The sequence below is a fragment of the Thamnophis elegans genome, chromosome 1, assembly GCF_009769535.1.
Source record: "Thamnophis elegans isolate rThaEle1 chromosome 1, rThaEle1.pri, whole genome shotgun sequence".
Classification (NCBI taxonomy): domain Eukaryota; kingdom Metazoa; phylum Chordata; class Lepidosauria; order Squamata; family Colubridae; genus Thamnophis; species Thamnophis elegans.
Window position 1 is genome coordinate 148341535 of NC_045541.1, and position 144179 is coordinate 148485713.

General features: G+C 39.6%; 1 protein-coding gene across 1 annotated transcript; it reads left to right on the top strand.

The window, feature by feature from the left end:
• The first annotated feature begins 18105 nt into the window (after nt 1–18105).
• Nucleotides 18106–65869, top strand: LBHD2 (LBH domain containing 2). Its single transcript, XM_032208435.1, has 5 exons — nt 18106–18508; nt 54875–54980; nt 58102–58189; nt 64742–64937; nt 65529–65869. Exons 3-5 carry the CDS (start codon nt 58103–58105, stop codon nt 65594–65596), a joined length of 351 nt encoding a protein of 116 aa, XP_032064326.1. The 5' UTR covers nt 18106–18508; nt 54875–54980; nt 58102; the 3' UTR covers nt 65597–65869.
• Nucleotides 65870–144179: the final 78310 nt, after the last annotated feature.

A 144179-nucleotide genomic window follows, 5' to 3' on the forward strand; every position in this document is an offset into this window, starting at 1 on the left:
ATGATTAATTTAAAAAGCAAAAGGAATTATTTCCCCCCTATAATTAAATTGGAATAGCCATAAAGGAATTTCTCTCTTTTTTGGTATGTTTTCAGCTAAGCTAAGCTGTTTCTCTCCAAAGGAAAGCAGAAGCAACATTTCTTCCTGTTGTTTATGAAAGGTATGTTGGGTGTATCCAGGCAACATTCCTGCTTTTCCATTCAGAGAAGAGAAAGAATTATCAAGAAATATATATCTGTTAACCATGGTGGCACAGTGGTTAGAATGCAGCATTGCAGGCTGACTTTGCTCACTGCCAGGAGTTCGACCATGACCGGCTCAAGGTTAACTCAGCCTTCCATCCTTTCAAGGTTGGTAAAATGATGTCCCAGATTGTTGGGGACACTATGCTGACTTTGTAAACCACTTAGAGAGGGCTGTAAAGCCCCATGAAGCAGTATATAAATCCAAGTACTATTGAGATTGCTATTGCTACCTACTAACTACTACAGATTTCAAAACTTTTCTTACATATTGGGCTGGTCTTGTTACAACTTCATTTACAATAGAGGACTTCATCTCTATATGTAAGTATTTTATTGTATTATTATAGTTTTGTTACATTTTGCATTGTCTTCACTGTGGTAAGCTGTTTTATGAAATGAATAGAAAAATCAAATAATAAATAGTTTAAAACTGCTAATCAAAAGTAAATGCATGTTATGCTTTTAAACAAGTGTGTCAGTCTCTTGCAGAAAAACAAGAAAAAACATGTAACAGGAAAACCAGAATGTAAGCAAAATATATAGTAAAAATTGGGTGGCCTTGAATAGGTGCGCCTTCTTTCAGCTTCAGGTTTCACCACTGTATCTGATCGTGCATAGCTTTCAATATGCCTAGAAGTTCCCCGTAGCTGACATGTCCATTCGGTGATTTCCAATTTTTTCAACATGATACAATCTGTCATAAGCACAGGCTTGGAACATATATTCAGTTAAGAGATGGTTGGCTAGTTTGCATATTAGTCAAATACAGATATGTATCACTAATTCTCATCTGTTCTCATGGAGATTGCAGAGAAAACCAATGGACAGCGAAGACTTCAGCCAACAGATATAGTCTTGTCTCCTTTAATAGATTTCATTAGTGCAGTATAGAGAGGGAATGAAAATGAGAACTTGTGTCTCAAGGTCTAAAGTCTGCAGCTTTGCAGTGGCCCTGCTAAATAACAAAATCAACATAATTTGTTTAAACATGAAACACAGGAAATAGTGTATTATCTATCCAAAGGCTAGACATACCTATTCCCTTTTTTAAAAAAGCGTGGAGACCCAAAAACTTTAGATCAAACTGGATACTGACATTACTATCAAAGTATTTTTTCATGAGCATGTGTGTTTTGGGGAAGGGGAGACATTGGCATTGTGATTGTGCAATTAAAACCCTACTTTGGTTTTAGGGTCTGTATGTTGTCTTTATACCCAAATTTTAAAAAAGGGCCAGGCTTCAATCATGCAGTCACAGCTGCCATCTTGCTGGCCAACTTTCTTGACTTCCCTGCCAATGCCTCTGCCTCTTTGCCTTTGGAAGCTGAAAATAAAAATAATTTTAAAGTGTGTCCTTCTGGTTCAAAAATTTTTGTTCATCCTGCAGAAGGCAAGATAGGAAAATACATCTCTCTTTTATTTCTTTGAGATGAAAATTATGGGGCCTTCTCCTATTAATAAAAGCATCTAAAGTTAACATAATTATTTTCAAGCTGATATTATGAACTTTGTCCTGAAATAAATCAGACCCTGCTTCACCCCTGTTTAGGAGAACAAGCTGAATTACGGTCTAGCAATGTGTTTCCATTCCTTTCTAATGGCATTGGAAGCATTACCAATCTTCTTTTGTGTACAGAATATAACAAGGGAATGGAGAATTTTAAAGCTCCATTTAAGAAGCAAAGGCAGGATGGAAATTGTATCCAAGGCAATCAGTTATGGAGGTATTAAACAGCAGACAAAGAGGGAAAGCTTGCATCTGTTCTTGGCTTAGCGGCAAATCATTTTAAACCCCTCCTGGTGACTGGTGGGATGTATTGTCTGCTGCACTATTATTTTCCTGTGCTAAAACCTAACCAGCAAATTAGTTTTGTTAGAGGAATCAGGTCTTTCTTTCAAAACTTCGAAAAAGCACGAGATCAGGGGTCCCCAACCAGGGGTGAAATCTACTTACCTTCACTACCAGTTCGCAAATGTGAGCCTGTGCCACCTCCGTGCATGCGCAGGACCTTCCACGCATGCACAAAGCATCAAAAATGGATGTGATGACATCCAGGTGGGCGGGCAGAGCCTGCTACCTAGCACACCTGAAAGGTAAGTAGAACATTGGCCTGGGGGGGGGGGAATCCGCTGGGAATCCACTGTGCCACACAATTTAGATTAGCTAGAAAGCAGGAAATCCTACTTTCTAGCCAATATAAATCATGTGTCACAGCTGATCATTGGAAATACTGGTTCACCCAAACTGGTATTACACCACACAAACAAATGAAGTACCATCCATGGGATGCAGGCAACATGCCAAATCATGCCCCCTCGTGGTCCACAGTCCGTAAAGAGAGCACGGAATCGGTCCCTAGTACCCAAAAGGTTGGGGGCTAGTGCACTAGAGCTGAAGAAGCCTCTTGGATGAGAAAAAAATATCTTCAAAGAAAAAAAAGAAAAAAGTCCAGTTGCCTCTTGAAAAAGCACCTTTGGGACAACCATGACCTGGATGACTGAGAATCTCCAGAGATGTAAAAGCAAGGAAGTTTGTAGATTATGGTCAAAATAGTTAATAGAGCAGATGCATGGTGTAAGTTCCACTTGTTTTTTTTTATGTGCATCATAGGTTTTAAAAAGCCCTCCACTTTAGAAAGACAAAACAGAGAGAGGTTAATCATACCATCCAACTTGACTTTTTAACCATTCCCTACCGATACCCCTGATTGTAAACTTGAGGACAGGTACTGTTGTATACTGATTTTTGTAAGCAACTCTGGGGGTCCATTTTGACTAAAAAAAAAAGAGGACAAGAAATCCTTCAGACATCATGAAAACTGTAGGAGAGGCAGATCCTATCTTGGGGTGGCTACATCAGAGTCACAGAGTTTCACAGAACTACCACTGAACTACCAAATGGAATTAGTTCTCTCTGCTTTTATGTTTAGATGACCACTAACCTCACAAAAATAACTCTGGGCAGCGGACACAGTTAAAAAGTGCCAATATAATAATACAAAATGAAAATGAAAAATAACAATAACCAGGAATAAAATAAACAAATGATAGCCTAGGACAACCTTTAACAATCCTAAACAATATCTCACAGGCTCCCTAATCTCCTGAGCCCAAGATCTGAGAAACAGCCAGTTTAAGAGATTAACAGATTAACAGAGTTGAAAGGGACCTTGTGGGTCATTTAGTCCACACACCCCACCCAAGCAGGAGACCCTACACCATTTTGATAAACAGCAATCCATTCTCTTCTTGAAAGCTTCTAGTGATGAAGCTCCACAACTTCCGAAGGCAAGCTGTTCCATTGGTTGATTGTTCTCACTATCAGAAAATTTGTCCTTATTTCTAGGTTGAATCTCTCCTTGTTCAGTTTCCATCCATTATTCCTTGTCTGGCCTTCGGGTGCTTTGGAAAATAGCTTGAACCCTTTCACTCTATGGCAGCCCTTCATATATTGGAACACTGCTATCAGGTCTCTCCTGGTCCTTCTCTTCACTAGACTAGCCATGCCCAGTTCCTTCCTGTAACTGTTCATCATATGTTTTACTGTTCATTGTATGTTTTAGTCTCCAGTCCCCTAATCATCATGGTTGCTCTTCTCTGAACTTTTTCTAGAGTCTCAACATCTTTTTTATAGTGTGGTGACCAAAACTGGATGTAGTTCTCTAGATATGGTTTTACTAAGGCTTTATAGAGTGGTATTAGTACCTCAGTTGATCTTGATTGTATCCCTCTGATAATGCTATTTAGGATTGTGTTGACTTTTTTGACTGCCACTGGACACTGCTGTACTTTTCCTTCATTTCCACATGCAGGTACTGTATATCAGATGGCACATCTTTTTCCCATTCTGAAATGAGCCATGTCGAATACTTCCTACTATTCATCATATGTTTTAGCCTCCAATCCCCTAATCATCTCTGCAACCAGTTCTTCTAGAGACTAGCAGGTCTTTGGTTTTAGAAATGTAGTCAAGATATATCTCTTCAATTGAGTTTTTAAATGGCTTAAATTGTGGTTTTTAACACTGCCTTTTGCATTTTAAGTCTTCCCATATTAATAATTTCTTCCTTAGGAAAATCCTGGTACCAATTCCCATCCAACTTGCTTTTTTAGATGTGCAGTGAAACATGTAAATTGCTGTGATTTTTCTCCTGCTACCTGATTGCATTTTATCTGTGATAAAAATGTTCTGCTCTATTGTTTAGTTGATTTTCTGTGATTGGCAGCCATCTCCGACCAGATCTCCTATGTCATTTTGCATAGCATCTGTAGCCATAACAGTCTGAGCAAAGCAGAATGATTAGGAGAAAAAATATGTTGCTGTTGTCATTTTTTATAGAAATGAATTCTTAATCCAATGTTTTACAAATATTGAATATAGAAGAGTTTAGAATAGCTGCATTAGTACAAGCTGGATAGTACTCTGCAGATAAAATAAAACGCTACTCGGATTTTTAGAAATTCTTCATTTTTTATAGATATACAAAAAGGGGAAGTGAGAAAGAAGATTGAAAAGAAATCAATTCTCAGTTTTTCAAGATTACCTCCCTAATAGAGTATGTGATGCAGAAATAGATAAAAATGATAAGCTATTAAAATCATTCAAACAAAACAAAAATGATAAGCCATTCCTTATTTATAACCTTCAGATATATTTGGACAAGAGATTTGTTTTAACTCCATCCAGTTTAGCCATTACTATACCAGCTAAGAGTAGTGCAAATTGTCAAAATATATCTGAAGGCTTCCAGATTGTGAATGGATAATTTATACATTCAAAATAATTTAGTGTATACTGTTTCTTCTTGTTTGTCGTTTTGGGCTTTGGGTGGTATTTCATTCTAGAAGACATTACATTGGAAATGGACATTTAAGGAATAACGATTCAGATTATTCTGTTCTTGTCAGGCAGATTTTCTGCAAGTGCAATGGAATTGTTTTCCTGTGAAGTGCAGTCATATTCTCAGCCCTTCTACCTACTCCAACCATTTCATTCCACTCCATTACACATATTAGAGTCCAAGAAACATTTAAATTCTTGATTTTTCCGTAACCTTGGACAGCTAAGATCCTCTATTCATACTGTGCATGTATATGCATGTGGGTGAACTGTATATGTGTGGGTGAGTGTATATTTCTCCCAGTGTTTGCATGCTGACGAAAAGGTCAGTAGGCCCCAAGTATTTGCCAGCATTGAATCACAAGCTGTTAGGGTAAGTGCAGTTTTGCACTCATTTTGCTGAGCTTCTAGCACCTTCCCCTGCAAAGAAATAGGCTGGCAGTCAGAGCAGTACAGATTGCTTGAAGAACTCTATACAACTAAAAAGCTCACATTGGTTTGTTGTTAGAGATAAGGTCTCTTCTCTCTTGCTCTCCTCTTCTGACTCAGAAGTAAGAACCCAGAAGCAGTGCCAAATCTTAAAGAATCCTCAGAGAAAATTCTAAGCAAATAAGTCTGTTCTAAAAAGAGAAACTTTAAGTCGGGAAAACTTGCAAATTTGTTCATTTATTTTAATAGCTGCCATCTTATATCAAACGCTGAGCAGCTCTCAGAATGGAGCCCAAGACTGTTACTGGATGTAGTTTCTATTGTTGTTGTTGTTATTGTTGTTGTTGTTATTATACAATTGTATCACAGCGGCCAGTTGTTTCGCCGGATTTGGCATTGGTTACTAGTCGGGCCCCACCCAGGGGCCTAGGACGTCATAATGTATTTTCGTAATATGCGTGCAAATCCAAGCAGTGCGGCTTTTTGCATTTGACTGATGGTGATTTTGTCAATTTTTAACTGTTTTAAATGTAATTCCAGTGCTTTTGGAATAGCACTCAGTGTGCCAATTACCACTGGAATTACCACTGCTGGTTTGTGCCATAATCGTTGAATTTCGATTTTTAAGTCCTGGTATTTCGCGATGTTTTTATATTCCTTCTCGGCGACCCTGCTATCACCTGGTATTGCGATGTCTATGATTGTAACCTTATTTTTCTCAACCAGTGTGATGTCTGGTGTACTATGCGCCAGTATTTTGTCCGTTTCTTTGCGAAAATCCCACAAGATCTTGACCATCTGATTTTCGGTGACTTTTTCAGGCTTATGTTCCCACCAGTTTGTTGCTGTTTTAATATTATAATTTTTGCACAAATTCCAAAGGATCATTTGTGCTACTGAATTGTGCCGCAATTTATAATCAGTCTGTGAGATTTTTTTTACAGCAGCTGAGTATGTGATCAACAGTTTCATCAGCTTCTTTGCAAAGTCTGCATTTGGCATCATCAGAGGATTTTTCGATTTTGGCCTTAATGGCATTTGTGCAGATAGTTTGTTCTTGCGCAGCCAGGATTAGTGATTCTGTTTCTTTCTTTAATGTGTTGTTGTTGTTGTTGTTGTTGTTATTGTTATTTATGTTAATATTTGGTGAGATTCACAGCCTTTGGGGCTGGTTGGTAGCTCAACAGCTCGACTCCTAACCAAGGACATAGGAACTGTTAAGGTAACGTCGGAGGATATAAACTGTTCCAAGTAGGGTGGTTTTTTGTAGAATCAGAATGTTCAAGTCTGATAAATTTAAAATTTCCAAATAGCGAGGTAGCCCTTTAGGTATTGCTCCAAGGATTCCAATTACAATCGGGACAACACACCATTTCTTTCTTTCAGTCACTCAATTTCAATTTGCAATTCCCGATACTTTGTGATTTTTTTCTTGCTGTTTATCTTCAATTCGTGCATCTCCAGGTATTGCAATGTCGATAAACCATACATTTTTCTTTTCAACTATTGTTATGTCAGGTGTGTTGTGGGCCACGTGCCTGTCAGTCTGAATTCTGAAGTCCCACAAGATCTTGACTTTCTCATTCTCTAAAACCTTCTCAACCTGATGGTCCCAGTGGTTTTTGCTATACTCAAATCTAAACTTTTGGCATAATTTCCAGTGAATGATCTTAGCAACACGGTCATGGCGTTGTAGGTAGTCAGTTTGTGACTACCTACAATTTTGCTGCACCCACTGATCAAGTGGTCGACTGTCTCATCTTTCATATGTCTCATCTGTCTCATCTTTCTCATTACATTTGCTGTTGGTGGTAACATGTTGAATTTTTGCCTTCATGCAGTTTGTGGCTAAGGCTTGTTCTTGAGCTGCAAAAATAAAGCCTCCTGTTTTTTTTCCAGTGCTCCTGATCTTAACCAGTTCTAAGTTAGCTTTTGGTCAGCTTTGCCTTCAATACTTTTCAAGTATTGGCTATTGTTGTTGTTGTTGTTGTTGTTGTTGTTGTTATATACTTTATTCATTAAACATGAAACTCAGCCAACTGAACATTCAAAAATGCATTATAAATATCAGTGACTGGTGCTAATGGTTGATACAGTTTATTGCCAGCATCCTAGGTATCAACCAAGTATCTTCTTAAAATATAAGATGTTCCAAGTAGCGCAGGTTTTTTTTTCAGTTCCGCTGGTGTTATTGCAGGAAGCTGCAATCTGTGGATGTATCTTGTAAAATCTACTCCAAGGCACCTGAGGGTAGAACAAGAAGCAATGGGTGGAAACTAATCGAGGAGAGAAGCAACTTAGAACTGAGGAGAAATTTCCTGACAGTTAGAACAATTAATCAGTGGAACAGCTTGCCTCCAGCAGTTGTGAATGCCCCAACACTGGAAGTCTTTAAGAAGATGTTGGATAGCCATTTGTCTGAAACGGTATAGGGTTTCCTGCCTAGGCAGGGGGTTGGACTACAAGACCTCCAAGGTCACTTCCAACTCTGCAATTGTATTGTATTAAATTCTTGGACATGGTGCCAAGTGCCCCGATGACAATCGGTATCACTGTTACATGCTTCATCCATAGCCGCGTAGCTTTGATAGCCAGGTCATGATATTTCCTTATTTTTTCTAGTTCTTTTTCTTCGACTCTGGCATCTCCAGGAACCGTGATATCAATAAACTGTATACTTCAACCCTATACAACCATGATATCTGGCGTGTTGTGCTCCAAATGACGATCCGTTTGTATTCAAAAGTCCTACAAGATCTTCACCTTCTCATTTTCGATAACTTTTTCCCACTTTATGTTCCCATGACTTTCTGGATACAGGTAAATCATATTTTTACATAATGACCAGTGGATTAATTTAGCAACCCAGTCATGTCTAGCTTTGTAATCAGTTTGTGCGATTTTGCTGCATTCACATATTAAATGTGAAACAGTTTTGACTTTGTTATTGCAAAATCGGCAGTTTGAGTTGTCAGTGGATTTTTGTATCTTCGCTTTCATGGCATTAGTTTGTTGTTCTTGAGCAGCCAGTATTAAACCTTCCGTTTCTTTCTTGATAGTTCCCATCTTAAGCCATGTCCATGTCAAGTTGTCATCACATTTTCCTTCAATGCTTTTCAAGTGCTGTCCATGCAAAGCTTTGGTTTTCCATCTATTTAATGTCATCTGCCTTTGTTTCTATTGTTTTTATGCTGTTCTCCGTTTTCACAGCCTGCAGCAATTTTCTGTACTTTGGTTCACATAATCATTCAAATTTTGTTTTTCTTCTTCTACAATTTGATGGAATTGCAATAGCCCCCTGCCCCCTATTTTTCTTGGCAGGTACAACCTGTCGATGTCACTTCGTGGATGTAAAGCGTGTTGTTGTTGTTGTTGTTGTTGTTATGCAAACCATGAAGTCTACAGTCTGTGGTAGAAAATAGATTTAAGGAGAAAGGTCATAAAAAGTAATCATATGATTGTGTGGACACTGAAATTGTCATGAATGTAAACCAGTCGCTGAGCGTCTGAATTTTGATCATGTGACTATGGGGATGCTGCAACGGTAGTAAGGAGGAAAAATGATCATGTCACATATGCTGTCATAACTTTGAATGGTCACTTCAAAGTTACAACAGTGCTTAAGCACACTAACCCATATGTTTAAGTTGAGGACTACCTGTATACCTAAGGTAGAGTCTTCAACCCAGAATGTAAAGCAAACTTTGATGGAAAGCAGATTAAACACATTCCTGCTGAAGAGTATATAAAAGTAAGAATCCTTGATAGATTAAGCCAAGGGTAGATCGTCAGAATGCCTCACATTGGTCACGCAGGTGCATCTGGGAAGATCACAAGGACTGAAGGGAAGGCAATGGTGGGTTTCAAAACTTTTTAGAACTTCTTCTGTAGGTGTGGCCTGCTTTGTGGGAGTGGCTTGCCAGCCATGTGACTGATTGGGAGTGGCTTGACAGTCATATGACTGGGAGGGCGTGGCCAACTTGTAAAATGTGGTGAAACTCATTTAACAACGCTCTTGCTCAGCAACCAAAATGTTGGCTCAGAAACTCTGGCATTTGAACCACGCAAGTCTTAAAGCTGTCAAGTTACAAGACCCTTGCACCCCTAACCCTTTAGAAAAAAACCCAGGGGTGTTCAAATTTGACAGCTTTAAGACTTGTGGACTTCAACTCCCAGAATTCCTCCTCCAATCATGTTGGCTCAGGAACTCTGGCATTGAAACGTGCAAGTCTTAAAGCTGTCAAGTTACAAGACCCTTGCACCTCTAACCCTTTAGAAAAAAAACCAGTGTGTTCAAATTTGACAGCTTTAAGACTTGTGGACTTCAACTCCCAGAATTCCTCCTCCAGTCATGTTGGCTCAGGAACTTTGGCATTTGAAGCACGCAGGTCTTAAAGCTGTCAAGTTACAAGACCCTTCCACCCCTAACCCTTTAGAAAAAAAACCCAGAATGTTCAAACTTGACAGCTTTAAGACTTTAAGGTTTATATAGGACTTTTAGAGACGTGGGGGGCGATTGGTGAGCCAGCCAATCAGTGAGCGGCGGGTGGGGCAAGCATGGTGCGGACGGGGAGGGAGGGAGCTGGAACCGGTTCTAAATGGCACGATAGATTTATGGAACCTCTTCTATAGAAAAGGTTAGAACTGGCAGGAACCCACCCCTAAAGAAAGGTGACAGGTTTCTTCCACCGGTGCTTTGTCGCAGCTGGTATTTAAGGATTCAGAAAATATCACCAAAGCTAGCAAGCACTAGTAGCACAATCTCCCACAAATTAACACACTAACACATAAAAAAGCCTTCCTTTTCTCTGCTTTGAATTTTCCTATGTTGATCTTCAATTTTTTGTCAGAGTACTTTTGTGCAACTGAAAAAAAATTACACCTTTCATACTAACAGTAGGAACTGAATGTAACTTAGGGTTTTTATTTCTGTTAACACTAACAGAACACAATCTCCTAATGCTTTTTGTCACAAGGTACACTACAATGTGATTGAGTTCAACCAATATGTGTGATATAAAACCAATTGCTTCCAGCTACCCTTTAGTGGGATCAAAAATGTTAATGAAGTTGATTTGTTGGTGTCACTCAAATCTGTTAGTTATATTTACACAGGACTAACAAACAGATGCATTGTAAGGCAGCCTGATTCAGAGGTGGGTTCCTGCCAATTTGGACCAGTTTGGCTGAATAGGTAGTAAGTCGGTCGGACACGTGACCATACCAGTTCTATCCTGGGTGCCGCCATCTTTATTTTTTGTTCTGCACATGCGCAGAACAATCTTCATTGAAAAAATGTAATTTCCCCCCTTTTAAAATGGTGTGCGCATGCACAGACCTTTTTAAGCGCAAATGCACAGGCATATGCAAAATTTTCCAGGCATCGAACCAGTAGTAATGCCAGCAGGAACCCACCCCTGGCCTGATTTATGATTAGGATTAGCACCGATAAGGTTACCTCGCTTGGGTAATGAAATGTCTTCAAGAAAACAACCAAACTCAGAGAGTACCAAGGACCCCTCCTTTTAACCCTGAGCTACAAATGTTCTCTTTTATTGGTGACTTACAATTAAACTTAGTGTGTTGCATGAAAATAAAAGAAATCAGGAAGTCCTGTGAAACTTAGGGGCTAATGGGCATATTGTGAAGTGGGCTTTCAACAACCTTCTTCATCATATGCGAGGCCAGATTCATGACAGATGAAATTAAGCCTCCAGCTGTTGGAATGAGATGGACGAACCTTTGCCCCTGGATCTGTTAAATACTTGAGGCATTTTCATTCTTTCTGTATAAATGTTCCAGGCAGACCTATTTGGATTGCCTCCTTCTGAGCTAACTACGGATAAGCAAATTATGGGAACCCAGTCAATTTGCTTTGAGTTCCGTTAAAGAAAATAAAGCAAGCTAGAGATTCAGTGAATCATACCTCTCCTAAGCCTTTATTTTGATTAAGACTGCAGGAAAAAATTACATCTCAGCCTTGATAAAACACAAAGACAGCACTTGTTGCTGATGTAAAGAACATTATTGACTTAAAGGATGTATCTTTCACCTTGTTGTTGTTATTAGTTGCGAAGTCGTGTCCGACCCATCTCAACCCTATGGATAATGTTCCTCCAGGACTTCCTGTCCTCTACCATTTTCTGAAGTCCATTTACGCTCACACCTACCTGCTTCAGTGACTCCATCCATTTCACTCTGTAGGTCTACATAATGTATATATTCATGACTTTTGTATTCTGACATGGGTTTTTTTCCCCCCGCTCTTGGTATTCAGGTGTGGATTTGAGACCAGAAAATGGTTCAAGCAAACACTTGTCTGAAGAAGCCCATCAGCTGCCTTCTGACAGGTTAATACCCCCCACTTATTTCAGAATGCTCATTAATAAGTAATTTAGTATCTTTGGTTTCCTTCAACCGTAAGATTTGAGCTTCCTAGAAATGGATGATTTTAATGGTAGGGCGGTTTTGCTAGAATGTTTTCCTGCCACAGGAAGCCAAGCGACAGCAGGAAGTTGCCCCATTAAAGTCACTCCAGTCAGCCAGTTAAAAATACCAGCGCATTCGGTCCTCATTCAACATCAAAATAAATATGAATAACTATGAGACTGAGACAGAATTCTTTTTTTCCCCCACCACAGTTTGCTACCCTATATTGACTGAATATTGTGGCAGCTTAAATACAGTAGATCTATTTGCAAGTTTACTGGGAATAAAATTATCCTGGACCTGCCTAGCATGCCTAAAGACTCCAATAATAGCCCCTCTTGATGTGGTTAAAGGCTTGCAGCACAGTTAGTACTGTAGGATGTTAGCACCCACCCTTCTCCTAGAAAAATGAAATATTCTAGGAAATATTAAAAAGGCAGAATATTATATTTCCCTGGATGAGAAATGGAGAAACATGTTTTTTTTTTATGCAGGAAGCAGACTCACTCTTCATAGCCCTCACCCTCCTCAATAGCCCACAGGAGATGTCCACACTTAAGAGATAAGGAGATAGAAAGGTCTATTCATAAGCAAATGCCCTCACCCAGGATCCAACAAAGGTAGGATTAGCTCTCTACCCTGGGGTGGGTTCCAGCAGTCACTACTGCCAGTTCACTCGTGGGTGTTTCATGTGCGCACATGCCTAGAACAATAAAAATTGTTCTGTGCATGCGCAGAAGCAAAAAACAAGATGGTGGCACCATAGGCTGGTTCGAGGGTGTAGCAGATCTGGTTGCTGCTGGGGTGCCAAACTACTACCAGTTCGGCCAAACCAGTAGGAACCCATCACTGCCTCTACCCATCTAGCAACAGAACTCACCCCATGGCACTTGGGAAGATTACATCACCCAGCAATGCTCAACCAAGCTTGGGACTCAAAAGATAACCTACAAAGTTACCCCTGCATGGCCCCATGGAAGTCTGACAACCAATCAGAATACAAGCTCAAATTCAAAAAGCCCAGAGTGGGCATAAAACCCAGGCACACTCAGTATCTCTTCCTTTTTTTTTTTTGTCCAGGATCTCAAGCCATGCTATCCTGTTCATCAATAAACCTTCTTTCCAAGAAACTTCCATGAATCCAGTGTCTTTTTCCCCACTTGGAACTGAACCCAGATGGACATTTCTTCCAACAGTACATAAAAGACATGGGATTCCGAGAGATCAACAGAAGGCACACTGCAAGATTATGCATTAGCCTTTACTACTTGATCCCACTGATATTGGTACAGATCTGTAATATGGTACTACCAGATGCTACTTTGCTATCTAGAAATAGAAAGGGCTCTGAAAATATAAAATGTATAATTTACATTCACATAACTCAACTGATTGTACTCTAAAACCCTGTGATGATCAGAAATCGAAAACTAAACCACAGTGGCTAGAATCACACATGTTAATCCATAATTCAGATAAATCATGTTATAGTTTAGTGCGTGCTCAGTGGATCCAGCCAGTATCTTCTATGTCACCTAGGCTGTGTTCTTCTGAACCATAGTCATATTTTAAGCTAGTATATTGTGCAAATCCACTTTGTATAGTTAGTTTATGATTCAATCTCTTACATGAACTGAGTAAACCAAGGTTGCGCTAACCATAATATTTGTTCATTATTTATTAGTCAAGTTTATTTTAATGTGGTTCAGTGGTGGGTTGCTGATCCCATCCACATGGATGCGCGCAGTGCATGCATTTGTCTTGCCATCCAGTGACGCCTCCGCGAGCCTTCGTCACGCTCCAGCTGCTCGACGGAGCATCGTGCAGGCACTGTATGTGCCGTGAACGTGTGCGGAAGCACCGAAGACTTTATAGACCAGTAAAGAGCACTAGCGGGTGGGTGGGCCCTCCAGAGCACCGGAGCAGAGCAGTACCTGGTGCTCTGGGCAGGCTCTGCTGCCTGCAACCCACCACTGATGTGGTTAAATAATATGGTTAAGTTAACATGGTTACCATGTCAGGCAAACATAGTCCAGACTCTTAACTCTGGCTGTAAAACAGAAACAGTATAGTGTGTGTGTGAGAGAGAGAGGTGGGGGGAATCTTAACAGAAACTTCATGACAGCAGTGGCAGCGGCCATCTCTTTTTACGTTACTCCTCTTCTTCTTCTTTGTTTCATAATTTTAATTTTTCCTCTTTTTGCTTTCCTGCAATGGGGTACTAGGAGAGGATCAAAGAATTCTTGCCAGAAATCTGAAACGATAGTCTGTAAATAATTTGGGAATTAGGTTTTGAGTGGGTTTACTCATTATGCTAAGCCTTAGTTTGGGTTTTTACATAAGCTAGTCCACCCATGGGACTGGGCCAATCCAAGATTGGTATTTCTCCTCCCTTCCTCTTTCATGATAACTTGTGGCTTCCATGAGATTGAGAAACCAACCCAATTCACTATCACGCCAGCTCTGCTCCAAAGGAAATACTGCAAAAGATGGCTTTATCGTGTGTTTCTGTAGCAGGAGGCAATTTCTGATTAGCTGGAACACCCATCTTGTTTAACCTTTTAACCTTGGGATTCCTTCCTGCACTTTTGCTACTATCCCACCAAATTTTGAGGCTTTACTAGAATACCAACTGATTGCTGTTTTTTATTCACCATGAAAAGAAACTGGAAGCAACCCTGGCTGGATCAAGGAGGGAAAAGTAATAATAGCTGCCAGGTGCAGCATAGCAGCATGAAAATATTGCTTTTAGTTGAAAGGGAGTGGGAAATAAAGGCAGCAGCTATGTGGATGGGGCTTTTTTTGTTATTTGAGAATGGACATATGATTCATTTAACAAACCATACTTAAACATACCATAGCTAACCAAAATGTATGGTCCCAACTGAATTCTTAAGAGAGTTTTCTTTTTTGTCAGGATGTAATTGGACAGCCATCTCCGAAATGGCTTTTTTACTATAGAGAAATGGTTCTGAAGATTTTCTGTTTTCCAACCTAATTCAGGTAAAGGTCCAACTCATGGAGCCCATGGTGCTCATCTCTGTTTCTTAGCTGAGGAGCCAGTGTTGCCCGAAGACATTTCCATGGTCATGTGGCCAAAGCTCATGGAATGCTCTTAATTTCCCACCTAAGTGGTACATATTTATCTACTCACGTTTTCATGCTTTGAATTGCTAGGTGGGCAGGACCCGGAGCAAGTAACAGGAGCTCATATGGTCATGCAGCACTCAAACCCTGGCTGTCAGTTTTCCAGCTGACATACTCTGCATCTTTAACCACTGAGCCATCTCACCACTTTTTTCCAACCTATTTTGTTACTAATGATTTATTGAACTCAGTAAACCTTTCAGCTGGTAATTCTTGCAAATCTTAAGGTAGCCTTGTGCTTTGCCAGACTGACTTCTTGCATGCTTGCATCTAGATAAGTGATGGCTAATCTTTTCCAGACCAAGTGGCCAAAGCACAAGCGTGTGCGTGTGAATGCGCATGCGCATCCCCGAACCCCCAAAATGCAATGCATGCATGACCCCCGCACAAGCACTCATGGCCTCACCACACGTGCATTAACCCCTACATGCATGCACCCCCAACCTGATGACCAGCTGGCTGGCAGGAGGCACATGCACATGGATGGTGGAACTGAACTAGGGCTCACAGAGAGGGGGCTGCCTGCAACCTGTGGCATTCATGCCATAGGTTCACCATTACGGATATAGGTAGAAAGTGTGGAATATTGTTTCACAATAATAGGATTGTTTTGCTGCCTTTTAAATATGCAGATACTTTAATTCTCTGCAAGGAAGTGGGTAGACAGAAAAAAATATTTTGCAGGCAAATCTGCTATAGTTGTTAATTGAAGTGGCAATGAAGTGTCAGCCAATAACATTTGGATAAAATGTCATGGTTGTCTACGAAATCAATTAGATCCTTCAGAGTCACTTTAAAAACTCTCCAAGTGTCTTAAATATCTAAGCTCTCTTGAACATTTCTTTTTCAAAGATATTTTCCATATTTCTAACACTGGAAATGTAATTCTAAAGTTCTGTATCAACATGTAACAATCTGAACTGCAGATTGTACAGTCACTTTGGCCACTTGTTTTCAAATGCTTCACTTTGCTAAGAGCTATTTTAATTCAGCATCCATAGCAGTGGTGGGTAACGACCAGTACACTGTGGTACAGGCATACCAGTGCCTGCCAGGAGCACCACGTACAGTTCCGGTACAGTGCTCTGGGGGGGCCCGTCTACCCGCCCGTGCTTCTTACTGGTATTTGAACTGTTCGGGGTTTCCGTGCATGTGCACAGAGCATACAGCACATGCGCAATGCTCCGCCAAGCAGCTGGAGTATTGCGGAGGCGTTACAGGCGGTAAGTACGCATGTGCGTCCTGCGCGCATGCATGTGGTGGACACCCAGTCCCATTGCACCATACTGATCCATACATATCTATATGTATTATTAAGCATGAACATTTTATGAGCCTCAGTGGCACAGTGGTCAGAGTGCAATACTACAGGCTACTTCTGCTGCCTGCCGGCTGCCTGCAATTTAGCAATTCAAATCTCACCAGGCTCAAGGTTGACTCATCCTTCCATCCTTCCGAGGTTGGTAAAATGAGAACCCAGATTGTTGGGGACAATATGCTGACTCTATAAACCACTTAGAGAGGGCTGTAAAGCACCATAAAGCAGTATAAAAGTCTAAGTGTTATTGCTATTGCTATGAAAGTGAGAATTGTATAAATCAGGAGGAACATAAAAATGGGATGCTGTGGGGGTGGATTATATAAGGAGTGTGTGATAAATTGAGAAGGATCATGAGTCTGGCAAAAGATCACTTGTTACTGTATTGGTTTGTACAGTTACTTGTACAAACAGAAGATAACCATACAACAATATAGTTTTTCTTATATTGGTCCCCTTAGCCAGCTGTCATGCTGATGTGTGATAAAATGTTTATATGGCTTAATTTATCCCGAGTTTTCTTTTTCCAAATGTAAATAGTGAGGAAAGTATATGCAACAATATCCACACAATAGAATTTGTGTATATATAATGCCACACAATATCCACACAATAGAATTTATAGGCAATTACATTTATTTATTTTTAAAAGGATTATTATACTAGATTTTTTTAATTTAAGGCAAAATGCTGAAGGTTTTGTTTTGTCTGATTCTTTTTTTTTAATTCCCAAGAGTCTTCCTCTGGAAACTTTGTGAATCTCAAGATGGGGGATAGGACAAATTATGTGGAAAAGAAATCAGAATATTCTCAGAGACATTATATTGTTTATTTTCAGTACCAGAACACTAAGGTTAGAATACAACTTTGTTTCTCATGCAATCATCAGCATGTTTCCCCAGAAGGAAACCCCGATGTGTTCACTGTGAGTTAGCCAGCAGTTGGCCAGCAGGAGACGCACACACATGCACAGCAATGCTGAGCTGGAGTGGCAGACTTGCATGCCCACAGAGAGAGAGGGCTCTGTCTGCCATCACTGGCCTAAGACCTCTACAATACAGGTAGCCCTCAACTTACAACCACAATGGAGGCCAAAAATTATGTTGCTAAGTGAGAAATCTGTTAAGTGAGTTTTGCCCCATTTTAAGACTTTTCTTGCCACATTTGTTAAGTGAAACACTGCAGCTGTTAAATTAGTCGCACGGTTGTTAAGTGAAACTTTTCAGAAAGTTTTAAAAGGCGAATCCCGTGATCCCGGGATAATGCAACCGTCATAAATATGAACCAGTTGCTGAGCATCTGAATTTTGATCATGTGACCTTGGGGGAATGCTTCAACTATAAGTGTGAAAAATGGGCATAAGTCACTTTTTTCAGTGCCACTGTAACTTCAAGCGGTCATTAAAGTTGTAAGACGAGAACTACCTGGGGGAGGGGGGCGGGGGAGCAATGGCAAACCACATCCATATATAGTTGTTTAGATTAGAAAACCTATTCAGGAATGGTTTACTTACTCCAAGCCAGAGAGGTTCATTTCACATTCTGGGAGACGTCTAGCAGAAGTAAGTTCTTTTGGAGGCGTGGCTATGGACTTTACAAACTTGGCAAGCCCCACCCACCTTCCAAAGTGCGGATCAAAACTTAAATCACCCCCACCGGGGGAGGGGGACGATGACACCCAGGGGCAAGCTAACAGAATCGAGGAGAGCCTGGAACCTGAACTCCTTAAAGGAGGCTCAACCCAAGAATCCAAGGCAGGGCAGCGCTCCCTAGTGAAGACGGGGTGGGATTTGCCACTCCGCCGCCTCTTCCCCCTCCCCGCCGCCGCATTTCTTCCTCCTCCTCTCCTTTTCCCTGAAAGTCGCCGAGCTGCTTTGCATGTCAACGAAGGACCGGGGAGGCAGAAGCAGGAACGGAGATGCCAGTAGCAGCCCCTGCCTGACACACGCGGTGCCGCTGCTGCTCAGGCTCCCTTTGGCGAGCGGCTCGGCTCGGTGCATGGGCACCCGAGCGCTCGGTGCTTGCTCGAATCCCTCTCCCAGCCCTTAAGGCGACTCGGCGGGCAGACAAGAAGCGCCGCCGCGGCTCCTGGCGGCAGCAGGTGAGTGTCGAGGCGCCACCCGCGTTTTCCAGGGGATTTGCACCGGTCCGCGGCATGCGAACAGCCGGATAAAGGACCCATGGTCGGGACGTCCGAAGGAAAGGGATCCGGGGATGCCCAGCCAGAGGTGAAGTAGGAGGGAGGTTCCTCGCATTTAGGTGCTGAGAAGCGAAGCAGGGAAGGAAGTCCGGACAGTGGCCGAGCAAGCATCGGGCGGGATGGGGGAGTCAAAGGATGAGTCTGAGCTCGGAGGCAGAAAGAAGGGCGCGCGAAAGGTACACGGGGCAGCCGGACGCTTTCCGCGGAGGCGCCCGGGAGAAAGACTCGCGAAGGGAAAGAGTTGAGAGACTGGAGGAAAACGCTGCAGGGACCAAAGAAGGCGGGAAGGGTCGGACTGATGGTTTCTCTTGGGGGGGGGGTCAAGAGGAGGGGAGACCAAGTCTGGCTCTGGGGCGCTCAGAGGTCACAGGGTGTGGTGGCAAAAGCAGGGTCACAGTGTCCTGCCTCTGTGTGTGAGAGAGAGACAGAGGGAGAGGGAGGGAGGGAGAGGAAGGAGAGGGAGAGGGAGGGAGGGAGGGAGGGAGGGAGAGGGAGAGGAAGCGAGAGTGGGAGAGGGAGAGAGGGGGAGGAAGGGATAGGGGAGAGGGGGAGAGAGACAGAGAGGAGAGAGTGGGGGGGGGAGAGAGAAAGGTTTTCTTCTTATGCAGCTGTTCCGGCTCAGTGGCTAGTGGGAGACCAAATCCTCTCCGCCCAGGTGCTTTTGCCATATAGTTCTCTCGCTCTCTCTTTCCCCGATGAGCGAAGGTAGGTAAGCACGGGACTCCGCTTGATGCAGAATTTGGGGAAGGGAAGGAAAAAAACAGCGGCGGGAGGACAATCTTGAAGGCAGGGAGTTCCTGCGCTAAAACGTTTTAAACCTGGGCGTGCACAGACTGGTGGCAGAAAGGAGGGTGGGACAGAGGAGAAGCCTCGAAAGAGCGTGGAGGGTTGTTAGTCTTGGTCTGTCTGTTTGTGAGCTGAGCTCCCTTTATAGCCAGCTCTTCCCATTCAAGAAGGCAGAGACTTCCTTTCTAGAGTAGAATCAGAACTTCTAGGATCCGGTTATTTCACTTTTCCCAGTAGCTTATTTTTTCCCCCTCTGAAATTAAAGCAGCAGGTGTTTCCCTCTGCTTAAGCAAAGTGTTTTCTAGCTGGTAATAATTTATCTTATGAAATGGTGTGGAAGCGAAGGTTTAACAGAGTTAAAGTGGATGGTGATGAATAGGATGAGAATAGCAATAGCATTTAGACTTATATACCACTTCATAGTGCTTTACAGCCCTCCCTAAGGGGTTTACATGTTGTCCCCAACAATTTGGGTCCTCATTTTAGGACTTCAGAAGGATGGAAAGCTGAGTCAACCAAACAAGATGATGATGATATAAATCTACTAGCATATTACCTTTTCAGTCAGAAACTAGAACTGCCATTCTGCATTGCATGCAGGGCAACAAATTAAAATGAATTTAGTGTGCCAATCCTCTAATATGCATTAGATTACCCTGGGATACAAGGCAGCTTAAACAAATGGGGTAGAAGCCATTGTGGGAAAAAGAGGAAGAAAGCAGGATACAGGTTCTCTTACACAAAAGCATATAAGTAATACATTGATCTAGCTTAATTTTTCTTTTTAAAAAAAGGAGCTCTTCATATGAATATCTTTAAAATAATTGCATGTCTGTACATTGCCATTGTTCATATTTCATCCATTGTATAGATGAATTACTATCATTAGCTTTTATTTCATATGCCTTAGTTCTACAGCCTAGTCAGAAAATAACTGTCCCCATTTTACAGAAGAAGATCAAAGGTCAAAGAAAATGATTTTGTCTACAAAATCCTTTCACACATGGCATAGTTGCAAACCTAAATCTAGTAATGATTGTGCACCCAAAAACAATTGTCAGGCAGTTCTGATAAAAAATGAATAGGTATTGTTTGGGGGGGGGATTGAATACAGTATGTTTTAATGGTCACATTCAGATGAACAAAACCCAGTTTAGGAATTCAAAAAATGTCCCAGTTCCTCATTTTCTTTCACTTTGTGGCACAGAAAACCGCAGAAGCCACAGCTAATATAGCTTTACTTTACATTTGTACTGAGTAACTATGTTTATGGATTTCCAGAACAAATAAAAAAGGTTATGAGCCGATGGGGACCTGCTGACATAAAAAGCCAGAAGTTAAGTATTATATTTGGTTTCAGATCCTAAATTGTTGCTTCTTTTACATAACACAAACCATAAATTATTATTTCTGGAGAAGAGCGACAAGCTAGAATTTTCAGCTTCCATTTTTATCAGCAAATTTGCTTGTCAACAGTAACTTAGAACTTTGCTGTGGCGTTCTATGCAAATGGAATATGTATGCATATTTAAAAATATTAAATCTGATTTGCCTGATCTTCATTTCATATCTTCAGGGTTTAGAACTGCTTTCTACTTACTGGAAGAGTTAGAATGGAAGTCAGAAAACTGTAGGAGTTATGTACATTCTAGCTTCATCTGCTTGAAGGCATTGCTTAGCACTGATATTGTAAATAGTGTATCCACCTGTCCTTTAGCCTTGTGAAGACAAAAAGAGTGGGTGGGCTTATCTCTGTGTAATGATCGCTTGTAAAGTGTACTTTTCTTTTAGATTTTATATTCGTAATATATGAAAGGACAAAGATGCAAATTATACTTGCCATATTCTTTAGGCTGCAGAGTCAATAATAAGTTGAGGGAGTGCTACAAAGGCAAATATATATTGAGCAAAGAGATTGGCATTAACAATCCTTGGTAAGAAATAAATAATTCAGAATTCGTATGATCTCAGGTGCCACAACAGGATTTAAAAGAGGACTTCTGAATATTTTCAAAAGCTAGAGATTTGCAAAACTCATTTCTTTATTTTTCTTGCATATTCTGCTTTGTCTTTGTTTGCTCTAACGCAGCTTCCTCAGAAAGTCCATCTCTTTCATACCCTTGCCTTTCTGAACAGGACTCACTCTCTCAGAGAGTTGAGGGAACTGATGTCTGTTATTGATTACCAATGGATTTATGATGACTAGTTTATGCAGTGTTGTTTCATCCTCTTGAAAGTATGTGACATGGAAAAACAACTGTACACACAGTAATTATACACATATATTTTACTCAGATTAACAGAGTTGGAAGGGACCTTATAGGTCATCTAATCTAACCCCCTGCCCAAGCAGGAGACACTACACCAGTGATGGTGAACCTTTTTGGCTTGCATGTCATAAGTGGGGGGAGCACAGAGAAGTCGTGCATGGGCGTGCCGCACCCATAATGCAATACGTGACCATCCAGCATGCATGCGCACATGACAGGTGCGACCCATTTCTTGCATGCTTTTTTCGCCCTCCCCAAGCTCCAAAGACTTTATAGGAGCCTGGGGAGGACAAAAACAGCCCCCCCCCAGAGGCCCTCCGGAGACTTCAGAAACTTCCGGTTTGCTCATAGGGTTGTTTCTCGTTCTCCGTAGCCTCCAGAAGACCCCTGAAGGCTCCGGAGGGCTTAAACCAGTGACTTCCGGTTTGCTCATAGGGTCATTTTTCATCCTCTGGAGTCTTCAGGGAAGCCTCCAGAAGGCCCCTGAAGACTCCGTAGGACTTAAAGCGGCCCCTACAAGCAAACCAGAAGTCCATTCCCGAACTTCCGGTTTGCCCTTAGGGCTGTTTTTTTGCACTCCGGAGGCTTCAGGGAAGCTCCTGAAGCCTCCGGAGGGCCTCGGGAGAGGGGGCGGGGAGGCTGTTTTCGCCCTCCCCAGGCTCCTATAAAGCCTCTAGACCCTGCGGAGGGTGAAAAATGGCCTCAAAAAAGGCTAAAGTCAGCTGGCCAGTGCCTGCATGTGTGCTGGCCAACTGATAGGGCAACACCTCGCGTGCCCTGACAAATGGCTCTGCGTGCCACCTGTGGCACATGTGCCATATGTTTGCCATCCCAGCCCTACATCATCCCCAACAAATGGCAATTTAATCTCTTCTTGAAAGCCTCCAGTGAATAAGCTCACACAACTTCCAAAGATAAGCTGTTCCTTTGGTTGATTGTTTTCACTGAAAATTTCTCCTTATTTCTAGGTTGAATCTCCCCTTGCTCAGTTTCCATCCATTATTCCTTGTCTGGCCTTCGGGTGCCTTGGAAAATAGCTTGACCTCTTCCTCTCTGTGGCAGCCCCTCATATATTGGAACACTGCTACCATGTCTCCCCTGGTCCTTCTCTTCATTTGACTAGCCATGCCCAGTTCCTTCCTGTAACTGTTCATTGTGTGTTTTAGTCTCCAGTCCCCTAATCATCATAGTTGCTCTTCTCTGCACTTTTTCTAGATCTCAACATCTTTTTTATAGTGTGGTGACCAAAACTGGATGCAGTACTCTTGGTGTGATCTTACTAAGGCTTTATAGAATGGTATTAGTATCTCACTTGATCTTGATCGTATCCCTCTGATAATGCAATTTAGGATTGCATTGGGTTTTTTGGCTGCTGTACTCTTCCTTCGCTTCCACATGGATGTACTGTATATCAGATGGCAAATCTTTTTCGCACTCTCAAATGAGAGTGACATTGGGGATAACCAATGGTTTGAGGTAAGGGAATCTATTACACATAGCATTCAATTCAATTTATTTCAATTTATTAAATTTATATGCCGCCCTTTTCCCCCGAAGGGGACTCATACATATGGGGGATTATCCTTCCCCATTTCTGCAGAGATGCCACTTCAAGACAGCAATATTTTATTTGCAGTTAACGTGCTGGTGTGAAAAAGCCAGCTTTTTTTTTTTTACATTTTCCAATCAGGTTGACAATGTCACACCTACATTTACATTTATAGAAATAATTAATCCGCTGTGCCCTGGAAAACTGACAATGTACATATTGAATTTAAGGTGTAAATACTTTCCTGTGAAACCTTGGAGACTGATAGTCAGCAAAGGCATCATAAGAATGTTCACAAAGAGTATATTTTGTATCTTCCTGTTTTTTGTGGGGGGGAAGTCAGCATTTCCCTTTGTGGTCAGAAACTTAGGGTTGTGGGTTTAAAAAATAAGAGTTTTCCCCCACCCTCTGTTGGCAGCTGAGATCTCTTTTTCTTGTTTCTTAGACTGGAAGCAGATGATTCGTTTTTCATATAGCTGTAGGTGGTATCAGTGAGCCATGCTGGCTAAGTTATTTCTTTTCGTCCCACTGTTTTTGGATATTTGAAACAGCACATGAACATAAACTTCTTTGTAGGTTTTTTAAAAAAGATAACTGAGCTTGAAATGATAAAGGTGTGATTTAAATCATAATGCCATGATTTATGGGAAAATATCAAACTCAGACCATAAGTCTAGCTTTAGTAGTTTTCTTGAACTTCAAAGAAACCTTCCAAATGCAAACTCCTATCGCTGAAACAGATTTGTTTATAACATACACACTCTTTTCACTGTCATCTATCTTATCATTTAGTTTAGAAGTCCTTACTGTAGGTCTTCATTCCTCATGGCACAGTTGTATTCTTTTTAATTTGCCAGCATTAAAGGCAACATATTATTATCTCTATACTTGGGGGTGGGGGGGGAGGATGTATGCAGATGCTTAAAATTAATATTATAATTTAGAAAACTTCAGTGGATAATAGGGTGGGATGGAATTTTCAGTCTTCCAGTCTAATCACCTGCTTAGGGCAAGAATAGTAATAGCACTTAGACTTATATACTGCTTCACAGCCCTCAGTTTACAAAGTCAGCATATTTTCCCCAACAATCTGGGTCCTCATTTTACCCATCTCAGAAAGATGGAAGGCTGAGTGAACCTGGACCCTGGTGAGATTCGATCTGCCAAATTGCAGTCAGCCAGCAGTCAGCAGAAGTAGCCTGCAGTACTGCATTCTAACCATTGTGCCACCACAGCTCTTAACATCCTCATAGCATCCCAGAATTGGCTTTAAATAGGTTAAGCTGCCCAACTGGAAATTTCGGATTTGGTTCTTCCATCTTCCTCCTTCCTTATATATACAATGGGCAATTTAAAGGTACATTCAACATTTTATTTTTTACATAAACCTAGGAAGCTTTATCTATATACATTAGCTATATATTTTTTATATCATTATAGACGTCTGTCTTGTTTAATACTGCAGTACCTATTTTGACACACAGTATCACCCCAAAGTCTTTTGCTTGAGATACACTGGGAATTATGCTATGAATATGATAGTACTTATATTTATGAAATGAATTAAAATATGCCCTTATTTAGCTGAGAGTGATATATGTTTGATGATATGACTTATGAAATTTATATCCTGCCTTCTTCCAGCAGTTCGAGGCAACATATATAACACTTCTAATCAATCCCTCCCCCCGCTACACAATCCCTCCCCCCCCCTTCTAGGACAGATTGGATTGAGAGAGAGTAATTGTGCGATGACCACAATATGAGTGTCAATGACTGTGGAAGGACTTGCATTTGAGACTCCCAGATCCTAAATCTAACATCCTAACCACTATACCCATGATGGCGAACCTATGGCATGCATGCCACAGGTGGCACATGGAGCCATATCGGTGTGCACGGGAGCTCAGCTCCGATATGCATGCGCACACCGGCCAGGTGATTTCCGGGCCTTCTGGGCGCACTGTTGGGAAAAGGCTATTTTGGGCCTCTGGTGGGCCTCTGATAGCGGGGAGGCTGTTTTCAGCCTCCCCAGATGCCTAGAAAGGCTCTGGAGCCTGGGGAGAGTGAAAAACGGACCTTCTGGTCTGACCGGAAGTTGGCAAACTGTCAGAGGGCCTCTGGGAGGTGGGGAAGGCCATTTTTGCCCTCCCAAGGTTCCTAGAAAGGGTCTGGAGCCTGGGGAAGGCGAAAAATGGGTCCACCATGCCATCGCGTGCCAAAAGCGTGGAGGAGCGTGTGCGGGACACACACACATGCACAGGGGCAGGCGCATAGAATTATGGGTGTGGGCACATGCTTTTGGCATGTGATGGCAAAAAGGTTAGCCATCATTGCACTATACCATATGATTGCTGATCAGGTTGATCCATAATTTCCATATAATAATAATGAGCCAAGAAAACATTTTCAAATTTGTTTGCACTTAGTAGGACTAAAGTCACATGAGTACAGCACCTCTAATTAAAGCAGATTCTTTTTTCCCCCCAACTTCCACATGTAAAAAGGTGCAGCTGCCTTAAGAATTATATTATGGAGAGAGGTGAATAATTTAAATCACTTCTGAAGCCTGCACTCAGAATTAATCCCCCTCCATCCCTTGAAGAACAGTAATTACCTTGGCTTCTGATACTTTGCATAATTTATTTTACCTTTTTACTATTTTGTATATTTCACAGCAAGGAGCTGTTCAGCACTGAAAACTCATCTCTGATTAGAAATCTTTTTTAACAAGCTGTTTGGCTTACTCAGGCAGTGTCAACCACACAGGATTAAAAATCATGTTTTGCATACAAGTAGTCCTCCACTCACAACAGTTCATTTAGTGACCGTTTGAAGTTACATCATCACTGAAACTTATGACTGTTTTTCACACTTATGACCATTTCAGCATCCCCATGGTCACTTGATCAAAATTCCAATGCTTGGCAACTGACTCGTATTTATAACAGTTGCCGTGTCCTGGAGTCATGAGATCGCCTTTTGTGACCTTCTGACAAGGTCAATAGAGAAGCCAGATTCACTTAACAACCATGTTTTTGACTTAACAACTGCAGTGATTCACTTTACAACTGGGACAAGAAAGGTCGTAAAATGGGGAAAAGTTCACTTAACAAATGTTTCACTTAACAACAGAAATCTTGGGCTCAATTGTGTTCGCAATTCAAGTACTACCCTGTATACAGTATGTGTGCAATGGAAACTGGATTTTGTCTCCACTGAAAAGATTCCCTGTTTTTGTCAATGGAGATTCTCAGTCATCCAGGTAGAATTGTCTGATAGTTGAGTTAAGAAACTACCATATTTTTGGAGTATAAGATGCACTTTTTTCCCTCAAAAAAAGAGGCTGAAAATCTGGGTACACTGAATACAGCATTTTTGGCCTCCCGAAACCCCACCCCCACTTCACCAAAATGGCCCTGCATAGCTTGTAGGAGGCTTTCAGAGAGCTCCTGGGAGCTGGGGAGGGCAGAAATGAGCAAGAAATGGGCTGAGTTTTGCTCAATTTCCCCCCCCCCAGTCCCCAGGAGCACTCTATAAGCTTCCTAAAGTCTATCCTTGCCCTTTTTAAAGCAAAAAATGGGCCCGTTTTTGCCCCCTCCCCTGAACATTCTACAAGCCTCCTAAGGGCTGTTCATGCCCTTTTTTGAAAAAAAAAACAGGCCCATTTTACCAAAAACGGGCTGTTTTTGGGAGGTTTGCAGAGTGCAAAACCTTTTATTTTTAATTTGCCTCTTCAAAACCTTGGTGCGTCTTATACTCCAGTGCGTCTTATACTCCAGTGCATCTTATACTCTGAAAAATATGGTACTTGGATAAGCAGCAAAACATATACGCAACAAGAAAAAGCAGTCCAATTGCCATGAATCAACTTCCAGACTTCCCTGTTTTTTGTTTTGCTATCACAAAATTATAGCTTTATATTTGTAAACTTCTTAGAGTCACTTAGACAGTGAGATAGGTGGTGTATAAATATGATAAATAAATACATTACACCTTCATAGCTTTATTTTTTGCAACCAATCACATCTGAGTGTTACAATTCAAACTTTTTAAAAAGTTCATGGAAGATTCAACACATATTATTAAGTCCCATGTCTAGGTGGTCATCAAAGATGGGCTGAAAGCAGTAGTTCCCATGTTATAGTTAATAATATAGTTGTAGTTAATGAACTTGGTTTTGTCATACCACTTTCTGATAGTTTTTATTAAATTACCATAAATGAAGCCAACCACTTCACAAACAAACAAATATAATTCTCCTTTGCTTGTACTAAGAAAGAAGGGATTGTTCTGACCTAGGCTTCCCAGAAGCACAAAGCCGATTCTTTGTCCCAATAAAACCCCTTTTATTTAATTTAAAGTGAATTCCCCTCCAGCAAAATTCCGGCCAATAGTCTTTCAAGAGATTTCACAACTACAGACCTTTATCAGCTGCCAGGCCGATATCTTCCAAACGCCACTTTGTAGCAGACAATACTTGGCAAGAAATCAGGAACAGATCTTCACTTTAATGAATGGAACTAATTGTCTCCTGCAAACTCCCCTCCCCTTTTGCTCCTCTTTATTCCCTATGGGAGGGGCCATTCACTGTCCACCTGTGGCTTTCCTCCTGAATCGGCCCTTGTTCCTTAGCTATTCCCTTCTCCTGGCAGTTCTGCACATGCTTACATTGGGAACAGGCTCTAGCTGCTATTCTGCCCCACTGATATCCAACTCCGAAGGCAGCTGATAACTGTTGGACAGCCCTGGCCCCCTCTCTGCCTCCTATGTAGAGCACTCATCAGAGCCTTCCCCAGACTTCAGGACTGGCCCATGTTCCTCCCCAACCTCCTCACTGTCTGAGTCTGCCAGCAACTCCTTTGGCTGCTGGCGGGCCACAACAGGGATGTTCAGAGAATAAGAAATGGTAGCTTCTTGTGGTCTTTGAACCAGGCCAAAGTATAGAGCTTTTTGGAATCCTTTAGAATGATCAGGCTTGTTGGATAACCTTAAATCAGTTTTCAGTTCAAACATTTGATCAACGTAGGAAGAATACGATTTTAGGTTCAGCATTAAACAAATCTTTATTATTTTTGTTAAAGATGAAAAAGTATTTTCAATTGAGAAGAAACATATGCTGACCTAGCCACGATGACCCAAATCCCTTCTGTAAGATCTGAGTCTCATTATTGGAATGTTCTGTATAGTCTTGTGCCTGAAGACTCCCGAGAAGTTGCAATTGATCCAAAATGCAATTACTAGGGCCCTGACTAGTGTTACTGTTCTTACTCCAGCAAGATATTAATTTGATTTCTGTACTATTCAAAGTACAGATTATGATTTAAAACCTGACATCAGAATACCTAATGTACCACCTACTCAAATATGAATCTGCCTGACTCATAATAAGAGTTTTTGAGTGGCCCTCCCTCAGGAGCCACAGGGGAGGGAGCTTTTTTCTTTTTTACTGGACTGAAATCCACCTGTTTCTAAACTCATTATTTTTAAGTGTAAAAAAAAACACATCCTTCATAATTTTCACTCATCGGAATCTAATGGATTTGGAGTATTTTTATTTATTGCAGTTAGCCACTTGATTTTTGCTGAAAGAAAGGTAGTGTGTATGTGAGAAGAGGAGATAATTTGAGTATATCACACATACAGTGATGCAGTCCCATGTGAATGAGTGTAATTCTGCATTTTTCCCCTTATAGTAGCCAGGCTGCGGTTTGAGATGTTAATGGTAAGATCATGAATACAAATTCAGTCTACTACACCAGGAGTTTCTTAGCTACTCGTATTCTGAGGTATATTGACTTCGACACTGAAAGATCTCTGCAAATGAAAATACGCACCAAGACTCTGCCATAACTGTCTCTACTTCAGCATTTATTTATTCTGTAACCTATATACGAAATCTCTTCCAATGATCTGTCCAGTGCTTAGCTTATGTTCTTCCTGCAGATTCGCTTTTAGGTTAAGACCCTTAGGAAATTGGCACAATGACAACAATTTTGTGTAAGTATAGCTTATCAGACTTTCTCACCTTTTGCTTCTTCTTCCTGTTGGAAACCAGCCCACAGTTTACTGTTCTAAAGTTATCTTTGGAATGAGAATGCTGGGTCAAATCCTGCGCTGGACAATTACAGATTTGCCCGAGGTCATGCAGGTGATTTTTCTGCAGTGTTTGTCAACCTTGGGGACTTGAAGATGACTGGATTTCAACTCGATGAATTTCCCAGCGGCTTTGCTGTTCTAAAGGCTATGAGTTGGTTTATTTATTCATAGAATTTATTTGCCGCCCATCTCGAATAGATGACTCTGGGCAGCTTACATCATTAAAATATTGAACCCTAACAGATAAGTAAATTATCACTCTTTTCCAAAAGATACTTGGCATAGAAACCTAAGGGGATAAGTGGGACTTAGGTTTAAATAAACAGCTATAGGATTGCAACCTTAACAGACCCAATTTGTGTTGCCGCCTTCTGACTTTTAAAGCTCTGCACACCTTAGGATCCTGATGGTGCAGTGGTTAGAATGCAGTATTGTAGGTTAATTCTGCTAACTGCTGACTGCCAGAAGTTGGGAACTTCGATTCTGACCTGCTCAAGATTGACTCACCTTTTCATCCTTCTGAGTTTGGTAAAGTGAGGTTCCAGATTGTTTGGGGCAATATGCTGACTCTGTAAACCACTTAGAGAGGACTTTGAAGTGGTATATAAGTCTAAGTGCTATTGCTATTAGGATCCACTTACCTCCATGAGGCTTAACTGCAAAACCAATTTCTTAAGTTTTAAAATCTCATGCTCATGGATATTGCCTCCTCCAGCTATCTGTGCCTCCATCAAGGATAAAGTGGCCTTTGAGCAAAGAAGTTATTTTCAGTTTTTAAACAGTGGCATATTGATTTTTTCCCTCTATACAGATTTGACCTTGTTTCAAAACTTTAAGCAACTTAGATAAATGGTTGTGTTTATTACCTAGGCAATTTCACTGAATCCTACCTTAGGATATGATGTGATCAAATGGTCACATTTGATTTTTATCATTTATTGGGTTGTTTTCCCTGTATTGTTCTATGGTTTTACTTTTACCATGAATTCTGATGCCGACAATATGTAACTAGGAGGATTTTTTAAAAAAATGTATACGGAATAAAGAAATTTTTAAATAAATCAACAGAAATCAACAGAAAAATCCTGTTACTATAATTTCAGTGGAAGATATGAGCCATTATCCCAAATGACAGATAAAAACTTTGCCCTGTTGCCTTAGCAACTAGTGAGGCGGCTTTGTATAGGGTTTTAGTTCTGTGTTATTCAGTAGACCTCATATTATTGGTGCTAAATCTGTGCAGGGCTCTTTAAGCAAACATAGGTGAATCTGGTTTGCCAGATTTAATATGAGGCAACAAAAAACATTTTAATCTGCATTAAATTTTAATATTTTAAATCTTCAATATTGTAAAAATGTTGGCTTTATTGACAGATGTGATTGATTAGAAAAAAACAATCAGTTCATGCTCTGAAGTATTTTTGCTTCTTATTATTTATTAAATGTATATGTCGCCCATCTCACAACCAAGTGGCTCCTGCAGCCAGTGTGAATGAATCATTAAATTTAGTTACATGTTTGGCAGAGGTGGGTTCCTACCAGTTCACACCTATTCGGTAGAACCGGTTCGTCAAATCTACCAAACCGGTTAGAAGAGGTTCCACCAGTGGACCCAGAAAGCAGGCCACACTTACAGAAGAAGTTCCAAAAATTTTTGAAACCCACCACTGGTCCTTGGATATGATTATTCTGCACTATCATGCTCATATTTATAAAACTCAGTGCCTCTGTGAAAGGTAAGGATGACTACTGCGTTTGTGGTGCAATCAGAACGTTGCGTGTGTTGAAGTTGTTTTAACGCAAACCAAAGATGCCTTTTAAAAAACAAGTTTACATCATATTCTTATGCATGCCAGTGCTGTATGTGAGGTAATTTAAGGTGGTTCTGACAAGTGTCATCAGCATCTTTATATCCAGTCACATGGGCAGCAAGCCACTCCCATCCAGTCACATGGGCAGCAAGCCACTCCCACAAAGGAGACCACACCCACAGAGTAGGTTCGAACAATTTTTGAAACACACCACTGATGTTTGGATACGTTGTGTGTCTTCGTAGGAAGATTGCATCTCTTTATATAGTAAGCTTTTATAAACATAGCAGTCGGAATCTTCAATCAGAATACAGCTAGAAGGGACCTTGGGGGTCTTTTATTCCAACCCCCTGCTCAAGCAGGAGACCCTGTACCATTTCAGATAGGTAGCTGTTTATTCTTTTCTTAAAAACCTCCAGTGATGGAGCACCATCACTGAAGACAAAGCTGTTTCCACTGGTTACTTGTCCTCACTCTTAGGAAGTTTTCCCTTAATTCCAGGTTGCTTCTCTCCTTAATTAGTTTCTATCTATTGTTTCTTGTCTTGCCTTCTGGTGCATTGGAAAATAAGTTGAAATGGATAGACTAATGCTTACTATTAAGAACAAAGGAGAAAGTGAGTATTTTTTGATATGGCACCTATTTTATCAATGGTTAGAGAATAGAAACAGAAGTTAAAAAGGGGGAAACATAAAAAGAGGAAATGTTAAAAAAGAGAGTCGTTAAAGTAGATAATGTTAAACATTGTTATTATACTATCAATATTATTGTGATGAATACTATTGTAAACATTTGGACTATGACTGCCTAAAAACAATTGTAACCAGACAGCACACTGTTTGATGGAAATTGAATTTTTATGGTATATAAATAAAATAAATAAAACATGGGGGGGGAGGAAAATAAGTTGACCCCCCCCTCTTCTTTGTGGTAGCCCCTCAAATACTGGACTACTGCTATCATGTCACCACTAGTCCTTCTTTTCTCTAGTCTAGCCATACCCAAATCCTGCAACTGTTATTCATATGTTTTTGTTTCCAGGTCCTTAAACATTTTAGTTGCTCTTCTTTGCACTTTTTCCAAAGTCTCAACATCTTTTTTGTTATGTGGTGACCAAAACTGGATGTAGGTTTTGGTTTTACTACGGATTTATAAAGCGGTACTAGAAGTTCACATGATTTCAATTCTATGCTTCTATTTATATAACCAAGGATTGTATTAGGTTTTCTGGTTGCTGTTGCACACTGCTGGCTCATGTTTAAGTGACCATCCACTAGGACTCCAAAGTCCCTCTCACAGTTACTGTTTTTGAGCCAGGTGTTGCCTGATCTGTACTTATATCTTTGGTTTGTCCTGCCTAGGTGTAAAACTTTGTTTTTCTCCACATTAAATTTCATTTTGTTGGATAGGGCCCATTATTCAAGTCTGTCAAGATCTTTTTGGATCCTCAGTTTGTCTTCTGGGGTGTGGGCTATTGCTGCCAGCTTAGTGTCATCTGCAAATTTGATGAGTTCCCCTTCTATTCCCTCATCTATGTCATTTATGAAGATATTGAAGAGTACTGGGACTTAGAAAGAGCCTTATATGGTATCCCATAATGCTTACTTCCCTCCATGTGGATGTAGTACCATTAAGGACTATTTGTTAAGTATGGTTTGTCAGCTAGTTACAAATCCATCCAGTGGTGATGCTGTCTAGCCCACATTTTTCTAGTTTATCAAGAAATAGATTGTGTTCTTTGTCAAATGCCTTTCTGAAGTCTTAAGTATACAATGTTCACAGCATTTTGCTGGTCTACTAATTTAATCACTTTGTCAAAGAATGAAATAAAATTGGTTTGGCATGATCTATTTTTAGCAAACCCATGCTGGCTACTAGTTATAACTTTATGTATTTCTAGATGTTCAGTGATCTGTTTTTTGATTATTTTTTTCCAGGTATTAATGTTAGGCTGATTGGTCTGTGGTTTCCTGGATCTGGTTGGTTTTGTTTTTTGTATTTTTTTAAAATGGGAACCACATCAGCTCTCTTCTAATCCTCTAGTATTTCTCTAGTGGTCCAGTATTTTTTAAAGATATGGTACAATGGTTCTGAGATAACATCTGTCCGCTCCTTCAGAATTCAGGGATGTAATCAATCAGGTCCCAATGATTTATATTCATCAAGGTCAGACTGGTGTTCTCATACAGAATGAGTTAAACAGCTCTGTTTTCTCTCTACTGCCTGTTACTTCTTTGACATTTTTTCTCTTTAGTGCACTGACTGTTTCCTTGACTCATTTCTTGTTATTCATATGTTGAAAGAAACTTGTTTATTTTCTTGACTTTTATTGCAAGTCTTTGTTCATTCTGAGCCTTTGTTTTCCTGGCTTCATTTTTGCAGATTCCAGCTATCTGCTGATATTCTTCCTCTTTCCATTTTTTGTACTTATTCTTTTTGTCTTTCAATTTGCCAGGGAGAGATCTGTGCAACCATGTTCATTTCTTCTTAGATTTCTTGTTTTTCTTTTTCAGTGGTATTGTTGGACTGGGCTTTTGTGATATTTCTCAGAGTTTCTCATGCTTCTTGAGTTGTTTTCCTCTTTTCCACGGATTTTTATCCATGGAATTTTTCTTGGGTTCTCTCTGAGTTTGTTAAAATCAGCTCTTTTAAAGTTTAAGACACTGGTTGGATTACATTCTATTGCTTGTGTTTGCATTATATTGAATTCCAATATGATGTGGTCACTCTCACCCAAGGTTCTGACAACTTCAACTCCCTTTATCACTTCTTCTCTATTAGTAAGAATTAGGTCCAGTATAGTAATTCCTGGGCAATTACATTATGTGTAATTGCAAAAAAAAAAAAAAAAAAAAAAAGCAACAATAGATAATCAACAGAAATAAGAATTATTCTGATCATTATCTATAATGAGATGATATATAAATGAAGGCTTCATTATTTCCACTGATTGGCATTATGATATGATGATTTTTAAAAGGTGTGGGGAATGGCCTTAAGGAAAAACAATTAAGCATCCTCTGTGATCTGTGGCCCTAATGGACATCGGCTATTTTGTATTTCTTTTAAAGTAAAAATAAAAGACCATCCTTATAATCAGTGTTTCTTCCCTTGTTCCAGGATTTTTCCAGTGTTTCCCATGCCAAATGAAAAGCAGGATAAGTTTCAGTCTTATCATTAATTAGTACTGTGTATCAAGCTGTAAACTCTTAATGACAGTTTGTGCTCTCTTTCTTAGTTTCTTAAAATAAAAATGTGTTTGCATATTCTCTTTCTGTAACAATTTCCTTCCCTTTCCCAGCTCTAAATGTGCTGCGTTGTACTTCCTATGGTTTCAGGTTGCTGCAACTCTTAATTGCTCTAGAAATTTAGCTTTCATTTCTCCTTGGTAGAATTTTATATTTCTTCCTGTAAGACACTAGCTGTAACAGGTCATCTCACTACATGCTGTTCATGGTACTAATTTTACAATCTGAATTACACATACTTTGAAGTAAGCTACACAAATCAGAGAGTGATTATTAAAATTGTATACTTATGGGTTGTATCCAGTATGTCCCTCTGTTGATGAAAGGTGCTTTGATCCAGCAAGAAGTTTCTACCTGTTGAACTGGAAGGAAAGTGTATTTTGCTGATTTCCCATTTCTCTTCACATCTGGAATCTATTTAATAGGAAGATAAGGCAGGCTCGTGCAAGAGGGAAGCAAAATGAATAAAAATAATATCCTTTCTATTGTGCTGGCAAAAAAATCTCCTGGAACACGGTCTTTGGGGAATTTAAACAGACCATTGGCTCTAATTTTGTGAACACAATTCACAACAAATTGCACTGTTTGAGAAATGTGCCATTCATTTCAGTCAATTGCCCTGTAATCCATCTGTCTCCCTCAGTACATTTTAATCCTGAATTAATGGTACTCCTATTCACTTTTCTTTTTGTCAATGCTAAAAGCACCATTCCACTTTGGGCATTATTTGTCAAGTTACTCAAAATGTTTTTTTCATATTGAATTGCATTTCAAGCTACACATGTATCAATACTATCACCATGATGTGAAGTAAAAATTTTAAAAAAGTGACAGCTCCTTGTGTCAGTGTGGTATGATATATACTGACTTGACCCAAATGCAGAATGATTTTTAATGAGGGCAACCTAGTCAATAAACAGTCTTTTCAGATGGGGTTTTTTTCAGCCCTCAAAATTGACCTAGCTAGTCTAACCAGGTTATGATCTTGAGAATATCAGCAGAGCGCTATTGGATCAGGCCCATCACACACACAACATTTTGCTACTCATGCTGCAAATGATGACATTTGTATTGTATTTATTAGTTTATCAAACATGTACAGGATAGCAGGTATAAGTATAAATATGGACATGAACAAAGGAAATGAGTACAAATAAATGGGGACAGTAGGACAGGGACGGTAGGCACGCTGGTGCGCTTATGCATGCCCCCTTTACGAACCTCTTAGGAATGGGGTGAGGTCCATGGTAGACAGTTTAAGGCTGAAGCTGTGAGGGTTCGAGAATGTAACAATGGAATCAGGTAGAACATTCCAGGCTTTGGCCACTCTGTTGCTGAAGTCATGAAGACCACGATGTGGTGACTTCTTGCCCGCAGTTCTCAACAATAGATAAAGAAAAGGCACCTACTTGTGATATTGGAGGTACGATAATCTGTAGTCAGTGCCATTATTGGAACTTAAAGGGAAATGCAAACTCTCATATTCCCCGGAACGTGTCAGTTCAGACATTCCAAGGGAAGTTTGCCTGTTTCTGAAGTATTTGAAATACGGTACAGTATGAACAGCAGTAGACGCATATGGAATACCCCAAACAACTTTCTAATATCTGGGAAGAGGCAAAACACCCTCACATGTCAAGTAGTAGAACACAATACAAACTTTCAAACTATTTATAAGATGTATCACATCCTTTATGGATGTTCCCAATCCACTTTTAAAGGAATTCAGGTTAGTGGTCCAACTACAACTGGGGATAACCAATTCAATGCTACTTTTCTTCCATCTAGACTTTTCCCATTCAAATTCATTAATTGACTCTAGGTTTTTAATATTGTGAGAAAACTAGAAAAACTATTCCTTACCTACTTTCTCCATATGCAATATATTTTATATACTCTGTCACATATTCCATTATTTGTTTACAGGTAAAATTCTCCAAAGTTTCTAACATTTTCTGACCAGGAAATTGTTCTAATCCTTTGATTATTGCTGCTATCATTTGCTATATCTTTCCAGTTCTATCTACTGTATCCCTTTAACATGCAGTTGTTGTCCCCAATTCGAGTCTGAGCCTGGTGCCGAAGCCAATGATGGATGCCAGACACGAGGTGCAGGTTTTCTGATTGCTTTTTATTGGAGTACTCCAAGGAAAAAGGGTTCCTGGTCAAAAGGCCAAGAGCCAAGAATGAAGGATTAAGAAAGCTTTATACATTTTCACTAAAGGAGAAGTTGGGACAAGGTGAAATAATAAGAAATATCCTCTAATAAACATTTTAGCAATAATTCTAATATTTGTTCTATTGGTCTATAGCTGTCCCATTCCTAAGCCTTGGATAATGAATGCTCCAGGAGTTATCTAATACACATTTCATTTGCTGCAGGCCTTCCCTATTCCTAACTTTTAGCTGAGGTCTGCAAGTTGTCTAATTCTTGTTACTCTTATCAACTTTCTAACTACCCATAATTGCTGCAAGCTTTACACATGCATATTTCCTGTTGATAAGCATTCTTTGTTCTTGCCAGACAGACAGACAGACACACACACACACCAATTACAGTCTTCCTGATTTACTTTCAAGTGTTTAGCAGCCAGCCCATCCCAGTCAATAGAATAGTGCACAGTCTTCCAAGTGTGACAGCTTCTTGCCGTTATATAAGGATATAATGCTATTAACTTTATTTTTTATTCATTTGCTACTGATACTTCATTTAGCTTTTGCCTTTTTTGGGTAGCTGCAGAATAGGTTGCCATTTTTGTTGAGCTATTCACTTCATTCATTCATTTATTTGTTCGTTCATTCATTCGTTCATTCATCCAATTTATATTATCACCAAATCTTGGCCCAAAGTCATTCTGCTAACTTCTGTGCTTGAAGGAGCACTGGCACTCAGGTTTTCCCAGCCCTAATTCATCCCTTAACAACTAGACAACAATTAGATATTAGACCCTATTAGTTTATCTGTGAAGGTAAGTCTATCCTTTCCTACCTCCCCTCCACAATAGGCTTCAGTTCAACCCGCGCAAGCTGGTTGGCTTTGGGTTTAGGGGCCTTCAGATTCTTTGAACTTATCATCTTTGGTGCTAGATGGGGTGACACTACTACCAACAGACCCTATGCACAACCTGAAGGTCCTTTGCACAACTTCAGATTGTGTGCCAGTTGCACCCATTCATCTTTTGAGAGGCTCTAGTCTCAGTGGCTCATGCTTGGATTATCTTTTACATGGATTACTTTAATGTGTTGTTCATGAAGAAAACATGGAAGCTGCAACTGGTGAAAAATATAATGACACAGGCAGTTATGTGCACTTCTGGATAAGTGCACTTTTGCTTCCAAGTTCACTTCAAAGTACTGGATGATGATATATACAGCTCTACATGGCATGAGACTCGTTATTTGAGGGACCACTTTTTCCTGGTTACATCTACCCATCTCATCCTGTCAGGCAGAAGAGGCTTATTATGGGTCCCATTAATTAGGAAACACAACCAGGACTACTAGAAATGCTGTCATTAAAGGTGATTGCATGATGTTTTACCTAATGACCAGTTTGATTAGCGATGGAAATTCCAGCCATAATTAAGGTAGTTAAGCAAGAACTATCTGTACAGATTTTAATAGGCTTTAATTAGATTTTAAAAGTGTTGTTTTTGGTTACTTATCTGTATTTATATATTGGTTTTGTTGTTATTTTAATTGTGTGAATCACCCAGAGATACAAGTAGCTATATAAATTATTTAAATACATATTTTGAAACTTGCTTCTCTTGAATCACATGTCTCTTTAATGCCTATTTTCCCAGTTTAGTGATAAAACTTAGAAACTTTGCTGTTCTTTTTTGTCATAACAGACTTAATAATTCAGTATGTAAGAACATTAGGCTGTCACTGTGCTCACTGGTAGCGATGCTCCTTTGGGAGAGCAAACAGAATATAAATCTAACGACAATAAAAACAAATTTCCTCATCCCCTCCACTCTTATTTTGGGTGCAACATTTACAAGTTAAAGAGCACACAGAAGAGCAGGGTAATAAAGATTTAAAGATCAGTAGTAGAGAATCAGGTTGGTATAATAGTTAAGGCACAAGACTAGAAGCCAGGAGACAATGAGTTCTAGTTCCACCTTATGTACAAAATAAGTAGAGTGACCTTTGAAGAAGGCTGTTGTGGCCCGTCAGCAGCCAGCAAAGCTGGCAGAAGAGTCAGACAGTGAGGAGATTGGGGAGGAACATGGCCCAGTCCTAGGGGCTGAGGAAAGCTCAGACAAGGGCTCTACGTTGGCGGCAGAGAGGGAGCTAGACAGCAGTGAGGTAGAGAAACAGCTGGAACTTGTTCCCAAAGTGCACATGCACAGAGCTGCCAGAAGACAAGAACAACTAAGAAAGCAGGGAGTAAAGCAACACCTTGAAGGTGATTGACCCCTCCCATAAGAAACAAAAGAGGAGCGAACAGTGGGCTTTTGCAGAAGCAATTCGTTCCTTCTGTCATTTCAAGACTGGAAAGTTCTGTTTGTGACTATAAGAGGCTCTGTGCCAAGTGTTGCCTTGCCCTTGTTTGGAAACTAGTTATCTGGCAGTTCTCCAAGCAAGATAAGGTTTGTGTTGATAAATATTCCTCTGAAAGACTGTTTGCCAAGCCTTGCTGACTGTGAATGAAAGGAATTCACAGTCGTGTAAATAAAAGAGATTTTGCCGGGACCAAGACTTTGCTTCATGCTTTTTAAGGAAGCCTAGGTCAGAACAAAGGCAATGGCAAAGTACTTTTGAGATCGTGCCAGGAAAATTGCAGGAACCTGTCCACACAGTCACCAGGAACCAATACTGTCTCAAAGGCATACATAAAAAGGAGGGGAGAGGAGAGAATAATATTTTGTGTGTTGGAAATCACATATTTGAAATTGAATCCAAAGCATTATACAGCTGTACTATTTATTCATCATTCTCTTTGTTTCCTAGTTTTTATTACCAAATTGAAAAATACTTTTTTCTATTATTCCACAAATGTTCTGTATTCCTAAGCATTTTCAAAGAGTGACAGTGTTAAAGGGCTTTGAAAGTCTCTGTAAAATTATTTCTAAAGGAAGGTGGATGAGCTTTTTTTTTTTTTACCAATACAAGATTGGACAAAACTCAGCAGCATTTTTTTTGTGCGGCTGTTGATAAAAATAGGATCACCAACATGATCGCCAACGTCCGATGACGGATATGGCACAGGAAGAATAATAATAATACATGATTACTGAGGCAGGACTTAAATTTCCAAAAGGCAACTTAATTATTCATCAGAAAAAAATTGAGAACATTTAAAAATATATACTACCAATTTATCTGGAACAAAGATAAAGGTAACTTAACTTTAATTTGCTAAACCTGTTTTAAGAAATTACCATTGGCAACTTAAGTATGGATTATTAAATTAACTCATCATTTTTGCTTAATTTAGGAAAACATCATTGCAAATCAAATGCATCAGAGGCTTGCTACAATTTATTTGGAGATCCCTTGCTATAAGACTTTGGTTTGTAGTCACATATTCTATTTTCTGAAATAAAGCTGCAGTAGAAACAATAAAGTTTACTTCAGATTTACTTCAGATATGTAAGATTGCTCTATAATAGCAATAGCACAATCTATAATATACCACTTCACAGTGCTTTACGGTCTTCTCTAAGTGGTATACAAAGTCAGTATATTTGCCTCCCAACAATCTGGGTACTCATTTTACCAACCTTGAAAGGTTGGAGGGCTGAGTCAACCTTGAGCTGGTCAGGATTGAACTGCTGGCAATTGGCAGAATTAGCCTGCAATACTGCATTCTAACCAGTGCACCACCACGGCTCTTGTATATATTTTCTTAGGCGTAATACCTTAATGTAATCTCCTGCACCAATATGCATGCAAACAAACATACTTTAGGATAAACACACACGCACACGCGCACACACACACACACGCACACGCACACACAGAGAGATACTAAGGGGTACGTAATGCACTTAATATTCTCTTACAGAAAATGTGCAAAGCTGCATCTCCTTTACCAGCCTTTTTTAATTGTTAGATGTTTTTGTGCTTATTTTAGTATTAATTTTAATCTTTATTGTTAACCTTTTTATATTCAAATTTTGTTTTTCAAGTTTTGTTAAGTGTCTTGAAAGGCACAGTATAAATCAGATAAATTACTTGTGCTGTAAATTATTTCTGTCACTGTACCATATGAAATTAATATTATTTGTGGAAGTTTTCCTGAGAGGGAGGGAGACAGACATGTTAGAATCTCTCACATATTCTGTTCTCCATTCTTGATAATTGTCTGGTCTTGTTCGTGTTCTGAAAGATTTGCCCACACATCCTTCTGTTAGGGGAAACCATGTACAGACATTTGGTCGTAGTTGCTCAATAAAGAACAGTTCGCGTGCTTTCCTGCTTGGTGGATTGAGAACATTCAAAACTGAAGCTCTGTCCAAAAAAGGGGAAGAAGAAGATGCAGGTGCTAGGATTTACCTTGTCACCAGCTCCCATAGCACTTGATAAATGCAGCACAACCCGAGCACAGAGAAAGATTTACAAAGGGACAGGCCAGAATAGACTTTATAATGAAACTGAAGAGAGCATTGTAGCATAATGCAAGACTAATTCCTCTAAAAATAAATAATACATGGAAGAAAGATTTATAGTGTTCATGGAAAACAAGCATCTAGCCAGGCAGTTGGGTTCCATGATTTTGTTCTGACCTAGGCTGCCCAAGAGTATGAAGCCCTATGAAGCGGTATATAAGTCCCGACAAAAAAACCCTTTTATTAATTAGCTGTGAATTCTGCTCATTCACATCCAGCAAAGTCTTTCAAAGGAGGATTTACAGTCACAGACATTATCTGGATTGGAGAGCTGACAGGCCGATATCTGCAAAATTTGGCAAGGAGTCTCAGAGAGTCTCCTCAGAGAGTCACGAACCAATTAAGCGAAGTAACTAATTGTCTCCTGCAAACTCCATTCCCCTTAAGAGCCGAGGTGGCGCAGTGGGTAGAGTGCAGTACTGCAGGCCACTTCAGCTGACTGCTATGTGCAGTTCGGCGGTTCAAATCTCACTGGCTCAAGGTTGACTCAGCCTTCCATCCTTCCAAGGTGGGTAAAATGAGGACCCAGATTGTGGGGGCAATATGCTGACTCTGTAAACCGCTTAGAGAGGGCTGAAAGCCCTATGAAGCGGTATATAAGTCTAACTGCTACTACTACTTTTGCTCCTTTTTTATTTCCTCTGTGAGGGGCCATTCATCATCCACCTGTGGCCTTACTCCCAAGACAACCCCTATTCTTTGGCTGTTCCTTTCGTCAAGCAACTGGCAACTATGTGCATGCACACACTGGGAACAGGCTCCAGCTGTTCATCTGCCTCCCTGATTTCTGACTCTGAAGACAGCTGATAACTGGCATACAGGTCTGGCCCCCACTCTGCCTCTGACACAGAGCCCTCATCGGAGCCTTCCCCAGACTCCAGGACTGTCCCATGTTCCTCCCCAACCTCCTCACTGTCTGAATCTGCTGCCAGCTCTGTTGGCCGCTAGTGGGCCACAACAGATTTAGCTCTATCATGCCAAAGAAACCAGCCTCAATTTTCTTCTTTTCCATAGCTGTAAAGAAACAAAAGCTTTGCTGTTTTTCAGCTGACCATCATATTATGCCCTGTTCCAAAACACTCAATTCCATTTCCCTCATGCCAACAGGTAGTAAGTGTTATGAACTCATCAGATATTCTTGATTTACATGGAGAATCTTTCCATCTTTTTATTTCATCTTTATCCCAGTTCCTTGGATATACTACATTGTACTATTTAAGCTACATAAGGATGGCACTCAGTGGCTGGATTCATACAACAAACACAATTAATCCTGAAAGTGACATTGTTAGCACACCCATAAAAATATGCTTAGTTTGCATACAAATCTAATGCACTCTAAGCCAAGCATAACATGTCCCAATTTAGCCACTATGTTGGTAAAAGTTAAGCACGTGCGACACAACCAATGAATGCATTGCTCTTAAAATACAGAAAATGTAATGCAACTTCGTACAAATTACGTTCCCCTTTCCCTTTCATATAAGAAGCTGCCTTAGACAAATCAGAATTTCAGAACAAAATTCTACTCTTGAGGCAACACAAATTATGTAGGTTTATGATAGTTCAAGGAGTGGATATGTTCATATTAACACATGAAGAAGAGCCTAGAAAAGTCATGTCCAGTTGTTATAACATGAGTACATTTAACAGGCAAACAGCAGGACAGAGGCTTATTCATTCCCAATTTGCTATGAAGGCAAGTCCACTAAAAAGATTGCAGCCAATGTTCTTCTTCTCGGTTCCTTTCACATTTTTAACTTCAACTAATATTAGACATCTTGCACCCAATTCAAATATTTGTTTTGGACGAATTTGTATAACTGAGTACTTCTCAGCTTTGGACCCTGGGCTGATTTTGGACTACAGATCCCTTTAACATTAGTCAACTTTCTAATCACATTAACATTAGTCAACGTAGCCAATGGCCTCTAGTTTTACATTTGGAATTTAGTAATTAATCCTTTTCCAAACTGTAAGATTAGAAAGCAGCTGCTACCTCAAGTGAATCAATAATCCCGCATTTAAATTATTATATTCTCTTTATTTTGTTCTACTTTTATTTCAGATAACAAGTTCAATAGCTGCCGTATCCATTATATTTTCATGAGATCAGTAGGAGAGATGCAAAACTTTCTTCAACTTTTCTTTATTTGAACCATATATATAATGCTGATGGACGAGTTCTTCTTTTAGAGAGCTAATTGTCTAATGATTAGGGTATCAGGCTAAAAATCAGGAGACTGAGTTCTAGTCCCATTTTAGGCATGAAAGGTGGCTGAGTAACTTTGAGTTAATCACTCACATCCCAATCTACCTCACAGGTTGTTGTAGTGGGGAAAAAAGGAGGAGAAAGGAATACTAGGTATGTTCACTTCTTGAGTTATTTATAAAAAAATAATAAAGATGGAATAATTTTAAAAAAAGAATTATGTAGAGATCTCAATATGAAAAACAGGAGACCAGTGTGCAAAATGTGAACTGAAAATATTTTTTGCAGTACAATTGTTCTACAAAACAGATAATAATTTGTAAACTAAACAACTGAATGCTATTTTATTCTCTACATCAGAGATATCAAGAGAATTATAGACCAATCACTCTTACTTCAGTATTTGGAATGAGATCAATCTATAAGAATCTTGAGAAAAATGCTGTGATTACTAAAAGCTCAGCATTAAGTTATCAAGAACAAGTTTCACCATACTAATCTTATTTCATCTTTTTTTGTTTGAGTAATGTCCTTAGTAAATTGGAGGAATGCTATAAGCCTGATATATTTTAACTGCAGCAAAGCATTTGTCAAAATTTTCTATGGCATTCTAATCAGTAAGTTAGTTAAGGAAGAACTAGATAAAAATATATTGGATGTATCTACAGATGTTCAAAAACCATCAAACCATGTATTCATCAAAAGTTCCTTATCAAATTGGAGAGAGGTGTCAATTGGACTTTTATAGGTTTTAATTCTGGACATTTTTGCTTAGTCAGATAAATAGATGGAAAGAATGCTTGTCAAAACTACAGTTGACTTAAAACTAGATATGACAACTAATATTCTAAAAATAGAAAATGCTGAGAATGATTTTGAGAGAAGTGGTTTGAAAAAAGCAAAATTAAAAATTAATAAAGACAAAAATAAAGTTTCATCTTAGGAATCAGAAATTAAATGCACAAATATAAGATAGAAGATTAGAAGTAGTACAGAAAAAGATATACCTTGAAGTTGTGGTTGATTACAAACTGAATACAAGTTGAGTCTGATGGGGCTACTAAAAAAGTAACTACGGTATTAGGCTGCATAGACAGAAGTCCAGTTTTCAAAACATTTGAAATAACAGATCCAGTAGATTCTGCATTGATCAAGTACACTGTATTCTTTTTGATGTAATTATACTCTAATATAAGAAAGGATGTAGAATAGAAGAAAGTTAAGACAAGTTCTTTACTGTACCACATACACTGAATATTGATGTTCTAAATATAAAATCAGGTGTTTCTTATACAAGCTAAAAAAAATATTCTTCAGCTTTCCCTGACCTCCTTCTGTCCAGATGTGTTGGACTCTCCAAATCTTTAGCTGCCATAGCCTGAAAATTATGAGTATAGTAATCAACACATTTGGATAAGTATGTAATTGGAAATTTTGGGATTTGTTATAGATCTTCCAAAAATTCTGAAAAGATTCCCAGAGGGTTTTAGATGTAGGAAACAAGAAATTGTAGAAAATTTTCTTTCTGTCTTCTGTTTAAGGGTGGATCCGTTTTTGGACTTCCATTCACTCAATTCTAATCCAGTCTGATGAATCGATTCTAGAACTAATTATATTTCTTGTCTGCATAGCCCTTTTCTGTTGATGGTTGCCCCTAAAAGACAGAAGCTATCTACCACCTTGATATCTCTATTGTCAGTTTTAAGCCTGATTATTTTACCTGTTGTCATTACTTCCAGGTTTCCTATTTTTCTGAGCACATTCCACAACTTGGCATAAATCAACACAAAAGGCTTTTCTATGATGATGAAGCATGCAGTGACTTCTTTGTGGTACTTTTTCTTAATTGTCCAGCATATATTGGCAACACTGTCTTCTGTCCCTTAGCCTTTTTTAAAGCTGGCTTGAATGTTTGGCATCTTTTTTTCCATGTCGGATTTTAATCTGTGTTGGATGATCCTAAGCATTGTTTTGTTAACCTTGTGAAATTAAGAATAATTATTGTACAACAGTTTGCACAAGTCTGTAGAGATTCTCAGTCATCTAGGTCATGGTTCTCCCAAAGATACTTTTTCAGGAGGCAACTGGACTTCCTTGTTTTTTCTTTGAAAATATTTCGTTTATCATCCAAGAAGCTTCTTCAGCTCTGACAGGATAGTAGAGAATGGAAGGATTTATATTCCTTGCAGACAGCTGCTCATTTGCATCATTTTAACGTCTTCAAACATCTTCAAAGAAAAAACAAGCAAGTCTAGGTGCCTCCTGAAAAAGCACCTTTGGGACAACCATGACCTGGATGACTGAGAATCTCTACAGACTTTTAGCTGTACAATTTCAGAACTCCCTTTGAATGGTGTGGGAGTGGGAATGAATTTCCAGAGAAAAATTGCAGATTTCAGGAGCATTACTCAGGTGACCCTGAGTAAACATCCAGGTGCTTCAACAACTCTCTAAAGGGATGCAAATGACCAGGTGTCTCCAAGGAATATGAAATCTTCCAATGCCTGGAGGGATTGGAAAAACACTGGAGGTTTTTAAGACGACATTGAACAACCATTTGTCTGAAATGGTATAGGGTCTCCTGCTTGAGCAGGGGGTTGGACTAGAAGACCTCTTCCATTTGGAAGTCCCTTCCAATTCTGTTATTCTGTTAGACTGGAGCATAAATTACACTAGACTGTTCATCTGCAATAAGAATCAGCTGGACAAATTCTTTTAAATGTATCTAAATTGAATTTTGGAGCAGTATTCATCATGCTTTTTAATACTGAATCAATGTTATAATAAATAAGGTTAATTTTAGAAAGTGAAAAAGGAATAAATTGTATTATGTGTTTCTTTTAATGTTGTACACTGCCCTGAGTCTTTGGGAGAAGGGCTGCATATAAATTGAATAAACCTAAACCTAAACCTAATACTTAACAATTTTACATCATATTTAAATAATATTCTATACTTTTCTATTTTAAAATACAATTAAATTGTTATAGTGTTTAATTAGTATCCTGTGATTTGCTTATACTTTATTTTTCATAATAAAATCTACAGTCAAATGGAATCTTGTACTTTCTGTGATATATCAAAAATAATTTTCATCATTCAGTAAAATATGTTCTGTTGTCTTCAAATGTTTCACAACAATATTGGATCTTTTCAACCAAATCAAAGCCAAGCAACCTACAGATTATGTTACATCACCCATAATTCTATTAAATATTATTGTACTTTAGTTCTTCATTTGCTCACAAACACATTAAAGAATTTTAAACATTATGTTAAAGAATTTTAAACAATATTAAAATTAAAATATTAGACCTAAGAATGCATTTTTATTTAAACAAATTCTAGAGCAGATCTTCATTCTGAAGAACTGTGCCATGGGCCCAGTTTTGCAGAGTGAAAGACTAAAGAATGAATTGTTAAAGCTGTTGGTTTAATCAGATTTAGATCAGAGTATATGACATTCAACTACAGACTTGGAATTTCCAAATCAAAGCATTTTTATAATCTAAGTTGGTTTACTTTTCAAATGGAAAGTGTAACTTTTGAAAACAATGCTGTAAATAATGCTGTTAAAGATTATTTGACATACGTAAGATGTGTTTTGGGGGAGCGACATGGAGAGGGAAATTAGATACTAGTATGAAGTGTATTAGGAGATGCAGTGGCTCAGTGGCTAAGACGCTGAGCTTGTCAATCAGAAGGTCGGCAATTCAGCAGTTCGAATCCCTAGCGCCATGTAACAATTACTTGTCCAAGCTTCTGCCAACCTAGCAGTTCGAAAGCAGGTAAAAAAATGCAAGTAGAAAAATAAGGACCACTTTGGTGGGAAGGTAACAGCACTCCGTGTGCCTTTGGCATTGAGTCATGTCGTCCACATGACCATGGAGATGTCTTCAGACAGCGCTGGCTCTTCGGCTTAGAAACAGAGATGAGCACCATCCCCTAGAGCAGGAAACAACTAAGATGCATGTGCGGGGGAACCCTTACCTTTACCTTATGAAGTATATAGTTGCTAGATTTGTATTTATGAAGTATAAAAAAAGGAAGCCTCTCCTGTTTTTCTCTGCACCTGAAAATATGATATTGCCTGGAGGCATTTTCAGACTCCAGAAGAATTGAAAATCATTGCAGAAATTGTGTTATTTTTTTAAAAAAACCACCTTTCCATACCCTTTCCCCTCCCACTCTTGAACCACCTTTCACACAAACTATGTCTGTATCTGCTGGACTCAGTTTATTTCGTTGTCTTTGAGAAGAAAAGAACCTTGTAACTAATCTGTACATATGTGAGGAGGAAAACAGCTCTAACCCTGTGGAGCAGCCGAAGAGCTCCAGTAGAGCGTGGGTGGGAAGAGGGAACTGTGGCTCCTGGAAAGAAAGAACAGCATGGAATTGTCTGATTTGTAGTCTCTGCCATATCTTGCTTTCTTCAGTTGCTTAGGAGAAGGGGAGGGTGGAGAGCGAGAGAGGAAGAAAAAAAAGAAAATCCTTAAATCCAAAAAGCAGTAGGCGGTTTTCAGAAAGATCTGCATACATGAGTGCATGATTTCTCTGCGGTGGATCATGTAACATGACAAAGCCACTAATGTTTTCCTTGATGCCATTGTGAATTTCCAAAAGTGCCATCATTAAGCAGAAATTCTCTCTCTCTCTCTCTCTCTCTCTTTCTCTCTCTCTCTCTCTCTCTCTCTCTCCCTCCCTCCCTCCCTCCCTCTCCTTCTCCCTCTCCCTCTCCCTCTCCCTCTTCCCCTCCCTCTCCCCCTCCCTCCCCCTCTCCCTCCCTCCCTATCTCCCATCAATTCTTCATGTCTTCCTGGCCTGGCTACTAGGAAAGAGAGACAATGCTTTTGCCAAAAATGTAAAAAAATAGATCACACAAAGTCACTGGTAGTCAGGCAGCATATAAATTATTATTAGAAAGCAAAAAAGTGAAGAAACCTAGTTTATGTGTCCACATAATTGTTTGTGTTTGAAATTTTTAGCATTTCCCTCCATCCTACCCTGAGACAGTAAAAGTTCTGGTACATGTGAAGATTCTTCAAGTATTTAGATGGGAGTCTTTTCTAATCTTACCTGGATACTGAATGTCAAGGATAAGAGTGGTTAGATGCAGGCTACTTCTGCCAACTGCCGGCTCCCTGAAAAGTGGCAGTTTGAATCTCACCAGGCTCAAGGTTGACTCAGCCTTCCATCCTTCCACAGTGGGTAAAATGAGGACTCAGATTGTTGGGGGCAATATGCTGACTCTGTAAACTGTTTAGAGAGGGCTGTAAAACACTGTGAAGCAGTATATAAGTCTAAGTGCTATTGCTATTAACCTTTTGACTGGCTCTGAACTACATTCCTTTTTAAAAAAAAATTTACAAAACAAGATATCCAACATCATCTTAAAGACTTTGAGCGTTGGGGCATTCTCAACTTCTGGAGGCAAGCTATGATTAATTGTTCTAACTGTCAGGAAATTTCTCAGTTCTAAGTTGCTTCTCTCCTTGATCAGTTTCCACCCATTGCTTCTTCTTCTCAGGTGCCTTGGAAAATAGTTTGACTCCCTCTTCTTTGTGGCACCCCCTGAGATATTGGAACAATGCTATCATGTCTCCCCTAGTCCTTCTTTTCATTAAACTAGACATACCCAGTTCCTGCAACCATTCTTCATATGTTTTACTCTCCAGTCCCCTAATCATCTTTGTTGCTCTTCTCTGCACTATTTTCTACATCATGGTGACCAAAACTGAATACAGTATTCCAGGTGTGGCCTTACCAAGGCATTATAAAGTGGTATTAACACTTCACGTGATCTTGATTTTATCCCTCTGTTTATGCAGCCTAGAACTGTGTTGGCTTTTTTGGCAGCTGCTGCACACTGCTGGCTCATATTTAAATGCTTGTCCACTAGGACTCCAAGATCCCTCTCACAGTTACTACTATTGAGCGAGGTGCCACCTATACTGTACCTGTGCATTTCATTTTTCTTGCCTAAATGTAGAACCTTTCTCTTGTTGGTAGTGGTGGTGGTGGTTTCCCTTGTTGGTTCTGGGATAATCTGACCAATATTTAATATTTGCTAGTGTCAGTGTGCAAGTTTCAGTTATTGCTCCAAAGTTACAACCTCTCAATGGGATATGCTACAAATCACCTTCCCTTTCAGTAAAACAATTGATAGGATATCATACCAAGCTATGTACACATTCTATAGAGAGGAATTTTTAGCTTGAGGCATCTAAGCTGTGAGTCAGACTAGTGATGATTTGTCACAGATATTGAAGGATCAAATGTTCCTGGAATTGAGAACAGCATTTCAAGTGATATTATGAATGACTAACTTGTGGCAGGCAGGGTAATGCTGGAGGTAATCATATATTTTATTCTCCATTAAAAAGCCACTGTATACAGTTAGCTGAATCTACTGTTAAAGCTTTTCTGGAATAGATCTTCCTATCCTGATAGCAGGAATAACTTCATAGTTGCAAAGCATGGAATAAACAAATAAAATGCAATGCCAGATGATGTGATGGTAGCTTTCATTTTAGGAATTAATTCATGGGGCTATAAAACTACAATAGCACCATGGGACTAAAAATTAACCACTGGAGAAAACAACAGAATGATACTGGTTTTTTATTATGCTTGTTGTAGAATCTAGTTGACCTAAATGGATTACACTTGAATCCAGCACAGTTTTCATCTGTATATATCAAAAAAGAATTCATCTACAAGTGATATGTTTGTAGGGAAATTATAAAATGCAGGCATTAGATGGACAGCTGGTTATGGCTATAAGAATGTAAACTCCAGGACAGCTCCATATTTTTGCTTAGAATTTTGCATTGGTTCCCTTGTACAAATACTATATTGGAGAAATATTGTATCTGGAAAATAGATTTGGGTGATTACAGGAAGTCTTCAAAATGTTCTGGTTAATTTGGAATCCAAGCTGTTGTCTTGGGAATTCAGGAATTCAAATGCTGTTTTTCAGCCAGCCTGTTCGCTCATCTGGACCAATGGTTCAGTCAGGGGGAAAATATTGCAAACAAGTTCTGTAATTCCAATTAGCATTCCCATTGGTAAATTAGAAGATCCCAGATTGAACTACACATAACACAATAGAGAAAGAACAATCTACATATAATTTGAAAAACTGAACATACAAATAAAAAAAACCAGAATAATATGTTGCCAACCATATCACTTATATGAACTAGATATTACAGTATCTGGGTAAAATGCTAGATAAGTAGGCATCTATGGGAGACAAATGCCAAGCAAACAGTCTTATTTAATAGATCTAACTTTGATTAAGACAGCTTTCTATATTTAAATCTGTTTTATTTCAATGAAACGAGTATCATATTATTTGTTGTTATGGATCTGTATAAAACTTGGCTTTTAGATTCATATAAGAAGGGAGGATGGAGATGAAAATGGAGGAAGGGAAGGAGGAAGGATGGAAGGAAATCCATACATTAAATCCTCTGGACTCTACAGTCTTGTCTGGATAGATTGCTCTATATTATAATAATTGTTTTTCCAATGGCTAAAATTTTGCTTCAAGAACAATGTAATAATAGCCTGGTTCAAGCATTTAAATGGATGTTAGTATCATGAACAGTGATTTAAAGAACAAACAGATTTGCTATTCTTTTTAAACAGTATATTTTATCATTCATCATTTGGACATTATATCTCGGCCTATTCTTATCATAAATATAAGCAAATTGGACAGAAAAGGGTAAAATTGCCTAGAGATTTCAGATGAATCCTGGATCAGAATAAAAGCCAAGTTTTATACAGATCCATAACAACAAATAATATGATACTGCTTATGATTCTATGTTCTCTATTCTATGAAAACAGAGTTGGCTTGTAAATACAGAGGTAATTGTGAAGCATTAGAATCTCTTTAATTGTGATGACCCAGGATCTTTTCAGAAAATGAATATTGAAAGATAAGGGACATTTTTTTTCTTAATTGTTATTTTTGAATGAAATCATTGCCTGATTAATCTACTCTTCTAAATTATGACTGAAATGATTCCTAACTAAGAAGGTTTGTTAAACCTCTGTGGCTCTGATCCAAGTTACTGTAAGGCATACAGCTTACACACTGCTGCTATTCATTTCAGTGACGACATCCTTTTCAACTCTAGGGAAATGGCTGTAGCTGGCATAAAATATTTTTGTTAAAGATTCCTTGAGTTGGGAAGGATAGACTGGACCCTCTGTTGGAACCTGATGTTTGCTGTCTTTCATAACTTTTCAAGTCCTTTTACCAGTACAAACATTCCAGTGTGTGTGTGTGTGTGTGTGTGTGTGTGTGTGTGTGTGTGTGTGTACAGTGATTTATTTAATGGTCATTAATAAGCAACATGATAGCTGGAGGGTAGCCATGGTCTAATGGGCAGAGTGTTTAATCAAAATCTATTTGCCTGTCGCTTTTCCCTTCAACATACTTCAAGTCCCCTATTACAAAAACATCCATTGGAGTCTGTAACCATGTTCCACTGCAAAAAAAAGGCAGGCAGGCCATTTAATCAGTGGAACAACTTGCCTCCAGAAGTTGTGAATGCGCCAACACTGGATATTTTTAAGAAGATATTGGATAGCCATTTGTCTGAAATGATATAGAGTTTCCTATCTAGGCAGAGGGTTGGACTAGAAGACCTCCAAGGTCCCTTCCAACTCTGTTATTCTATTCTATTCCATTCTGGCAAACAACAAAGGGAGGGAGGGAGGAGGGAGGATCCACCAAGTTAAGAATCTCCTAAAATTTTTGGGACATCCATTACCATCTTCTTTGATATATTTAAAAACCAAATGCAGCCTGTACTGTATTTTCCAGATTATTTAAAGTAAAGTTAAAGTAGAATACTCTATGCACTGCCATTTAACTTGGGTCATCAATTGTTTAATAATTGCTAGTGTTGGCTTTTAGTTCTTTGGTACCATTTATGATCGAAAGGCAATTGTACATTTTTTAAAGATCTTACCTTCTATAATTCTGTTTGCCATAATTATGTTCCATTGATCTCTGGTTATCTTTTTTAAATTTATTTTTTATTTTAAAAAACACAGATAAATAAAAGCTAAATATAAAACAATGTAAAGAAAAGCAAAAGAAATAATATGCAGTGGAGAATTAAGTTTTATAGAAAGAGATACAAATAGAAAAAAGGAAAGCTATATTAAGAAGCAATTTCCAATCTTTTTTACAGCGCTTACAAACTTATTCTCATTCCTCCCACATTAAAATTGCATTCTCTTCTTCTCATATTCAGTCCTTTTTAATCAGAAAATCCATAAATCATCAGTTCATTTTTTCCATTTTCAGCAAAAAGTTCATAGGAGGTTTCCAAGTTTTTCTACTACTTGCTGTCTTAATCCTGATCAAACAGGTCAATTTTGCCACTTCCACCAATTCCATAATCTTTACAAACCACTCCAGTTTCAGAGTTTTTTCATCTTGTGCATATAATAATCTTGCTGCAGTTACCATATTCAAAATCAATCTTTCAAAAGTCTCTTCTAATTGGCTGTCCAAAAGTCCCAAGTTATAAACAGTTAAGATTTCATCTGTAAGGTTGATCTTTCAACAACTTCTGAGTATCATGCTACTCAGCTTCCTCCTTTCCCTTGTCTGTCAGGAGGATCATAGAATATGAGAAGAAAGTCTTAGATAAAATCTGTGCACCTCGACACAAACTCTTATTAATCTCTAGCCTTGAGAGGGGATCCTTTACTGCCAAAATAAAATACACCTTTTACTGTAATTCCATCTCCAAGTTTGCAATAGATTGTGAAACTCTTCAACCTTCTTTTAAAAAATCAGTGTAAGAAAGATGAACTCTTTGCTTTTTGTTTTAGACTGGAAATTGGGCAAAGGGGATTTGTGAATTTGTGCAGAAGAACAAACTCAAATTAGATTGGGCAGCTCAGGTTCTATTAGGAGAGAATGAAGAAGGCATGAAAGAATTTAGTTTCATAAACAGAAGAACCAGGAGTATTTGGGGGATAAAGAGCGTCTATTATATTAGAATACTATCTGAAGAAGGGAGGTGTTTCCCCCCCCCTAAATCTCTTTAGTGAATATGGGCAGTGCAATGGCCCAGTGGTTATAATGCTGGGCTTTTCAGCCCGGATTTAAGACCCAAGTGTCATGTGATGAGGTGAGCACCCATCTTCACCAAGCTCCTTTCCACCTAGCAGCTCAAAAGCATGCAAATGCAAGTAGATAAATATGTACCACTTCGGTTGGGAGGAAAAAGTGCTCCACGATGTCAAGCTGGCCACATTACTATGAAAATGTCTTTGGACAGCACTGGATCAATGGCCTAAAAATGGATATGAGTACCATCTCCTATAGTCAGCAATGACTAGCAGAGTAAAATCCGCAGGGATTCCTATTAGTAAATATGCAAATATCTATGCCATCTTTTATAGTTTTTACATAACCTCTCTTAAAGGTAAAGGTTCCCCTCGCACATATGTGCCAGTCGTTCCTGACTCAAGGGTGGTGCTCATCTCAGTTTCAAAGCTGAAGAGTCAACATTGTCCAAAGACGTCTCTGTGGTCATGTGGCTGGCATGACTAAACACTAAAGGTGCATGGAATGCTGTTACCTTCCCATCAAAGGTGGTTCCTATTTTTCTACTTGCATTTTTACATGCTTTCGAACTGCTAGGTTGGCAGAAGCTGGAACAAGTAATGGGAGCTCACTCCATCACACGGCACTAGGGATTCGAATCGCTCAACTGCCAAGCTTTCTGATTGCCAAGTGTCTTAGCCACTGAGCTTTCAATAAACTTAATTTGGATAGTTATAATTTAGGAGCAAGCAATAGGTTATTTGAGAAAATCAGTAGCATTGTATATTGGTAGCATTTACCAATATACACTATATTGCCAAAAATGTACCTCACTCAGAAGGCAACCTGGTGCTATTAAAATCTCTACCACCTTCCTCACCCCAGATACATATTAAATAAAAAATATTTGACAAAGCAATAAATATTTATTTCAGGTAAATATAGTAAACCTTCTGGGTTTACTGCATATTATCCTTCATATAACTACTTAACTTCATATTATACATAGTTATTGATCCTGAGTTGAAATAACAACAGTGAAAACTACATAGGAGAGGAGAAGGAGAGATGAAGGGGAGGTAGAGAAGAGAAGGATGGTAGAAGGAAGAAAGGAGGTAAGGGGGAGGAGGAGAGCGGGAGAGTAGATAGGACGGTGGTGAAATAGGGTATATGGTGTATGAAAAGCAGAAGAGCAAATGATAGCTGCTCTGGGTCAAGGAATGATATAATAATGGATAATACAAAATAATTTCTGTTTAGATGAAATGGTATACTTGTGGTTATATGTATGAAATTAAAATAAAATAAAAAACTTTAAAAAAAAAGATTCCTCAGAGGAGAAACAGTGGCAGATTTCATGGTTGTAGAAGGAAAGCCAAGCATCTTTGTACTCCCAGCAAATGCAGTGGTTTATCTACCATATATACAAAATTCTCCTGAATTGTCTTTTGGAATTTTGTAGAATTTTCAGTGTGGAACTGCCTACTTCTTCCTGTTCTCTTTTTATCTCAGGTTCATTATGCCCAATACTTCTAGCTTTATCACTTCCACTGCATCCTCTGATTCATTCCAATATTGTCTTTTTCAGATGCTCTACGTGATTGACGCAATTGGCACAACACTTCCTTCCCAGAGCGAACATTGGCAACACGCATAGATTTTTCAGGAGACAAATCCATTCATGTCCTTAGAAGGTAAATGTAATCTTGATTTATGTCATTTTCTTCCCCTTATTTACCCCAGCTCAGATGCTTAGTTGCTAATGATGTACTCATCTGCCAATTCCTGCTTTTTGTCAAGAGAATGAAAGAAGCTTGTTCCTTAGATTTAGATCTAGGTTTTTGCCCTCTGTAGGCTGCACTACATGCTGAGTGCATTACAAATGTAGTTTGTAGGAAAGAAAGGAGCCTATTGACATACCTCTTGTGCTAGTCTTTGTCTGTATGCAAGGAAAAAATGAAAGCATCTCGATCCATTCCTAAAGTGAGTTCAATATATTGCTGCCATCTGGGTTGAACAAGCCAGTACATATTACTAAATGAAAGATACTTCTGTAGGTTAGGCTCTTTGGGCAAGTCCTGATACTTCACTGTGGATGGACATATGGTGACTGATGCTTTTGAATGGAAAACTTAATGTACAATCAAGGCAGTTTATATCATACGTTGCTTCCATGTTTTTGAAGAGGGAACTTGATCCCCGGATCCGATAGTCATTTGTGCAACAATGATTTGGCATGTCTGTTTGCATGGCAAATTGTGCTGAACCTTCAGTGAATAACTATAGATAGTCAGTGGTTTCTGTGAAAGTAAAAGGCAAGGCTCCAAGCTGACAGCAATCTAGTTTCTATTATCCTTAAGACTGCAAATATTGTCTTAAATCTCCTAATATATCTCCTAATTAAGAAGCTATGGAATAGCTATTTATGCCTTGCGTCAACAAGCTGGCAACAGCTCTAACTTTTCAAATCACTGGTTCTAAAAAAAGGAAGAGAGGCAGTCATAGTCTGCCATGATTAAAGGAAAGTTCACTCTGAAAATAAGGACTACATTGTCTTCCCTCATCATCACAGCTTCATTGTTATGGTTGTGAAACCTTTTCCAAGCAGGAACATAGTTCCAGAGCAACAATAGCAGGAAATGGGCCAGAACAGCAAATCATGATAGACCCATGATGCCAGCGGTGACCCAGAAGTGGCACGTAGAGCCCTCTCTGTGGGGACACACGCCGTTGCCAGCTTTGCTTCTGGTTTCTGACGTGCATGATCTTCATGGGCACTGGAGCGCTGGAAAATAGCCTGAAAATAGTAGAAAAAATGCCCCCAAAACAGGCCATTTTCCGGACCATTTTCAGACCATTTTGGGGTCATTTATGGCCCCAAAAACGGCTCAAAAACCCCCCAAAGCAGGCATGTGTGCACTGGTCAGCTTCTCTTTGGGTTTCCAGTGCTCTGGCGCATGCAAAGACCAGCTGGCCGATGTACATGCACATGCTGGAAACCCAAAAACTAGCTGGCCGATGCACGCATGTGCACCCGGCAGCTAGTCTTCAGGTTTCTAGCACTGCAGCATGCATGCATGATTTGGGCCCTCGGTGCCAAAAAGGTTCGCCATCACTGTGATAGACATTTCTATGGACTGTTAAAACATGGTTGCATAAGATGCATGCCATCTTATAACGTACTGGGTTTCCTATTTCCTCTTGTTGCTTCACAACACAGAGCCCTCAAATTCTAATGGAATTGATATTGAACAAAGAGATCAGAGTAGTTTCAATTCTCATTCTATCCTGGTGACTGGCTGTTAACTGTAAAAAAAAAACCCTGGCAACATTCTCTTAAAGCATTTAATATTGTTCAGCTGCATGGAAGAGCATCTGTGCATTTTTATAGTTATTTTATTTCTGCACTATTTTTTTTTCCAAAAGATGCTTAGATACTTAAGCTTCACTGCTTCTGCAAATGTCATCTGCGCTTGCTCTCTACTCTTTCCTTGAGAAAGCACTGCAGTGTGGAAGCAGAGTGGACATTTCATCCATTTCAATTGATGCTTGCCACATACTTTCTGGTTTTTAGTTCATGCAAATGTCCATTTTCCCCTGTCACCTGGTACCACAAAATCCATTCCCTTTACAAGCAATTTATGGGGAGCAAGTTAATGATCTAATTTCATCATGCCACAAAGGTGAGGCATTTCAACATATGCTATGTCATTTTATATATTTTCTCAGGCAAAGCATGTTAACTTTCTAATTATAGTAGTTATTTTCATCAGGGACTAGTCTCAGTGCAAATGATTGAAGCAGGCAGCAGCTCATTGTGGGCTGTAATTTTGATTTGTTCTGGTTTGAAGTTTGCCCTTGGAAGTTTTAAACGAACATTTAAAGCAGTGGAACACAGAATATAGAACATAGACTTATAGGGATGGAAGGGATCTCAAAAATCGTCTAGCCCAACTCTCTGCTCAAGGCAGGAGACCTTGTACTATTCCAGCCAACTGGTTGTCCAGTCTATATTTGAAAACCTCCATTGATGAAGCACCCACAACTCGGGGGGGGGGGCAAGCTATTTCATCAGATAATGGTTCTCACTGACAAAAAAATTATCCTTCCTTCTAAGTTGGATCTCTCTTTAAGAAGCTTCCACTCTTTACTTCTTGTCCTGCCCTCTGGTGCTTTGTAGAATAAGTCAATTCCTTCTTCTCTGTGAAGAGATCCTCAAATACTAAAAGACAGTTATCATGTCCCCTCTAATCCTTCTGTTCAATAAGCTAGAACAGCCATTCATTCATTCTAATATTTCACTTCTGTATCAAGTGTGTAAACCTCATTTCTGCAACCTCAGAAAAAGAACAAAATATATATTGAATCATAGGGAATCACCATCCAATTTTTCTGAGTTGCCTTTGGTTTAATGTCTCACTACTTTTTCTGACTTGATTTGAAGTAAGGAAGAGAGAAGAATCGCTATTCGTATGGAAAGATTTAACTTGAAAGTTGCAATGAAAATAGTTCTGGTTTTTTCCTTTTGAAGTAAGGAAGAGAGAAGAATCGTTATTGATATGGAAAGATTTAACTTGAAAGTTGTGGTGCAAATAGTTCTGTTTTTTCCTACAAATTCGTGAACACAATTAAAAGAATCCAACTAATATGAATTATGCTATTAATAGACGTTCAAGCAAAGAAGCTTGGTTTATTAATACATAAGCCATAGTGTGCTTTCTCTGGCTTGTGGATAACAAAATTAAAATACGTTATGAGACATTTGACCTACCTTAAGCCTTTCACATTTTAAATAGCCTACTCTGATTTTTGCAGCATGACAGAGATAATGAATACACGTGAACCTGTGATGGAGGAATTTACCTTGAGCCAACCTGAGGAAGAAGGAGGCACTTCCACTCAGGTAAGTGTATGTATGCAAATTGAATACAAAGCTACAGTCAGAGAAGGTCACATCTTCAAAGTCTGTCAGAACAATTTAGCCTCTTAGAATAAGCTAGAGTGAGCCACCACCACAAGATCATAGAAATAAAAATTGAAATCCACTGTGTATTTTAATCTGAAGTGCAAGAAGGATTATGAGCTAGGTTTTGTTATAACTATCATTTTGGTGAAGCTTGGAGCTAAATTCCTTTTGAATATAATAGAAGGCGACAGTGCTTCAGATAACACAGTACTTTCAAAGTTGCTTACCAAAACCCATTAGGTTTTACATCAGTGAGTCAAGTGACAGATTTTAAAAAGTAGATTCAAGATCAAGGTGCTAGACAGACAACATCTGGAATGTAGAACCCATGAATAGCTACATTGACTTTGGAGAATCACTGGAAAATGGTGATGCATACTAATCATACAAGATTGCCTTTTTGATAACTTATCTCTCTAAATAAGGGATGGGTAACCTTACAGTAAACTCTACTTCATCATTTTTTTGGTAGGCTTAGATGATAGGGTGCTGATATAAGGCAGGTGGGACTGTGTCAGAGGTGGGTTCCTACCAGTTTGCACCTATTCGGTAGAACCGGTTCGTCAAATCTACCGAACCGGTTAGAAGAGGTTCCACCAGTGGACCCGGAAAGCAGGCCACACCTACAGAAGAGGTTCCAAAAATATTTGAAACCCACCACTAGCAAGGATCTTGTAACTTGACAGCTTTAAGACTTGCATGCTTCAATGCCAGAGTTTCTGAATAGCTCCTTGGACCGATCTAAGTACTAATTCATAATTTCATATCCGGTCACATGGGCGGCAAGCCACTCCCATCTGGTCACATGGGTGGCAAGCCACTCCCACAAAGGAGGCCACACCCACAGAGTAGGTTCCAACAATTTTTGAAACCCACCACTGGACTGTGTCATAAATGTGGGCAGGATCAGGGTATTCTAATTTTCTTATTTAGGAGATATATTCCCAACCTTAAACTGGCAGAAGATTTAAACTTTTGGCAATTACGGTAAATACTTCTTTATCTACACTAAACGTAGTACTCAGTATGTACATACTGAACTCCTTTTGACTAAATGTCATTCTCTTATATGTAATTTGGAAGCTTAGAAAAAGTTCCCATACATTCATGGTCCATTCTAAGGTTCTAAGACAGTTTTTTTTTTCCAGTAGAATATAGTTTTGAGTGAAGACATTAGACCTACTACATCATGTACCACATTTAAAACAAGTTTTCACATTGTGCAGCCTTATGTAAGGTAATAATGACAGAAATGGTAGTCTATAATGAACATAACATAGTGTTATTTTTCCAACTTAGTTCAGAGGCTGCTGAGGTGACATCCTGTTTTTGTTCAGTCTAATGAAAATAAGGCAATCCACTTTTGCACTGTATTTTCCTAATTTGTTTATACATCACCCTTCAAAACCAAATTTTCAGAGTAGCTTACAATACACTGAAACCAGACAATAGCATTGTGAAAAACAATTAGAATACCATACAAAAGAGTAAATGTAATTAAAATACACACTAGGATGCATTGTCTCAATTGTGTGTCAATTTGAGATTTCATATTTACAATTATTTATAATAATGTAGCCCTTTGCCACAATTACTGTATTTTAGAGTAAAGCTTTTACACAGTGTATTTTTGGAGAAATGGCTTTTCGTTATAAATATGTGTCTTTAGGGATGGCCTTGGGCAGATTCAGTTGTTGCATAAGTGCATAAGCCTACTTCAGGCTACAGTTTTAAAATACCCACTCAGGACATTTGAAATTGGATAGCTTATGTAACAAATTTACCTTTTCATTTTTTGCACAATGTTTATGATTTAATGGAAAAAGTGCGGGAAGATACTGAAAATTGACAAATGAAAGAGACATCTGGATTTCTCTCTGCATAACTACACAAACGCGATGAGTTGATTGTATAAGAAAAGTACAATCTAGAAGTACCCATAATTTGAGAATTTTGCTGTGTTTTGTGAATTTTCTTTGCAAGTCCTAGTGTATGTCTGATGTATTATCTAATCATCAGTCTCATGCAATGTATAAGATAATGAAGATAAAATTATATGAGGACTGGATAAAAGTCAATAAGTTGAAAGAAGGATATGCCAAGGGATCAATTTGGCCATTTTTAATGGAAAATAGGGAGATCTGCCTTGGGCAACTACTACTGATAAGAAATATCATATTAATTAATGTATATCATAGCATTGATAACAATTCCACGTCTCCGTACAAGTTACATGAATTCTTTTTTTCTATATTCATTTTGTTAAAGGAAATGTCAGACCATTTACTGGTAATTCCATGGACACCTACTAGGACAGTGATGGCCAACTTTTGTCTAAAGATGTGCAACAATTGTGTGTGCACCCGCTATCATGCACACTTGTGTGTCCACCCACCTGTGCATGTGTGCACAACCACTTCCCTTCCTGCTCATGTGTGTGCAACCCCCCCCCCCAGGGTGAAAAACAGCCCAACTGCCCAACTGGAAGTTTGGGAACGAATTTCCAGTTGGCCCGTTGGGTCTGTTTTTCACCCTCTCTAGGCTCCGGAGGCTTTCCTAAAGCCCAGGGAGGGCGAAAACAGTCTCCCCTGGTCGTCCAGAAGGCCAAAAACCAGCTGGCCAGCATGTGCATACACGCTGGGCGTGAGGGCTGCCATGCCAGCAAATATGGCTTCATGAAGCATGCGTGCCATAGGTTCGCCATCACAGTACTAGGAGATCTCAGGAGGCTTACAGAAAACTTATATTCTTCCATTGCATGCTAAATATATTATAGTAGTAAGAGATAGTAATGAAGATGCATTTGATGAAAACAATCAGAAGGCTTTGCGAATGACATTACAGTTTTCTGACATTTCCTTAAGGCTTTCTTTAAAAAAAAATCAGTAATTACCTGTAAATCTAAATATCTATGAAATATCTTCTAATACTTCCAACAATGGGATATATATATCGACAGATATATTGTCTTTACAACTTATCTCATTAAGTATATGAGGACATAGAGGTATCATGCAACCCTTAAAAATAACAACAGGCTAATCTGAATAGTTCTCTCAATTTCTCATTTTCTCCATCCTAAATTATTTTCTACATTAGTTGGTAAATTTGGCAAAAAAAAGATCATGAAAACCCATACCCATTTCCTTGTATGTTTTTCCTAATACACATATTTTTGTCTAAGGTTTTCCTTCCACATACCTTTTTAAAAGTACTGTATTTCATCCTTAAAATATGTTGTTTCTTTTCATTATTCCTCAATATATACATTTTACGTGCGTTCCTATTAAGAATAATTCTTTTTTATCATGTGGTATATTCTGTTTTCTGAAGTCTGGAGACGTAGTCATTTTATATCTGGGTGATTGAGAATTTCAGTCTCTGCTCTGAATCTGGTGGTTAGACAGACTCCACATATTTACATTGGCATGAATCTAAAAAGTGCTTGATAAGTTTTCAAATGCAGCAAATGTGGCACCCTCTGTGCACATTAATCTACCCTCTGTGGATTAATGTGCACTCTCCAAATTGACAACAAGAAACAGAAACAAAAGTAGAGAGTCATGTTCAGTGGTTGAACAATTTTAAGACCCCCATGCCTAGAGACCAAATGACTGTTTGGTCACTTGCCCTTCCATTTGTAGTTACTTCAAGGGCTCATATATACCTCTTTCCTATCTATGTATTATAATTTCTGCTACTTCCCAGTATTAGCAGCCATGGTGGTGCAGTGGTTAGAATGCAGTATTGCAGCAGTGGTGGGTTGCAGGCAGTAGCCCCAGTACGGGCATACTGGTGCTTCCCGGGAGCACCGGGTACCGTTCCGTTATGGTGTTCCGGAGGGCCCACCCACCCGCTGTTTGAGCTCTTCGGCACTTCCATGCACGTACATGGAGCGTATGCCGCCTGCATGCTCCGCCAAGCAGCTGGAGTGTTGCAGGTGGTAAGGACACATGCGCATACTGTGCACTCGCACTGCACGTGTGCACTGCATGCATTCATGTGGTGGACGCTGGGCCCAGTTGCACCATACTGGTTGCACCAGGATCCAGAACCCACCACTGTATTGCAGGCTAATTCTGCTAACTGCCAGCAGTTCGATTCTCACCAGCTCAACATTGACTCGGCTTGCCATCTTTCTGAAGTTGGTAAAATGAGGACCCAGCTTGTTGGGGGCAATATGCTGACTCTGTAAAATCACTTAGAGAGGACTGTAAAGCACTATGAAGCTGTATATAACTTTAAGTGTTAGTGCTATTGCTATTAGCTGAGCAGGGTTGAGTTGTGATGCTTGAACTACTGATAGTCATGAAAGGTAACTGGAGGGCCACAAACTCACCATCCCAGAGTTAAAGCAAAAGGCCTGTCAGTCCTGCCTCAACTTCAACCTTAGGCAAGAATGATCCATGACTCCATTTTTGAGAGTAAGGTATAGTTTTACTAAAGTCAGGTGAAGTACAGTAAAGCAAATCCAGACCTGAGGTTCCCATGCCAATTCCCTAGTGAAAACCCCTTGTTTCCCACATCTTCCTCCCATTGGTCCCCATGTGTCTTATCAAACCAGATGTTTTTAGAACAGTCATCCTTGAATGTATCTGCATTGTTCTTTCTGGCCAGGCGTCCTTGAAGCAGAGGTGGGTTCCTATTGGTTCGGACCGGTTTGACTGAACAGGTAGTAACTTGGCGGCTTGGGTCGCTGGAACCAGCAGCAACCTAGGCCTGCCATGCCCCCAAATTGGTTCTCATATGGCGGTGCCATCTTGATTTTCAGTTCTGCCAATGTGCAGAACAATTTTCATGGCAGAAATGTAATATTTTTCCTTTTTTAACATTTTGCACATGCGCAGACCTTTTTAGGTTCAAATGTGCATGTGTGTGGAGTGTGCAATTGGCGTGCGCATAGTGAGAGCACACGCTCAAATATTTTTGCACACGGAACCAGCAATAATGCCGGCAGCAACCCACCCCTGCCTTGAGGTGTTGTCTCTGGCTGGCACAAAGCAGTTTATAGAGTCTCTCCCTTTCCCCCTCATAAGGGTTTCCCTCCCCACAGCCCTCTGGAGTTTATGGCAGGCTGTCACTGAACAAGGCGAAAGCAGGATCAAAGTGGCAGCTCTGACAATGCCTCAGCACAGACTATATGGTTAACATTTATTTTTAAGTAAAATAATTTTATTTAATTTTTTTTTAAAAAAACCCCATCGATGCTAAGGAATGGACAACTTGCCCTTATTAGGGATGTTAGCTAATCACTTCCTTGGGGTTTTTGAAATTAATTGAAAATCCATGCATCCCTAGGAACTGTGGCCTTCTATTGCAAGAATTGATGGAATCTGTTCTGACTGGCAGTTGGTTCTGTTTCTTTCTCTAGCCTTTGAAATCCTCCTTGTAAGGAAACCAAATCATTTATATGAAAGTTGATCTGATGAAGCTTGTACTAAAAAAAAACCATCCTGTTCTAAAGTAACCATGCTCTTTACCATTTGCACTATTTGCAGCTTTCATGGTTTCATAACAATTGTCATTGGTTTGAGTTGAGGCTGTCGGCTACACTCGTGCCAGATGATCAAATATTGGATATTTGTATTACACAAATATTAACCATCAAAATGATAGAACGTAAATAGCAATATGTCACAGTAAATTACCATTATCCATTGTTTATAGAAATGTCAATAAAGTGCAAAAGGTGGGAGGTAAAGATTTTTTTGTTTGCCAGGAGAAATGCTACACTATTTCTTATTTCTATTGCCCAATGGAATTGTATCAGATTGGCAAATATTTGAGTTTAGAGGCCACAGCAGGAGGCAATGGGTATTGAAGGCCTAACGTCTTGTTTTTGGGTGATGATACCAAGAAATCCATTTGTCTGTTGACCTTCCCATTCTGTCAGTTTCAAATATTCCAACATGTTCTTCCCTGGGCTAAAGGGAAGGAGAGTTCCTTGGTTTGACAGAAAACAACCTTTTACATGAATTCACCTTCAAAATATTGCTTATCTTTAATTGGTTTTAATGTTCAGAGTAATTAAGATAACCAGTTTAAGGTGAAATTTGAAGATAAATTGGGATAAATTGCATAGTAAGAATTCTTCCGGTAGCATTCTTTTCTGTCTTCTGGTGCATACAATGGAAAATGCAAGTTTGCAAGAAGCCCAAAGCAGATTATGAAGGGTATAGCAGCTATTACCATAGCTATTATTACCAGTGGAGAATTGATAGTCAACAGGATGCCACCAAAAATAAAATTACTAGTTTGTAATATGGATACATCCATTTCCTCTAGAACTTTAGCTTAGCTTTCCTGATTTATGAAAGTTTGTGTTGCAAGATTGTACTAATTATTGCTGAACCAATATAATCTTTAATGGCATTTTAAAACATTGAAACAGAGAACATCCATGTGTCCTTATAGTTATTTTTTTTATACATGTCATTACAACCTGACCATCGTGATGAAACCAATTAAATTCTTCATTGTACTTCATAGGCATTCCCGGATGCCCATGAAAAGTATCCAAAACTGTCAAAGAGATTACCATCCATTGTGGTAGAGCCATCTGAGATGGGGGATGTTGAAAGTGGAGAGCTTCGTTGGCCTCCAGAGGATCTGAAATCGATGGAAGACAAGAAGGCTCTCACTGCTCAGAGATCCTATGCTCAGCAACACCAGATGGATCTTGAAAGTATGAACATTTTAATTAACTTTTACTGGGGAAATGTGTTAAAAAGAGTGTGACATTGCCTGTACTAGCACACCATGTGTTCCACCCATATTTTTTTTAAAAAAATGTTAAACTGGTGTATTTTAATTCCTCTGTTGGGGTGTTCTAATACAGGGGTGTCAAACCTGTGGCCTTGGGGCTAGATGCATCATGCCCACGCCCACCACCCAGTTTAGCGAAGGGGGGAAAGTCACATGACACCACAAGTTTGACACCCCTATTCTAATATATCAAGCATAGGCAGTTGTGGTCTTCAAATCCCATTAGATCAGTCAGTTAATGTTAAATGGCAAGGGATTACATAAATTTAAGCCAAGCATTTGACCAGAGGACCATGATAGGGACAATCCTGGTCTCTTCTAAGATCGTGCACCCTTTCCTCCTCCAGCTTAACCCATCAGAAATTTCAGCTTCCATTTCCATTATTCAAACATATTGTATCACTTATTATAATTTTTGAGATAAAGTAACTTCATATATTATGCGTCATTAACAAACTGTAGCTAGGTTAATCATAATTTCTCTAACACAGGAACCATTGTTTCTCTCCAGGTGCTTCACCACACCAAGACATAGGAGATAGTACAAAATCCAGTGGAAGCAGAACTGAGGATGACTAAGGAACTTCATTCAACAAACTGAAGCTGTGGTGGGACCCTAATTGGAAAGCTGGCACATTCCGAAGGCTTGTCAACATGCTCTATTTTAAAACCATAGAAGGTTTTAATTTTAGTTCTATTATTAGGTTAGTACATGGCAAGAAATTTAGGGGCTTTAGAACTGCTTCTTTTCAGGCTGGGATTCATATCATTTCAATTTCCTTTGAGGAAAAGCGGAGCACATTAGGTAGTTCTTCCTGGTTCCTTTTATTAATGCCATAAAAGGAAAAATAGAAGCAAAACTATTCATATCAAACACCAAAAAAAAATGAAATCAGTTGCAATGAGCACTTATAAGTGAAATTGTCTCTTAAAGATAACAGAGCTATCTGATATTGATACCAAGACACAGGGTTTGTTTGCCATAGAATATATTAAATCAATTAAACCTCTTTTGTTTTAGCCATTTAAAACTAGCACTGTGATATTATGGATAATAGATGTAATATAATGTCACCTTCTAACTTTGTACCTTTTTTGTATAGAAATGCAAGTTTCACTTTTAAATCTGGATTAAATGGAGAATTTAGGACTGCCTTTTTGTGATGCACAGCAGAGATCTTTACTTATCCCTTATCTCTTTTTCTGTGCAAATTCAAGTGAACCAGCCTTTTATTAACACTGCATTTGAAAGAAAATGAGTTAACATTTAAGGCTTTACATTTTGTGTACATTTTGAATGGAAATAGCTGTTCATTATTGTTTGTGAACCGAGTTAGTTTTGTGTAACTTCAGCAGCTTTTCTATTGTTTGCACAAACAATTTGTGACCCAAATGCTAACCTGGTTTAACTGAGCCTGTTTTGGAAGGGAAAAAGAGAACACTGCTTATTTCATCGCTATTTTAGGCAATTTCCAATGCATTTGTATATAGACTCTGCTGAAATTTTTATCTATCATTTGGGATCAAAGACTAGACAGAAATGCCCAGGACAGACATAAGATGCATTTTCTATGTAATTAATGATGCCATTCAGACCATCTGCTTTATTTGGATTATTTAATCTATTGTAGGCTTTTGCACAGGGAGAGTCTTAAGTGGAACCCCACAGTAGCAGTGGCTAGGATAAAACTTATATAGCAGTTATTCCCAAGAGCATTTTTCAATGCTTTAACTTCGATGGGATCACCAAAATACAGTCTCCAGAATTGGTAGAAGTCATGACAAAGTGATATGATAAAGCGAAGTGATATTTGTATGGTGTTAATTTCAAGATTAGCTCAACTTGACTTGATTCTTGCATTTTGATGTCTTAAGGCAAGTTTTCACTATTTTAGCACAAAGAAAGTTTTCTTTTTGTTAACTAATTACATTGAAATAAAGCTCTCCAGGGAGATGAGAAACTGAAGAACATTTTTATGTGTATATGGTAGTAATCAAAGATCAACCTATTAAAACAATGTTGGGATGGGTGGGAATAATAAATTTTCACTTGTGACGTATATAAATAATAATAATCATGAGCATCTGCCTTAATGTGTTTGTACACCAGCTAAGGAAATTTGTAAAAGTATTCATTTTTTAAAAAAAAATGTTTTCTTAATATGGGGGTCCATGCTTTATTTTAAAAGTGCCTACCAATCTTAGATTAACAGATTGAAATCTGTGTGGGCATAAAAAGTTCTAATAATTTCCCAAATTCTATTTGTACTTTACTTTCAAACAAGATTTGTTATTTATTGGAACTAGCAGCTATTCATATGCCATGCTTAACATTAGAAAAAAGCTAAAAATCCTGAGGTAGAGAAAAAAGTTCTCCATACAAAAATTACATGGATACCTATAGGAAGGGAATCAAAATGGGATCCAGAAACATGGAATTGAAGTGTCACCTGTGAGACACACAAAAAAGAAGCAGGCTTTCATTGCAAGATTGTGACATTTTTATTTATTTTAATTATTTATTGGCCAAATGTATATGACTGCCTATCTCAGAAGTGACTCTGACACACAACAGTCAAATAAAACAATGATATAAAAGTATAATAATAAAACTAACAACCATTATTAAATTAAAATATGATTAAAAATTAAAATACACAAGCCAAAAAGTACAGAGAGAGTCCAAATATAAACCACCATAGGGGAACAATCTTAGAATGTCACTAGTTTACTGAGACCCCACACCGTGGTGACACAACTTCTGGAATATCAACATGATGGAAGACATGCAAAGCAGATGCTATACATTTTTTTTCTGTAGATATGGAATCTTTGTTGATGATTCCCCTCACCGAAATCCTCCCCTCTCCTCTATGTTGCTGCAATCAGTACTATATGATTCCAAAGAGCTTCACTCATAAATACTAGGTAGTGATTGAAGGAGTAGAGCATGTATGCTTGTATGGTGTATTTGTGTGGGTGTGAATCACATTAGTAAAAGAAGGAGCTTTTTATACAAAATTAAAGATTGGTCTAGAAATATGTGTGTGTAGGAAATTACAGAGATGACCTCAGAGAAGGAATGTGGCATTTAGCAAAACATGAATTTAATCCCTGAAAGGAATAAAATATTAGAAAGAAACTTAAACTAATTCTGCCTTAACTCTCTTTAGTATAAGAAAGGAAGGGAAAAACAACTTTGGGCCTTCAGGATTGATAGGTCAGGTCAGGAAACAGATACCACAAGAAATACTAGTACACTACTTGACTGGCATAGACTATGGTAGCCAAATCTTGAAAGTGTCTTCCTTTTCTGGGCTTTATTCATGTTAACTAATTGAAGTGTTCCTTCTCCAAGATCATCTCTACAACTCTCTCCAGTGTAACAGGAAAGATTTTATAGTAGTCTGTTCTTTAGAGGGATAAAGTAGCCTTCTGCTAAGTTAAAACTTGTGAAATTTTATAAGAGGAGCTCTATGTTTATGGAGTAAAACTGAAGCTTTATCTTCAGTTACTCTTCTCCACTTATTCACTCAACCTACTTCTTCTATTTGTCCCCACTTACAGTGCTTGAAAAATAAAAATGAAAACAGATACATATTCTCCCTCATTCCACAAAACTGTCCTAAATGTACATCTATTGTTTTTTTAAGAAAAAGAGAATTTAAATTTGATTGTAAACTTCCACTGTTATGATTGCTCTTCAAATCATATACCAGTGTCATTTCTAAAATGATTAACAATTCCAAATTCTGCATTATGAATGAAATTGGTTGGGTTTGGTCCCAAAATGGGAGAACCGGTAACGGATATTTTGAGTAGTTTGGAGAACCGGCAAATCCACTTCTGGCTGGCCCCAGAGTGGGGTGGGAATGGAGATTTTGCAGCATCCTTGCTCTACCATGCCCACCAAGCTACGCCCATAGAACCAGTGGTAAAAAAAATCTCAACAGGGTTTAATGTGTATATATATTCTTAGTAACCAAATATTATTTAAAAACTGTTGTGCAACAGTGCCAATAAGGTCCAAGTATAGAACTTTTTCTTAGACAAAGTGAATATAATGCAGTTTATGTATAAAATATAATTCATTATTTTGGATAATAGTGGCTGTACTGGTTCCATCATGTAAGGTTGCTATGTTGGGGAGGTTATATCACCAATATACGATAAGGGAGTCAACGTGGTTTAATGGTTAGCATGTTAAAGTAGACACCAAGAGTTCCATCTTAGGCACAAAGGCATCTGAGTGACCTTAGGCCAGACCCTTTCTCTCAGCCTTACCACTTCCCAAAAAACCTTGCCAAGAAAACTGCAGGGACTTATCCAGGAAGTTGCCAAGAGCAACATTGACTGGAAGGCACAAAAATAAAATAAAATAATTAAAATGGATAGAATGTGTCCTGCTATGATAGATTTTACTTATTATTTTAATTTGAAGTCATAATCTTGTCACCAAATGATCTTTTTGTTGACCGACTTAAATTTAGCCCACTTTAGCTCTGGTGAAAAAGAAAACCAAACTTAGAAGTCATAAACCCCATTCAGGTATCTAGCAATTCTCTCTTAGAGTCAGCTAGGTGCTTTGAATGCAAATTGCGCAGAATATGATTACTAACTTAGTGCTTTACAGCCCTCTCTAAGCGGTTTACAGTGTCAGCATATTCCCCCCCAACAATCTGGGTACTCATTTTACCAACTTCAGAAGGATGGAAGGCTGAGTCAACCTTGAGCCTGACAAGATCAAACTGCTGGCAGTCTGCAGAATTAGCCTGTAATACTGCATTCTAACCACTGTGCCACCTGCTCCTATGTGATCCTTAGCCAGCTCAAATTAGCTGGTGAGCATTGTATTTCCAAGAAAATCCAGCAAAGCTTGATTCAAAAGTGAACATATGTAGGAGTATACCTTAATTCTGGTGGTTCTCAACAGGATTTAATGTAGTCTTGATAAAGAGCTGAATATATATTTCAGGATACCTTTTTTTTTACTTAAAATGAAGAGCTGGATGACAATCCTCCAGCATTTTTCATCTGCCTCCTTTTATCTCCAAAGCCACCAGCCAACCCACGTTCATGCTATTGTGTATAAGCTCAGATTGCATTGTGCAGCTCTAAATGTCTTCAAGGTGACACAATTTATACAGAATGCTAGGATATAGGCTGATACAATGAAACTGAATGGCGAGACATTTAGCAGAAGGAGGCATTTCTATGTACAGTGCGTAGTTAAGCTACAGACTACATGACTCATAGATCTGGAAACGATGTTCAAGTTGGAGATATTTTTTTTAAAAAGGAATTAAGACAAATTTGTGGAGAATAGGGCAATGAATGTCGACTAATCATGATGGCTATATAATCATCAGAATCTGAAGCAGAGCATTTTTCAGTGCCAGTTACTTAAGAGCATAAATGAGAAGATAATATTGTGTTCATGTCTTGGTTGTGGACTAATCATAAGCACCTCCATGGTTACTGTAGGAACATGCTGCTGATCAAGACAGAGTGTTGGTTTGCTCCAGCTTCACTTTTCTGATCGTATGCTAAATGTAACTGTTTTAATTACATTTTGTTAATTAGCATTTAATTTTAAGACAGGTAAATTTAATAAATTATTGAGAAAGAAAAGTGAGAAAACTGTTTCAGGAATACAAGTGTATTCAATGGTGCATAGCCACATATATGACATTATTTCATCTGTGTACAACAGTATTGTCCTGCCTACTAAACTTAATTGATTGTTTCCGTATTTCCTTTGTTTGGGATGAAATGCTTTGTAGGAAGGGGGGAAAAGCTCAGAATAGTTGGTCATATTTTTGTAGACTATTAAAAATAAGATATGGATAAAGGTTTTGTGGAATATATATATTGTTGGATTCTGCACCTTTGAAACTTTGATTTTTTTGTAAATTGCCATCTGTGTATAAACTCCTATAATGCTATGTCTTGCAGATGTAATTAAATCAATTAAAACCTACATGGACCTAATTTGGTAAGCTAGTATATCAAATATTTATTTTAAAATGTGTTTCCAATTTGACAAGCAAAGCCTCCTCTATCCTCAAAAACTTCATTGGTGAAAATATAAGAAACCCATAGCATTTCTGTAGTAAAGGTCAATGATAGAAAGTAGATAGCTTAAATATCAGGCATATGCTATTTTCATTCAACTCTGCCTACCAGATCCTCTCCTAAAACATTTTTGATTGATGAGGAAAATATTTACAGGCAACATAGATTATTTTTTTATAAAATAATCAGGCTTTGATCCTAGCTGTAATAGTGAAAAACAAATGTCCTTTCAGATTAGATCATGAGGAGATAAGAGAAGGCCATTACTTTCCTATTCAACATGGAATGGCTCTTGTTTCATACAAAATGTATTTGTTTGTTTGTTTGTTTGTTTAAAATTTATATACTATCCATTCCACTATCCAAAGCAACTTTGGTTAGACTAGATAAAATAGCAGACTAGATAAAATGTTAAATTCCACATGCTTTATTTTATTCCTATAGGGTTTTTAAATGAAAGAACACAGCAGAAGTTTTAGAAAACGAGAGGAAGATTGCAAGCGGAAAATTATATTGTTTGCCCTTCCCACATTATTCTTCCTGAATGAGGCAGAGCAATTTGAAACAAAAATCTGATCTGGACTCCATCACAGATACAGAAGGCACACATAAATAATATGATTAATACAGAATGAGTGTCACTTAACTTTCTGTTTCCAGGGTTCAGGTAATGCATGCTGCAGTGTAGCCATAAAAAAATGACACTATCTAGGCACAAGAAGGCAGTTTGGGGGAATCTCAGGAAGGAAGGAAGTTTTAAAAGATGGCACATTCTAAAACATCCTAATATGCTTTATGACCACAGGTGGTCATAAAGTGAAGTGAAAAAGGAATGCAAAACAATGCAGTTGACAGAATTTATTTCAGAGTTGGAGGAGTGGGAGGAGCATTGTACGGCCACTGATGAGGAATTCTGGGAACTGTGATTCAGCAGCAACTAGGCTCAGGATCTTTATTCTTATGTTAGGATATAAATCTTCTCACAATGGTTCAAGCGATTGCAAAAGCTACTGTAAAATTAATTTAAGAAATAAAAAATGCCAGTGATTAAAATAATACTGACAATCCAAAAATATTTAAACCATTGTCAGTCCCACAAAAAAACCCAAGGGGAAAACAATAAACAAAAGGATTAGGGTTACAACAAAATAAGTGTGGCTCAGTGGCTTAAAAGATGTTGGAGAAGAAATGTGCCCTGGTGGTTTGTAACAGAGTGAGCTCCCGTCACTTGCCTCAGCTTCTGCCAACCTAGCAGTTGGAAAACATTTTAAATGCAAGTAGATAAATAGGTACCACTTTGGTGGGAAGATAATAGCATTCCATGTTTCGCTACACCCTTTGTGCCATGGCGTGGTGTCATGCTAACTACATGACTGCTGAAACATTTTCAGACAGCCCTGGGTCAATGGCTTAAAGAAACAGATGAGGACCGGCCCCTAAAGTCAGCTACAGATAGCGGAGTAAAATTGACAGGGACTCCTTTATCTTTCAGGGTTATGTTAAAAGGCCCACACTGTGAAAAAGGCCCACACATTGATTTTAAAATGCAGCAGGGGGATCATAGGGGTGTCAAAAAAGGCCATTGTGATGGCACAAAGCCTGCCCCTTTTTCAAATATCACTCTCAACATACATGAAAAAAGGAAACAGACATGAAAACAGGCACTATTTTAACCCTTTTGTCATCCTCCCCATGCAGATGGCCTTAAAGTACAATGAACCTGGAAGGAAATGTCTGGCCTCAAAAAAGATTTCAGCCATCTTCTCAATTTGCTTAGCGCTGGTCCCTGAAGCTTTTAAGAACTTTTGCTCTAGACCTACATTTGAAAGTTAAAAGGTACAAATGGCTATTTAAAAAAAAAATCGAAAGGCAAAAGCTTAATCTTTTGAATTATCTCAGATATATTGCAAGATTCTGTCCCTTTCCATTATAAAGGATATGTATCTATTTTTAAAGCTTTCAGAATTAGCCCAGTAATTTCTGAGTTTGTACCAATGTATCATGAAATCTATTAATTTTGACAGCCTATGAAAGGAAGCCACATTTAACCTTCTCTTTTTTAAAAAAAAAAAATGAATTGCAACAGCCTCGATTTTTTTCCTTGAATGAATGAACTGATAATTTAATTTATGAATCATGTAAAATATCAACCAGCTATTTCTGTATTGTTTGACATATGCAGTACATTGGGATGTTATTCATGAATATGTTAAACTTTTAATATCAACTGCTGACATGGAAGGGAAAAGAGTGAACTCAAGTTAAGGAAATACTGTACTTTTTGTAAATCCAAGCATTATTTTCTAGCCAACTTGTAAACATAGTGGAGTTCCAGTTGATTGTGCTTGCTATTCTCATTTAAACTTATCTAAAGCGGAATTAAAGGAAGAAAATAAAATAAAAACAAGATTGCTGTATACCAGTGATGATGAACCTTTTCAGCACCAAGTGCACACTCGTCTGGGCTGCGACCAGGAAGAGGAGCTGCCCAGGGGGCATGCACGCACGGTAAAATGAACTTCTGGTTCCCAGCGTGTGCATGTGCGCTGACCAGTAAGTCTTCCATTTTTTACCACACATTTGCACACGCCGATCAGCTGGTCAGCATGCATGCTCATGTGGGAAAACAAAAGACCAGCTCTTCCATTTTCAAGCACTGCTGCATGCACAAAGGCCAGCTGATCATCAAATGCACATGCGCACCAGAAACCCGGAAGAGGAATGGGTGACGCCACACATGCCAGGCAACATGGCTCTATGTGTCACTTCGGGCATGCCTGCCATAGGTTCACCATTACAAATGACTTCAGTATAGTGACTAGTTATTCCTCTGGAATTTCAGGCAGAAATTTTTCCCAGTCCTTCCTGTAGGTGCCAAGGGTTGAAACTGGGATCTTTTGTATGTAAATCATCTCTTCTGCTACTGACCTATTTTCAACCAGAGACTCTTTTTAAAACCAAAACAAAACAAAACAAAACAGAGACCCTCAAATTGAACTCAGTTCCAGAGGATTATATGGATAAGTCATGTAGCAATAGTACAGAGCTGGTTCCCTCTGCCTTTTCCTAACTTTCTGATCAAACCTATAGCTCTAGGATTTTCTACTATCTGAAAACTAACCAGGGCGGACACTGCTTAGCTTTTTTCATCATTGATTGTGGTTGTCTTGATGTTACACTTATTATTTGAATGGGATGAACCATTTCTCAAGGGGATTACCTAAATTTCCATGCTAATTTCATACTAACAATCTAATGATGACATTTAACACTCTGTATATGATTTCAAAATTGAGCAGTCTTGAAAAATATACTCACTGTGCTACTGACAGATATATATGTTTCACTCTAGCCAAAAACTCTTTTTATTATCTCCAGTTTTCAGCAGTTGCATACCTTGTGGGTTGCTGACTGACCAATCTCTGGGACGCCATGGAAATAAATGTTATCAGAGAGGTTTTCCTACTTTCTAGGACCAATGTGATGCTTAAATAAATGTTTGGGTGGGTGCCCAGTCCTGTTGTGCTTTATTCCTGTTCAAAGTAGACAACCTTCTGAGAAAGAAGCCTTTTGAAAGAGCATTTGGTTTACTATCCAGTAGTTTTATCAGATAGATTACCAACATGAAAGAAATGATTGACTATGGAGCAAGGTGAATGAAGTAAATTTTGCACTTCATCTTTTTTCCAAATATGGAGGGCAACCCAATCTTATTTTCTTTTTAGTAGCAGCGCCCATCTGGGGCGCTGGTACATGAAATTGGTGCATCCATTCAGAATCAGCCCTAGTTGTGCCTTATATTGGAAATTAGTAACTACCATATTTTTTAGGATATAAGACGCTCCAGAGTATAAGACGCACATTAGTTTTTTGGGAGGAAAACAAGAAAAAAATCTGCCTCTGCCTACAAGCATCCATCGGTATTCATCTGGTTAGCATCCTTGCAGCAAACAGCAAACAGACTGGTCAGCTTCAGCACATTATCGCAGCTTGATTCAGCATGAGCGTCTGATTGGTGGTTGGATTGACCTCTTGGAATACTGACAATCAGCTGTTCCAGGCTGCTGAGATTGCCGTAGCCCATCGCTGCCTCCGCACGTCATATTTTTGACCTCTGTGTGTTGCATTTTTGGCCTCCGCACACCCTGTTTTTAGCCTCCGCGTGTTGCACTTTTGGCCAGTTCCAGGTGGTGGGGATTGCCGCTGCTGATCCCTGCCACCTGGAATCAGCCGAAAATACTATGCACAGAGGCCAAAAACAGGGTGTGCAGAGGCTGAACATGCAGAGGCTGAAAACTTGACGTGTGGAGGCGGTGATCGATGGGAATGTGCTCTGGCAATCCCCGCAGCCTGGAATGAGTCTAAAATGGAACGTGAAGAGGCCAAAAATGAGACACACAGAGGCCGAAAACATCCAAAGGAGGGGGGGCCTTCAGCAACATTTGGCGTATAAGATGCACCACAATTTTCACCCACTTTTAAGTGGGGAAGTGCATCTTACACTCCAAAAAATATGGTAGTTCTGAGAGATAGTTGATATATTCTGGTTTTGCAGGAGTGCATTGGGAACAGGAGCAAAAGAGACTATCACCCAGCTCAAAAAAGAACAAAAAGGATGAAGCACCTCTTCACCAGCAATCAGCACCCAGATCAGCATAAATTAACTCTAAGGTTAACATCAGATCAACAATCAAGCAAACAATACCACAATCAAGAAACTGACAAAGAGACAACAATAAACGGCCCAACCAAAGAATCTCTAAAGCCACCTCCCACCACCACTGACAGGGCAAGCTACCAGAATACAATCTGATAGCAAACTACACTCCTTACTAGCACTGATGATATTACCTAGTTTGGGTGATGAAGCATCTGCAAGAAAACAAACAAGCTCAGAGAACACCAAGGATTCCTCATGTCAACCCTGAGCTACAAATATTCTCCTTTATTGGAGCAAAACTGTTTTGTTTCTAAATTGTTGTAGTTTTCAGGTGGACTGGGAGTTCTTAATGTACCTTCCTCCCCAGCTTTTGTTATCTGGATTTTTGCAAATGAGAGCTAGTAACCCTAATTCAAAGCTAAAGTAGTTTGGCCAAAGTAAGTATGCTAATATCCCTACTTCTACTTTGAATATGAGACCCTATTTCTCACGCCACTGGATAATGAAGCTTTTTTGAAATATCGATGACCATTTTCCTATAGTTCGCAAAGTTCGCAGGGAATCAGCCTAACAATAAAGTTCTGTAACCTTCTCCAAGGCTTTTCAGAACCTAATTGCAAGTGATTATGAAACCAAACGCTTCATACTCTAGAAGCAGAGGTGGGTTCCTACCTATTCGGTCCGGTTCGGCTGAATAGGTAGTAACTCCGGCGGACACGTGACCATACCAGTTCTATGATCGGTGGCGCCATCTTGATTTTCTGCTCTGCACATGCGCAGAACAATCTTCATTTTTAAAATGTAATTTTTATTCATTTTTAAATGTTGTGCACATTCGTAGATCATTTTAAACAAAAATGTGCACATGCACGGAGCAAATTTTTTTACCACCGAACCGGTAGTAATGGCGGCCAGAACCCACCCCTGTCTAGAAGGGCCCTTTTAGAAGGCACCATTGCATAGCAGGACTACCTGGTCTGGGGTGCAAAAGTCTGTTCCCCTAATTACAGTTTTGCTTCACAAGCTGCATTGGTCACCATGCAATTCAATGTGGGTTCTATTCAGGGTGCTGTTTTGATTTTTAAAGCCCTTCATAGCATGATCCAGTTTATTTGAGGGTTAACATTAACCCTAACCCAATCCCTGATGAGCTCCGCCCAGCCCATCAGTTTCAGCAGAGGAGGTAAGTATCGAGTCCATGAATATGTTACATCTGTTGGAATCTGCTATAGCAACCTGGCCTATGGAAAATTTCTGCTGTGGCACCTGGCCTATGGAACATCATTTCCCCTATGGTGAGACTGGCCTCATCCTTAATATCCTTTTGGAAGTTTCTCACAACATAGTATCAATGGGGTTGGGGATCTCCATGAACTGGCAACTTAGTGAGGTTGACTGCATTGTCTATAACAGAGGTGTCAAACTTGCAGCCCATGTGCCGGATGCATCACACACTGGCCACACCCACACCAATTTAGCAAAGGAGAAAAAAGTTGTGATACATGATGACATCGTGAGTTTGTCACCCATGGTCCATAACATCAAACCCTCTCATTGTGTGTCAATAATGATATCAGCAGATCAGATATTTCCTGTTTCCAGTTACTTGGTCCCTTAAATTAGGAAAAATAAGTAAGTAGTCACACCAATAAGAACTGAACAAGAGGGTCTGTCTTGTACTTTTGCATTCAAATTTCATTAGAATTGTAAAAACACATTTCCTGAATATTTAGATGAGCATTAATGGTCATACAAGCAAGCAGTAAGGTATAAAAATGTCAGTGATGTGTCAAATTCCTGAAATCAGTGAATGAACTCTGCCTATTGTATTCTCAAGTAAAAGCACATACAAGTGGCACTTGAGAGCAGAAAATGCTCCTCTTCTTGACTGCGGGATTAGCAAGAGGCCCCACTTTACTTGTGCACACAAATAAAGACTCTTTTTTTTACTTCACCTTTCCAACTCAGAGTCTATTTGGGCGAAGACCCACCAGGTTCAACAAATTGCTGGTCTGTTCAGCCAATAATAGTGACACCAATAGATGTTTCTAATAGTAGAGGTTTTTTTTTAATGTTATTATTTTATGGTTTGTTTTTATTATATGCCATTCAGAGTCACAGTCTGGTATGGGCTCAACCAAATACCTCACCCCATTCCTAAGAGGTCTTTAAGGGGCATGCATAAGCATACCATCCCTGTCGTAATATTCCCTTGTATTATTGAACATTCATATATTTATATGCCGCCCTTTTCCCTGAGGGGACTCAGGGCGGCTTACAACAATGGGGGAAGGGAGTGCAAAACAAGACTTAAAAAAAAAAAACGTGAGTAAAAAAAATTAACAATAAAAACACAACATTCACTCAACATTCAGGCGGGGTGAGAATAAATCCTATCCCCAGGCCTGACGGGATAGCCAGATCTTGAGGGCTGTGCGGAAGGCATGGACTGTGGTGAGGGTGCGGATCTCCACGGGGAGGTTGTTCCATAGCGTCGGAGCTGCAACTGAGAAGGCTCTCCTCCGCGTAGTCGCCAGTCGGCACTGACTGGCGGATGGAATTCGGAGGAGGCCTACCCTGTGCGATCTGATGGGACACAGGGAGGTAATTGGCAGGAGGCGGTCTCTCAGATAGCCAGATCCACTACCATGGAGCACTTTATAGGTGGTAAGTAGGACCTTGAAGTGCACCCGACAATCAACAGGTAGCCAGCGCAGCTCACGGAGGATCGGTGTTATATGGGCGAACCGTGGTGCGCCCATGATCACTCGCGCGGCCGCGTTCTGGACTAGCTGAAGTCGCCGGATGCTCTTCAAGGGCAGCCCCATGTAGAGCACATTGCAGTATTCCAGCCTAGAGATCACAAGGGCTCGAGTGACTGTTGTGAGAGCCTCCCGGTTCAGGTAGGGCCGCAACTGGCGCACCAGGCGAACCTGGGTAAATGCCCCCCTGGTCACAGCCGACAAATGGTGGTCAAAACTCAGCTGTGGATCCAGGAGGACTCCCAAGTTGCGGACCCTGTCTGAGGGGTATAAATTTTGCCCCCCCAGCCTGATTGATGGAACGTTAGCCGAATTTTTGGGAGGAAAACACAACAGCCACTCGGTCTTTTCCGGGTTGAGCACCAGTTTGTTAGCTCTCATCCAGTCTTTAACAGCCTCAAGGCCCCGGTTCATCATGTCCACCGCTTCATTGAGTTGGCACGGGGCGGACAGATACAACTGTGTATCGTCCGCATATTGGTGGTACTTAATCCCGTGCCTCCGAATGATCTCACCCAGCGGTTTCATGTATATGTTAAATAGCAGGGGGGAGAGAACCGAGCCCTGCGGCACCCCATAGGTTAGGGGCCTCGGGGACGATCTCTCCCTCCCCACCAACACCGACTGCGACCTGTCCGAGAGGTAGGAGGAGAACCACTGTAAAACAGTGCCGCCCACCCCCACCTCTCGCAGTCGTCGCAGAAGGATACCATGGTCGATGGTATAGAAAGCCGCTGAGAGGTCAAGGAGAACCAGGATGGACGCATAGCCTCCATCTCTGGCTCTCCAGAGATCATCGGTCAATGCGACCAAAGCGGTTTCAGTGCTGTAACCGGGCCTGAAGCCAGACTGGAAGGGGTCAAGATAGTTAGCTTCCTCCAAGGTACGCTGAAGCTGTAAGGCCACCACCTTCTCAACAACCTTCCCCACAAAGGGGAGGTTGGAGACTGGACGATAGTTATTAAGAACTGCTGGATCCAAGGACGGTTTCTTCAGGAGGGGCCTCACCACCGCCGCCTTAAGCGCGGTGGGGAGGTGTCCCTCCCGAAGAGAGGCGGTAACAACCGCCTGGATCCAGCCTCGTGTCACCTCTCTGCTGTTGGCAATCAGCCAAGAGGGACACGGGTCCAGTATACAGGTGGAGGAACTCACAGCTCGCATAGCCTTGTCCACATCCCCGGAGGCAACATCCTGAAACTCAACCCAGAGATGGTCTGCCAAGTCATTCCCTTGTGTCTCGGCTGGATCTGCGTGGGTGGAGTCCAGTTCCGATCGAAACCGAGCAACTTTGTCCGCCAAGAACTGACCATACTCCTCAGCCTTACCCTGCAAGGGGTTCCCCGTCTCCCTCCTATTTAGGAGGGAGCAGGTTATCCTAAACAGGGCGGCTGGGCGGGACTCGGCGGACGCTACCAAGGAGGCAATGTGTGATCTTTTGGCAGTTCTCAATGCCCAAATATACTCCTTGGTGCAAGCTGTCAACAGTGCTCGGTTCGATACGGACCTATCGGACCTCCACAGGTGCTCTAGGCGTCTCCTCCGGCGCTTTATCTCGCGGAGCTCCTCGGTGAACCAAGGGGGTCTCCGCGAGCCGCTGACCCGGAGGGGCCGTAGTGGCGCAATTAGTATTAGTATTAGCTGACCCGGAAGGGCCGTAGTGGCGCAATTAGTATTAGTATTCCTTTCATGTATTCATAAACATTCATATACTTATATCTGTTAACTAATCCATGCTTGATGAAATAAAATAAATAAATAAATAAATAAATAAAATATCAACACTAACTGGAATCCAAAGGCGCTTTTCAAAAGGTAACTGGACTTTGTTTTTCCTTGAAGATGTGTCGTTTCTCATCCAAGAATCTTTAAGCATCTTCATAACTCCAGTTGCCTTTTGAAAAAGCATCTTTGGGTTCCAGTTAGACAACCATGACTTGGATGACTGAGAACCAGTCCACTAACTGGAACCAAACCTGGAGGAAGAAGGGGAAGAACCACAAAACAGATCTCAAGCCCTGAAGCTGGTTTATAAAGACCATGGTGAATAATATCAAAAGGGTGCATAGGCAAAATCAAATCCAACTAATCACTCTCATTCCAAATGGCAACCAGACACTAACCAGTTATAGGAGCTCTGTGGCTCATCTTCAAAGATTCTAGCAGTTGATATCTTACTTTGAAGGCCAAAAAAGGTCAAGAAAAGCCCTTATCTCCATGGAATTTAAGAAGATTTCTTAATTTGGTTAAGTGACATAATTCTCCCCTCCCTACTTCTGTCTCAGAAGTAAAATGACAGAGCAGAAGTTTCTGTGCTTGGCATTTGAAAGGTGTGAAATTAATAGACTGCAGAGTAATCCTTGTAATGACTAGATAATGTAACAAGGAACCTTATCATTTGCAAATTAGGGAGAGTCATTAAAGGCTATGTAAGAATAAGTTCATAACAGCAGACTTATTACCTGTGATTCCAGTCTGACTAATAAAAACAGTGGGTTCATATTTTTATTGGCCCCTTTCAACATTATGATTCTCTGAAACAAATTAGAGTTAACTAGATTCACCAAAATCCCTAAACTCTATGCCATAACCAATAAATCACAATGGTTTGGTTTCCCATCATGTGCTAAGCCAATGTTTTTCAACCTTGGCAACTTTAGGATGTTTGCATTTTAATTTCCAGAATTCCCCAGCCAGCATGCCCACTACAGTTGGGCACAATATTGTGAGTTCTGATTACACCCCTCCTCTCCAAAATGCCATTTGGGGGAGGGCTCCAATGCTGGGAGACTCCATTTTGTACTAGTGCTGTACACATATCCAGATTTAAAGAGCAAATTCAGAATGTGTGTGGCATCAATATAGCATTTAAAACAGCTGCATTTTTCCTGGGTTCATGCAACCATCCTCTACAGCTGACATACGTTCATGACTTACAAATTCCTTGTATGTCACACAAATTCCAATCACACTTAGACAATAAACCTATTCTATTCTATTCTATTCTGTTCTATTCTATTGAAAAGACACATTTCCTGTGCACATGTGTACTCCAGTCTGCATTTTGTCCCATCAAATCTGAATTTCTGCACAGTTCTAATAATCTCAGCTTTCAATTATAATACCAACCAAATACAATGTTCACACTTCTGGAATTATCACTCCTTGAAGAATGAAAATGTCACAGGGTGGGAAAATCTCATTAGAGAATGATGACTGGGTGATTTCTTGATAAGTACATCTCTACTGTATTTGTTTTAAAAAGATACTAATATTTAACATCTTTTTTTTACTATTTCACAAGATAACAACTCATCATTAACATACACCAAAACTTTTTTTAAATTGTCATTGTACATAATACTGTTTAATACAAGCAAATTTCCTGCATTTTCTGCACAAAATACTGGTAGTCCTCATTTAATCAACACTTGTTTAGTGACCATTCAAACTTGCACCAGGGCTGAATGAGTGGTCGCTCTGACCACTCTTGAAGTTCAGACTGGCAAAGCTGTCCCAGTGATTGTGGGACACTGAGACATTTGGGTGCTCAGCAAATGACCCAAATGTCTCAGTGTCCCACAATCACGTGAACACAATTTGCAACCTTCCCTGTTGGCTTCCCACAAAACAAAGTAAATGGGGAAGCCATCAGGAAGTTGGAGGTTCGCATGAAGTCCTTGCTTAACAACCCTTGCCACAATGACTAGAGACCCATGGAACTGCTGTCACTAAGTGGAGCAGTCATGTGCAATTGCACTTTATAATTGTGTTGTTTAGAGATGATTCTAGTCCCAATTATTGTCATTAACTGAGCACTATTTTTAAAACAGAAAATAATAAACACAAATAACTTCATACGAAAAACAGGATGAAATGCCAACAGCTAAATACAATACAACTCCCACCATAATGATGGAAGTGAATTTAAAACAGACACATTTCCTTTAAAAGACTCTGATATATGCGCTGAACCAGTTATCTGGGGAGGAATCCAATACAAACAAGACCTTCCACACTAGTGCTGACTACAACTTTCCAGGACTCTTGTTAAGATGACATGACTCAAATTCCCTCCCAGCATCATTCATTATCCCTTCCATTCCTTTCTTCATCTCAGTCTACTCCATTTGCTCAAAAGGAATGGACAAATCTCACATGTCCCTTATTCTTTACCGCAAGTCAGAAGTGGGTTGCTCCCAGTTCATCCCGGATTGGGGCGAACCAGTAGTAGCGGCAGTAGGAGGCTCCGCCCACCTGCCTGGACGCTTCTGCACATGCGCAGAAGCGTCACACACCCCTCCCCCAAACCAGTAGTTAAAAATTGGCAACCCACCAGTGTTCCAAGTGGCTACATAGGCTTTTTCTCACATTGCTTCCAGACTGTAAAATCTCCTCTGGGTAATATATCCAGATCACATATTATTGTTGAAAGAAAGAATGGGGAGCAGACTTCATCCAAACTGGTACAAAACAGAAAGGACGCCATTGGCAGGTAGAAAATTGAATAGGGCCTGAACGTCTAGGTCAGTGTTTCTCAACCTTGACAATTTGAAGATGTCCTGACTTCAACTCCCAGAATTCCCCAGCCAGCATTCACTGGCTGGGGAATTCTGGGAGTTGAAGTCGGGACATCTTCAAGTTGCCAAAGTTGAGAAACACTGGTCTAGGTTGAAGGTGGCTTGCTGACTTAAAAGATTGTCGTTGGATCAACCACAGTTTTATGTGGCCACTGGGCAGAGAACAGAATAGTCTGACAGACGCGTATGAAATTGCTTCATAGGGCAATGACCAGCTGTTGAAAGGAAGGGATGTGCAGACACTGCTATCAACTGAAGGTGAGGCTACTAATAAAGAACCCAATGATGGGGACCATCTGCTCTGAAGAGCTTAAGATAGCTCAGGTCACATAGAAGCAGTTTTGAATCAAAGCTGTCAAAAATAAATGTAAAATGCATTTGCAATGGGCAGGAAATGAGGAAAAAAGAAATGATATTGTATCAGCACTTAGGAAGTGGTGAATGGCCTTACATATATACATATATATATTGCTTTCCCCTGACTATTAATTATTAGGAGACCAATGAAATAAATGCCTAAATAACACTTTTTGATCAGCCTACAGTCACCATTGTAAATTACTATTTATGAGAAAATGAGGCTCTAATCACTACGACATCATCTGAAGGCAACTGCAGCTTTATGAAATGGCAGGATGCCCTGCAGCCCAGCTGTGAGCCCAAGCAACAGGGGGAAAGCTATGAATATGACGGAAGGCAAATATGAGGATTAGGGAAGAGAGAAAAGGCTGGATGACAAAGTGGTGAATACCATGAAGGGCAAAGGCAAGAGGGTTTGATACAGTATTTTCTAAACTTGGCAATTTTAAAATGCAGGGACTTTGGCTCTCAAAATTTCCATACTGGCTCTGGAATTCTGGGATTTCCACACATCTTAAAGTTACCAAGAATGAAATATACTGGTTTAGTAGTTGGCATAATAAAATTAAAACTGATATAGAGATAATTTCCCTTTTATATTAAGTTGCTGTCAGGAAAACCTTCCTGACCCCAGTTAATCTTGAAAAGATAAGCAATGTCTGATCTGGTTAGTACTCAATTAAAAAGTCAAAAATGACCCAGGAAGAAGCTATGGCAAATGATTCTTATGCCAAATATGTATGTGATTGTGAATGTGAGTGAGTTTGTGTGTGTGTGTGTATACATACATACATACATACATACATATGCACATGCACATGCATATGCACATACACATACACATACACATACACATACACATACACATACACATACATACATATATACATATATACATACATGTATACACACACACATATACATACACGTGTGTGGGGGGGGTTTCCGTAGATTTTCACGGGTGTAGGTATGCTGGTCTTGTTGTATTCAGGTCTTTTCCCATGTAAGATTGAGATTGTCTTGGCAACGTTTTGGCGAGGTTTCACTAGCCATTTTCAGGCTGGTGTTTTCGGCTTAAAGCGTGGTCGGAGCTGCCGTCTTTCTATAAATCTTGGTGGGGGTGGGGGTGGAGTGCTGGCTTTGTTTCAGTAAGTGGATTGATTGTGGTTGTATCATGATTGGTAGATTGGTGCTGATTAGTGCTGGCTGTGTATCCGTTGTTGTTTTGCGTTGTAACGGCCTGGGTGGTGAGTGGGGCTCATTTGTTGATTAGGGCAGGTTTCCAGATGTCTGGTAGGCGGGAGGTATTGTCACATTTATTCATGTTGTGGGGGTGTTTCTCTATTTCGATTGCTTCCATAATTATTCTCTTGTTGAAGTGTTCAGTTTTGGAGATTAATTTGGTTCCTTCAAAATTAATTTCATGTTCTGTAGCTTTAAGGTGCTGGAAAAGGAAGGAAGTTTTTTTCTTTTTTTCTTACTGCGTTCTTGTGTTCTGCAATGCGTGCATTTATTCTCCTGTTCATTTGTCCTATGTATGTTGCAGGATAGATTTTGCATGGTATTTCGTAGACTCCTTGGTTTTCTAGCTGGATTTTGTCTTTGGGGTTTCTTAAGATGTTGGCTATTTTTTGGTCAGTGTTGAAGGCTGTCTTGACATTGTGTTTGTGGAGAATTTTGCTGATTTTATCTGTGGTGCCTTCGATCTAAGGGAGGAGGGTGATGCCGTTGTCCTGTTTTGTGTCTTGATTTTTGGGGGGGGGTCTCCCTTTGGATTAGATTGGTAATTGTTTTTCTTTGGAATCCGTTGGAGACTAATACCTTTGTGAGAGTGTGTAATTCAATTTTCAGGTGGTCTTTGTTGGCTAGGCGTTTGGTTCTGGAGATGAGGGTCTTGGCTACAGAGTTGATCTGTGCAGGGTGGTGATGGGATTATGCGTTTAAGTAGTGGTTGGTGTGTGTTTTTTTCCAGTAGATGATGCGTCCTAGGGAGCCATTGAGGTTTTTTTAGATTAGGATGTCCAGAAAGGGAAGTTGGTTGTTTGCTTCTATTTCCATAGTGAATTGTATTTTGGGGTGTAGATGTGTAAGGAAGTTGTCCAGTTTTCCTTTCTCATGTGGCCAAATCACAAAAGTGTCATCAACATATCTAAGGCAGAGTTTGGGTTTGTGTTCAGATTTATCTAAGGCGTTAGTTTCAAAATGTTCCATGTATAAGTTTGTGATGACGGGTGAGAGGGGTGATCCCATGGGTGCTCCTTCTACCTGTTTGTAACTTTGTCCATTAAGGATGAAGTATGTGTTGGTTAGGCAGTGGTTGGTCAGGTCCAGGATGTGTTTGGGGGGGGTGGTGTTTGTTCTGGATAGCTGTCAAGGCTTCTTTTATACGCACTTGGGTGAAGAGGGATATGACATTGAGCTCACGAGTAGGTCGCTGGGTTGTAGCTTTTGTTTCTTTATTGTTCTATGAAGTGGAGTGAGTTTTGTACGTGTGAAGTGATGGATTTTGTGTAGGGTTGGAGTTGTTTGGCAAGGAATTTGGCAAGAGTCTGTAGAGGTGACCCTATGAAGCTGACTATGGGTCTGAGTGGTGTTCCTTCTTTATGTAGCCGAGGTGGCGCAGTGGTTAGGGTGCAGTACTGCAGGCCACTTTAGCTGACTGTGACCTGCAGTTCAGCGGTTCAAATCTCACTGGCTCAAGGTCAACTCAGCCTTCCATCCTTCCAAGGTGGGTGAAATGAGGACCCGGACTATGGGGGCAAGTTGCTGACTCAATTTGCTAAAAAAATAATAATTGTAAACCGCTTAGAGAGGGCTGAAAGCCCTATGAAGCGGTATATAAGTCTAATAAATAAATGTATCTTGGGGAGGCCATAGAGTTTGGGGCATCTGGGAGATTTCTCTCTGGGGATGATTCTTTGCTGGATCTATAAATTTTATCCTATACAGCTACAATTATAACTCTGGGGGCTATTTAGCCCTCAGGTATAGAGGAGATGTTGAACTAATTCTGAGAGTTGTCAAAAGTGAGCTTGTCATACTATTTTTTTAGAACTAACAGTATCATTTTTATAGCTCCCTAACCTGTTTTCTCCTCTTTTTTTATACCTCCCTCCCTGTAGTTTTCAAAACCTATCAAGATGTAGCATATCAGTTTTTTCTCATGAACAATCAATGGGAAATTGCATCACTGTTATTTAACATTGCTATCAAATTTTCATGTGTGACCTTGAAGGCTCTGAAAGCCACCATAATTGAACCAAAGCCATCTGAAGCTCTAAGGGAGGATGCAGATTATCCACTCCTCTGCAGAATGCCCCTTCACGTAGACCATGGGTGTCAAACTTGCAGCGACACATTGCCATCATGTGATGTTTCTCAACATTTTCCCTTTTCACCGAGCTGGGGTGGGCTTAGCCTCCGCATGACACATCCAGCCCGCAGACCGCCAGTTTGGCACCCCTGGTGTAGACTGTAGGCTTCAACAGTCATGTGGATTGAAGTCTACAGATTTGGAGATGCCAAACTGGAGAAGGTTATTCTGATATATGTTTCATGAAGGACACTATTGAGTACAGATAGTCCTCGACTTACAACAGTTTGCTTAGTGATCATCCGAAGGCACTGAAAAAAGTGACTTATGACCGCTTTCCACACTTGTGACCATTGTAGCATCTCCAGGGTCACATGGTTTACATTTGAATGCTTGACAACTGACTCATGTTTACGGCAGTTGCAGTGTCCCGGGGTCATGTGATCCTCTTTTGTGATCTCCTGACAAGTCAGAAGTCAGATTCACTTCACCACCATGTTACTAACTTAACAACTGCATTGATTTGCTTAACAAATGTGGCAAGAATAGTTGTAAAATGGAAGTCAAAAGTCTCTTAACAAATTTCTCACTTAACAACATAAATTTTAGGCTCAGTTGTGGTTGTAAGTTGAGGACTATCTGCATTATAGAGGGGTGAGGACACTGATGGACATTATTGTTCTAGATCAAGGGTGTCAAACCTGCGGCCCACGGACCAGATGGTGTCACGTGCTGGCCATGCCCAGTTTAGCGAAGGGGAGGGGGAAGTTGCGATACATCCTGTGACGAGGATGTGATGACGCAAGTTTGACACCCCTATTCTAGATGCTAGAAATAGCTGCTTCATGAATCTGACTTCTTTCTATACATCTTCTGGCTATATCTAAACCATAAAAAAAATACCCTGCTTTTTCATGTGGTGCTTATAAATATCATTTCACATTTTGTTGTGGGCATTTTCACAGGAGTTTTGGTATCAGTTTTTTCCTCCTTTTTCACAGTTTGGATAATTATACCCTACATTGAGCAAAGTCATCTGAGATGTGTTGATGGTACAGAAATAGCTGCTTGTTTCTAATGGGAAATTTACATAGAGAAGGCGTGGGGAGGGGGGAGGAGAAAAAAGAAAATGAATGCCAGTAATAGCTGTAGGCTGGCTGGACTTCAAGTGGCGCTGACCTTTCAGTCAGATTTAGTGGCAATCATTAACATAAATACACTTCTATATAAGTGACACATGCTACAGTTTTTGGTACAGTAATGTCTATAGCACGTCATCTACCCACAATATTTTGGCTCTTATTTTTTGCACTCAGAGTGCAGTGCCTTTTCCGAATCTTGACAAAGCTTCCTGTGAGACCTAATAATTCTTTTTTGACCAGGTTTTCTTTTAAAAAAAATTCCAAATGGTCTTTAAATTCTGATAAATATATTCTGTATATCTGGAAGGGCAGATTAGGAGAAATCACGTTAAAATAATCAGATATCAGATCTATCTTTATTTTCAGAACTATGGTGTGGGACAAAAAAAAAATCTCAAAATGCCACTCCTATCTTTCATTCCACTCCAGGGAAGTCAGCTTGAGGTACCACATATAAGGCTCCCCAGCCTCCTCAAGGAACTCCCAGACAATCAAACAAAAGACTGCTTAAGTCTTTAATGCTATATTAAAACATAGGCTGAAATTTACAAAATGTGTCTGCCCTTAAGGAATCAGTAAATGCTGACTAATTTAATCATAACTAAAGAAAATCACCTCAAGACATGAAAATTTCCTGACTACACAAAGACAACTGCCAGAGTGCAGAGCCCTTATCCAAAACTGTAACACCTCAACACACAAAGGATTAAGAATTAACATGTGACACAAATATTTGGATATTATTTTGGATCTTTGGCCTGCCACACTTTCTGTTATTCTGCTATGCATTTTCTATTGTGGGAAAATGGGAGGGGGGATTGTAGGAGTTAGATGCTATGTAGCCATAACAAAATTCCTTCTCGAAAGCCAAGGTCATCCTTTGTCTTTGCACCTCTGCACATGACCGGAACTGGATGGGTGGATGTGGATGGATGTGCCAACATGGCTCTCTTAATAAATTGGACTTTGAGCAATACTTTGCTTTGGACTCGGATTTACTTCCCCCCCCCCTTTCAATTCATGGTCACCTTTGAGAGGTGTACTATCCACCACACCATCAAATAAAACATCCTTCTCCTCAAACAAGTTGCCTAGTGTGTTTATTTTCATGATCTGGCTTGGAAAACAGGTCAAAAGAATTTTCTTCTAACAAACAGATAACATTCTAAAACAGCAAAAGAATAATTGACACATGACTGTATTCATACATATACAGGTTTCTCACCAGATTTTCACAATATCTCTCAGGTCATATTGGTTTCTCCAGTTTGAATGTTTAACTCCTTTGTAGCTTAAACTTGTTAATTGATTGGTACACAAACACTGAGGATGTTACTACTTACTAGTTTGGCCACCATTATATTTGAGGGATTTTTTTTGCTGCTTTATTCAGTTTTCATATGCAGCCATCTTCAAATCCTTATCATTATCTCTCCCTTCACTCACTCAGTACCAAGTTGTGTAAAGAAATTTAACGGATACCTGCTGAGAAAGTATGAAAGAACTGTTAAAGAGTGGTTTGGTGAAAAGATTACAATCTAGAGGTTGAACAAGTATGACAAATAACCCACATTGGTTTTGTTTAGAATAAGATAGGACTGAGAGAAACCTGAACAGGCTTTTCATTATTATAGAAATTGACTTTTTATTGCTTTCATACCCTGTGGAGTCTGGGAACAGTAAGTTTCAAGGACTCTACTAGGCTAAAGAAAAGTGATCAAAAGTAAGGAGCATAATAGAGAGAGCAAATTGCCTGGATTGAAATTTTACTAATGTATACTAGTCTTCTCCAATCTGGTACCTTCCAGCAGAGTTGGATTTCAATTCCCATAACTCCCAATCAATACAATTTTCAAAGATTGCATTGGTGGCTGGTTGGTGCTCTGAACAGGATTTTATTAAGGCAGAATTTACCAGATATTTTTACAGGTATCATTTGTCACTTCGATTAAGGGTGGAAGCTTCTGATATATGATCGAATTCATATATTGTGTAAGTCAAACTGAAAAAAAAAATGAGTTTATATGATGTATAAAGCCAGTCATTACTAGGATACATTCATACAATTGAATAAATCATGGTTTGTTTTACCAATAGTTTGATTTACATATAGCACAGGCATAAATTGTAGTTTACTGCAATAATTGGATTCATATACAGTAACATGATACCATATGGGCTTTTACAATATGCTAGGCTAAAATGTGGATCAATCTCCCTAGGCAAATTCAGGCAATGTGTCTAGTTTATAATTCCATGTGCTATGCAGTGAATTATGGTTCAGATCATCCACATTCAGTGTCCACATTCAGTGTTTGGACAATATCAGTCTCTGACAATGTGAGCGAGCAGGGGAAATGAGCAAATGAGAACGTATTATTTGTCATAAGCATACATTCTTTTAATGAAATATAATTAGTAGTTTCATTATGTTTGAGCCTTCCCAAGGTTGAGCCTTCCATTCTTCCAAAGTGGGTAAAATGAAGATCCAGATTGTTGGGGGGGCAATATGCTGACTCTGTAAACTGCTTAGAGAGGGCTGTAAAGCACTGTGAAGTGGTACATAAATCTAAGTACTATTGATATTGCTATGTATTCTCTGAAATAATCTCAAGGATAATATAGGACTATAGCATCAATGGCAATTTTAAGAAAGTCAGATTTAGGAAAAGATGCTGGTCAATTCAGCTTCTCTATTGACTGCGTCCCATCCTCATTTTAGCCTTTCTTTTTTTTTTCTTTTTTTTTTTTGCCAGTCTTACCTTTTCTGTGAGGCTAGATAATTTTGGATAGAGATTGTGGAAGTTCAAAATTAAGCCTTTTGGAACACAGGCAAACTGCCACTGAAATATGCCGATAGTTAAGCTGAAAGCACAAAGGAAAACTGACAAGGTTATGTCACTGTGGCAACCACTTCTTATGATTAACCAGATCAAATGCTAAGGGTGCAATATGAAAATGTGTACCTAATCAAGACACATCTCTTCACTATCTTACTTCCCCTAATTATATCTGTACTTCTCAGAATTGAGGAAGGGTTTGAATGTCTGTGAACCCACAAAGATTTCAAAGAAAATTACAGGATAAGTATATTTGATCAGCAGAGGAAAAAACATCTTCTGCCATAATTGATTTTCAAATAGACGCATGGATTAGCACGAAGCAGCTGCAAGTAGCTTTTTTTGTTGCCTGGAGTGAGGATGGGAAACAGAAAATGTGAATGACTCATGTTTCTTATTTGTCAACCTGTTCTAAACTGAAGATTTTGATATCTCAATGGTAGCCATGTTGGACTCTAAAGTCCAAAGGCTTTCACAGAGTTTATTTTTGACATCGAACAGCAAGCAAACGAGAACCAACAAGCAGAGCTAACAAATTCCAAGCAACAGAGGCGGAATCACAGACGGACTAGCAAGACATGTCTTGTGTTGTCCCTCAGTTGGACAAGATGACTTCTTTAGAAGGAAGGCGAGCATATATTGTAAATAACATTAGTATTTACATTAATAATTTCTCAGCCCACAAGAAAATGTTTCATATAATTACCATATTTTTCAGAGTATAAGACACACCTTTTCCCTCAAAAAAGAGGGTGAAAATCTGGGTGCATCTTATACACTGAATACAGCATTTTTGGCCTCCTGAAACCCTGCCACTTCACCAAAATGGCCGTGCATAGCCTTTAGAAGGCTTTCAGAGTGCTCCTGGGGGCTGAGGAGGCAGAAATGAGTGAAAAACAGGCCATTTGTTGCTCAATTTTGCCACCCCTCCAGCCACCAGGAGCACTCTATAAGCCTCTTAAAGGCTATGCATGCACCATTTTGACAAAAAGGGCCCGTTTTTGCGAAAAATAGGCCATTGTTTTGCTCATTTTGGGCCCCCTACCCCCCCCCCCAGGAACATTCTACAAGCCTCATAAAGCTTATTCATGCACTTTTAAAAAAGAAAATGGGCCTGTTTTCATGAAAAACGGGCCATTTTTGGGAGGTCTGCAGAGTGCAAAAACTTTTTTAATTTGCCTCTTCAAAATCTTGTTGCGTCTTATACTCCAAAAAATATGGTATATAATCTATGAGTTATTAGTTATCTAGTCTAATTCCCTATCCAAGAGGTAACCAATCTCCAGTGAGACAGTAATCCAAAATTAAAGATCTTTCAAAAAAGCAAGATGTGCTTTGTACCAAGGACTTTAATTATCCAGACACTTGTTGGAGACAAATTCTGCCTGCCACATAATCAGAGACTCATCTTGCTGGTAATTTTCTCACTCAGAATATGGAGGAAGCTACACAACAATTCTTGATCATTGCCTCGATACAGATTTCTTTGGCTTTTCAGATATTAACCAATAAGATATGTTTAGCTGGGCAAGTGAAAATAGCACAGAATATTAGGAAAGAATATTTAATGCCGGGCTTCTTGATTTTAAGAGGAACTAATCATGAGTGTAGTTGAACATGTATTTTTAATCAATGATAATTAGAATTCCATGGTGGGGGGAAAAAACCAAAGAAACCAATATGGCTGAGAAAAACAAAGAAAATTTGAATACAGAAAAGGAATCACATTACATGTGCACATACATACCCATCACACTATTCTCTTTTGGGGTAATCAAAGTTATGCAGAATGCAATAAAGAAATTAGAAATAGTAAACCAAATAAATTAAGGGGACAAGATAAGAAAAAGGAATATAGATAATAAATAAACTAGTAAAAACCTGATATAAACTAAGTTACACATACACACCCCTTAGACTTACACATGCCACATGCAGCATTCGCTGCCAATGGTAAAGAAAGTGCTGCACAATTTTGGCACATTTTCATCAATATATCATAAGTACAATCAAATCCTTGTTTATTTATTTATTTATTTATTCATCATATTCAGTTTGGAAAGTATTACTCTAATGGCATTGCCTGATTGCATTTTTTCTCCATGGGTAGTTCAGCAGCAAATTTCAATGGGTCAATACTAGCATGTATGTATTAGGATTCCTAAATAGATTTAAGTGAAAAAGAACATTTTTGCAAAACAGGTACGCCAATGAAAAGACTATATAGAGTTCAAACAAATCCTTTTACACATTTTCTAATTAACTGAATGAATATAAACAATTGTTTGTCTTTGTTGACACAATTACTGTCTTTTATGCGGTGGCATTTGCAATGCCAATTTAAATATAAAAATAATATTTTTACTTTCCCCCTTTAATATTTAAACTTTTCTTCAGCTTTATTTAATGAAGAATAATAATAAAGTTAGTAAGTAGTAAACCAAGTATCTGGTATAATCCATCATCTAGTAATTCAGTCTTTGGAAGAGCCTACAGTTAACTTTTGGCTATGTTTGCACATACTACTTCAGATACTAGGCACCCCATGATGCAATGAGCTATCCTTTCAAAGATATGTTTTTACCTAAACCGAATGACCAATGAGTGGGCAAAAAGGCAGAGGGAATGGAAGCAATTTCCGATTTCCTGTTGGCTTCCCCATTGATTTTCCTTGTGGGACCCTGGCAAGGAGTGTCGAAAATCACAAATTTCAGTTACACAGTGTAAAAGAGTCCCAGATTTTGTATGCATTCTTTAAGTTTACAATTTGAGTACCTTGATTCAAAGTATTTTGTGCTATGATGCACTGTTTTGGCTAACTGAAGGTTACAAACAGACAAGAGAGTTTTACTAGTATATAGATTGTTTCTAGAGTCCAACAAATTTGCAACCACTTTAATCTAAATGCTCTTTCGTTAGAAACTAAATAAAATTTAAGATCCCATTCAATGGTTTGGTAGCACTGTAAAAAACATTTGTGCCCCTGCCCTCCCACACTTCTGTTTTAATTGATGGAGTGCCAGGTCTCTCGTGCAAAGCCATTTGATAGATGTATGCATGTCAAATTTTAAAACCTCCCACAGACCTTTTTTTTTTGTAATTTGCACTGCAAATTCCCTTCTCTGGATCTCCCCACTTGTTTCTGTTCTTCTGTGTTAGCAATGGAACATCTAAAGTTTCCTGCCCATGTGGATTGATTTTCTGTAGTGTTAGCAAAAGAAAGATATATTGAACTTAAGGAAGATCATCAAAATAATACCCCCGATGCTGGATGTTTTTGTAATATGACATAAATGAGAAACTGCACCTGCGGGCCTGTCAAACTCAGCTAGAACAGGCGTAAATCGAGGTCTGTGAGATGCACCTATAAAGAAGGAGAGAGACTTTTTGCAAAGTTTTCCTTTAAATTTCAAAACAGACTATTATATATGCTCAACAATCTGATCATACCCCGAAGTAGTCAAAAGTAATAAATGATCTCTAGATTTCAATAGAATATATTTACTATGACTGGTAAATATATTCTATCACATTTTTATTCCAAAAATGTGCTTTGGAACTTGCCCAAATGTACCGTATTTTTGGAGTATAAGACGCACCTTTTTCCCTTAAAAAGAGAGTGAAAAGCTGGGTGCATCTTATACGTACACTGAGTACAGCATTTTTGGCTTCCAGAAACCCTGCCCCCCTCACCAAAATGGCCGTGCATAGCTTTTTGGAGGTTTTCCGAGAGCTCCTGGGGGCTGGAGAGGGCAGAAATGAGCGGAAAACTGGCCATTTTTTGCTCAATTTTGCCCCCCAATCCCCAGGAGCACTCTATAAGTCTCCTAAAGGCTATGCATGCACTATTTTTAACAAAAAATGGGTCATTTTGTGAAAAACGGGCTGATTTTTGCTCATTTTGGGGGGGACTACCCCCCCGGACCACTCTACAATGCCCTTTTTTGGAAAAAAAATGGGCCTGTTTTCATGAAAAACAAACCGTTTTTGGGAGGTCTGCAGAGTGCAAAAACTTTTTTAAAAAATATCCCTCTTCAAAATCTTGGTGGGTCTTATACTCCAAAAAATACGGTAAACATAGCACCTCTCCACAACTCATGTATAATGATGGGAAAAGATTATGGATATCATATTGCACCCTACATATTCCAGAGCATCCTTTTGGAACTGAATTCAAAAGATCATTCAAGAAAATTGTCCTGATACAAACAAAAAAATATTTGGCATTATCATAGCAGCTATAGAAGGTAAACACTTAAAGACTGAATAACAGAGTTGGAAGGGACTTTGGAGCTCTTCTAGTCCAACCCCCTTCTCCAGCAGGGGACAAATGGTTCAGACAAATGGTTGTCCAATCTCTTCCTTAAAACTTCCACTATTGGAGCACCCACAACTTCTGGAAGGAAGTCATTCCACCGATTAATTTGTTCTATCAGGAACTTTCACCTTAGTTTTAAGTTGCTTCTCTCTTTGACACTCCTTGCTTCTTGTTCTGCCTTCTGGTGCTTTCAAAAATAGATTGACTTCCTATTCTTTATGGCAACCCCTCAGATATTGAAATATTGTTATCATGTTACTCCTAGTTCTGTGCACATAACATACTTAACCTGATTACTAAATTAACCCATTTTCTGGACTCATTCAATAACTGAGACTTATGTTGAACAAATATAAGGTAAAGGTAAAGGTTCCCCTCACACATACTGTATGTGCTAGTCGTTCCCGACTCTAGGGGACGGTGCTCATCTCCGTTTTAAAGCTGAAGATCCAACACTGTCTGAAGATGTCTCCGTGATCATGTGGCCAGCATGACTAAATGCCAAAGGTGCATGGAAAGCTGTTACCTTCCCACCAAGGTAGTTCCCATTTTTCTACTTGCATTTTACATGCTTTGGAACTGCTAGGCTGGCAAGTAACCGGAGCGCACTCTGTTACGCGGTGCTCAGGATTTGAACCACCAAACTGTTGACCTTTCTGATTGACAAGCTCAGTGTCTTAGCCACCAAGCTACAGCATCCCTTGTGAACAAATATACTAATCCCTAAAACTGAATGATGATTACAATTAAGCTTTGTTTATCATATAAATGCAGCCCTTAAGCCTTTAACTGATCTGATCAATGACAAAACACCAATGTAGCAAAAAAACTAATAGTTTTCTCCCTGCCATTCCTTCTCCTCAAACCTTGTACTCTCTATGATTCCCATTTATCTTTGCCTCCCCCCTCTTTTTTCTGGACAGTTTCTAAATTTTCAAATGAATCTCTCAGCTGCAAGTATTCCATGAAAGAAAATCCATGCTGGAAGCTGAAGATTTGCTTTCTGTTGATTAAAATAAACTAAAAAAATTGAAGCAGGCTGAATGGGCAAATATACGTAGTCGACCACAATTGAGCCAAAATTTCTGTTGTTAAGTGGGACATGTTAAGTGAGTTTTGCCCTATTTTACAACTTTTCACAGTTGTTAAGTGAATCACTGCAGTTGATTAGTTAGTAACACAATTGTTAAGTGAATCTGGCATCCCCATTAACTTTGCTTGTCAAAAGGTTACAAAAAGTGATTACATGACCTTGGGACAACTGTCATAAATGAGTCAGTTGCCAAGCACCTGAATTTTGATCACATGATCATGGGGTTGGTACAAAGGTCATAAGTGTGAAAATGGTCATAAGTCACTTTTTTCCATGCTATTGTAACTTTGGACGGTCATTAAATGAACTTTTATTGGGGGAGGGAATGACAAAACATATGATATAAAATAAACTACATGACTTCTGTGGGACAAAGTACAACATTGGGGATTATGATGTGACCCTCCTGATCCAGATCTTGTCTTTTTTCATCCACAGAAGTTTATTTCAAATGTTTTGGAGCTCCATGTTCCCAATTCCCAATCCCTGAAGCATCAGAAAAATAACAGAATTGAGTTGATTCATTCAAGCTCACAGAAATCTTTGACACCATCTGAAGTAAACTGAAAACATGTACTAGGCTCTCTTACGACCCCTTCTTTTAAGAAACAGAGTAAAGAGCTCGATGATGATTGTATATAAATAGCTCAGCACAAACAAGAAAAGCATTGAGAATAAAATCTTAGCAACTGGCTAGAACGATCCAGCCACGTCAGAGCAACAGAGAGGTTTTCTGAAACTCTGCCTTCTCCCTAGACTGTACACTTTTCATTTGATTTTCATTACTATTCAGAAGCACACAAGTCCTGAATTTAAAAAGTATTCCTGGGTAGAGCCAGCAGTCTAGCAGCAGAAAAAGGATCATACTGGATTATTATTAATTATTTGTAAAGGGCAAATATGAAGGTAAAAAACCCTCCATGGTTAATATTGTAACATTTATTTATTTATTTAGTATATGGCAGGTGGTAGCCAGGGATCACTGAGGTCATGTGAGAGGCAAGAGTGTGTGGGGGTGGGGGTTTGGGGGAGGCACATAGTACTTTCATCAGAGCCCACTGGAACTGCAAGGAGAGTTTATGTGTCTGTGTGTAGTAACAGCCACCAAATGCTAAAGGCATCCCTTGGAAACATGCCAGTTTCCTCTTAATTAAAAACAGGGAAAGACAAACTTGGGAGGAAGGGTAGGAGAGCTTTCTTCCCCCACCCCACAAACCTAATAATAGCCCTTCTGTTTCACCAGGTCTCCTTCTTTCTCCTTTATTCTTGTCATCAAAAGCTGTTATGAATTGCCACTGAAACAAGCTGTTTTAAACATTTTCCCTTCTGAGCATGCTAGATAAAAGCTGATCCATTTTGGGATCCCCACCTTTTAATTGCTGAGTCTGAATGTGTTTGCAATTTATACCAATATCATGCTGACAAATCACAGCAACACCACTGAAATAGAGCCACTCACTGTTGTCATTTACAATGGTTATTACTGTAGGACTGTGTTTCGCAAGCTTAGCAAATTTAATATGTATGGACTTTAATACCCAGAATTCCTGACTTGCCAATCAGACTGCTTCTAAAATGAATGAATAAATGAAGGAAGGAAGGAAGGAAGGAAGGAATTCTGAATAAGTATTCGCATACTTACATGAATAAAACCACTCCCAAGAGTTGTCCCTTGCAATCATATGTATATGACCATCTGTCAGGGTTCCAATCGCTTCTCGGCCTTTTAGTTAAGATCAAGTGTGTGTAGTATCCAACTGACACCCCAACCAATGAAGACTCCAAGATCAGCAGTTCCTCAAAGTTCCGTTTTATATATTGACACATCTAACTGGTTGGAAACTCATCAACATTTCAATGACTCATTACATGTCCAGTTTTTGTACTATATGTCTCTATATGAATATTGTTTTTTTTAAAAAAAAAACCTAAGAAATATTTATTTACATAATACTTTACTTATCCATCTTAAAGGTGTGTCTCTTGGAAGATAGACCCTTGATTCAGAAGGATCTTGACAGATGCAATTAATAGATGCAATTTAATGGAAAGAAAAGCAAAGTCCAGAGGTGGGTTCCCACCAGTTCGCACCTATCCGGTTCGTCAAATCTACTGAACTGGTTAGAAGAGGTTCTACTAGTGGATCCGGAAAGCAGGCCACACCTACAGAAGAGGTTCCAAAAAATTTTGAAACCCACCACTGGTCCTTGGATATGATTATTCTGCACTATCATGCTCATATTTATAAAACTCAGTGTCTCTGTGAAAGGTAAGGATGACTGCTGCGCTTGTGGTGCAATCAGAACATTGCGTGTGTTGAAGTTGTTTTAACGCAAACCAAAGATGCCTTTTAAAAAACAAGTTTACATCATATTCTTATGCATGCCAGTGCTGTGTGTGAGGTAATTTAAGGTGGTTCTGACCAGTGTCGTCAGCATCTTCATATCCGGTAACATGGGCAGCAAGCCACTCCCATCCGGTCACATGGGCGGCAAGCCACTTCACAAAGGAGGCCACACCCACAGAGTAGGTTTGAACAATTTTTGAAACCCACCACTGGCAAGGTCCTACATTTAGGCAAGAAAAACCAAATGAATAGCTACAGAATAGGTGACATCTGGCTCAACAATAGTACCTGTGAGAGGGATTTTGGTATCCTTGTGGACCATCACTTAAGTACAAGTCAGAAGTGTGCTGCAACTGCCAAAATGATTCATCAACAGAGGATAGCATCATGATCACAAGAAGTGATAGAATGGCTTTATACTGCCTTAGTTAGGTCACACTTGGAACACTACATCCAGTTGTGGTCAGTTCAATACAGTAAAGATGCTGAGGCTCTAGAAAATGTGGGGGAAGAGCAACAAAGATGATAAAGGGCCTGGTGGCTAAACTGTATGAGGAACGTTTAACGTAACTAGATATGCCTAGCCTAATGAAGAGAAGGATTAGGGGTAACATGATAGCCACTTTACAATATTTGAAGGGCCATCATAGGGAACAGGGATGCAGTGGCTCAGTGGCTAAGACACTGAGCTTGCCAATCAGAAAGGTTGGCAGTTCGGTGGTTCGAATCCCTAGCACCACGTAATGGAGTTAGCTCCCGTTACTTGTCCCAACTTCTGCCAACCAGCAGTTTGAAAGCATGTAAAAATGCAAGTAGAAATATAGGGACTACCTTTGGTGGGAAGGTAACAGCATTCCGTGCACCTTTGGTGTTTAGTCATGCCGGCCACATGAGAACTGAGATGTCTTTGGACAGTACTGGTTCTTTGGCTTTGCCCCCTAGAGTTGGGAACAACTAGCACATGTGGGAGGGGAACCTTTACCTTTACTTTTACCTTTACATAGGAAAGAAGGAATTGACATTCTCCAAAGTACCTGATGGCAGATAAGAAGCAGTGGGTGAGAAAAAGATATAAAGAGAGAACTAAAGAGAAATTTCTGGACAATAAGAACAATCAATCAGTAGAACAGCTTACCTCCTAGAGTTGTGGGAGCTCTTCATGAAAAGCTTGGAGAGCCATTTGACTGGGATGAATAAGGTCTCCTGCCTTGGGCAGGGGGTTGAATAGAAGTCCTCCAAGATCCCTTCCAGTCCTATGAGTCTTATGATTCTACAACTAAACCTAGTCTTTAGCCCTGGAGGCTAAGAGGCATCTTCTTTCCCTCTGTGCAGAGTGTATTTCCAGTGACTAGTTCTGCAACTCACCAAGAAAGCTTGGATTATGGGAAATCCCTCAGGATCATAGAGTATAACTGAACTAAGCCACCGTGCCTCTCGTCAAGCAAGTTAAATACTACTTCCTGTGCAGTTTAAGATATCTTACGGATCCAACAATACAAAAGGCACAAAAGCTTTCACATATAACTGCCTTTAGGCACCAAAATGGTAAGAGGTTTATCTGTAGGCTCCTGCAGCGATATATTCTGTATGATCTTAGGCTAAATATCCATTTTCATCACTTCCTTAAATGTCACCCTCATCAATGCCCTATTAAACTAGCTCAGCAGAGCATGCCATTATTTTTTAATGCATCCAATTACCCTGGTCCTGATCCTGGCACAACGTACCCATGCCAGGGGCCTTTCATTAAATTCAATAGGTCTTTCTGATAAGTCATTCTATTCTATTCACATGAATACTGTGACCAAAGGATATTATTTTCATTTTCCTTCCGTCTTCTCACAGAAACAACTCTTTTCACAGCTGCCATTCAACAAACATTTACTCTGTGGTAGGTAGCTTAGCTTGCAACTATTTTTAGCATTACAGTGATTACAGCTGATACCCTAAAGGCTCACTAGAAAGTGTGGTTGTGTCTGATGGGAAGCTGCAGTTTACACAGACCTCCTTCTATATAAATGATAATGCACATTTGATGAAAAGAAGAACTAGTGGTGACATAATAGCAATATACAATACCTAAGGAGCTTCCATAAAGAAGAGAGTCAAACTATTTTCGAAAGCAGCTGAGGACAAGACAAGAAGCAGTGGATAGAAACTAATGAAGGAGAGAAGCAACTTAGAACTAAGGAGAAATTTCCTGACAGCTATAACAATTAATCAGCGGAATGGCTTCCCTCCAGAGGTTGTGGGTACTTCAACACCTAAGATTTTAAAGAAGAGATTGGACAATCATTTGTCTGAAATGGTATAGGGCTGTGATGGTGAACCTATGGCATGCATTCCAGAGGTGGCACTAAGCGCTCTCTCTGATGGCATGCAGGCCGTTGCCCCAGTTCCACTCCACTGCACATTCACACATGCCTCCCGCTGGCCAGCTGGTCTTTGTGTCTCTGTGGCACATGCACAGGCTGAGGGGGGGGGGGTTGCAGGGAAGTTGCGCACACATGCCCGGGGGGGCAGGGCGTTTGAAAGAGAGATCACACGGACATGCATGGGGGTGGGGCACATGCACATGCACATGCACAGGGGGGTGCATGCATGCATTGCATTTTGGGGATTTGGGCACGCGCTTTGGGCACTCGGACCAGAAAAGGTTAGCCATTACTGGTCTAGGGGTTTCTGTCTGAACAGGGGATTGAATTAGAAGACCTGAAAAGATCACTTCCAATTCGGTTAATCTGTATGTTCTAATCAAGGTTGATCATTCAGTTTGTGAGATTTGACCATGGCTTGAACCATTTTCTATTTTAAATAGATTAATTTTCATTTCGTTTATAGGGGAAATCTTGGCCATGTTTTGTGGGAGCAATGGGTGGATTGATCCCTGCATGCACCATGTTGCTGACTCCTCTTTAGAAATTTTGGCACCAGCTTTTGGAGGGGGGCCCCATTTGATGGTTTTCTTCAGGCATCAAAAGACTGGCCTTCAGCAACATGATCTGCTGATTCTTAAGAGCCTGTGTTTGTTTTCCCTCAGAGATGGACTAGATCCCAATTTCATTAACACATAGAAAACAAATGAGGAATGGGACAATTTTATATAATACTTGAAGATGTTTTTAACTTTTTTCTGCAGAAATACTTCTTTTTCTTTCGTGGCAATTTGATCTGATTTTTCCATGATGGTTACCATGCTTCATCCCAAACTATGGTTTATGTAGTCTTTCCTGCACTGCAAAATGCAGACAATCAAGAATGATAGCAAAGAGGGTCAGGATAATGGTTCAGTTGACAGCTTTTTCTGTCATGGTAGCAAGGGCTGGTTTCCTTAAGGATCATAGAATCATCAAATCATCTCAAAGCTGCAGTCCAATCTCTTGTTCAGTGCAGAAATTCATATTATAGCAACTCAGACTGATGGCTATTTGAACATAAAGAAGGGGAACTCACTACTTCCTTTGGAGTAGGTCCCTTAGTTACTTCAAAAGTCTGTCATATTTCCCATCGTCTTCTCGTAAGGTTAAACAAGACATAGTACTTTATTCGCCTTATTTATTTTCCCTCTACCTGTGCTGTTTTTTACACTTGTAATAATCCTATATACGTAGTTTATTAAATTAAAATAGAGTTGTCCTCAGGGTATAATAAAAAAAAGTCAGGTTGATGTTTGCAATGGTGTGATTGAAATTCCTCCTGTTTTTATGTGCATCATAGCCACCATTTTAACTTTTTTTTCACTAGTCCCTGTGGTCACTTCTCATAAAAAGTGCCAAGAGTGGATTTTTGGAGTGTTCAGGATAGAAGTCTCTGGTATTTTGGAGATAGCATTTTTAAAACCCACAAAAAATATTGTACATTATTTGCATTCAGAGGTAGTATTCATCCAGTTCTGACCTGTTCTGGCAAACTGGAAGTGGAAATTTGGGGGAGTTTGGAGAACTGGAAAATACCATTTCTGGCTGTCTCCGCCGCCCTCTATTCACAGCCTCCCAAGTCCCAGTTGATCAGCTGATCTTCTTTCTGTTGCCCTGCACAGGAGAACAGAGCTGGAAAGCAGGTTAGTGGAGTGGGATGAAAATGGAGATTTTGCAGTATCCTTCCCACAGGAGTGGGGAGGGAACAGGGATTTTGCACAATCCTACCCCTGCCATGCCCACCAAGCCACCCCACGCCCACAGAACCGGTAGTCATAAAATTTGAATCTCACCACTGTTTGCATTGTGACATAACTGATGCAAGCAAATGAAATAATTTCTGCAAAGCTGAGCATAATTGGTTTGTACTAGGTGTGTATGAACAGACAGAAGGAAAATGAAAATAATATACTTTGGCCACAGTATTTATGTGAATAGAATAGAATGACTTATCAGAAGGATCTGTAGAATTTAATGAAAGGCATGGGTACATTGTACCGGGACATAGAAAAAGGGCCTCACAGCAGTACCCTACATTGTTGTGTATGGATAAGGTGAGCAGATTTTCAGATTGGAAAAGAGGGACACCTTTGACCGGGGGGGGGGGGGGGCCTTGATTAAAAATTTTATACGGAGCAACAAAAATTTTCATACATCACAAAAATAGTATTGTAATATTTTTTTTATTTCAACATAACTACAATTTACAAATATAATACGTTTATTTACATTTATATTTATTAAATATATTGACAAAAATTATGTACAGTACAAATATAATACATTTATTTACATTTATATTTATTAAATATATTGACAAAAATTATGTACAGAATAATTTTACTCTTTGGCATATTTCTCACTTGAGTGAATTTTTTTTAGTAGATTGCTGTCATTGTTTAAAAGGTCATGAAATTTTTTACACGAATTTGTTAAATTATATTTGACACATAAAATGGCTTTCAAAGTCTCAACACTTAATTGTGATTTTTCTGATGTCCACACTTGATTTACCGTAGAAAAAACACGTTCAGTCGCAGCATTAGTTCCTGGTAAGGACAGCGCGTATTCCACAATTTTTAATACATTATTGTATGAAATATGGTTTGTTTGAAAATGATGAAATATTTCTAGCCATTTGTTCTCTATTGTCATTTTTGCTGATGCCCAAGATTCAACCTTTTCCTTATTCATATATTGTTTTAAATATGATACCTCAGTAAAAAGATTAGTTTCAGAAATATCACTATTTGGGAAATTTTGATTAATATGCTCGAATGATTTTTGCACATCATGCCAATCAAGTTCTTTTTTTAATGCAACCCAATTAAAATGTTCAATATCATTATAATGTACCGTCCACTCTTCTAAATAATCTACGCAGTTACTATAGAAGTTTTTAACATGATTCATGGTGTCTGCACGATTTATTGCACCTTGTTCTTCTAGCTGCCTTATAATATTACGGATAGTTATGGGAATAAAAATATTTTCTAACCGCTCTTGACACTGAAATTTTAAATTATTAAGTTCATTTGCTACTTCGATTACCGAAATTTTGTCACCTTCAATAAGTTTTATACTATTTTGAGAAAGAGCTGCTTGATTGTGTACAAACTCTAGCCAAATTTTTGAAGATTCTTTTTCAAAAAAACTCTTCTAAAATTCTAGGACATTTATCCTGTGATAGAAAGTAGGACTTCAAAGGATCGTATAATTGCAAAATTCTTTCGACAGCTGGCAAAAGAGCTAACCAGCGCGTTTTACTGTATCCAAGTATTTTGCGATATTCGACTTCCGCATTTTCACAAAATTCTTTAAGAATTTCAACGTGCACAGTGTATATATAAAAATAAGAATATATTTTAACAATAATATTTTCCACATCTATGGGCAACAAGTCAGCAGCTGTTTGAATGGCATTATGTATTATGTGCGCTGCACAACCAACACCAATAATGTTTTGATTAAGCTTTTTGTTTAATTTATAAAAAATATTATTTGTACCTCTTCTCGCTTTTCCTCCAAAATTTGCATTCGTATTGTCTCCACAATGTGCAATTATTTTGTGTTTTAAATTGTTTTGTTCCAAAATATTAACAATGGAACTGAAAATTATTTCCGAAGTTTCGCCAGGCAAAGAAACAAAATCTAACATTCTAATTTGTATTCCAGTTTCCGAATCAAAAAATCTAATAAGGGTTGGAAATAATTTGATATCCTTATGATTAGATGCATCAGAGTATATGGATACAAAATTAATTTTCTCTAGATTTTTGTTTAATTCTGAAAATGCATATGGGGAAAGCACATTACGCACAATTGCCTCGGATTTTGTTCTAGCACAGGTAAATTTTTTGTTGAATAACTTTTTGACAACTTGTGATGTACAGTCCATAGATCTGAAGGAATGATTGTGATTAATAGCATGAAAAGACATAAGTCCTTCTGCTAATGCTAATTTCTTTTCTTCGTAAACGTTGGTTTACGAAAATATTCCTGCATTCTGGAGGAAGATGCAGCAGCATCTACATATCTTTTATGTTTCTGCGTCTCCAAGTGCTTTGTAATATCATGCCTCCCACCGTGCGAAATAGAAAATTCACCATTACATTTCTCACATCTTACTATGTGATCGCTTTTGGTTTTTTTAAGAAAAGGAAATTCACTTCTTAGATCATCGTTGAATTTGCATCCTCTTTTCTTACTCATTATGTTAATAATCTAAAAAAAATTAAAATTATATGATTTTATACGATATAAAATTCAATGAGGGTGAAACACACCAAATCTGGCAAAGCTGCCTTGCACCAACCTCACCCCGGGACACTGAAACCAGCATAAATACGAATCTGTTGCCAAACAAAATTTTGATCACGTGACCATGAGGATGCTGCAACGGTCGCTAAGTGTGAAAAATGGTCGCAACGGTCGCTAAGTGTGAAAAATGGTCGCAACGGTCGCTAAGTGTGAAAAATGGTCATTAGTCACTTTTTTCAATGCCATTGTAACTTTGGTCACTAAATGTTTTCCCCCTCCTCGAGACTCCTCACTTCTTCCTTCATTCCTCTTGCTTATCTACCTTCACCTTATCTGTCTTCTGCTCTTTCCCTCTCTTCCTTCCTTCCTCCCTCCTTCCATCCTCTTCTTTCCTCACTCACTCCCTTCCTCCTTTTTTCTCTTCCTTCCTCCTTCCATTCTTTATACGATATAAAATTCAATGAGGGTGAAACACACCAAATCTGGCAAAGCTGCCTTGCACCAACCTGGCCTGCCCATAGAATAGCAGCCACTTTGAGACACATAAACCTGGTCTGAACATATTGCATCACAAAGATTTGCAAAGATCACATTTGCAAAAAGGAACATTTCTTGTAGTAAATACATTTTATAAACAATTTAAAAGTAAAAATCCCCCCAAAATAATAAAAAAGGTATTCTATAAATAAAAGAAATCCTTAAAAACCATTGTTAAGTATTACATCAGCAATAATTTATACTGTCACCATTTCAAACTATCATCAGAAATACGAATCCGTTGCCAAACATCAACATTTTGATCGCGTAACCATGAGGATGCCACAACGGTCGCTAAGTGTGAAAATGGTCGCTAAGTGTGAAAAATGGTCATCAGTCACTTTTTTCAATGCCATTGTATCTTCCTGATTATGAAAAGTGCAAATTCACTCAGTGTCAATCATGACTCCTGAGTCCATTTCAAAGTATTGTGCATAGAAATTTTAAAAATGGCTTGTTTCAATTTATTTTGGATAGAATCTTTTTTTAAATAGTTTAAGACAATTTAAAAAAAGAATCAACACAGAATAACACTATTTTTAAAAATCATATGCACAATAAATAAAATATTATTTTAAAATACATTAAAAAAATAAAAGAAAAAACCCAGCTCACTTACCAGCAGGCAGGCAGAGTCAGCAGATCTTCGTAGGGATGGATGGAAGCACACAGGGAGCCTATATATACGCAACTGCAGTAACATGACAATGATGAAGGATTGGATTGAGTTAAAGAATAAAAGAATTCTGATCTTAGAAGGCCATGACCTGCAGGCAGGCTGGCATAATTTCTTATGGAATGAATGACAAACATAAAACGCACAAATACTTTCAAAATCATTTAATTAGAACTTTACTGCAACAATGGCTCAAAATAAAAAAAATCCACTATGTGAAAACCCCAAATTGGCTATCACCAACAGAAAGAACGACACACCCAAATTTTACAGATTGGAACAAAATTCTAAGATACAGAGATCTAATTGACAGACAGGGAAATTTAAAAACAATTGAAGAATTGGCAGATCAGAATATGAAAGGTGATTGGCTAACCTACCTCCAAATTAAAACTAAATACAATAAAGACACTAAAATATATGGTATTGAAACAGAACCACACGAATTGGATAAAATTATTCAAAGTCTGGACAGAAAGATGATAGGGAAAATATACAAATTCCTCTTGAAGTATCAAATGGAAGAGGAAATTGTAAAAGAACCAATGATAAAATGGGCACAGAACTTTGGCTATAACATTGAACTAGACAAATGGGAAAAAATTTGGGGAATAAATTTAAGAATGACACTATCAATCCCATACAAGGAAAACCAGTACAAAATGCTTTATTATAGATGGCATCTGGCACCGTCAAGGTTGGCCAAAATTTCAACAAATACCTCGCTAAATTTCTGGAAATGTGATTCAATACATCATGGCACATATTATCATTTATGGTGGACTTGTGAAGAGGCAAAAAAATTCTGGAAAAGGATAAAAAATTGGTTGGAAGAAATAACAAAGGTTAAGTTAGATTGGAAACCTGAACTCTTTCTATTAGGAACACAGGGATCTTCAAACCTGACAGCTTAAGACTGTGGACTTCAACTCCCAGAATTCCTCCTCCAGTCATATTGGCTCAGAAACTCTGGCAGTGAAGCATGCAAGTCTTAAAGCTGTCAAGTTACAAGATCCTTGCACCCCTAACCCTTTAGGGAAAAAAAACACAGGGATCTTCAAACCTGACAGCTTAAGACTGTGGACTTCAACTCCCAGAATTCCTCCTCCAGTCATGTGGCGGCGACATCATCTGCTCCATCTTTGGGTTTTTTCACAGGGACAGGGCTGCCGCTGAAGATGCCGACGAGCCTCCCCCCCACCAGAATAACTCCTGCCGCCTCCCCCTCCTCCTCCAAGAGGACCACCACATTTGCTGCCCAGCGCTGCAGCCGAGGTGAAGCCGCCAAAGCTCCCGCAGGCGCCCCCGCCCATGGCAGCGGCGGCGGTGCCTGCCTCCCCCTCCGCTCGGAACACCTCACCTAAGCAGGGATGCTGGCGGGAGCTTTGGCGGCTTCACCTCAGCTGCAGCGTTGGGCGGCAAATCCGGCAGTGCTGTTGGGGGAGGAGGAGGCAGCAGAAGATATTCCGTTCGAGCAGAAAGCAGGGCAAGGGATGGGAGGAAAGGAAAGAGCCTGAAGCGCCCGAAGCGATGGGCTTCCGGAAGGCGGAAAACGGGAGGGGGGAGATACCGGCAGGTCAGGCGTCCAGGAGAGCCATCTCGGTGCCGCCGAGGGGGGGACGCCAGGTGCTGGGCTGCCTCTGACTCGCCCTCTCCATGGCTCCCCAGGGCTGCAGCAAACCAAGCAACAAAGCGAGCTAGAAGGACCGCCGTTTTTTTAAAATATCTCTCCCAGTCTGGGGAAGTCCTTTGCGGGCGGCCAGTTCTAGCCGCCTGCAAAGGACTTTCCCACGTTTGCTTTCCCACACAATCTCTCTCTCTCTCACACACACACACACATTCTCCCACGCAGAGCGGGAAAGGCGGGACCAAAGCCTGGCCGCGAGCGAGGGAGCGCGCGGCGACCACCAACGCTGGGGTGCTTCCCCCCCCTCCTCCTCCTCCGCGACCAACGCCGGGCTGCTTGCTTGCCTTCCCCCCTCCTCCTCCTCCTCCGCAAGCAACGCAACGCGGGGCTGCTTGCCTTCCACCCCTCCTCCTCCTCCGCCGCGTGCAACGCTGGGCTGCTTGCCTTCCCCCCCTCCTCCTCCTCCGCGAGCAACGCAACGCTGGGCTGCTTGCCTTCCCCCCCCTCCTCCTCCTCCGCGAGCAACGCAACGCTGGGCTGCTTGCCTTCCCCCCCTCCTCCTCCTCCGCGAGCAACGCAACGCTGGGCTGCTTGCCTTCCCCCCCTCCTCCTCCTCCGCGAGCAACGCAATGCTGGGCTGCTTGCCTCCCCCCCCTCCTCCTCCTCCGCGAGCAACGCAACACTGGGCTGCTTGCCTTCCCCCCCTCCTCCTCCTCCGCGAGCAATGCAACGCTGGGCTGCTTGCCTTCCCCCCTCCTCCTCCTCCTCCGCGAGCAACGCAACGCTGGGCTGCTTGCCTTCCCCCCCCTCCTCCTCCTCCGCGAGCAACGCAACGCTGGGCTGCTTGCCTTCCCCCCCTCCTCCTCCTCCGCGAGCAACGCAACACTGGGCTGCTTGCCTTCCCCCCTCCTCCTCCTCCTCCGCGAGCAACGCAACGCTGGGCTGCTTGCCTTCCCCCCCTCCTCCTCCTCCGCGAGCAACGCAACGCGGGGCTGCTTGCCTTCCACCCCTCCTCCTCCTCCGCCGCGTGCAACGCGGGGCTGCTTGCCTTCCCCCCTCCTCCTCCTCCTCCGCGAGCAACGCAACGCTGGGCTGCTTGCCTTCCCCCCTCCTCCTCCTCCTCCGCGAGCAACGCAACGCTGGGCTGCTTGCCTTCCCCCCTCCTCCTCCTCCTCCGCGAGCAACGCAACGCTGGGCTGCTTGCCTTCCCCCCCCTCCTCCTCCTCCGCGAGCAACGCAACGCTGGGCTGCTTGCCTTCCCCCCTCCTCCTCCTCCTCTGCGAGCAACGCAACGCTGGGCTGCTTGCCTTCCCCCCTCCTCCTCCTCCTCCGCGAGCAACGCAACGCGGGGCTGCTTGCCTTCCACCCCTCCTCTTCCGCGAGCAACGCCGGGCTGCTTCCCCCTCCTCCCCCTCCTCAGCCGCGAGCGAGGGAGCACGCGGCGATCAGCAACGTCTCCTCCCCCCAGCGCCTCCCGATTCCCACGGTACCAAATTAATTAGACAATACAAAACATACTCACCACCAGTGAGTAAGCGCAGCAGCTGCAACCCCAACAAGAAAGAAAGACGAAATAAAATGGAGAACTCGCGCATGCGTCCTCAGCTAAGGAGTCCAGCCAATCAGTGAGCTGGTTGGCCAGCTCACTGATTGGCTGGAGTCCAGCCAATCAAATTAGTGAGCGGCAGGCTGGGCTGGCTTAAATTTGTAGGTAGCATAGAACGAAACGATGAGCCAGCCCAGCAGCTGATGGGCGGGAGCTGCCAGCGCCAAAAAAAGCGTGCCTTTTTAAAAAGCGGGCGGGACGCGGGAATATGCATCAAAAGGCGGGGGTGTCCCGCCAAAAGCGGGACGTCTGGTCACCTTAGAGTGACTTCCTTACTCCTGAGTCCATTTCAAAGTATTGTGCATAGAAATTTTAAAAATGGCTTGTTTCAATTTATTTTGGATAGAATCTTTTTTTAAATAGTCTAAGACAATTTAAAAAAAGAATCAACACAGAATACCACTATTTTAAAAAATCATATGCACAATAAATAAAATATTATTTTAAAATACATAAAAAAAATAAAAGAAAAAAACCCGGTTCACTTACCAGCAGGCAGACAGAGTCAGCAGATCTTCGTAGCGATGGATGGAAGCACACAGGGAGCCTATATACGCAACTGCAGTAACAATGACAATGATGAAGGATTGGATTGAGTTAAAGAATAAAAGAATTCTGATCTTAGAAGGCCATGACCTGCAGGCAGGCTGGCATAATTTCTTATGGAATGACAAACATAAAACGCACAAATACTTTCAAAATCATTTAATTAGAACTTTACTGCAACAATGGCTCAAAATCAAAAAAATCCACTATGTGAAAACCCCATATTGGCTATCACCAACAGAAAGAACGACACACCCAAATTTTACAGATTGGAACAAAATTCTAAGATACAGCGACAGACAGGGAAATTTAAAAACAATTGAAGAATTGGCAGATCAGAATATGAAAGGTGATTGGCTAACCTACCTCCAAATTAAAACTAAATACAATAAAGACACTAAAATATATGGTATTGAAACAGAACCACACGAATTGGATAAAATTATTCAAAGTCTGGACAGAAAGATGATAGGGAAAATATACAAATTCCTCTTGAAGTATCAAATGGAAGAGGAAATTGTAAAAGAACCAATGATAAAATGGGCACAGAACTTTGGCTATAACATTGAACTAGACAAATGGGAAAAATTTTGGGGAATAAATTTAAGAATGACACTATTTATCCCATACAAGGAAAACCAGTACAAAATCTTTATTATAGATGGCATCTGGCACCGTCAAGGTTGGCCAAAATTTCAACAAATACCTCGCTAAATTGCTGGAAATGTGATTCAATACATCATGGCACATATTATCATTTATGGTGGACTTGTGAAGAGGCAAAAAAATTCTGGAAAAGGATCAAAAATTGGTTGGAAGAAATAACAAAGGTTAAGTTAGATTGGAAACCTGAACTCTTTCTATTAGGAATTATACCGACGAAATACAAAAGAGAAATACAATATCTAATATTACGTATACTTACAGCAGCAAGGATAGCTTTCGCCCAGAAGTGGAAAAATAAACTAAACCTAAATGAAGAAGAAATAATAAGAAAAATTATGGACTGTGCCGAAATGGATATATTAACGAAAGAAATACAGGGAAAAGAAGAATCAGAATTTTATTGGATATGGGATAATTGGTATATATTTGGATGGAACAAACGAATCACAGACAGTGGTCACATTGGTTTTGCCCCATTTTTTGACCTTCCTTGCTATAGTTGTTAAGTGAATCACTGCTGTAAAGTGAATTTGGCTTCCCTATTGAATTTGTATGTTAGAAGGTTGCAAAAGGTGAGCATATGACCCTGGGACATTGCAACCATCATAAATATGAGCCAGTTGCCAAGTGTCCAAAGTTTGATCACTTGACTGAATGGATGCCGAAATGGTCAAAAGTGTGCAAAACGGTCATAAGACATTTTTTCACTCCCATAGTAACTGAATGGTCATTAAATGAAAGGTTGCAAGTCAAGCACTATTTGTATTTATTGGAGCTGAATTTGATCTTAATCTGGTTGTTGTAGTGTTGAAAGTGGGATGGGGGTATCAGTCTGCACCTTTCAAAGATTGTTTCTCAATTCTTATATTTGAATATTCAAATTTTCAATATTATTGAATTATGTCAATAAAGATTCTAAGTCATCCAGGTGTGTGAAAGCTGAGACAAATAGCAAAAAATAAAAAAATTAAAGTCCAGTTGCCATGATTCAACTTCCAGATATTATTGAAACATATTATTCTGATTCAGATGAGAATCCTTTTTAAAAAATACTGTATTCACTTAAATTTTGCCCTTGGGGGAATATTGAAGGTACATCTCTTACAAGATATTGCAAAAATAAATAAATTGTGGAATAGAAAGTCAGCTGGTGAAGTTTGCCATTTTATCTACTTCTGTAGAACCCCTTTCTGCCAGGGCTACCAGGATACCTAAAAATAGGAGTTGTGACTTGTCGAAGGTAGACTGGTCTGTCATGATGGCAAAGGCAAACAGCTGTGGTGTTGGAGTGTTAAACGGAAAAGGACTTTCTTCCCGCCCCGGCTGAGTGAATGAATTTGGGATCGCTGCGGCAGGAGAGTGAGGGGGCGGCTGCACATTTCACCTTGCGCAGAGAACTTCCACGTGGTTCAGGGGCTTATGCCGGGCAGCGGCAGCCCCGGAAGCGAGTGGAAGTTCTCTGCGCGACTGAAACGGACTCCGCAGCAGGAGAGCGAGGGGGCGGCCGCCCATTTCACCTCGCGCAGAGAACTTCCACGTGGTTCAGGGGCTTCTGCCGGGCGGCGGGAGCCCCGGAAGCGAGTGGAAGTTCTCTGCGTGACTGAAACGGACTCCGCGGCAGGAGAGCGAGGGGGCGGCCGCCCGTTTCACCTTGCGCAGAGAACTTCCACGCGGTTCAGGGGCTTCTGCCGGGCGGCGGGAGCCCCGGAAGCGAGTGGAAGTTCTCTGCGCGACTGAAACGGATGCCGCGGCAGGAGAGCCGCAGGGGAGGGTGGCGGGACGCGACCACGCCTTGCGGACTCGTGGCGTGGTCGCTGGGAACCGCGCAGCACAGGCGCTGCCACGCCGGCAGAAGCTCCGTGAGTCCATGACCGAGTGGAACTTCTCTGCGCGACCGGCGGCGGCTGTTTCACTCGCGCAGAGAACTTCCACTCGGTTCCAGAGCTTCTGCCGCCCGTGGCAGCACACCACAGGGGCTGGCTGTGACGCGAGGAGGTGAAATGAACTCCGCAAAGGGGGAGAAGGAGGAGAGGAGGGCTGTCTCCTCCCCCCAGCACCTCCCAATTCCCACCCGTACCAATTCATAACATGATTACTCACCAGTGAGTAAGCGCAGCTGCAACCCCAAAAGACGAAATGAAATGGAGACTCGCGCAGGCGTGCTCAGCTAAGCGGAGTCCAGCCAATCAGTGAGCGGCAGGCTAGGATGGCTTAAATTTGTAGGATAGAACGGAACGATGAGCCAACCCAGCGAGCTAGCAGCTGATGGGCGGGGGGCGGCGGCGGCTGTTTTTCACCTCGCGCAGAGAACTTCCACTCGGTCCCGGAGCTTCTGCCACCCATGGCGGCCCCTGTGCTGCACTGCCACAGGTGGCAGAAGCTCCGTGGCCAAGTGGAAGTTCTCTGCGCGAGGTGAACAGCTGCCGCCGCAGGGGAAAGCGGCGGGACGCGACCACGCCTCGCAGACTCGCGGCGTGGTCGCTGGGAAGCGCGCAGCACAGGCGTCGCCACGCCGGCAGAAGCTCCGTGAGTCCGTGACCGAGTGGAAGTTCTCTGCACGACCGGCAGCGGCTTTTTCACTCCCGCAGAGAACTTCCACTCGGTTCCAGAGCTTCTGCCACCCGTGGCGGCGCAGCACAGGGGCTGGCTGTGACGCGAGGAGGTGAAATGAACTCCGCAAAGGGGGAGAAGGAGGAGAGGAGGGCTGTCTCCTCCCCCCAGCGCCTCCTGATTCCCACCTGTACCAATTCATAACATGATTACTCACCAGTGAGTAAACGCAGCTGCAACCCCAAAAGATGAAATGAAATGGACACTCGCACAGGCGTGCTCAGCTAAGCGGAGTCCAGCCAATCAGTGAGCTGGTTGGGATGGAAAATTTTCAGCACGTGGCGTGCTGAAAATTTCCCATCCCAGCCAGCTCACTGATTGGCTGGAGTCCAGGCCAATCCAATCAGTGAGCGGCAGGCTGGGCTGTCTTAAATTTGTAGGATAGAATGGAACGATGAACCAGCCCAGCGAGCTAGCAGCTGATGGGCGGGGGAGCAAGAGAGCTGCGAGCACCAAAAAAACCGTGTTTCTTAAAGAACCGTGCGCGATGCGGGAAAATTTATGAAAAAGCGTGGCTGTCCCGCCAAATGCGGGACGTCTGGTCACCCTATGAATGGATTTTGTGGCATTTGAGATAAATAACTAATAGCATCTTAATGCTTCTTCTAAATTTACTACCTGATGCAACTGTCTTTTTGTCTTTCATGTGTTGAAATAAATGTCCTTCTGGGTTGGACTCCAAGTGGGGAAAAAGACACTGGAGACATGGAGGCAGCTTGGAAAGATAGTTTATTGTGGACAGGACCACATGGTCCTGAACAGAAAAGGTGATCACATGCTTCAATGTTGGTGGAGAAGAAGAGAAGGGCCAACTGAGATGCTGAGTCCCTGGTTTTATCCCCCTCTGGCCTTTGATCTTGAGCTTATATTCTGATTGGTTGTCAGACTCCCATGGGCCCATGCAGGGGCAACTCTCTAGGCTGCGTTTTGAATCCAGGTTTGGTTGAGTTCTCAGATGCCATGTGGCGAATTGGGTAACAGGCCAATATTATCATGCCTTAATCCAATCACTCTGGAGCTGAAGGGGAGAACTCCTTATTATGTAAAGTGGACTAGCTTGGCCTTCTTAATGGCCCATTGACAAAGTGGGGATGGGCAGGAAGCTACAGGGAGCTATTCTGTCTTTTAAAACATGTTTCTTCCTTTTCACATCCAGAGAAATATTCTGCCTTTTCAATATTTCCTAGGATATATCATTTTTCTGGGAGAGGGCTGGGTGATAGCTTCCTACCCATGTTTCCATGTGTGTACAGGTAGTCCTCATTAACAACTGCCTCATTTAGTGACAATTACAACAGCAGTAAAAAGTAACTTTGCAACCAATCCTCACATTTGTGATGTTTGCAGGTCTGTAAAGCAAAGGATAGCTGAAGTAAGACCGTAAGCACAGCTGTAATTTGTTGTAGTGACCACTTTGCTTAACACCTCAATTCTTGGTCCCAGTTATGTTGTTAAATGAAGAATAGCTCTGTATTTGTGTGTGCATACATGCTGAGTGCTGTGTCTGTATGTATGGAAAATATGAAGTTAGCAATTGCAACCATGCAATCAAATCCCTTACCCGCTTTTTTTTTTTAAGATTTTTCCATGTAGACAAATGTAGAAAGGGTTTCTATGTCATCAACTTGACATTTTTTTAGTCCTTCTGTCACTCCATTCTATTAGGTATTTGAGGTTTTAGGTAGAGTCTACAATGGACGCTACCTATGTTCAACATGGGTGCTAGGATCTTGTCTATTTACAAGTTAAGTGAAACAAGTTAGGAAGAAAAGGGCAGAGAGAAAAATGTAAAACTTCTTTTTTATATGCAGAGCTAGAATAATGTTTCAAGACAAATGTAGGCAGCAATGTAAAATCCGCTTTCACATATGCAGCCTGCATTTCTTCTTTTCCAAAGTTTATTTTGGCAACATTACACTAGTAGAACAAAAATGGGTTCTGAAATGTTATTTTAAGTCGCCAACTCTCTTTCCCTCTATTCTCAACTGAACAGCACTGTGGTAGTTATGTAATGTGCCCTTGTCTCTGGCCACCTCCATTCTAAAACTCTAAACACTTATCCAGCCTTTATAGCTAAAATGTCAGTTTCAAAAGAAATGATGTTACACACGCTTTCTCGAGTCTATAGTCCTTTCAGATATTTTATTCTTTTCATCTTTCTAAAATGGGATTTGCAATTTGATAATACAAATATCCTTAGGGAAGATCCAGACTGTATTTTTAGTTGATATCTTTAGTTAGATGTTTTTGAGGCAACAGTGGTAGAACTGTATATATTCTGAGCCTTCGAAGAACAGAATATTGAAGTTAAGAAAAAAAAACTGTACAATAATAAAGAGTATAGGTACCACATCCAGACTTAATTTAAGCATTTTTAACAGACATTTTATGTCCAATGAGGATGTTGAGCAAAGGTTAGTGAGCCAGCCATGTGGTTTTTTTGAATAGAAAATGTTGTTTTTAAATTATAGACACTTTCAAGCTATTGCATTTGATATTTTTGGCCAGCTTACTAAAATCTAGTGCAAAATTGTGGCTCAGGCAGGGAGATGGATGTATACCAAGAATGAAGGAACCTGTTGATGCCTCTGAGCACAGACTAAGCAATTTTATACCAAATCTGCCTCTGGTTTCCCCCAAGTATTATTCTTAGAAACCTAATTCCATGGTGATAGTAAACTCTTTAATTATCCAATCTTACAGTCTTTTCAGCAGTCTATCAACAATTCCCTAATTGGGTCACGACCACAATAAAGTTTAAAATCAACAGATTCCAGTCTTTTCTTTTTTTTAACATGGATTTGAATTCTCTGTAAGGACTGCTTCATACACAAACACATACAAACTGCACAATCTTCTGGTTTGCCATTTTTCCCATGGTGCCTGCACTATATTCACTATATTCAGGACTTTATTTGTCTCAGATTATATTGGGAAAATTGGCAACCAGGTAAGGAGGAGGGATCAAGTGGGGAAATAGCCTTGAGTCATTATGCACTCACAGAAGACCAAGGGCTGACTACCAGTAAACTCGTGGGACCTTATCTGTTTGTTCCCAAGAGAAGGGAAGCAGACTGAGGAGATTCTTGTATTATAGGAGAATACAATAAAGTAGTTAGCTTGACAGACTGGGTGTGAGAGCGTTTAGAGCTTTCGAATGCTACATCTTACTTGGTTTGGAGTACATTCTCATTGATGGTTCTAGCTAGTGGTCATAGGCTTCTCAATCTATATTGTGCAGGACATTAGATATTAATACAATATTATTCAAATAAACTTTATTCTAGAAAGAATGTAGCAGAATGTATGTGCCATTGGGCTAGAAAACGACAAGGAACATACATTTTCCAAGGTATTTGTGTTTCATATGAAATCAGTTTCATTCACTGGCTAGGAACTTACAGTTTTGCTGAAAGTCCAAGATTTCAATACCAGAATGTAGTTGTGCTATCACTTTCTTTTTGAACAGGCACAATCCATTTACAGAGCTTATCCAGATAAGCTGTTTAATTCTCCCATGCCCATTCGTAAACAGAAATCTATTAAAATATGATAGATAGGCACTAGGGAAGCAGAGTGCAAATACCATGTTTTCAATATTCTGTCCTTCGCTAACTACAGAGAATCCAAGTCACACAGAACTGAAAAAGTAGGAACCAGAATTTTTATGAGGGAAAAAAGAATATATTTCTGTGCATTGAATTTCTGAGATAGCAATATAACTTGGAGTACTATAATATTTCCTTGACAACTGAGGTTTTTTTTTTAAGACAAGCAGTATGTGAAAATTGTATTCAAGCTGGATGGCAGATAGAGAGATGGAAACGACTCAATTTAATACATTTAGTGCATGGTCAGTCACCCATGTATCCTGTTTCTTCTTCTCCTCCTCTTAATTAGACATGAGATATTAGTTAACATGGAACTCTTCTGATTAATTGCTCAATTTGTTGTTTTAACTCATAGCCGAGATGTGGGGATATCCACTTAGGAACTTTGCTGCATCTGCAAAGCAAAAGCAAATAAACCTTTGTGGAAAGTTGGGATGGCCACATTTAGCAGTTTAATTTCCTCCCACAGTATTTTCAAATCCCAAAGTCTTTTCATTCAGCTTATAAAGATCATTGGTATTCCCCCACCCCCTTCAAAGCTAAGCCAAATAAATGTTCATCCATTTGTACCAGTCAAAATCTGTAGGAACTGGTAATTCTTTTACAGAAAGGACTGAGTTGTGTATCTTGATGTGCATAAGAATTAACGTGTACAAGGAAGGAGAGAAGAGGTGGCAGTATTGGTTTTGCACCATAAATATGGCTGAATAGAGAGGCACGGGATAAGAACAAAACACATTAAAAAGAAGCAGGGCTTCAATCATGCTACTGCAGCCACCATGTTGTTTTTCTACCTTCCCACTGTGTTTCCCCAAAAAGAAGACAGGGCAGGGGTGAGTTGTCAGTGTTACTGCCGGTTCGCAATCCATGCTCACTTACACCAGACACACGCATGTGCAGAACAATTTACAGTGAACTTTGCATGAGCAGTCACTCAAATCCAAAATTTTTGTTCAAAATTTTTGTTCAATTTCGCAGCCAAGCGGCAGCAAGGGAACTGGTTCGGGGGTGTGGCAGGCCTGGGTCGCTGCCAGTTCTGCGACCCAGGCCTGAATTCCACTACCAGTTCAGCCGAATCGGGCCAAACTGGCAGCAACCCACCTCGGAGACAGGGTCTTATTTTCTTTTGACTCCCCGAAATAAGCACTTGGCTTTATTTTCAGGGAAGACTTATTATTTTTGAGGTGCAGGAGGTGCCGAGCTTGGTCACCTCATGGCTGCTGCTGTGTTGCAATATTTTCAGGGAGGACTTATTTTAGTGCATGTGCTCAAAAGCCTGATTAGGCTTATTATCCGGGGAGATCTTATTTTCAGAGAAACAGGGTAGTTGTTTTGGTAACAGTCCTAAGTTCAGTGCTTCTTTGGTAGGGGTTTGCATTCGGTTCCCATGCCTATGTTCTCAGATCATTCAACTGTAGTCTCTGGATGGCACTTCTGGTTCCTGTCATCCCCTCTCCCTGAACCCTCCTTTTGCCCCCCACCTCCCCATATTTATGGCAGGCTGCCATCAAAGCGAAGCAGGGCCAAAGCAGTATGATGCCAGATCTGACATTCCCTTTCAAATACAGTAATCTATTTTTCTGCTTTACTCATAGATAAAGGGAAGAGGGAAGGAAAAAGAACCTGCAGTTTGTGTGGGTTTTTCTTTTCTAGGGGAAATTACTATATTTGGGGGGGGGAGGAATTATTAAAATAAAAAGGCCTTTTCTTTCTTTTTCTTTCTTTCTTTCTTTCTTTCTTTCTTTCTTTCTTTCTTTCTTTCCTCTTTCTTTTTTCTTCGCTTTTGTATAAACCAGGTCTTACAATGCAAGGAAAAAGCTGAATTTTCCTATGATTCATCTGATTAATAGTGCCTCCTCCTGCCGTTCTGAATGGTGCGCATTTAATTCTATTTAGTTCTCAGGACTTGGTGTGTCATTAGAGGACTAAAAGGCACGATGCGCCAACCAGATGGTGATTCAAAGAGATCATGTAGGAGGCAAACAAAAGCGCACTTGCTTAATGATTATTCCATTCCAAAGTGCAAGGGACTAGACCACCAGGAACACGGGCAAGGCCACCTTCCCACTGGGCCATCTAGTGAAAGCCACAAAGTTTCAAGGAGGCTGAGGGAGGAGAGTGTCTTAGGTGTTCTGATTCCAGTGGTTGGCCAAGAATATTAATTGCATTGCCAATAAAAGCACACGGATAGATAAAATTGTGTGTGTGTGTGTGCGTGCGTGCATGTGTGTTTGTATATGGATTAGCCTTTAATACTACTTCAAGCAGGAAAAGTGGAGGAGGATTACAAAAGAAGGAACTGTCGCATTAGGGTTTTTTTCCATTCCTGGTATCTCTTGCCATAAAGTACCTCGATTAAAAGCAAACAGCATGAATACACTGCTAGCTGTTGTAAATGTGAATCACACTGAAGGTTGGAGAAAGCATCCTATTCTTTCACATATCACATGCCATTCTTCCTTCCCCAACTTTCCATTGCAAAACTATGCCACTGTCTGGGTTTATAGCTCCCCCACGCCTTGTTTTGCTAATTTACAATTCTTGGAGCTTCTTCAAGATTGCTAATGCTTTTCTCTTTTTCATGGTTTCTGCCATTCTGGCAACGTACATTTCTAGTTGAAGGAAGAGTTCACTGTTATTAGAGAGAATTAGGTAATGATGTCTTCTGCCACTTGTTTTCTTTGGAGTATTTGCCCAGCCTGGATGTGTTTTCCAAGTTAAAAAAAGAAGATCAACAGGTGAAAGAGTAGCAGGGAATAGCATAGTAATAGGAACTGTGACTGCTACATGTACAGAAATGCAGTGATACCTATTCTAGCCTATTCTTTCCTTGTTTTCTGATGAGACTTGAATCCAAAGACAGCTGAGTCTCAGAAATTCTCCATTCCATCAGGATTCCATTACATCTATTATATCCTGATCTCCTTAAACCATTCGTCCAACAGACCAGACAGTTTACTTACACTAACACAGAAACACTTATAATAAGAGTATATATGTTTGAGATTACTATTTGAGGTTAAGATTAACTGGCTTAAAATATATTCAACTTTGGGACTTTGACATTGTGATTGCCAATCAAGACAAATCATGGAAGGTCAAATCCAGACCCATAATTGTTTACTGTCCTGTAAGACAGATATTGTTGCCTTTTGTTTTCAAGGAATAAAAGAGTGTAATCAAAACAGAAAGGAAGAAGGTAGAAAGAAGGTGGCTTATCATATGGAAGTGGCTGAATTATTATTAGAAGTAGTATTTATTTGTTTTAAAAGGGCTTCCTTGTCTTCTCATTCACCTGTAAACCTTAGTGGGCATTCCTTTATTTTATACTGTCTTTCAAAGAATGATCAGAGGAACAGCTTGTATATCAGTGGAATGCAGTGGTGGGTTTCAAATTTTTTTAGAACCTCTTCTGTAGGTGTGGCCTGCTTGGTGGGAGTGGCTTGCTGGCCATGTGACTGGGTGGGCATGGCGAACTTGTACAATGTGGTGAAACTCACAACAACGCTCTTGCTTAGTAACCAAAAGGTTGGCTCAGAAACTGGCATTTGAAGCACACAAATCTTAAAGCTGTCAAGTTACAATACCCTTGCACCCCTAACCCTTTAGGGAAAAAACCCCAGGAGTGTTCAAACTTGACAGCTTTAAGACTTGTGGACTTCAACTCCCAGAATTCCTCCTCTCGCTCTTCATCTTGATGATGTGCAGACGGGCGGGGGGAGGGAGCTGGAACCAGTTCTAAACGGCACTGTAGATTTGTGGAACCTCCTCTATAGAACAGGTTAGAACTGGCAGGAATCCACCCCTGGTGGAATGTCTCCAGATATTGGGGTGCTCCAACATGGGAGGATTTTAAGAAGAGATTGGACAACCATTTGGTTGAAATGCTGTAGGGTCTCTTGCTTGGATTGGAGTAGAAGATCTCCAAGGTTCCTTCCATTATTCTATTATCATCTGACCATGCATGGTCATCTGCCTATGGCATGATCATGTGACTGATTTTTTTTGCAAGGAAATAACGAAGGCCATAAAGATCTACAACATTGTGAATCTTAATAGAACTTTCCTAACTAAAGAGATGATGATGATATGATGACGATCATGATGATGACTAGTATTACTACTGAGGGAAAATAAAGTGGGGTTTCTATTGTCTGTAATATTATTTTGCAAATAGTGATCAAGAAGAATTAATGCTTTGAAATGAAGTATAAAATAAAGGACTGTTCATTGACCATATTATGTGATCTCCTGAATATTGTGGGGTCAGGACAATCAAGAATTCTCACCTTAATACAGGTGAACAAATGTTTGCAGAGACTATTTTAAGTTTAAAATGGGAAGAAATAAAGTTAAAGAATGTAAAAGCAGGAATTGTGGCAGGAATTTGCACACCCCCACATGCACCACTTTCTGTGTGCTCTTTTTGAGGTATGATTGCCTTTCCCAACCTTTATAGATGGGGTGAATTAAACAGAAGTCAACCATTTAGAACAGTACTAATCAAAACCCACATTATACACACTAATAACTTAGCAAGATGAAGTTACCATGCCAACTCACTACCTTTGTGGAGTAATTAAGTGTGTCTGTATGTGAATATAGAGGCATAGGGGATGGGAGAAGCAGTTTTCTCTCAAGGAAAAGGGTGAGCACCCATGTTAGTTACCTTCATTCTTAGAGGGTGCTTCCTCTCCCCTTGAGAGAGAACACAAAGCCAAGATCCCCTGCCTTCACCTTGCCTACAGCACGTAGCATTCTTCAGTTTTCAGAGAATAATATTGCTTACAAAATTACCTTTTTCTGGATTAGTTTACTTCCTATCTAGCAAAGTGTTCGACCAGTGGATAATCTGTGCCATACGCCCCATATTTCTCTTGGGGAACTTCAGCAGGGTTGTTAGTAAATGCCCTCTTGCTCTGCCAAATTATCTAGCAAATTTCATTCCCCAATGTGCGAGAAGCAGGCGTGAACATTATTTATTCATTCATTCATTCATTCAATTGTCAGGGTTCTAAGTAACACCCCTAATGAAAGAAGACTCCAAGGCTTGAGATTTCTCAAAGTTCCATTTTATTAGAGATGTCATATTGGCACACCTGGGAAAACCGGAATCTGAAAGTTTCCAGGTTTTCCCCACCCAAAAGAAAGTTCAAGTCCTTGCACATGTCCATAACATGGCCCAATCAGGCACCATCCCAATTGGAGATGCCTCCCAGTCACCCGATTCCAGGTGCAGGGCAAGACGTCCTTGACTCTCTGAGAAAGGAATGTTATTTTGATTATGTCTATCACACTCCATATAATCCCCCCTCCCAATGTCTCACAGCATTAAATGTGGCAGGTCTGAAAGCAAAAGGTGGATTCCAGACCTGACATTAATAATCATACAATCATACCCTGGGCAGGGACTTGAACTTTCATTTGGGTGGGGAAAACCTGGAAACTTTCAGATTTGGGTTTTCCCAGATGTGCCAATATGACATCTCTAATAAAATGGGAGCCAATCCACATTGGGGGGCTCACAGCTCTACTCAAGGTACCTACTCAGTCTGTGCAACCCCATCTTATCTTCTGTATTCTTATCCTTTTCTAACCTCTTTTTGTCCCTAAATCCTGTAACAATTGGTGGTTCTCAAGCTGAATGAGGTGCTTAGCCCAGATTTAAAAGTGCAATTGCAAATGATTTCAGCGAACAGTGTAAAGCAGAAGAAGTCAGAGTAGGTTACACAAAGAGCTTAGCGAAGATGCATAGTGGCAGAGGTGTCAGTAACAAGTCGTGATGATGGCAAATGCATCATGACATCATCATGCAGAAGATGTGATTATGTGAAGATGTCTAATGCAATGATATACATTGTATCATTTGTGTGACATCATGACATACAGATCATTTGCTCTTCCACTCCCATCTTCCAGCTAAAAAAGATCAAGATCATTAATGAAGAGTACAAAACAAGTAGCTCAGAACAATACAGATAATGTCAGGAATGAGAAAGACTCAGAATGAACTGAGATAAGATACCAATGCTAAGAACAGCACCAATTAAGATATATTTCAAATAAAGGGGGGGGGATTCTGATTAACCGCTGCTCACAAATACCAGGTTACAAAGAAAAGATAGAAATACTCAGCTGTTATTTTAGTCCAGTTTTCACCAATGCATGGAAATATATGCCACAAGGCCATTGTAAACCATGGGATAAGAAGCTGAGATGGAAAGTGAGAATGAGTGAGAATGAAAGTGAGAGTGAAAGTGATAGATGTGGTCAAGACATGCTTTTTTCTTTGAATGAGTTTAAAACTCCAGGGCTGCATGAATTGCACCCTAGAATACTAAGCAAACTTACTGATATGTTATGATGACTAAAGGACAAAAAAAAAGTCCTCTAAAAGAAAAAAGGGAAGTTACAAGAAAATTCAGACCATTTGTCAATCTGATATTGATACTCAGAAAAGTCTTAAAGATTTTCATAATTAATTAGATCTGCAAGTCGGTATGTATTTGTCAAGAAGTCTTGTCAGACTAATTGTATTTCACTTCTTTATAAGGTAACTTCCTCAATAGATACCAATAATACATCTTGATTTCAGAAAAGCATTTGGCAAAATATTGCATAAAATTCTTATCTGTAATCAAGTCCAATATGGAATGGCAATTTAATGAATACACTATTGGCTTAAAAGTAACAGTCAAATAATGTTCATTCAGAATTTATCACTGAAGTAACAAGTAAAATGTTTGATATTGAGAAACTGAGAATAAAAGGAGACTGAGAAAACATCAACATTTTCACTGAAGAAACAAGAAATAACGTTTATATGAATAGGGTAGGGAATACATAGATTGACAATAGAACTTGTAAAAGAAATATTGGACCAACAATTGATTAAAACTCAATACGTGCAGTGGCATGTAGCTATAGAAAATGTCAATTTATTTATTTATGAAATTTATTTTCTGTCATCTCCAATGGTTCTGGGTGGCTTACAACATAAAATCAATGAAAGTGAGAATGTCAATACAATTTAGATGGGATCAATGGATGTAGAGTTTCCAAATCACTGTAAGTAATTGTCCCACTTTATCCTGCATTGATCAGGCACAAACTCAATTATTATATTCAGTTCTGGGTATTATATTTCAAGAAGCATTCAGACCAATTGAAACACAGGCAGAAAATTGCAACAGGAAAGATCATAAGAGGAAGCTTTGTAAAAGCATAGAAAAATAAGTTAATCCTTAAGAAGAAAGAGTCATTGAGAATATGATAACAATTTGATTTCTTGTATTGTAAATGCATTTGACCTTTCTGGTGGCATTGCTTATATAAATTCCCTCAAAAAATAAGATAACCTACTACTTGATAAGATAGAAAAATGTGTGTTAGACAGTATCATCACCAGATGAATTCGTAATTGGCTGACCAACCATACTTAACGTATAGTCCTCAATGGAACTGCATCTACAAGGAGGTAAGTATGCAGTGGGATGCCCCAAGGGTCTGTTTTAGGCCCAGTACTCTTCAACATCTTCATTAACAATTTGGACAAGGGGATAGGTGGGGAACTCATCAAATTTGCAGGTGACATCAAGCTGGCAGGAAAAGACTCCAGAAGATAGGCTCAAGATACAGAAGGATCTTGACAAACTTGAACATTGAGCGCTATCTAACAAAATGAAATTCAATGGTGAAAAAAGTAAGGTTCTACATTTAAGCAAGAAAAACAAAATGTACAGTTACAGTATATGTGGTACCTCATTTAATAGTAGTAACTGTGAGAGAGATCTTGGAGTCCTAGTGGACAACTATTTAAACATGAGCCAGCAGTGTGCAGCAGCTGCCAAAAAAGGCAAAATAGTTCTAGGCTGCACTAACAGAGGGATAGAATCAAGATCACATAAAGTGTTAATACCACTTTATAATGCCTTGGTAAAGCCACACTTGGAATACTGTATTCAGTTTTGATCACCATGATGTAAAAAAAATGGTTAGACTCTAGAAAGAGTGCAGAGAAGAGCAACAAAGATGAGTAGGGGACTGGAGGCTAAAACATATGAAGAACAGCTGCAGGAACTGGGTATGTCTAGTTTAATGAAAAGAAGGACTGGGGTGACATGATAGCAGTGTTGCAATATCTCAGGAGCTGCCACAAAGAAGAGGGAGTCAAACTATTCTCCAAAGCACCTGAGAACAAGAAGTAATAGGTGGAAACTATATGAAGGAGAGAAGCAACCTAGAACTAAAGAGAAATTTCCTGACAACTAGAACAATTAATCAGTGAAACACCTTGCCTCCAGAAGTTGTAAATGCTCCAACACTGGAAGTTTTAAAGAAGAGATTGGATAAACATTTGTCTGAAGTGGTATAGAATTTCCTGCCTAAGCAATGGTTTACGAGAAAACTTCCAAGGTCCCTTCCAACTTTGTTATCCTATCCTATCCTATCCTATTAAGAGTCACTGATAGAAAAAATGTTCATTATTCTAAGAGCTCATGGTGGCACTCTTAACACTTCTTGCACTTTTTGCAGAAAAATATTGTGAGAAAGGTCTCTAAAGAAACAGTGAGATACCAAGGCTCCTAGTGAAACAATTGCTTACATCCTTTCCTCTATAACCTTTCATCCCAATAATCTTAGAAGCCCTCCCCTCTAATTTCTGTGCTGGCTGAGATGACGGAAACTGTAGCTCAACATCTCTGGATGTACCACATTGGGGAAGGCCATTCTACAGCATTTTTAATTTTTAGCAAGTTTTCTTTATGACAATTAGCTACTATATATAAACTATGGTATGGGGATGATGGGGAAAATCTTGGTCCATGGGTTTAGCTCAGAGGTGATACTCAGCAGGTTCTGACCAGTTCTGGAGAACCGGTATCAGAAATTTTGAGTAGTTTGGAGAACCGGTAAATACCACCTCTAACTGGCCCTACTCCCATCTATTCTCTGCCTCCCGAGTCCCAGCTGATCAGGAGGAAATTGGGATTTTGTTGTAACCTTTCTCTGTAGTGGGGAGGGAATGGAGATTTTACAGTATCCTTCCCCTGCCACACCCACAAAGCCACACCACGTCTACCAAGCCACGCCCACAGAACCGGTAGTAAAAAATGTTGAATCCCACCACTGGTTTAGCTCCCTCTCCCCTTGTAACTTCCTGGTAACAGTTTACAGAAGAGAAGGCCTCTTCTGGGAAATCCTGGCATGGACTCTGGTGTGGGCACGACCCTGAAGGTCTTGGCAGTCCCTGGAGTCTGAAAGTTGCAAAGCTAGCAGCTGCTTGTAAGTTAGACAGAAAATGCTGTCAGTATTGCTATTTATTTATAAATGAATACTTAAATGGAACAGCAAGTTCTGTTCTGCCATTCAGAAGTGGGAAAAAAGGCTTTTATTAATTCACAGGAGGAAGCTGGGAGTTGAATGGAACAATTTACCTTGCACTAGCAGTTGGTCCTTCTCTGCACAATCATTGGCAGCCTCTTCTACTGTTTGGAAAGAAAAACAGAAACAAAGGGTTGAGATTTGGTATTTCAGAAAAAAAATGGGCAGCCAAAGAATCTCAGAATGTCCTTTGGCTTTCAAAAAGAAAGCTTCTAGTCCTTATGGCTGGGAAAGGATTGGGAGAATGTAGGCAAAATTTCCCTGTGAAATTATCAGGATTATACAAACCAGAGGATGGGGCTGCACACTGCTCTGTGTACATAAAGTGTGTGTTTGTATATATAAATTAGGCATGCAGAGCTACATTTGTTTGAAGATATTTTTAATGGTGAAAACTCACACAGTGAGAAAAGCATCAACACATACAAGCAATTTAAAGACAAAGAAACCAGATGATAAATATAATACTAAAGTCTTTATTTTGGCTCTGCTTTGATGGAAATAGCACCGCCTGCCAACTCTAAAATTACTAGATTACCCACATGTGAATCAGAAATGTCTTAGAAAGGATTTTCTTCTAGTAGGTGAATTTTGACTAAGGAGAAGCATGCGTGATTCGGTCTGAGTCCGGGATTCAACTAGACTCAACAACCAGTGTCACATATTGTGCTAAATCATGGCTTGTTTAACCATGATATATTGAGTTGGCTATAATTTGTTGGATTTACATGTCTGATTGTGCCACAAACTAGAATTGGCCTTCCTGAACTCTTAAGTCAAGTCTTCCAAGCTCTCTAAAAATTTTCATTTTCATGTGACGGAAAAAGGAAATTATTAAATTCACAAGCATGTGAGTTATGTCTTGGCCTCATTCTTATAGCAAGGACCACCTGCAGTTCAGAAAGAAATAGTCAGTCTGGATTGTGAGGCACAACATGATAAGCCAAACCATACTAGTCACATTTTGACTCAAGGCAATGTGTGAACCCAGCCACCAGAGGTTGCTTATTGGATTTCTGAACCTTCTGCTGCACCTCTGATTACAAATATAATTCTTACATTTACTGAACCTGCAGACCTTCCCAATAGAATTGGGTGCCGATTAAAAATTATTCATTTGTTCTAGTCTTTGACTTGCACTATGGATAGAACACATTGAATTACCTGTGCATTTTATACTGTTATAGGTTTTATTTTTTTATAAGAAAAAGAAAACATGTCCAGGCTGCATATTTTTTAAAAGGAGGAGGGATATTTATTGTGAGTTTCCTTCTCAATTTATAAGGCTTTGATGGCTCAAAATAATGGAAATGCAAATAGAGAGTCTCTGGCTAGGTAAGGATGATTTAGCGTATCTGCTTAGGCATTTCAAAACTGACCACTACACTACAGTACTTCTCAGGGGAATGAAAGCTTTACTTGTTTATGATCTAGCATTTGTGAGATTAATGTGACACAGTGGCAGGTCCAATCATTTTAAATTTTCATGGCGCCTAACAATCCGCGATAAGAATGCAAAAGGTTTAGACAAAACAAACACGCCCCTACAGTTTCATTATTCAGAAAGTCAGTCCTGGACTATGAAAAATGGAAATATTGTTTTGCCCCTAGAACGGGGGGGGGTTAACCTTTTAGATACAGTATTGGGTTTTGGATGTCCATCAGTCACATGGGACATGAATGAAAAGCAGTCCAAATTAATGAAACATTCATTATAAATAGAAAGCAAGCAAATTATTATCTTCCTTTCAGAAGCAGATACCCATAAAGAACGGTGGATTTATCAGGGTCAGGTTAGGTGTTGCAAGGGAATTGAGAATTTTATGGATGTTTAAGAAACATTCCTATTAGAATACTCATTTCATTTCTGCACATTTCTAACCTGTTTGTAGGAAAGTTATTAAGTACACTTCAGCAATCCTGCTTATTTTAATGGCAATGATTTGCAAATTGTTTTCTAATAATGTTAAAATTTCACTGAGCTCCATCAAAGTGCATCAATACACAAAACATCTCCAATTCATTAACTATGATTGTGAAATAGCACAATTTTCAAGCACTGGGTGCCATTGTATGTTTTTGCATTAATAGTAATAACGGGTATTGTTTCTTGAACCCAAATTTTACAAGATTTTAGCAATTCTCTTTACAAATTTAAGGAGTTTTTTATATATTAATTTGGTGGTTTTACAAGATTTCCACCATTTAATGATTATTTCTAAAGTTTTGGCAAACTTCTAGGTGTCATTTGAAGGTTATGACAATTGGCATGATATCCACAGATATGGACTCTTCCATGATAACTGCGTTTTACTTAAGGGTGAATAATTTTATTCTTTTTCTCTATTATTTCATTATTGAATAGTGAAAAATGCATGAGTGCTTCAGGCTCCTTGTGCTATTTCTTCTGATCACACAATTACCAAAGCCCCAAGCTAGAAATACTGTGTGGCTAGTTTAACAGTATCATTGCTATTTTGTCTTTTAACAGTGCCTTTTCAATGTTTTAATTCTTTCCTTGAGATAAATGTTGAACAATTGTTTACCCATGTATAATAGCTAGCACCAACATGTGATTTCACATATTACTCCATGGTGGGTTCAGAGAAATGGAAGAAAACAAACTTACATACTTACTATATGTTGAGATAAGGAGATTTTTTTAAAAAATCATTTCCTTCTTCTTTTCTTGCCATCAAAGGTGGCATCAATTTTTAGCTGACATTTCTTGTCACCGCCAAGTAAAACACATTCCCCCAGGGAACAGGACCTGCAGTACATAAGCCATGAAGTAAATGGGCAGCTTTTCCCTGGCGGCAAGGGAATGAGGGAAGGGAAGCAGGAAACTGGCTCTTTAGCCAACAAGTCTCCAATTCCAAAGATCAATTTTGTGGGATCAGAGAATTGGCATCAAACGGGCTGCTTGCCATCTGTACTTTGTTGGGGCATCCTTCCAAGTCCTGACAGCCTGGGAAACTGCTGCCATCTCTGGCAAAGGTGGTAGAAGAAATGAGGAGATATGAGAAAGGCTGGATTCAAAGAACTATTTCTGTTGCCAAAAGCAGATTGGTCTGGAAAACAGAATCTGGTGGAATGAGATGTATCCACATTAGGGTCAGTGGCCCCATAGGAGCTAGGTAGAAGCCTAATTGTCCCATCACGTACTGCCAACCTGTAATTACCACACAAAGCATAAGCCTTTATGCATAAGGCTTATGCCACGAGAAGAGGGAAGAATCTACTTCTAACCAGGGGTATCCAACCATTATAATTTTAAGACTTGTGGACTTCATTCCCTGTCCTGGCTGGGAAATTCTTGGAGTTGAAGTCCACAAGTCTTAAAGTTGCCAAAGATGGACACCCCTGTTCTAAATTGTACAACTAAATTAAAATGTACCCTGCCTCTACAATGGGTGGAGATAAAAATAAGTGAAGGACATCTTCATGCCACTGTAGAAAGAGTTTTTTTTTCTCCCTAACATTCAATCAGAATCGTTCTTCCTGTAGCTTAGATCCATTATTCTATTTCCTGCATTCTGGAATACAAGAGAACAGGTCTCAACCTTCTTCTGTATGAAATCATTTCAATTATTTGAAGAGTGCTATTACATCCCACGCTCAGTCATCTTTTTCAAGGCTGAAACACCAGTTCATTCAGCTGCTCTTCATAGGTTTAGTTTCCAGTTCCCTGATGCTCTCCCTTTCAGTTTGGTGCTCAGAAATGGACATGGCCTCGCAACCAAAACAAAATAGAATTGAATCAGTCTTTTTTTCTGAGATTTACAAACCATATTTCTTTTGGTGCAGCCTAAAACTGAATTCATCTTCTTTGCAATTACACCAGGAAACAGTTTCCAAGGACTACTCTCAAGTCCAATCTGTGCATTTGATGTTTGCTTCCCAAGTGCACTTATCTCTCTTAAATTTCATTTGGTTACTTTCAGCCTATTACTCTAAGCTATCACTACTGCTCTGAACATCATTTCATCCTGCTACAGCATCCCACCCACTTAGCATTTATCGCAAATTTGAGAATTATTCCCTCAGCATTTCATCCAAAGCTTTAATGAAAATGTTAGAGCAGCAGACTATTCTTGTGATGCCCCTCTTGAAACCTCTTTCAAATTCAATGAGGAACCACTGATGAATATTTTCTGAGTGTTGTGATATTTATTTATATATTTACTGATTTTTATTTTTAATCCTTTTATTGTTTTTACAAATAACTCACAAAGAGCTGAACGTATTTAATCTGCCTCCTATTTTCTGCACATATATGAGGTTGGACTGAGAGAAAGTGACTGGCCCAAAGTCATTCAGACAACTTTCATGCCTAAGATGGGACTGGAATTCAGAGACTTCTCATTTCTAGCCTGGTTCCTTAACCACTAGGCCACACTGGCTCTGGCTCAGTGACAGCATTCAAATTTTTTACTACCAGTTCTGTGGGCATGGCTTTGTGGGCATGGTGTGGCTTTGTGGGCGTGTCTTTGTGGGCATGGCAGAGAAATTCCCCCCCCCCCACTCCTGGAGGAAGATTACTACAAAATTCCCATTCCCTCCCCATCCCATTAACCTGCTTTTCAGCTCGGTTCTCCTATTCAGGGCAACAAAAGAAGATCAGTTGAGAGGCTGGGAGGCAGCAGGGGTGGGGCCAGCCTATTTGCCGGTTCTCCGAACTACTCAAAATTTCTGCTACCGATTCCCCAGAACTTGTCAGAACTGGCTGAATACCACCTCCGCTCTGGCTCTTACTCTCTCCACATAAATGTTCATGCCATCCAACTCATACTTATGCCTTATGGGTATGCTAATCAAAATTTATTTTATTTATGTATTTATTCAATTTCGATAGCCCACCATCTTAATCCAGTTGACTCTGCCAAAAACATTTAATAAAGTGCCCCAGTGCTATCAGATCCTTTACCAAATGCTTTGCTGAAGTCAATATACATTGGTCTATATCATTCTCCTAATCTGTTTTTGTTTATTTAAACGTTTGAAAGTGAGGATTGCTCAGAGTGAGAAAGATCGTTCAGATCCCTCCCCCTTGATTATATAGAACTAGTAACCAAATTATAGTCTAAGAAAGGGCCAGTCATGTAGGCCATTGAGCCTAAATCTGATAAATGCAGGAATCCCATTTAATATCACCCCTCACAAATGTCTATCTTTTTCTTGACTATATCCAATGAAGAGGATCAAACTCATCATCTTCCTGGATAGCTCATTCCATTCTCCAATTTTCCCGTAGGAATATTTTTTTGTAATCTTCTGTCATCCTGTAATCTAAAGCCATTATTAAATGAAATGTATATATCTGTATAACTTCTTTTTTACACTTGGTTATATAAATATGCACTTCTGCAAAAATGGAAGATAGTATAATAACCATCCCAACTTTCTCTAGACATGATGTACAACTCTCAAATCTCCCAGTTTTGGGACCCATAATCCACATCTGGAGGGCACCATGTTGGGAATGGCAGCCATATCCTAACTAAGACTGCAGCATTTTTAATTTCAAGGAAAAACTGCAGAATTTTCCATCATTATCTTATAGTAATTCTTCCACCATCAAAACTAATTTTCCCCGGAGTATTTTGGACTCCTACTTTTAGAGTTGTAGGACCCTTGGCCCAAATAGTTTATCTGAACATTAACTGAAGCTTTAAGGATTAATTCCCTTCACCCACACACCCACAAACACACCGGGGGGGGGGGGAGATCCCTTTTTATAATAGAACTCTATAATAGAAGAATTATTATGCTGCCATCATGTGGTCTGAATAGCAGCAAGCTAGAAAAGTTCTCTTCAAACACTATCATTACAAGTAAGTAATTTGATATGTATTCGATGTATTGCTTAAATCGTTAGGAAAATCATTGGACAGTATCTCCTGTCTTATTCATTATGGAAAGTGCCATGCTTATCTCCAAGTTAATGTCTTCGGTCCATTAATTTTCCCTGTTCTTGTACTTCATTTTCACAATCATTTCCTGATTGCTTTTGGGGTGAGGAGCTAAACTCTAAAACTAGATTATATATTATTGCATAATATCTTTTGTCCAAATAAATAAACACTACTAAGTCTTAACACGAAGGCCTGGTGCACATATAGCAATGACTGGGCTGTCCTTGATTCATCCAAGAAAATAGCTAAGAAAATGTTTTAGCAAATATCGCAAACTTCTCCCCCATTTTATGTTGTACAATCTTTCCCTTCAATGCACACTTATTAGGCTAGAGTTCAGATTTATAGTCATAAATTGTGCCAATCATTAAACAGGTCATCATGTAACCTGTCAAGCCCCAGCATATAATTTTTATATACTGTTGTTGCTCTCTAGCCTCATCTAGTGGCCGGAAAGACAAATACCAAGTATATTGTTTGAAGCCGACCCAACCTCTTTACCCATCAGCCTGTACTTTCAAAACAGCCAGACCATTTCCTTTAGCATTTGGAGAAGGCAGAAACACAAAAAAGAATCCATCTTAATCTGTGGCACATGGTCATCCAAGGAAAAACCCACATCCCACACACAGAACATCACTGGTGAGATTTAAATTGCTTGTATTTATTAATTGTTATGGCCAGCAATAATTCAATACTGCCTGTCTTGTATTTGGTTGTCATTGTATGTATTCCTATTTTCCCCTGTTTTACCATATCCTGTTCTTTCAAAATAAAGCATTCAGATCTATGCACATGGTCTGTTTTATTGGAGGATAGATGGGCTTAGCTTCAGGTCGACCTGCACACAGACTAACATGTAGTGAGGACAGAACAACACCCAATTTTATGAACTTTTTGTGGTGGTTGTTAAGTGAATGATGTGGCCATTAAGCAAACACCATGATTGTTAAGTAATTCCATAGGCATTAAATAAATCCATATTTCGTAATGGGCCATTTTTGCCGGAAACCTTGATCAAAAGTGATATAAAAAGACAAGAAGGACTCCTATTCTTTCAATTATATAAGAAATCTAAGAACTCCATTTTCTTTTTATATCTGAACAAGCATTTCACCAATGAGAGTTCCATTGGGAGGTTATTTTGAAATTAGTGCAATTTGTCAATACTGTAATATACTATATTTCTCATATTTTATCTTGATTACTGAATGGACTTAATTTAATTGTAATTAATATTAATGTAACTATATAATATGAGCTCAATATATAGGAATGAATCGCTGTATTTAATATATATGTAGTGTAAGTGGCTGATTGACTAAAACAGTTGTTCAATTTTAATTTCCAAAGAATTAGCTGCCATTGAAACCATCTATTTAACATTTTAATGAAGAGAACAACTCTAACAAATAGACAAAGCAATCTTTAGTACCAAAGTGAATTCAGTTTGTTAGCTCAGTTAAGCCAAGGGTCACTTCACTGTAACACCCAGACCTGTTTTTTTGACTATGCACTTCTATATTGCTTGTAAAAATTTCACAGGAATAATATGCTATACCCGTAATGGCAAACCTATGGCACGTGTGCCACAAGTGGCACGCAGAGCCCTTTCTGCAGGCATGCCAGCTGTCATGCCAGCTCAGCTCCACCATGCATGTGCATGCACCTCCTGCCGGCCAGCTAGTTTTCGAGCCTCTGCCATACATGCATGGGGGCACGGGGTGCATGCAGAGAGATGAGCACGCATGTGTGGGGGGAGCATGGAGGGTCACGAATGCATGCACGGGGTGGGGCACATGTACAGAGGGTTACATACGGATGCGGGGGAGGTAATGCGTGCATGCGGGGGAAGGGGAAGTGCATGGGAGAGATGCATGCATGCACAGGGGGCAGGGCACACACAAGGGGGCACACGGGGTGCATGTGCACTGCATTATATGTGCATGTGCACACTTTTTGCATGCAGCAACAAAAAGTTTAGCCATCACTGTGCTATAATCTGATTATAAAATCAGATTTTTGGTATTAGTTACAGCAGATGAGGAGGGGAAATACAGTCTGGTTTCTTATTTCTGATGGAAAAGTCTTTTCCATCAGTTGTCACAGGGATTTTTTCAGAAGACACCAGTGGGACAGGGAAGATCCACCCATGTGTGGGAGATTCACTATATCTCTTGTCACTGCGTACAATCAAACTAAATTCAAGCAACAGATACAGTTGTAGTGGGACAATAGAACCAGTTATTGCTCCTATAATTAAGGATTTGTAATAGGCCCTACATAGTAAAAAAAGATTAAAATAGAACTCTGTATCTATTACCTTTTGACTAAGAATTTAGAACATATCCTACCATTTTTGAAAAGGCAAAAAATTCCAGCACAGTAATATGAATACTATTCAAATTCAGAGGTAATAGCTGAATGATATCACAAAAAACAATATCCAGGGAGGGAAGAGGTACCCATGACTATTTTAATATGGAACTACTAACACAAAAAAGACATTTTTTAAAAATTTCTACATGCTGCATGAATGTATGAATGCATGTACTGTATGTATAGTATGTGCATGTATGCATGTATAAAACTTTTATATTTATAAAACTCTTTCCATCAAACCATCCCTTAATATATTTGCAGTCAAACGTTTCAAACAGCAGTAAAAAAACAATTACAAATGATGAAATCATGAACCTTCATAATTGTACTACTTTGGGGGTATAGGTAGTTCTGTTTGGTTTTTTGTTTGATTGCCTTTCCTTTCATTTGGCATCGCATGGCTATCAACAGCACACCTTGATGGCTAATTAGCATGTTCTTTGCTCCAAAGAAACCTTGGAAGATAACCTTGAGTATCCACAGCCAAGAAGAAAAAAATGGCTGCAACTGATTTGTCCAGTTCAGAGGGAACATTCATACAGAGGTCTGATCTTGCTATGAAACTAGCACTGGTGGTCTCTGTGCTTATTTCTGTAGGTTCCAATGGCTTCAGCCAGATGTCTGTAAAACCGAGAAGATTATGACAAACAGTAAACTTTGTACATTCCCAGAATGTTTGTCACTGCTTGGACAAGACAGTAATAAAACCACAGTTTCAACATTAGTGGCTTTCATTATCAAACCAGAGGAAATTGCTTCATCACAGAAAATTCCCCATCAAATTTCACAGCAATGAAAACTTGGTATATGTTGCATATAAAACCGCAACTGTGGTAGTTTTTATATTTTGCTTTTCCATCAAGAGTTATTTCTATTTTTAAGGACGGGGGTGGGGAAAGGAAGCCATTGCATTGAGTATTGCACAAGAATAGATCGCGAGGCATTGCCCTGACAACTGGCCAGATGAGTTCAACTTTTTTAAAACCATTTTTCACCCTCCCCAGGCTACAGAGGCTTTATAGGAGCCTGGGGAGGGTGAAAACAGCCTCCCGTGCCCCCCCCCCGGAGGCCCTCCAGAGGCTTCAGGAGCTACCCTAAACCTCTGGAGTGCAAACAAAATGGCCCTATGGGCAAACCAGAAGTTCGGGAACGGACTTCTGGTTTGCTCATAAGGTCGGTTTAAGCCCTCTGGAGGCTTCAGGGACCTTCGGGAGGCTTCCCTGAAGCCTCTGGAAGGCAAAAAACGACCCTACGAGCAAATCAGAAGTGATTTCCAGTTTGCTCATAGGATCATTTTTTGTTCTCCGGAGGCTTCGGGGACTTCCCTGAAGCCTCCGGAGGGCAAAAATCGACCCTACGACCAACTGAAAGTCACTTCTGGTTTGCTCGTAAAGGTCCTGAAGCCTCTGAAGGGCCTCTGGGGTGGGGAGGCTGTTTTCGCCTTCTCCAGGCTCCTATAAAGCCTCTGGAGCCTGGAGAGGGCGCAAAAAGCATGCAAAAAATGGGGGAGCACCTCTGATGTGCGCATGCAAATTGGGGGGTGGTTACGCATTGCATTATGGGTGCAGCACGCCCATGCACAGCCCCCCTGTGCTCTCCACTTATGGCACACGAGCCAAAAAAGGTTCACCATCGCTGTTATAGACTATTAAGAATAAGATACAGACATAGATGTCAGTATGAGTATAGGCTAATATAGCATAACCTTAGTAACAAATAGTAAAGTAGGAAATAGGTTAAGTTTGTTAATTTTTTTAAACAAAAGCTTCCCTGGCAACATGGAGAGTTTTGTAAATTAGGATTGGAAGTTACTTCCACTTCCACATTCACTTTTAGGGAAAGAAAGCTGTGAGAAAAGCAAAGTGCCATTGAAATTCACGATTTGGTCATTGTATTTTAATAATGTAGTCTTTAAAGACTTTTATGACTACAAAAATGGGACGGGGTTTGTGTGAAGTCAGCAAGCTGTGTTATATCCATTCCTACCTACCTTAAGATTTTTTTTAAATCCTGCTGTCAATCCTAATTCAAGCTTCCTCTTCATATACGGTAACAATACATTCTCAAGTAACCTAATATGTGGAATATTTAAAATATAAGTAGATGATAAAGAGATATCACTACAGGAAAAGAAGGCGGGGCTTAGCAGTGAGAAGATGGAGTTTCAGGCTATTCCTGAAATTCCTCTATTCCGAAGGATTTTTGGACGGGTTTTTGGACCCTAGCTGTTCCAGAGACGACAGTGAAGGTGAGGGGAGACCCAGGACCCCAGAGACATTCGCAAAGTCTCTGGGGGGGGGGGTATTAACCCCTCGTGCCAATTCCTTTCTGGATTAGCTGCGTGCTAACTGAAACTGCAGGTTGCCCCTAAGAATGGCAGAAGTGATGTCATCTGGTAAGCTGATTTTATTATTCAAGAGAGACTGTCCGCACTAAAAGCTTAAGCTAATTGAAACCAAAAAATAGAAGAATCTAGCGGCGAATTGGTCTTTTTTTTAATGGATTTATGGCTGGTGGCTACTTTATTTCTTAAATGCTTCAAGGAACGCTTCAGCAGCCCTCCCCACTGACTCTCTCTAAGTGGATCGTAAAGTTAACTTTCTACTAATTAGCCCTTCACGATCTGACATTTTTATTACTTGGCTGTGTTTACGATCAGATAAGACTGCACAGTTTCCAGCGTGTTTTTACTTGTAATTTTTAACTGCGACACATCATGGTGTCTGAAAATACTTCTAAGGTTTCACTCCAGATTCTTTTTTCCGCATGTCGAGAGCTTTTTGACTCTTTTCAGAGATTGGAAAGAAAATTGGATCATCTGATTTTAAAATATGAAGGAAAAACTGAGATCGTTGAATGTTTGAATGTTCCTGAAATACAAATGGAAAATGTGAGAAATGGCGTCTGGTCTATTTCAGAGGTAGAAAGGAGGGGGGGAGCTATAAAGAAGATTCATTTAAAGAGACAGAGTGCAGGAGAAATGAAAACTCCACCCTTGAGAATTAAAGTCAATTTGAAAAGTTTTACAAGCCCGGGACAACATTATTATTTCATCACTGACATTCAGAGCCAAGAGGTGTGAAGATATCTTTGTCTGGACTTGCTTATAAAAACATTTGGTAAATTTATCCAACGAATGGCAATTGGACTGAGAAAATTTTGCTATTGGAGGGACACAGGATGACAGATGGCAGAATACAACTTAAAATTAGCTAAATCTGATTACTTTAATTTGTAATAGATATAGCTGAATAATAATTGATATTGATGGTAATGTATATAATGTGGAATTGGCTGATAGATTGAAGAATACAATTGAAAACTAGCTAAACCTAATTGCTCTTTTTGTAACAGATATAGCTGAATAATAATTGATATTGATAGCAATGTATATAATGTGGAGTCGATATGATAAATAATAATTGGATATGAGAAAACATTTTTGGATTATACATAAAGAGTATTAATTACAATAATTATCACTATTATAAAAACTAAATAAAATACATACAATCAAATGTTAATCAATACTGGGAAAATGTTATGATATATGATATAATTAAATATTATGGATGTTCAGCTAAAATAGGATATGAGGATTTGATGTCAATAGAGGATTTTACAAGTAAGTAAATGAAATGTCAGCATGTGTTATGGATTAATTCTTTGGCATAGCTAAGGATGAAGGATGTTTAAATAACTATAGGTAATTAAAACTGGAGGTATAATGATGTTAATATGGTAAACATTTGAGTTAAGATATTTGAATTAATATGAGTTAATGGAAGAGAAGCACCAAAGCATGTTGTAACCAGTTGATATACTTCTTCTTTTTTATAATAGATACCTGTGTTCTGTTTTTTTTTCCTGCCTTGTCCTTTGTCGTTTTTGTCTTTTTTTGTTTTATTTATCTTTTTTTTTTTTTTTGGCCTTTTCTTTTTGATTTTTTCTTTTCCCACTGGTGTGGGCAGGTATTGTTCAAGATTATTACTTGTATTAATATTTTTAAATAATAATTACAGTCAAATGAAAATGGATATATAATAATGTTTGAGTTAATATGAGTTATGTTTGTTGACTGTGGAGGATCTGTAATCGATTGATACATTTTCTACAGATGTAAAGAAAGATGCTGTACTTGTTTCAATTAAAATTAAAAAAAAATTATTAAAAAAAAAGAGAGAGAGAGAGATATATCACTACAAATATATTGTCCCATTGGAATTTCAATCAGATTTCCTTGCAGAACATTTTGTTATCTTTGAGGTGGCTCAAACTCAGTACTAGAAATCTCCTTGGTGAAATGCACAACAGGAGTCTAGCTTTGTTGCTGAAATTATTGCTCAGTGCCGTTTAATTTAAATAAAAGAATGGGGGGGGGAATGCCATTTTGCTACTCATTTTTAAAGAATTACTGTCTTCCCATAGTGAAAAGATACCTGCTTGCTTCAAAGCCATTTACTACCATCATTTTAGCAAATAGCAAAGGATGAGATTTTTTAGCACAAAGGACAACTTGTGTAGTGAATTATTGTAAACTCACTGAGTACAGTAGACATTCAGGAGCCTTTCTCTTTTAACAATAAACTCAGAAGTAGTGCCTTGTATTTGTTTAAACTTTTTGCTACCCAGTACACTCAATAGAAAATGGCAGGATGATGTTCAATTATAAGAAGAAAGATAATAAGAGATTTAAAAAATAATTAAAACGAAGAAATAGAAATATTTTTTATCTACTATTGCAATTTGTAATGGCTGGAAAAATCGATGATCTTATCAAAGCAACTTACATGTGAGGTGGCAGATTCTCTTCATTTTATATATGCAACAATAATCTATTGAGGGACAAAATGATAAACTTGCCCAGCAGGTTTAAAGGTGAATTAGAACCTGGATCTATTCCAGGCATAGCCCAACATCTAAGTAATATTTAAATAATATTCTTGAATATTAATATTCCTATTCTTGAAGCAACTGTCAAGAATCAATGTGAAATAAAATATTCACAATCAAAAAACTGATATAAAGGCAAGCATAAATAATAGTAAGAGCCACAGATATAGAACCATCTAGAGGTGTCTATGAACTGCTCAATTCTTGGATATTTCCAAAAGACAGATTTCTATCAGCTGTAGGTACTAGGACACAAATGAGAACAGAGATATCTTGACTCTTTTGGAGAAACTTAATCTTTTAGTGAAATCAGTGATGAATCAATGATAAAATTAACTGGAAATTCCAAATTGATAATAATTTAAAGTAGAAAATTAATGGAGTTCTAAAACAAGGGAACTAGAATGCTGACTCTTCGCAAACATGCAATTCTGGGAAGATTTTATTGCACTTTGAAGAAAATTTATAGAGTTTATTTCCAGATGAACACAAATACACTTTTAAGCGTGTAAATAAAATAATGCATTGGACATAAAAAAACAAATATTAGTTTTTGAAGGGCAAAAAAAGGACAGCAGTGAATAGCTTTAGTTTGACAGTTTGATGAAAAGTGATGGAGAACGGGGAAAAAGAAGAAGAAATAAAATGATGGGAATGCCAAGATTTTTAACATGTTCAGTCGTCTTAACATGTAAAATGTACAGAATTATTCAGAGTATAAGATGCACCAAGGTTTTGAAGAGGCAAATTTTTTAAAAAGTAGGTAGGTGGATAGAGGGAGAGAAAAAGAAATATAGTAGGTAGTGAGAGAGAGAGTAGGTAGGTAGGTGGGTGGGTAGGTAGGTAGGTAGGTAGAGGGAGAGAGAGAGAGAAATACAGTAGGGAGGGAGGGAGAGTAGGTAGGTAGATAGGTAGATAGAGGGAGAGAGAGAAAAATACAGTATGGAGGGAGGGTAGGTAGGTAGGTAGGTAGAGGGAGAGAGAGAAATACAGTAGGTAGGTAGGGAGAGAGAGAGTAGGTAGGTAGGTAGATAGATAGGTAGGTAGAGGGATAGATAGGGAGACAGAGAGAGAGAGAGAGTAGGTAGATAGGTAGATGTTTCCAGGTGTATTTATCCATGTACTGAACAAGGAAATCACTGACAACATGCAGCACCTAAGACTTGTTTCTGCTAGCACAGCACTTGATCAATGTAATTCTCATCAATCACTCTAACTAAAGAGCTTCCGAAAGGGGGAGAAAAGTTTTTGCACTCTGCAAACCTCCCTAAAACGCCCCTTTTTCACGAAAACGGGCCCGTTTTTTTTTTCAAATAAAAGGCATGAATAGCCTTGGGGGGGGGGCTTGCCGAGTGCTCCTGGGGGGGGAGGCAAAAAAGAGCAAAAAAAACCCGGCCAATTTTGGGCTGGTTTTTTTGTCAAAAAAATGCATGCATAGCCTTATGGAGGCTTATAGAGTGCTGCTGGGGGCTGGGGGGCAAAACTGCCACATTTTTTGCTCATTTCTGCCCTCCCCAGCCCCCAGGAGCTCTCTGAATAGTCTCCATAAGGCTATGCACAGCCATTTTGGTGAAGTGGATGGGGCTTCGGGAGGCAAAAGAATGCTGTATTTGATATATAAGACGCAACCAGATTTTCAGCCTCTTTTTTGAGGAAAAAAGCCTCTTATACTGCGAAAAATATGTCTTAAGATTTGTTTCATCTTCCTGTCAAACATATGCAAAGTAACTTTCAGACTGGGTTGTAAAATGATAAACAATGTAAACCAATCCCTTTAAGTCATTGGAGAAGGTAATATTCCACAAAATATCAGCCACATGCCATTCATTTCTTTCAAAGTATATAACCTGACAATTCATTTAATTCATAAAAACGTCATTTGCCTGAAATTGTTCATAATATGTTCTGGAGTCAGTTCACTGTGCAGCTTTATTGAACTGAAAAGGCAGAAGAAAACGCTTTTCCCTCCATAAATTACCGTTTCAAAATCTAAGAACTTGGTCACATCTGGGGGAATATTTCCTTTATCCTTGAAATGATAGCCTTCATTTTCAACACAATCATTCTCTCTGACACCAAAGTTCCTATCATGTTGGGAATTGGTTGGAGCTATCCCATCCTAGAGGATCTAATCTATATAAACCACTTTGATGCTCCAGTTTGACTTTGTGGTTTAAAGGAATGAAAGCAGCTCAATCCACCAAGCACTAACCCATGGCTTCTGCCCACATTGGACATTCTGAAATCACCTGGAAAACATTTTTATTCTGTAGCATTGCTTACCATTAATAACTTTTCTTCTTTTGGGTAAGTTTGAAATAAAAGACAGCCGTTATGACATACAGTACTTGTACAAAATTTAGAGGCTTTACTTCTTTACTCAGTGGCGAAACTTATTTTGATACTTAGATTCTGAAGGTGGGAAACTAATGCATTCCTTCCCCATTCATCCATATCTTAGCTAAACTCACTCCCTGTTCTTGTTCTTCCTCCTGTTTGCCCACATCAGTCATAAACTTCCAATTGCCTCTTTTTTCTAAAAAGTGGTGATTGGTACTGAAATGTTGGCTGAAGAATATGACTCTACCCACAAGTTAGTCAGTGAGTTGCGCAAATTGTGATTATAGGTTCCCAACTATCTTTTATCTAAAGAAATGTAACAGGACCTGTAAATATCAAAAATATACCCTTTTATATTATACTTATTAAAGACTTATTGAGAATATGGTTTCTTGAAAAATCTGATGAATCTTATCTGTTTGATGTTGCCTGCAAAACACACATATACTGTACTGTACTGTATCTCTGTCACCATTACGGTACTACATGGTCAAAAAAGCAAGCAAATTATATATCCTTGTCATAGCAGTTTTAATGCAGTAGAAAAGGGCTACTTAGCGCAGATGACTTCTTGGACCAGTTAGCACATTAACTTCTATAAATAAATGTGTTAGATACTTGCAGGGTGCCTCAGTATTAATTTGCCTATCAACACCTAGGAAACAATAGAAGATGAAATCCTAAATCACTGATTAAAAAAAGTGTTAGATATTAGCCTATATTGCATGCATGCACATGAGAAAGAATATTTTCCAGCTAAATTCACTTGTAGTGATCAAAACAGCTAGATGGAACCATAGTATTCAACAATCATATTGTGAAAATACAATATATTCTGGTGAGTGACTTTGATTGTAAGGAAAAATATTCATACTTTAGTTTAAAAACAATTTACAGTTAGAAAATTGCAGTGCTCATCAGAAGAGGAAATGCCTTTTGAACTCCTGAAGGGCGCCAGATTGGTGTTGAGGTATACAATGTTTTGCACTGACAATTAGAAAGCAATGCCTCCAGGCAATATTACAAGAATAAAAGAATGTGTTAGGAGCTAGAATGGTATCGTAGTGGTTGTAATAGAGAGATTGAAGTGTCCCTGTTTCAAAATCATACTAACCAAGCTTCTTCAGTGGCATGGTTCAACTAAAGGTTGAAAGAGAACCATGCATGTACAGTACATTCTTAGAGATACTCTGAGATATAACCAATAAATGAAAAGTTTGAAAACATATCAATTGGGACTGGGATAGCTCCTCTTACAAAATTCTCATGAGTTGATTTAGACTAGATATCCTCAACTTTACACCTTTGAAATGTACTGCACTATGGGTCTGATCATTCCAGTAAGAATGATCTATGACCAATGTTCCTTCTAATTTTTTTTCAGTGTGTGCAGAAAAGTATAGTATTGAACAGCACATTTTCATGCCTGAGCACCTGATTTTTTTTCACAGATGTTTCACAGAGCAATTGATTTATAGGATCCAAATTGGAATGGAGAAAAATGGTTTTGTGTGTGAGTGTGTGTGTGTGTTTGAGTGAGCGAGGGATCCAGTAAGGGAACTGTACCTATTTAGGAAAGAAGGTAAATTATTGCAAACATAATCAATCGAAGATAAGTATGGGGACAGGTTGGGCAGTAGAGAGAAAGTGATAAAAGAGTGGGAGAGAGAAAGAAAAAAAGAGGGAAGAGAGACAGAAAGAGACAGAGAAGGACAGAGAAAGTGACAGAAGAGTGGGAAAGAAGGAGAGAGAAAGAGAGACAAAAAGAAAGAGGGTGAAAGAGACAGAAAGAGACAAAGAGGAGAGAGAAGGGAGAAGGAGAGAGAAAGTGACAGAAGAATGGAAAAGAGGGAGAGAGAAAGAGAAGAGAGACAAAGAGAAAGAGGATGAGAGAGACAGAGAGAGAAGAGAGTAAGAGGAAAGAGTAAGAGAGAACATCTCATTTCAACCCTGAGATGCAAATATTCTCTTTGATTGATAATTTTATTTGTCCATTTACTATCCAATACTCTCATTTCTCCTTAAGTTCATCAATAATTCCTTTCTTTTTATTGAATTTATCACAATACCGTGAGAACAACTTTTTCAGCATAGCGTTACAGCTATTTAAAATATATAGTAATTTAGGTCAGGTTTTCAGAACATTAGTCTATTTATAATTCACTAAGTGCAAAGAAACAGATTCAGAAAGTTGGCTTCCCTTTT

What these genes read in the sequence shown, in the direction of transcription:
- LBHD2 (XM_032208435.1), top strand. Translation starts at nt 58,103, where the DNA reads ATGACAGAGATAATGAATACACGTGAACCTGTGATGGAGGAATTTACC. An exon ending in AAGGAGGCACTTCCACTCAG is followed by an intron (nt 58,190 to 64,741) that starts GTAAGTGTATGT and finishes TGTACTTCATAG; the next exon opens with GCATTCCCGGATGCCCATGA. An exon ending in ACACCAGATGGATCTTGAAA is followed by an intron (nt 64,938 to 65,528) that starts GTATGAACATTT and finishes GTTTCTCTCCAG; the next exon opens with GTGCTTCACCACACCAAGAC.